We start from the raw sequence: 144,179 nt of genomic DNA, 5'->3' as shown, positions 1-144,179 counted from the left end.
CACTCGTCCAAGCTTGATGCTCGTTCGAGCATTAGGGTACTCGAGATGCTCGTTACTCGAGACGAACACCACGCGGTACTCGAGTCAATTGCATTTCCTTCCCCACATGTTTAGTGCCATTTTCTAGCCAATAGACATGTGGGGAAGGCATTACCACTTCCTGCTGTGACGTGCCAGCCCTATCCCACCCCACAGTAGTGAGTGGCTGGGCCGATCAGGTGACCGCCGAGTACTTAAAGTGGTCCCGCCCACGGCTCGCCTCAGACGCATCCTGGCAGAGGTTAGGGAAAGTGCTGCTGCTTATATAGGGAAAGTGTTAGAGTAGGATCCTGTCTTCAAGAACCCCAACGGTCCTTCTTAGGGCTACATCTAACCGTGTGCATTATAGTTGTGGCTTGCTGGGAGTAGTAGTGCATCAATTTTTGTATTACGCATCTAGGCCAGTTCCCAGCCTTTCAGTAATAGCATTCTCAGGCTGCATTGCCATCTCCTAGCCTACTGCAAGCGACTTCATTTATACCATTCTGTGTCTGCAGTGCATTAGACACAGAGTGTTGGGGCACAGCCACTTCTATAGGGAAAGATATACACTATACAGTCCTGATCCTCTGTGCAAGAAACCCAAAGCTCCTTCTAGGGCTACATCTGACCGTGTCCATTATAGTTGTGGCTTGCTGGGAGTAGTAGTGCATCAATTTTTGTATTACGCATCTAGGCCTGTTCCCAGCCTTTCAGTAATTGCATTCTCAGCCTGCAGTGCCATACAACCAGCTCTCACCGTGAAATTGCTCTCTAATATTTCCTAGCCTACTGCGAATGACTTCAGTTATTCCGTTCTGTATCTGCAGTGCATTAGACAGAGGTCTCACCGCTAAACAGCACTGTAATATTTCCTGGGCCACTGCAAAGTATTTCAGCTCTGCCGCTGTGCAGAGCATCTCACAGTACCCTTTCCTTGGTGGGGTTGAGATAGCCGCAGTTACCAGCACTATCCACTGGCTTTAGAGTCTTCTCCCACTCCATACAGCCTCTATTATCTACAAGTCTCTGTGAGCGGTAAATTACCCCTCGGTATCAGCCCAAGACAGCAGGTTAATTTTTTCAAGTCACAGCATAGAGCCTCCGCTATCTACAAGTCTCTATGTGCGGTGAATTAGCCACAGTTGTCAGTGCTGTACAGTGGGGTAATTTATTTGGGCCCTGCCCTATTCTTAATCAGCCATGATAAGGAGTAAGGGTAAGGGTCGAGGATGTGGACATGGACGCGGACGTCCAAGTGAGGGTGTGGGCACAGGCCGAGTTCCTGGTCCAGGTGAATCACAGCCAGCTGCTGCGGGATTAGGAGAGAGGCAAGTTTCTGGGCTCCCCAGCTTCATTTCACAATTTACGGGTTCACATGGTAGACCTTTATTACAAACAGAGCAGTGTGAGCAGGTCCTGTCGTGGATGGCAGAAAACGTGTCCAGCAATGTGTCGACCACCCAGTCTTCTACGCAGTCCACTACTCCCGGCATAGGGACTGCAACTCTGAATCCTCTGGCTGCTGCTCCTCCTTCCTCCTAGCCTCCTCACTCCATCAAAATGACATATTCTGATGAGCAGGCGGACTCCCAGGAACTGTTCTCGGGTCCCTGCCATGAGTGGGAAAAAATGGTTCCTCTCTCACCTGAGGAGTTTGTCGTGACCGATGCCCAACCTTTGGAAAGATCCCGGAGTCCGGGTGATGAGGCTGGGAGCTTCCAGCAACTGTCTCAAGAGCTTTTTGTGGATGAGGATGATGAGACACAGTTGTCTGTCAGTGAGGTAGTAGTAAGGGCAGTAAGTCCGAGGGAGGAGCGCACAGAGGATTCAGAGAAAGAGCAGCTGGACAATGAGGTGACTGACCCCACCTGGTTTGCTAAGCTTACTGAGGACAGGGCTTCAGAGGGGGAGGCAAGTGCAGCAGCAGGACAAGTTGGGGCAGTGGGGTGGCCAGGGGTAGCGGCAGGGCCAGAGTGAAGAATCCCCCAACTGTTTCACAAAGCACCCCCTCGGGGCAAGCCTCCGTGCAGAGGGCTAGGTGTTCAAAGGTGTGGATGTTTTTCAGTGAGAGCGCGGATGACCGATGAACAGTGGTGTGCAATCTGTGTCGCACCAAGATCAGCCGGGGAGGCACCACTACCAGCCTCCCCACCACCAGCATGCGCAGTCATATGATGGCCAAGCATCCCACAAGGTGGGAAGAAGGCCATTCACCACCTCCAGGTCTCACCACTGCCTCTTCTCCCACCCGCACGCACAAGCTTTAAACGTGCACATTGCCAAATTAATCAGCCTAGAGATGCTGCCGTACAGGCTTGTGGAAACGGAGGCTTTCAAAAACATGATGGTGGTGGTGGTCCCGCGCTACTCGGTCCCCAGTCGCCATTATTTTTCCCGGTGTGCCATCCCAGCTCTACACCAGCACGTCTCCCGCAACATAAATTGTGCCCTCACCAACGCGGTTACGGGGAAGGTCTACTTAACCACGGACACGTGGACAAGTACTGGCAGGCAGGGTAGCTATATCTCCCTGACGGCACATTGGGTGAACTTGGTGGAGGCTGGGACCGCTCACGTCCTACCCACACCCAGAAAAGTGGGTCCTACCTCGGTGCTGGTATCTGCAGCGTTTTATGCCACCTCCTCCAAGCCCTCCCCCTCCTCCTCCTCCACCACCTCTACCTCTCAATTAAGAAGTGTGAGCACGTCGCCAGCAGTCGCTAGCGCATGGCGCAGCCTCACAGCGGTGGACAAGCGTCAGCAAGCCGTGCTGAAACTAATCAGCTTAGGTGACAAGAGGCACTCGGCCCCCGAGCTGTTGCAGAGCTTGACAGAGCAGACCGACCTCTGGCTTTCGCCGCTGAGCCTCCAACCAGGCATGGTCGTGTGTGACAATGGCTGTTACCTGGTGGCGGCTCTGCAGCTCGGCAGCCACACACACGTGCCATGCCTGGCCCACGTCTTCAATCTAGTGGTTCAGCGGTTTCTGAAAAACTACCCCCACTTGTCTGACCTGCTCGGCAAGGTGTGTCGCGTTTCCGCACATTTCCGCAAGTCCACCACGAACACTGCCACCCTGAGGACCCTGCCACATCGGTTTTAGCTGCCAGAGCACCGACTGCCGTGCGACGTGCCCACACACTGGAATTCTATGCTGCACATGTTGGCCAGGCTGTACGAGCAGCACAGAGCAGTAGTGGAATACCAGCTGCAACATGGGCGGCGTAGTGGTAGTCAGCCTCCGCAATTCTTTACTGAGGAGTGGACATGGATGGCAGATATCTGCCAGGTCCTTGAAAACTTTGAGGAGTCTATGCAGATGGTGAGCGGCGATGCGGCAATCATTAGCATTATCATCCCACTGCTTTGCCTCCCGAGAAAGTCGCTGCAAAGCATAAAGGCCGACGCTTTGCGGTTGGAACAGGAGATGGGGGATGACAGTATGTCGCTTGATAGCCAGACAACCCTCATGTCTATATCTCAGCGCGTTTTGGGGGAGGAGGAGGAGGGGGAGGAGCAGGAGGAGGAGGGGGAAGGGACAGCTGGGCACACTGCAGAGGGTACCCATGCTGCTTGCCTCTCATCTGTTCAGCGTGTATGAGCTGTAGAGGAGGAGGAGGATCCTGAAAGTCATCTTCCTAGTGAGGACAGCGATGTGTTGTGTACTGGTACCGTGGCACACATGGCTGACTTTATGTTATGCTGCCTTTCCCGTGACCCTCGCGTTAGACGCATTCTAGGCAACATGGATTACACCCTTCTTGACCCACGGTATAAGGAGAATCTTTCCACTTCCATTCCCAAAGAGGAAAGGGGTACGATAGTGATGCAATACCACAGGGACCTGGTGGAAAAAGTGATGCTAAAGTTCCCATCTGAAGACGCAGTTCCAACGGCCAAGCAGCAGATCTAGCGCAGGCAGCGGAACACTCTCCAAGGCCTTTGCCAGCTTTATGGCTCCACAGCAAGACTGTGTCACCACTCTCCAGTCAAGGCTGAGTCGGAGGGAGCACTGTAAAAAGATGGTGAGGGAGTACGTAGCCGATCATACCACCGTCCTCTGTGATGCCTCTGCTATATACAACTACTGGGTGTCAAAGCTGGACACGTGGCATGAACTTGCGCTGTATGCCCTGGAGGTTCTGGCCTGGCCTGCCGCTAGCGTCTTGTCAGAGAGGGTGTTTAGTGCAGCTGGGGGAATCATCACAGATAAGCGTACCCACCTGTCAACTGACAGTGCCGACATGCTTACACTCATAAAGTTGAACAAAGGCTGGATTTCCACAGACTTCTCTTCTCCACCGGCGGAAAGCAGCGGAACCTAATGATTCTTTTTGCTGCAACAGGAGAAAAAAGCATTCTCTATCACCAGAAAAAAAGGGGGAATTAGCTTTGTCAATCACTCTCGGATATTATTACTCCTCCTACTCCTCCTCCTAAAACAGCATGTCATCACGCTGAACTGCCAATTTTTCTGCGGCCCAAAAGGCTCTGTTTATAATTGTTTTACAATTTTTCAAATTTTCAAAAGTATTGATACTTTAACAGAAACCAATTTTTTTCACAGGGCTGCCTCCAGGCTCTGTCACAAATTAAGCAACAGCGAGCTGTATCTTTAAAAAATGTTTATGGATTTCACCTGCCCTCGCGGTTAAGCAATTTTCAGGGGTGCACTTGTACTCTTGGTACACCAATTTTTCAGACCCTCGCCTATACTCATGGTACCTTTGCTACAGAAATGTTACTGGGGTGTGCCTATACTCTTGCTACAGAAATGTTACTGGGGTCTGCCTATACTTTTGCTACAGAAATGTTACTGGGGTCCACCTATACTTTTGGTACACCAATGTTTCAGGGATTCGCCTACACGCTTGCTACAGAAATGTTACAGGGGTCTGCCTATACTTCTGCTACAAGAATGTTACTGGGGTCCTCCTATACTTTTACTACAGAAATGTTACTGGGGTCTGCCTATACTTCTGCTACAGGAATGTTACAGGGGTCTGCCTATACTTCTGCTACAGGAATGTTACAGGGGTCTGCCTATATTTCTGCTACAGGAATATTATTAGTGGGGTCTACCTATACTTTTACTACAGAAATGTTATTGGGGTCCGTCTATACTTCTGCTACAGAAATGTTACAGGGGTCTGCCTATACTGTGGGTGCACAAAGACTTCCCATCGTGGTGCTTTACCTATCTGGCACAAATACACTGACTGACTAGGGCAGAAATGTGGGCTGAGGCTGAGGTCCTCGGCGGGATGAAACTCTGCCATGTTTTGGCACTCTGATTTCTTCCTGTGTAATACCATCTTTGTGCACTGACAGCATAGGCGAGCCCAAGAAAATCAAAGACTTCCCCTTGCGGTGTTGACCTATCTGACACCTACACAGAATAAATAGTGTGTGGACACATGGATTTCCCATTGCTATGTAACTCGCGGCACCTTGAGTCATGCAAGGTGGAGGCTGGGACCAAGCATGACCCAGGGCCCGCTCACATACTTCCCACACAGACTATTGCAGGTCCTACCTCGGTCATGGTTTCTTGGCCTTGTTATGCCACCTCCTCCTCCTGCTTGGGGTCAGGGGATCAGCACTGGGCAACATGTATTTTCTCTCGTGTTACCAAAGTTATCTGAGACAGTGGTTTGGGCCAAATAAAAGGAGTGTTACTGCATTAATGAGACGTTCACAGCTGCACTAGCATCCGAGTCCGCTTTATGCCCACGATTACTGAGGGTGTGAGCCTACGTGGAGGTCCTTGGCATGGTGAAACAGCCTTGCTTGGGTGCTCTGATTTCTTTATGTGTAATACTTTCCTTGGGCTCGTCTATGCTGTGAGTGCACAAAGACTTCCCATTGCGTTGTTTTACCTGTCTGGTACAAACACACTGACTGACTAGGGCAGAAATGTAGGCTGAGGCCGAGGCCCTTAGCAGGGTGAAACTCTGCCATGTTTGGGCACTCTGATTTTCTCATGTGTAATACTATGCTTGAGTTCCTTGGGCTCGCCTATGCTGTGAGTGCACAAAGACTTCCCATAGCGGTGTTTTACCTGTCTGACACAAATACACTGACTGACTAGGGCAGAAAAGTGGGCCGAAGCCCTTAGCAGGGTGAAACTCTGCCATGTTTGGGCACTCTGATTTCCTCATGTGTAATAGCATGCTTGAGTTCCTTGGGCTCGCCTATGCTGTGAGTGCACAAAGACTTCCCATTGCAGTGTTTTACCTGTCTGGCACAAATACACTGACTGACTAGGGTAGAAATGTGGGCCAAGGTCCTTGATGGGGTGAAACTCTGTCATGCTTGGGCGCTGTGATTTCTTTAGGCGTAATACCATCTTTAAGTTCCTTGGGCTCGCCTATGCTGTGGGTGCACAAAGACTTCCCATTGCGGTGTTTTACCTGTCTGGCACGAATGCACTGACTGACTAGGGTAGAAATGTGGGCCGAGATCCTTGGCGGGGTGAAACTCTGCCATAGGCGAGTCCAAGGAACTCAAAGACTTCCCATTGCGGTGTTGAGCTATCTGACACTTACACAGAATGAATTGTGTGGGGACACATGGATTTCCCATTGCTATGCAATTCGCGGCACCTTGGGTCACACAAGACAGAGGCTGGGACCGAGCCTGACCCTGGGCCCACTCATGTGCTTCCCACACAGAGTATTGCTGCATTGTGGAGATGTGTAGAGATGCTGGCACCTGAGTCCCCTTTATGCCCATGTTTGGAGCTCCTGACAATTTTGTGACGGAGATGGCACGGGATTGGAATGATGATCGTACGTCAATCTATCATCAACTCTCAACAGCATTTTGGGCTATCGCCCCCACTTTCAAACAGGGTCGCTGCCTGGCCCTGCCAACCCTCTGCAGTGTGTACTTCCGGTTCCTCTTCATCCAGTATGCACTTATAAATAGACATGAGGGTGGTGTGGCTATGAAGTGAGCGTGTGGCATGAGGCCAGCTGAACGCTGCGCAGGGAAAATTTTGTGTGCCCTGTGGACACAGGGTCATGCGGGGGGTTGGGCTGCAATGCCAGCATGTAACGCAGGAGAAGAGGCAGCGGTGTCACCCGCAGGCAGTGATTGTCCTTGGTTGCAGGTAGTGTGGTGCTTAGCTAAGATGTGCCAGCGTGTGTGCCTTGCTAATGAGGGTCTGTCCGAAGTAAAGTGTTAGGGGGGTCACGCCAGATTTTTGCCCCCATTTTGACTTAACCCTTTCCAATCCAATTTGTATCCTGGTTTTTCTAGGGGGCTTACTCTTTCTCTGCCGTTATATAACGGCGCTATATGCTGGCTAAAGCCAGTACTGCTTGAGGTGACACGTTGGATAGGCTCTGACAGCAGAGAGGCTGGCAATATACAGTAAGAGAACCCCGACGGATGTCTTCCAACATCAGAGCTGTACAGCCTTAAATCATAATATCTTCAGAGGTCAGACAGTGGATTGGAAAGGGTTAATAGTGGGACCTGGGAGCCTCAGATGCAGGCATGCATGCTTCCCTTCCCTATCCGTTTCTGTGGTGTTTCCATGACTTTCTGATGTTTTCTGGTGTTTGACAAGTCATCACCTATGCGGAGCATCGGTCCCATACAAAAATGCTCAAGTCGCCCATTGACTTCAATGGGGTTTGTTACTCGAAACGAGCTCTCGAGCATTACGAAAAGTTCATCTCCAGCAACGAGCACCCGAGCATTTTGGTGATCGCTCATCTCTAGTGTTAATGCTTGCTTGGCTTCTTCATGGCTAGCTCAGGGGTTGATGATAGTAACTAAGCACTGCTTGGGAGTCTGTGGTGGAGCAGTCTGTGGTTGAGAAGGCTGCTGCTGCTGTTAACACTTTCCAGCTCCAGGGCGTACATTTACGTCCTGTAGCGTCAGGGTATGTATGAAGAGAGATCGCAATGCAATCTCTTTTCATACGTCAGCTATTTATTACAGCTGACAGCTGCGGCGAATAGCTGTAATCAGCCACACGGCCGATCGCGCCTATTAACCCTTCAAATGCAACTGTCATTTAAAGGGATTGTCCCGCGCCGAAACGGGTTTTTTTTTTTTCAACAGCCCCCCCGTTCGGCGCGAGACAAACCCGATGCAGGGACCTAAAAAAAAATCCGCACAGCGCTTACCTGAATCCCCGTGCTCTGGTGACTTCTTACTTACCGGTTAAAGATGGCCGCCGGGATCTTCTCCCTCGGTGGACCGCAGGGCTTCTGTGCGGTCCATTGCCGATTCCAGCCTCCTGATTGGCTGGAATCGGCACGTGACAGGGCGAAGCTACAAGGAGCCGCTCTCCAGCACGAGCGGCCCCATTCAGAAAAGAAGAAGACCCGGACTGCGCAAGCGCGTCTAATCTGGCGATTAGACGCTGAAAATTAGACGGCTCCATGGAAACGAGGACGCTAGCAACGGAACAGGTAAGTGAAAAATTTCTTATAACTTCTGTATGGCTCATAATTAATGCACAATGTACATTACAAAGTGCATTAAGATGGCCATACAGAAGTGTATAGACCCACTTGCTTTCGCGGGACAACCCCTTTAAATTCCCCGAACGATGCTCAGGGGTCCCGATTCCCCCCCCCCCCCCCCCGCCCCCCGCGCGCAATAAGATTGCAGGGAGATGTGCGGTTGTCACGGCAGCCGGGGGCCTTCTGAAAGGCCCCAGGGCTGCCTTAGCAGACTGCCTATTAAGCCGTCCCCATGGGCTGCCTGTCAGATTGCAGTATGATGTAATGCTATGGCATTACAACATTCTGCAGGAGCGATCAAAGCATTGCTAGCTATGGTCCCCTATCGGGAGCTAAAAAAAAGAAAAAGTTAAATTAGGATAGAGCTTTACTAATTGTGAAAAAAAGTATTTAAAGTTTAAATCACCCCCCTTTTGCCATATCTATAATAAAAAAAAATCTAAATCATAAAACAAAAATGCATATTTAGTATTGCCATGTTCATAAGAGTCCAATTAATCAACGTAGTGCATTATTTACCCCGCAAGGTGAACAACATCCGAAATAAATAAAGAACACCAGAAATGCACTTTATTCAATCACCTTGTCTCCCAGAAAAAATACAATAAAAAGCGATAAAAAAGTCATAGGTATTCCGAAATGGTACCAACATAAACTACAGGACATCTCGCAAAAAATGAGCCCTGGCACAACAATTTCAATGGAAAAATAAAAAGTTATTGCACACAGAAGATGGTGGCATAAAATCATTGTAATAAATTAAATGTCTTTGAAAAAAATAAAAGTAGCACAGCAAAAAAAAACTATGCAAGTTTGGTCATTTTTTTGCAGTTTGTACGCCTTAGAAACAAGACGCGCTAAAAAATGACATTTTTTAAAATTTTACTCCACTTAGAGTTTTTAAAAGTTTTTTTTGTGCATTATATGGTACATTAAATAGCACCATTGAAAAATACAACTCATCTCACAAAAAACAAGCCCTCATACAGCCACGTCGATAGATAAATAAATTTTATCATTGTTACCTTCTAATCTAATAAAAAGAATGATAATAATGATGACTGTACGAAACAAAGATTTTTTAATAATTGTTAGGCAATAAAAATGTGGACCCACTTGACTAATCTTCCAGACCTGGCTTTTAGACCAGATCTGGTATGGCTGGCAGCTGACTCCTCAGATAGAGGGAAGCAAGGAAATCCCGGATGGGTAATTTGCTCTAAGGTAAGCTGGAAGAAAGGAAGGTCCCTGCCTACAAGCAGGGCGATCGTCCTGATAAGAACGTCCCCGCACTGGAACCTCGGTGCTTACTATCCCTGACAAGACACAGGGACAATGAACAGGACTGACTTACTAAGGAAAGGGGAGCGGTGCACAGGCTGGGCAGAAATGGACAGAGACATACAAAGGCAAAAGCATAAAACAATGGACATGCAAAATAAACAGATGCAGGAAAGGGTAGAGGATAAAACAGACAGGGGATCAGAAACAGGCGACCTAGAAATACAGAGCTTGAGAGACCTAACACATATCCAACACGCAACAATTCTAAAACAAAGAGGAAATGCCGCAACCCAGCTTAACTAGAGGAGTAATGGCTATTAACCCTACAGGTGAGCTGAGAGTTAGACACCTGGTTAACTCTCTCAGTGCTGGATTAAAACAGATTTATAGGATCCAAACACAGGGAGAGCAGAGGGATGCTTGCAGCTCCCTGGAACTGCAAGAAGGCAGGAGACATGAGTGGCAGACCTTACAATAATTGGTTACAGGCTTTCTATATGTTTGCCGCTGTATTTTCTGAATGATCCTCTACTTCTAAGCCAGATTTGTTTCAGCATATTGACAAAGTTTTAGAAGCTTACCGTAATTTTGATGGGATTACATGGTTTCCATATGATAAGATATTTTGTTAAACTGGTGATTTATTACAATATTAAATGGCGTGTTTATAGTTGAATTTCATGTTACCCGAGTGTAACCAGTCAATTGGTTTTAGGGCAAAGCCTTCAGGCCCCCTATATTTGGGATGTGAATAGGGGAGTGCTTTGCATTTAATAAGAAACAATTTAAGGCCGGGGTCACACGGGTCGTATTCTCGGCGGAAATCTTGAAAACCGTGATACTTCCTCCGGGAAAGCGCAGCTTGAAAACTCGCGGCACTAAGCCACGGGTTTTGGAGCGGCTTCGCCGCATGCTTTTCCGCTGCGGCCGGCTCTTCTATAGAGGAGAGCATGGCTGCAGCAAAAAAAAAAAAAAAGAATTGACAGGCTGCGTCCCGGGAATCTTTGCCGCAGCAACGAATTCACCACCCTCTGTGGATGAGATTTTTGACAAATCTTGTCCACATTGCTGGCTAATCCTGGGATAATCGGCTGCAGGCGGATTTGCCGCAACGAAATACTGCAGAGAAATTCCGTGGTAAATCCGCCCCATGTGACCCCAGGCTAAAGTATCGAATATGAATGTTCATATTGTGTTGGGTCTCATCCATCTATTCAATGTGCTTTCAGTCATCAGTACAAAATTCCTTGAATCCAGGAAATAGGGAATTTTTGAAGACACCAGTGATGCTATCAAGAGTGTTACTATAGTTAGAACTATACCCAGACCAAATGAAGGCCCAGCTCATTAACCCCTTAATGACGTAGCCCTTTTTTTACCATTTTCGTTTTTTCCTTTATTTATCCATCAACGTAGCTGTATGAGGGCTTGTTTTTTGCAAGATGAGTTGTGTTTTTCAATGGTACTATTTGATGTACTACAAAACGTACGTTATTTTAAGAACCTTAAAAAAATTCTAAGTGGAGTTAAATGAAAAAAATAAGTACTTCCAACATCTTTTGGTGCATCTCGTTTCTACGGCACACAAACTGCAACTGAAATTACATGCTAGCTTTATTCTGTGGGTCAGTACGATTACTACGATACCAAACACATATAATATATATTTTTGATGTATCACTTTTATTTTTTTTCAAAGACATTACATTTTTTTTAAATTATTTTCTGGCGCCATCTTCTGCGAACAATAACTTTTTAATTTTTCTATCGACATAGTTGTGCGAGGCTGAGTGGAACTGTTGCCTGCAGTTGTCGGCTGTAATAAACAGCTGGCGCCCACGATGTATGAAGGGAGGTCGCCCAGTCTAAGTGCATATAATCCCCTAAAGGGGGCAGACGTCACTTTAGGTGACGGTTTTGTGATTATCTGCTTGTGTTGGTCTAAAATAGATAGGATTAGTTGGGGTTCCTCAATAAAAATTAATAGCCTGAAAGGTTTTCTATTTTGCCCTGTTAGTCTTATATTTTCTCTTATTCCCTTAACCCCTTAATGCTATAGGATGTACAGTTGCATCCTGCTGATTTGGGGTTTGTATGGAGGGGAATCGGGGGGTCGATCCCGCTTCAATACAATGCGGTTGCTGGCTGTTTCTTGCAGCTCCGGAGCTGTTTACCCTTTAAATGCCACTGTCAATTATTTTAAATACCCTGACGGATGTTTGGGGGTCCCGCGAGGTGTCATGGCAGCCGGGGAGGAGGGGTTGATAGATTTCCTGTCAGATCAAGGTATACTGTAAAGCTATGGCATTACACCACACTGCTGGAGTGCTCAAAGTATCACAAGTCAAAAAAATGTAAAAATCAGTTTTAAAAAGTTTTATTAATTATTAAAAAAAATAAAAAGTAATAAAAGAAACCTTTTGCCATTTTTATAATAACAGAATCTAAATAATAACACAATAAAAAAATTATTTGGTATTGCTGCAGAATTGCACTTTTTTGGGTCACTGTGTCTCCAAAAAAAGATGCAATCAAAAAGTCGTACTGACTCCAAAATGGCACCAATAAACACTACAGGACGTGCCACAAAAAATTAGCCCTAACACAACTATGTCAACGGGGAAAAAAAGATATGGCTGTCAGAAGAAGACAGCAGAAAATAATTTTAAAGAATTAAATATCTTTGGAAAAAAATAAAAGTAGTACTGAAAAAGTAAATTTGGTATGGTAGTAATCGTACTGACCCATAGAATAAAGATATTGTATAAGTCTCCAGATAATTTATGTGTACTAGATTTTATACGGTCCCTTTACTTTGACATAGCTAGAGGTTCATGTCACATTCCAAAAATTTTTATTGCACACATTGTAACTATAAAAGCAGCCTGTGTAGCACAACAGATGTGATCGGACTATTTTGTGTTTCTGCAGTTATTACTTGTTGTACTTGCATCTTCATAGATAGACATTATATTAGAAAATAAAAACTAAACAGCGTGCAGAATATATTTTCTGGTAGACTCGTTCCTTTTACGAGTCCCAAGGAATGAGATCCTACCAGTGTTATTTACTAAACTGCACCAGCCTAAGGGCTTATTCAGATGACCGTATTCACGCCGGCCGATCTACGGCGTTCCACTCTGCAGGGGGAGGAGGCTGGAAAAGCCAGGAGCAGTGCACTGAGCTCCCACCCCCTCTCTGCCAACTCTCCACCCCCTCTCCGCCCCTCTGCACTATTTGCAATGAGGGGAGGCGGGGTGGGGGTGGAGCTAATTACCAGAACTTAGTCCCACCCCGTACCACCTCCTCTCATTGCAAATAGTGCCGAGAGGCGGAGAGGAGGCAGAGAGGGGGCGGGAGCTCAGAGCACTGCTCGTGGTTCTTCCAGCCTTCACCCCCCGGAAGAGAGAGACCCCGTATATCGGCCGGCGTGAATACCCAGCCGATATATGATTGTCTGAAGAAGCCCTAAGGGTGCTTTCACACGTTTTTATCCTTCCACCCAAAAAAAAATCACAAAACAATACTCACAACACTACAAAACAGGTCACCCTGGCTGTTGCGATGTTTGGAGTTTTTAATAAAAATGGAAATGACTTTCTTACTTCACTAGATATAAGATTAAAAAATGCATATTTTGCTGACCATGCATGTGTATGGGGGAAGGGGTCAGGAGAGAAAACAGACAGCTATGGGAGTAGCTTAACTGGATTTTTCAGGACTCATATGACCCCCCCCCCCTCCCCTATGCCCACGCTAGAAGCAGCTAAATTGTGCATGTAATTGTGCATGTGATAGGGCTTATTCCGATGTGCGTATGTCCGCTGGGTTTTCATGCCCGTCCAATATACGCTGTCTCTCTCTGCAGGGTGAGGAGGCGGGATGGGCCGGGAGCTAATGCACCGAGCTCCCGCCCCCTCTCTGCAGGGCAAAAGCCACACCCTGGAGGCTGACTCCACATGGGCGATTATGTTGCGGGAGTTAGCTCCGCCCCTCCCATTGCAAATAGTGCCGAGGGGCAAAGAGGGGTCGGGAGCTCAGTGCACTGCTCCCGGCTCTTCCAGCCTCCTCCCCCTGCCGAGAGGGATGCCATATATCGGCCGGTGTGAATACGGTTGTCTGAATACGCCCTTAGGCCAATTCCTTCCCTTCTACTTGTTGACCGTGCGGACTCTAGAAAAGTGTGAATACGCGGCCAATATACGGTTGTCTGAATAAGCCCTTAGGCCAATTCCTTCCCTTCTACTTGTTGACCGTGCGGCCGGGGTGCGTAACTCAAACACAGCAGCAGCAGGGGGAAGAGCCGGGGACCACACACTGACGGAGGTGACTGCTGGGGGAGCATAAATTAAGCACAGCAGCAGCTGGGAAGGGCCGGCCAAGCGACAGTAGCAGCGTGAAGCTAAGTAAACCACCTAGGTGCCTGGAACAGTTAAAGCTGCATCGCCTAATGAACTTCTGGGGCTGCCCGGGGAGCCTGTAAAACTGACAGAAGCAGCGGGGTGGAGAAGGAGCTGGGACGACAGCTTCATACTCACCTTCCAGGACCTGGAGGGGAGCTATGTCATCAGCCAATGAGGTACAGGGGGCATTACAGGGCTATCAGTGCTCCCTCCAGCACTACTTCCTGGTGGCATCAAGATACACCAGTACCCCCAAGTGTCTAATAGGAAGGTGGAGCCAGATACCTACTGCACGCTGATGAGGAGCAAAAACCCTGAAACAGCTATCTGTGTGTGGTATTTTGGCTCAGTTTACAATTCCCAGTCATTATTATAAAGCTTGTATAAAGAGTATGGCATGGACTTGCAGGAATGCTGCCTTCCAATAGGTGGCGCTGCAGAGGTATTGTTCCATCTTCCCTATTTATATTTTAAACCTAAAGCACTAAAAGGTGAAAGTTTTATAAGTTTGAGTTTGTATTACTCTAATATATTATTGTGAAAGAACTGTGCTGCAGCAGATTAAGGGTATGTCCAGATGGGGCAGAATTTTCTGCCAAGTGTCTGCGGCAGATCTGCAGGGCAAAAGCCACACCCTGGAGGCTGACTCCACATGGGCGATTACGTTCCGGGAGTTAGCTCCGCCCCTCCCATTGCAAATAGTGCCGAGGGGCGAAGAGGGGTCGGGAGCTCAGTGCACTGCTTCCGGCTCTTCCAGCCTCCTCCCCCTGCAGAGAGGGACGCCGTATATCGGCCGGCGTGAATACGGTTGTCTGAATAAGCCCTTAGGCCAATTCCTTCCCTTCTACTTGTTGACCGTGCGGACTCTAGAAAAGCAAGTCCTCTTCAGGTTCCTGCCTGGTAGCAAAAGGGATAGCAACAAACCTTATGCACCCACTTGCTCCAAGTGCTTTATAGCAGCCATGTTGCCTACCTCTGATATTATTCACCATTGCAGCAAAAGATTAATGGATTATGGCCACTGGGCGAATTCACTACAACAGCTATATTTACGGTTATTAAAAATCCCATTCAGTGGCCAATTCCTGAGCATACTGCAGGTTCTGTAACCACTAAATACTCTGATTTCTTTTATACCAATGGGCAAAACAGTTGTCTGTTTTTACATGAAGTTCTGTAATGTGGTTTAGGACAATTTTCTTACAACTGCTGAATTTACAAAGCTGCCGCCACGGTGAAGCCCATCTGCATACTGCGGTAACCACAGACAGCAGGATGTTTGACTATATCCTGAGAGTCTCAATAATACATATGCAGCCATGAAGAATTTATTTTCCCTTCAGTTTCCATAAATCTCTGTTAACAGAATATAAGAAGCCTGCCCTGAAACAGCCAATATCTGTTGATGAGTTTTACAGCAGGCACAGGGGAGTAGAAGTTTGTCTTAACTTCCTAAGTTCCTGTTCATTTGCACCTTTTCAGTTTTTTTCATTGTCGCATTCCTAGAGCCAGAATTTAAAGTTTGCGGGACAAGCTGTATTTAATACATCATTTGGGGTAAATATAATGTAAAACTATTAATTTTTTATCCTCTTAATGCCACATGACGTACGTTTACGGCATTGGTGCATGGTACTTAGCACGACAGAACCTAAACTTACGCCCTATGTTTAAAGTGTCGCTACGATGGCAATTGTGGTGACACTGTAGTGATGGCTGCTACCACAGTTAGCAGCCTATCACTACTTGCTACTGCCTAAGCGATCACTGTGATTGGTCAGTTATTGCTGACTGACCAATCATTGCACAGCAGCCCGCATCTGCGCTATTTAAAGGGTGAGCTCTCTCTACCGCAGTGTGATATCGGTGGTTGTCAAGAGAGATCTCAGAGAACACTGCGTGAAAAAAAAGGAAAATTACCGCAATTGTCGTTAGTGTAGTGTTGGTAGTATGATCAGTATGTTAGCGCAGTTAGTAAAGTGTGATCAGTGTTTAGCCGACAGTCGTCCCATGTAAATGGGGCATTAGTGTAGTGTAAGCTGTCAGTATATTAGTAAAGTGTGATTAGACAGCGTACGTAGTGTATTGTGAAGTCAGTATATTAGTATAGTTAGCAAACTGTGATCAGTGTGTCGGTGTAGTGTTAGTGTAGCCAGAGCATTCAGGGTAGTGTCGCTCATGCCATGGTCAAACAGTGTAGTGTCTCCACATCTGCCTCTGATTGGTCACAGCTAGAGATGAGCGAGCACCAAAATGCTCGGGTGCTTGTTACTCGAGACAAAATTTTCGCGATGCTCGAGGGTTCATTTCGAGTAAGGAACCCCATTGAAGTCAATGGGCGACCCGAGCATTTTTGTATATCGCCGATGCTCGCTAAGGTTTCCATTTGTGAAAATCTGGGCAATTCAAGAAAGTGATGGGAACGACACAGCAACGGATATGGCAGCCGAGGTGCTAGATGTTGGGCTGCATCTCAAGTTCCCAGGTCCCACTATTAAGCCACAATAGCGGCAAGAGTGCCCCCCCCCCCTCCCAACAATTTTTACTTCTGAAAAGCCCTCATTAGCAATGCATACCTTAGCTAAGCACCACACTACCTCCAACAAAGCACAATCACTGCCTGCATGAAACTCCGCTGCCACTTCTCCTGGGTTACATGCTGCCCAACCCCCCCCCCCCCCCGCACGACCCAGTGTCCACAGCACACACCAAAGTGTCCCTGCGCAGCCTTCAGCTGCCCTCATGCCACGCCACACTCATGTCTATTTATAGGTGTGTCTGCCATGAGGAGGAACCGCAGGCACACACTGCAGAGGGTTGGCACGGCTAGGCAGCGACCCTCTTTAAAAGGGGCAGGACGATAGCCCACAATGCTGTACAGAAGCAATGAGAAATATAATCCTGTGCCACCGCCATCAGGAGCTGCACACATGGGCATAGCAATAGGGAACCTATGTGCCACACACTATTCATTCTGTCAAGGTGTCTGCATGCCCCAGTCAGACCGCGGTTTTTTATAAATAGTCACAGGCAGGTACAACTCTGCAATGGGAATTCCGTGTGCACCCACAGCATGGGTGGCTCCCTGGAACGCAACGGCTGTACATAAATGTATCCCATTGCAGTGCCCTGGACAGCAGAGCTAACGTCAGATTAAATGCAGGTGGGCTTCGGCCCAAACTGCATGCCCCAGTCAGGCTCGAGTTTTTTATAAGTATACACAGGCACGTACATCTCCCTAATGGGAAGTCCATGTGGACCGACAGCATGGGTGGGTGCCAGGAAGCCACTGGCGGTACATAAATATATCCCATTGCATTGCCCAGCACAGCTGATGTAACGTCAGCTTTAATGCAGGTGGGCAAAAAATTAATTGGATTACACTGCAGGCGAGGGCCCCAAAAAATTGGTGTACCAACAGTACTAATATACCTCAGAAAAATTGCCCATGCCCAACCAAGAGGGCAGGTGAAACCCATTAATCGCTTTGGTTAATGTGGCTTAATTGGTAACTAGGCCTGGAGGCAGCCCAGTTAAAATAAAAATTGGTTCAGGTGCAAGTTTCAACGCTTTAATGAGCATTGAAATGTATAAAAATTGTTTACAAAAATTATATGACTGAGCCTTGTGGGCCTAAGAAAAATTGCCCGTTCGGCGTGATTATGTCAGGTTTCAGGAGGAGGAGCAGGAGGAGGAGGATGAATAGAATACACAGATTGATGAAGCAAAAAGGTCCCCGTTTTTGATGGTGATAGAGAACGATGCTTCCATCCGCGGGTGCAGCCTACGTATTGCTTAGGTATCGCTGCTGTCCGCTGGTGGAGAAGAGAAGTCTGGGGAAATCCAGGCTTTGTTCATCTTGATGAGTGTAAGCCTGTCGGCACTGTCGGTTGACTGGCGGGTACGCTTATCCGTGATGATTCCCCCAGCCGCACTAAACACCCTCTCTGACAAGACGCTAGCCGTAGAACAAGCAAGCACCTCCAGGGCATACAGCGCGAGTTCAGGCCACGTGTCCAGCTTCGACACCCAGTAGTTGTAGGGGGCAGAGGCGTCACCGAGGACGGTCGTGCGATCGGCTATGTACTCCCTCACCATCCTTTTACAGTGCTCCCGCCAACTCAGCCTTGACTGGGGAGCGGTGACACAGTCTTGCTGGGGAGCCATAAAGCTGGCAAAGGCCTTGGAGAATGTTCCCCTGCCTGCGCTGTACATGCTGCCTGATCTCTGCGCCTCCCCTGCTACCTGGCCCTCGGAACTGCACCTTCTGCCATTAGCGCTGTCGGATGGGAATGTCACCATCAGTTTGTCCGCCAGGGTCCTGTGGTATAGCATCACTCTCGAACCCCTTTCCTCTTCGGGTATGAGAGGGGAAAGGTTCTCCTCATACCGTGGGTCGAGCAGTGTGTACACCCAGTAATCCGTAGTGGCCAGAATGCGTGTGACGCGAGGGTCTCGAGAAAGGCATCCTAACATGAAGTCAGCCATGTGTGCCAGGGTACCTGTACGCAACACATGGCTGTCCTCACTAGGGAGATCACTTTCAGGATCCTCCTCCTCCTCCTCCTCAGGCCATACACGCTGAAAGGATGACAGGCAAGCAGCATGGGTACCCTCAGCAGTGGGCCAAGCTGTCTCTTCCCCCTCCTCCTCATGCTCCTCCCCCTCCTCCTCAATGCACTGAGATATAGACATGAGGGTGCTCTGACTATCCAGCGACATACTGTCTTCCCCCGCCTCCGTTTCCGAGTGCAAAGCGTCTGCCTTTATGCTTTGCAGGGAACTTCTCAAGAGGCATAGCAGAGGAATGGTGACGCTAATGATTGCAGCATCCCCGCTCACCATCTGGGTAGACTCCTCAAAGTTTCCAAGGACCTGGCAGATGGCTGCCAACCAGGCCCACTCTTCTGTAAAGAATTGAGGAGGCTGACTCCCACTACGCCACCCATGTTGGAGTTGGTATTCCACTATAGCTCTACGCTGCTCATAGAGTCTGGCCAACATGTGGAGCGTAGAGTTCCACCGTGTGGGCACGTCGCACAGCAGTCGGTGCACTGGCAGATTAAACCGATGCTGCAGGGTCCGCAGGGTGGCAGCGTCCGTCTTGGACTTGTGGAAATGTGCGCAGAGCCGGTGCACCTTTCCGAGCAGGTATGACAAGTGTGGGTAGCTTTTCAGAAAGCGCTGAACCACCAAATTAAAGACATGGGCCAGGCATGGCACGTGCGTGAGGCTGCCGAGCTGCAGAGCCGCCACCAGGTTACGGCCGTTGTCACACACGACGATGCCCGATTGGAGGCTCAGCGGCGAAATCCAGCGGTCGGTCTGCTCTGTCAGACCCTGCAGCAGTTCGTGGGCCGTGTGCCTCTTTTCTCCTAAGCTGAGTAGTTTCAGCACGGCCTGCTGACGCTTGCCCACCGCTGTGCTGCCACGACGCGCGACACCGACTGCTGGCGACGTGCTGCTGCTGACACATCTTGATTGCGAGACAGAGATTGCGTTGGAGGAGGAGGAGGAGGGTGGTTTAGTGGAGGAAGCATACACCGTCGCAGATACCAGCACCGAGCTGGGGCCCGCAATTTTGGGGGTGGGTAGGACGTGAGCGGTCCCAGGCTCTGACTCTGTCCCAGCCTCCACTAAATTCACCCAATGTGCCGTCAGGGAGATATAGTGGCCCTGCCCGCCTGTGCTTGTCCACGTGTCTGTTGTTTAGTGGATCTTGGCAGTAACCGCGTTGGTGAGGGCGCGTACAATGTTGCGGGAGACGTGGTCGTGCAGGGCTGGGACGGCACATCGGGAAAAGTAGTGGCGACTGGGAACCGAGTAGCGAAGGGCCGCCGCCATCATGCTTTTGAAAGCCTCCGTTTCCACAAGCCTATACGGCAGCATCTCCAGGCTGATCAATTTGGCTATGTGCACGTTTAACGTTTTAGCATGCGGGTGCGTGGCGGCGTACTTGCGCTCAAACAGTTGCGCTAGCGACGTCTGGACGCTGCGCTTAGAGACATTGCTGGATGGGGCCGAGGACAGCGGAGGTGAGGGTGTGGGTGCAGGCTGGTAGGCACTCGTGCCTGTGTCCTCAGAGGGGGGTTGGATCTCAGTGGCAGGTTGGGGCACAGGGGGAGAGGCAGTGGTGCAAACAGGGGGCGGTGAACGGCCTTCGTCCCACCTTGTGGGGTGCTTGGCCATCATATGCTTGCGCATGCTGGTGGTGGTAGCTCCCCAACTGATCTTGGCGCGACAAAGGTTGCACACCACTGTTCGTCGGTCGTCAGGCGTCTCTGTGAAAAACTGTGACACCTTAGAGCACCTTGGCCTCTGCAGGGTGGCATGGCGCGAGGGGGCGCTTTGGGAAACAGTTGGTGGATTATTCGGTCTGGCCCTGCCTCTACCCCTGGCCACCGCACTGGCTCGGCCTGTGCCCACACCCTGACTTGGGCCTCCGCGTCCTCGCCCGCGTCCTCTAGGCCTACCCCTCAGCATGCTGTATTACCAGTAGTGCAGAAACAGAATGCTGTAATTAAATGTGCCGCTTATTGGCCTGTGGTTGGAGGCTGACTTCGCTTACGGAACGCACAGCAAAGCCAGGAAAGAATTTTGCGCAAGCCTGCTGTAACACTTAGCTGGCTGCCTATGAATTAGGACAACTACCCCCAGCAGAGACCCAGTACACTGAGGACGGTCACAGCCAGCCCAAATAGATTTTTTTTCCCAAATGTTTTTGGAAAGGCCCACTGCCTATATACACTAAATATGTCTTCTGTCCCTGCCTCACCACTACTAGCCCTGCACTATGTAAAATTACTGCAGACTGTTTCACTGTGGACAGGAATACAGCGGTGATGTAACAGGCAACACAGAGCCAGGAAAAAATTTTGCGCAAGCCTGCTGTAACACTTAGCTGGCTGCGTATGAATTAGGACAACTACCCCCAGCAGAGACCCAGTACACTGAGGACGGTCACAGGCAGTCCAAATAGATTTTTTTCCCCAAATGTTTTTGGAAAGGCCCACTGCCTATATACAATAAATATGTCTTCTGTGCCTGCCTCACCACTAGTGGCCCTGGACAATGTAAAATTACTGCAGGACGCAATGCTCTGCACGGCCGATATACAAAAAAAAAAAAATGTGCAACACTGCAAAAAGCAGCCTCCACACTACTGCACACGGTTAGATGTGGCCCTAAGAAGGAACGTTGGGGTTCTTGAAGCCTAAAATAACTCCTAACACTCTCCCTATAGCAACTCCAGCAAGACAGCACTTTTCCTGAACTATGTCAGAATGCATCTGTGGCAAGCCGCGGGAGGGGCCGATTTATATACTCGGGTGACACCTGATCTCGCCAGCCACTCACTGCAGGGGGGTGGTATAGGGCTTGAACGTCGCAGGGGGGAAGTTGTAATGCCTTCCCTGTCTTTCTATTGGCCAGAAAAGCGCGCTAACGTCTCAGAGATGAAAGTGAAAGTAACTCGAACATCGCGTGGTACTCGTCTCGAGTAACGAGCATCTCGAACACGCTAATACTCGAACGAGTATCAAGCTCGGACGAGTACGTTCGCTCATCTCTAGTCACAGCACTCAGCAAATCAGAGGCAGCGCTTCAACCCCCGGCCACCAGAATACAGAAGAAGACTGACAGGGACGGAGAGAAGAGCCGGACAGCACTTCCAGGTTAGTTAATTTTTTTTCCCCCACAGCTAGGGATGATTTTCAGGGAAGAGCTTATATTTCAAGCCCCACTCAGACAGCTGCCTCATTCATTTTATCACCGCCTTAAAATTTCACCTACACGATTGCTCTTCGTTCGTGTTTATTTTCGGCCTTTGTTTTCTTTGTCCTCCTTTCAAGTTTATATTTTCGCAGGATTATATTTGCTCTCTTGTATACTTTAATATTATATCGCTACACTGCAAGTCCTGCTTTTTAAATTTTCCATCTGGTCTTGTTGATTTTATATATGTAACCTGAGATAAAACTGCTTGGAATTTCAATAAAATTAGAGTATTTAAGAAAGAAATGCCAAACTTGTATTTTTTTCCTTTTTACATATTAAGTAGGGAAAGGTGGAGCTTTTATTACTTAACTCTTTAAAAAAAAGAAAGAAAACATATTACTCTTGCAGTACTAGAGAATTTAATATTCACCACTTTTGATTATTTTCATATTACACTACAATCCCTTAAGTATTGCAGTGTATTATACAAGTGATGAAGCTCAGATAAGGACTGAACTTCATAGGCCACCATAGCTAGCATGCCCGGAGGCCATCTTCAAGCCACAGTAAACTATTGGGACACCTCAATCACATTGCAGGGGCCCGATGAGTGATAGAGTGAGGGGGCTCCCTCTGTCAGCCCTTTCCATGCCACATTCGCATTAACCACGCCATGTAAACAGTTAAAATTTGGACATCGGCTGTTGTGCTTCTCTCTGCTTCTATCATTAGACAGCCAGGCATCCGCTCCTCCTCGCATGGGAGATGGGTGCCTGGCTTCTCATGTACTGTCATAAAAGGGCATATGCAATAGAATAATGCCTCCTAACGACCACCGTAAAAGGCATATGGGTGGTCTTTAAAGGGATTCTGACATCAGGTTCATGTTGCTTGAACCATAGGTAGAATGAATGGGGGGACAGCTCTATACAGACCCACCCCTGCATTGCCCAGCTTACATTATGCAAAGTGACAGCCCTCTGCCTATACAACAGCAGGAATACAGCTGTCACTCTTCATACTGAGGCAGGCAGAGGCTGGTGCAGCCCACCTCTGGGACTCATGGGTTAGCTTCAAAGTCTGTGCATTCTAAATATATATAATAATGCTCTGGAGTTTCTGAAGGTCAACTAATGTCACAGCTACAATTTAAAGTTTAATACATTTTATTTAAATTCTGCTGCTGGAGCCAAGTGGGTAGAAGAATTCTCTCTAAATATCCCATAGAGGCTGCTGCTCTATGGATGGCATGAAGCATACTTAAAGCACTAGGTTTATATTTCATCCATCTAGCAACCTGTACATTCCATATTTCGCACACATACAGCACAACCTTTACAGTTTGCCACCTCTTCTCTCTTGATAAATGGCTTTCTTTGTGCTGTTAAATACAATGGAGCAGTATGAGTTTTCTGACAGTTTGAGAGCAAATTAAAATCTGTTCCATTAAAGGAGGGTAGGAAGCCTACTGAGAAATTACTACCTGAGCGATGTGTACATTACCCTCCTAACAAAATGCAGTTTACTGAGCCAACACTAATGCTTTCTCAGCAAGGGAAAATAATTGTAGACTAATTCTTCTTGAAGAACTTTGCTGGCTCATTTGTATTAGTTTATGTACTTCCATAAAACACAAGAGTCATAAATAAAAAGCTAAATCCCAGATATTCTCCACCTTCCCCGATATAACATATATTAATTACTGCACTGCACAGTTATCAAGTGGGTGACACTAATGAGAGGTCACCTATTGCAGGTCTACACTTACCACTACTGGATGTTGTAGTGTGTAATTGGGGAGAGGGGTAGGGGATACATTTTGCATCATTGCATGCAGGGGGGTTAATGTGCATCACTAATAGAGTGCCTACAAGGACCCCTGTCACACCCCTAGCTCCTGATAGGCGTACAGGAGTAAGGTCCCAGCAGTACAGTGTCTGGGCATTTTTGGCAGCCCAGGAGTGTTACGGTCAAGAGATTATTGTCCAAACAGGACAATAATCTCTTACCCTAACCCTCCAGGGCAGGTAAAAATCTCCACACACTATGCACCAATATGTGCCAGCCCTTCCCCTTCCATATGCCCTCCTCAAGTTGCGCGCTCCGGACAGAAGCCACATGCACACCCTGGAGCTGCAGCAGCGGCGAAGGGCCGGAATGCAGTCTGCTGCTGCCGCTGGCTCTTGGGACAAAAGAGAGCAGCAGGGAAGCACCGGGAAACACAGTAGCCGAGGTTGCATGTGGGTCCACCCAGGGAGGCTGGAACAGTCACAGCAGCAGGGAAAGCGCCGGGAAACATACTGCCGGAGGTCACATCTGGGGCCGGCCGGGGTGCGTAACTCGAACACAGCAGCAGCGGGGAAGAGCCGGGGACCACACACTGACGGAGGTGACTGCTGGGGGAGAATAAATTAAAGGGGTTGTCCCGTGGCAGCAAGTGGGGGTATACACTTCTGTATGGCCATATTAATGCACTTTGTAATGTACATTGTGCATTAATTATGAGCCATACAGAAGTTATCAAAAGTTTTATACTTACCTGCTCCGTTGCTAGCGTCCTCGTTCCCATGGTGCCGACTAATTTTCGGCCTCCGATGGCCAAATTAGCCGCGCTTGCGCAGTCCGGGTCTTCTGCTGTCTTCAATGGGGCCGCTCGTGCAGAATGCCGGCTCCGTGTAGCTCCGCCCCGTCACGTGCCGATTCCAGCCAATCAGGAGGCTGGAATCGGCAATGGACCGCACAGAAGAGCTGCGGTCCACGGAGAGAGCAGACCCCGGCGGCCATCTTCAGCAAGTGAGTATGAAGACGCCGGACCGCCGGGATTCAGGTAAGCGCTGTGCGGTTTGTTTTTTTAACCCCTGCATCGGGGTTGTCTCGCGCCGAACGGGGGGGGGGGGTTAAAAAAAAAAAAAACCCGTTTCGGCGCGGGACAACCCCTTTAAGCACAGCAGCAGCTGGGAAGGGCCGGCTAAGTGACAGCAGCAGCGTGAAGTTAAGTAAACCACCTGGGTGCCTGGGACAGTTAAAGCTGCATCGCCTAATGAACTTCTGGGGCCACTCAGGGAGCCTGCACAACTGACAAAAGCAGCAGGGAGGAGAAGGAGCTGGGACGGCAGTTTCATACTCACCTTCCAGGACCTGGGGGGGGAGCTATATCATCAGCCAATGAGGTACAGGGGGTGTCACCGGGCTGTCAGTGTGCTCTCTCCAGCACTACTTCCTGGTGGCATCAAGATACACTAGTACCCCCAAAGTATCTAATAAGAAGGTGGAGCCAGATACCTACTGCACGCTGATGGGGAGCAAAAACCCTGAAACAGCTGTCTGTATGTGGTATTTTGGCTCGGTTTACAATTCCCAGTCATTATTATAAAGCTTGTATAAAGAGTCTGACATGGACTTGCAGGAATGCTGCCTTCCAATAGGTGGCGCTGCAGAGGTATTGTTCCATCTTTCCTATTTATATTTTAAAGCTAAAGTACTAAAAGGTGAAATGCAATGTTTACAGTTTTATAAGTTTCAGTTCGTATTACTCTAAAATATTATTGTGAAAGAACTGTGTTGCAGCAGATTAACGGTATGTCCAGAAGTATCTGCAGCAGACCTGCAGGGGAAAATCCACACCCTTGAGGCTGACTCCACATGGGCGATTGCGATTTTGCCATAAGCAAATCGCATCTTTATTCACTGTTATTTGTGAGCGTCAGGGATGCTATTTTGGGGGAATAATGTCGCATCACATCGCTGTCCCCGCGATAAAATCACGTGATATTTTTTTTTCATCGCAAAGTCCAATGGGACTTTGTATTGTTAAAATCGCAACGTGCGTTTATAGCGTTGTGATGCGATAAAAAGAAGCCTCCATAGGAATACATGGGATATATAATAATAATTTTAAAAAATTTTAAAAATTGCACAGCACAGAAAGATAGAGCATGCTGCGATTTTTTTTTTTATCCTCTCAACATCGCATCAGTGAAAACATCACAGATGGGAATGAAACCATTGGTATCATATTCTGCTTTTTTTACGGACTATAGCAGCAGGTGAAAAATCACACGATTTTCTCGGCCATGTGGAGTCAGCCTCAGGCTTCTTTCACATGAGCGCGTATCGGGTGGTCATTTCACAGCCGGCCGATATGCTCTGTGATCTGATGCATTGGATTCCAATGCATCAGATCACATGGGCGTATTTGTGAGACGTAAAAACGCCCGGCCGGCCAATATAGCGCCGGACATTTTTACGTCGAGCCCAAAACATAGTTCTGGAACTTTGTTTGGGCCAGGAATACGTCGGGCCGCTGCATGGGCTCCTATGGGAGCCCATGGCAGCGGCCGTAGGTGGGAGGGAGTTTAGCAGCATGGGTGCTAAACTACCTACCTCTGTTCTCCTCCCCGCTCAGTCTCTGCAATGGGAGGGGGCGGAGCTAAGTGCCAATCTACCCTGCCTCCTCCTATTGATGGCTATGGACAAGGTGTGGGATGTGGGCAGAGCTAAGCACCCACCTTGTCCCGCCCCTTGTTCCTAGCCATCAATTGGATGAGGCGGGACTGACCGGGTTTTAGATATGCCACTGTCCCACCCCCTCCCATTGCACAGACCAAGCGGGGAGGAAGCTAGGTAAGCCTGCGACGGGGAGGGAGGGGAAATGGGTAATGGCCTGGTGAGGTCGGCCATATGAACGGGCGTAGAAACGTTTGATTTGTGCACCCATTCACCAGTTTTTTCTCCCCCAATGTAGCGTATATCACGGCCGGCCAATATGCGCTCATGTGAAAGAAGCCTTAGTGTGGAATTTGGTGCGGCATTCACTCCCTCATTTGAAAAGGTGAAATCTGCACTGAAAAATCTTGTGCTATAATTGACATGCAGTGCTGTGGCTTTTCCGTGCAGACGGAAATCTGCAGCATTGACAGTACAAGCAAAATCTGCATGGATAGTCCGCCCGCGTGCACATACCCCAAGGGCAACTCCATTCTTAATATAGGACTTTTTTGGAGACCCACCTTTTTATAAATTAGGTCCTCAAAACGTCCAATTTCCAATTGTGGGGCAAAGTACTGTATTCTATTTATTTCCACCCTTTAGAGGGGGATAGGTTTAATCTCTCTTATATGGGGGAATCCTTTTACATTCGCAATTATTTTACATGCTAATCGTCTTTTGTGATTTATTTTATAGCCTGCCCCTGTGGTCTCCTCTATGCGGGAGAGAGAAATGGCCCTCAAGAAGAGAGAACTAGAATGGATTCACAAATTGGACACATTGGCCCCCTTGGGCCTTAATATTGATTATAATACCGCTCCCTATTTGTAGGACCATTATATGACCCCATATTTGTAGGTGCTCAACTAGTTGTCAGCATACTGTTTGATTTTAGATGATATATGACATTATGGATGTTATATTGATAGTTTTTAATTTTTAATTTTTTACTTCTGCTGCTGGTTGGCACGTGAGGACAGCAAAGGTCGATACACAGGACTCTGTGATGGATGCTGTGCCTTGTGGAGGAATTCATGATTTGGGATTGAGATGCATGTGATAGATTTACCATATGGATCCATATATTTGGTTAATAAAGGCATTTGAAATTAGTCATGGGTTCCTTTGTGATGCATTATGACATTATTTTTATTCATGAAAATATGCCCCAGTAGACTGTGATGAGTGGATGTCGTTCTCCTTTTATAAAGATAAGCATGATAAGATCTCACTCTATGGGATGGTAAAAACATGTACATAGACTAGGCGGACGTATTGGGAGTACCATTTGAATCTGATGGTTTCCAGGGGTACAGTGTTGTTGATTTGGGACAGACGTAACTCTGGAGTAGTGAAGAGATATCACTGTATGTATTAGGTAAACCCAATGAAAGGGATGTATGGGAATCATATCTGTTGGAGTGACGTAATAGGAGGTTGGTGGTAACGTATGAAGTATAGAGTGATGACATCCATGAGCTATCTTTGACAGGTTCAGGCATGCGTTGGGGAGCTGAGAAACAGGAGAGACGAGGTCTCGGGGGACGTGAGTAATCCCACGCATCTGCTGTAAAAACATAGTCATATACAAGCAGAACCTTGCATATGAGAGCTGGAGATTCTCACGCATGCGCAGAGGAGAAGTATGGACGCCGGTATTGCAGAACCCCGGTGGAGCCATAGAGAATCAAACAGCTGTTGCGCACGTGCGACCCTATAGCGAGGAAGAGTGAGGTATGATACACATGTGGAGTAGATATTTAATTAGTGGTGTAATGGTGATTGGATAATGCATATAAACAATAGCAGTACGTGTTAAACTGGGTTGACAAAATACCCATGTGACGGGTTGAAACAGCCGTCGCTGTCATGACCAAGGATGAAAACTAAACAGAGGTGATGGGAGCAGAATTGTGACCCGGAATCATTTCACACCTCCGATGCTGCTGTTTGTGTACACAAGTTTACCTTTCATATGAGCTAAAAGAGACTTTCCATTTTTGAATTATATTTTGGTAGTTGAACGTACTAGGTGTATAGCAGGAATAAAAAAAAAAAATAAAATGTTTGTCCAAAATTTACTATTTGGATCAGATCTAGTTTTTTTCCTGAGCCTCAATGCTGGATACCTCTGTTTTTCTTCCTCTTCAGACTAGTATTTCGGACGGCTTAGAGTTTTTAAATAGTTAATAAAAGTTATATATTAAAGCTTAACACCGTACACTTTTCTGTGAACCCCAGTAGTTACGGTGTCTGTAATTGGCATTTTCTGGTAACAGAACCCTGCAACAGATATTCAAGTCTTCTGCAGCATCCCCACAGCGAAAAATAAGTAAGAACCGGTGTAAATCTATGACAACTCATTGATTAGAAAAATTAATTTCCTACTGAGATATTTTAAAGAGTTTTCCGAAGACGACATCCACTTAAAAAAAAATTTTTCTTACATTTTTAGTATCAAACAGAACACTTTCAGGCATCTACGGCATCATTTAAACTGCTTTTCATACATTTCTGTCTCCATCAAGGTCTCTCTCGCTCCTTATTTGATTATCCAGATTTACATGTACACAATGTTGCAAGAAAAAGTAGACATTTAAAATTCCCTTAATTTCTGTACCAGTTTCTAATAGAATGTGGTCTGATTGTTGACTAAATCACTTATAGACAAAAACTGTTGCACTATTCATATCATAGGCCTCGTTCAGACAAACTTTTTTTCTGCGCACAAATAGCCACGCAAGACGCTCGCATGTAGAAAAATCATGTGAAGGAAGCTAAAAGCGCGATCTACAGTCGCACATCATTTGCTCGTTCACACAATTAGTGGTGCGTGTTATCCAGCTCCTATAGGAGTTATTGGAGACTCCTGCGCATCACGCACCAAAAATAGGTCAGGTCCTATCTTTTCACACAGCATGCACCTTAGATGCAAGGATTTTAGCCATGCATGTCCTATATTTTGCAGGTGAGAGTATTTTGCGCATCAAAAAAAAATAGTTCATGAGAACGCTGCAATAGGAAACCATTGGTTTTAATAGACGTGATCTTTTTGCACTGCTATTTATGCGTAAAAAAAACGCTCACCTGAATGAAGCCTTAATGAGTAACTATTCACAATGCGGATAAAAAAAAAAACAAGTAAATCTCAGTTTATGACTACAGTGATCCTTCGCTATATCGCGGTTCAATGATTGCGGCTACAGTGCATTGCGGATTTTAGATAGACCATATACAATTCTGATTTTGCAGAGTTTTTAGCTATATCGCGGGATTTTGCAGTAGATACAGCAAATACAGCACACCACTAGCGCTTGCCAATGAGAGATTGTACACGGCACACTATTGGTGGATGGACTGTGTTCTGTATTCTGGGCGCTGATTGGCTCACTGATCGTAGCATCGGTCTATTTGTTCACTTTTGCGATTTTTTTGGCAGTTCACCCGACAGATTCATTAGTGTAAATAGAACGCCACTACTTCGCTGATTTTCACATATCACGGGGGTCTCTGAAAATGTAACCCCCACGCTAGATGAGGGATCACTGTACTCCAAGAGCTAATTGGCAGAAGGTTTTCAAAAGGAGCTGAGATTGAAAGTGCAGGCTTCACGAGTGCTTTTCCCATTAAAAATAAAGGGCACACAAAGCCTGGTTACTGACAAATCTGTGCTTCTCAAAAAACAATGTCAATGTGAAAGATGTGTTGATGTAAACAACTTTAGGACGAGTTAGAGGGATGCATGAAGAAAGAAAAGCATACCTAAAGACTTGTGTATATTAATCCAAGGTTTGACATGTTAACACCTTAAGGACACTACAGCAAAAGTCACATAACTTTGATCTATTGGTCAGCACGATTACTACGATTTATAATTTTTTTTTTTAAAGATATTTTTTTTCTTCAATTATTTTCTGTCGCCTTCTGCCAGCCATAACTTTTTTTCCATTGACATAGTTGCAAGAGGTTTCATTTTGTGCGGGATGTCCTATAGTTTCCGTTGATACCATTTTGGAATACATACGACTTTTTGATTGCTTTTTCAAATTACATTTTTTCTTGCAGAAGGGGGTGACCAAAATGCGCAATTCTGGATTTTTGTTTTTCCTGACAACGTTCACCGTGTGGGGTAAATAATGTGTTAGTTTGATAGATCGGACTTTTACGGACACACCAATAACAAAATATGTATTGATTTATTTGAATATATAAAAAGACGAAAGCCCTCACTGACTGACTCACTCACTGACTCACTCACCAATAATTCTCCAACTTCCCAATGTCGTAGAAACATGAAATTTGGCACTAGCATTGATTATGTCATAAATAGGAAAAGTAAAGGGGTCCCAACTCGATTATTCAATTCTAGCGCAAAAGAATTAGTGTCCAAATTTTACGGACGTAATCTAATTCTCTCACTTCCCGATGTCATAGAAACTTGAAATTTGGCACGAGCAATGATTATGTCATAAATAAGAAAATTTATTGGGTCCCAACTCGATTATTCAATTCTACGTGCAAAAGAATTAGCGTCCAAATTTTACATACAGAATCTAATTCTCTCACTTCCTGATGTCATTTTATATAAAGGAAATGTCGCATGGTTACCTCCACATGGTGTTTCCTGGGTAACGCAAAGAAACATGCAAAATGGTGAACATATTTTTTTCCTTGGTATCTCTAAAGTAACCACGACTTCATAAGATTTTCCATGTGAACACCAGATAAACACCAGTATCAAATTAACTCGGGCGAGGCCGGATATATCAGCTAGTTTTATTATAAATAGGGCAAAAGGGTTTTTCCTAAAAACTATTACTTTTCTTTTTTTTAATAATTAGTAAAACAAACACATTTTTTTTTTTTTTTTAGTCCCCAGAGGGAACAATAACTTTTTCTGCTTTTTTTTTTTTTTTTAAATCGCTCCTGCAGTATAATGTAATGCTATAGCATTACATCATACCACGATCTGACAGGCATTTTATCAAACCATGCCACAGCTTGATAGGCAATTTGCAATGACAGCCCTGGGGCTTTTTCAGAATGGTTTGCTCTCGGTCATTCCTTGGTCTGCTTCATCTTTATCTGTAGGCTTTGTATATACATTGGGCGGTGTATGTTTGGCCTGGCATCCTTGCATATATCTATATGCACTACGTACCTGTTCAAAACTCCTCCATGCAGCATTTAAGCCTTCTGCCTTTATTGGGAGGGGAATAACCAGCCTTCCTGCCTTTGTTCTTTTACTATATTTGGTAAATTTTGCCATACTGTTCTGCGAGTTAACAGGTTTCTCCGCTTTCCTGTGATTTTTTTTTTTTAAATACTAGTGTAGGGACCCACAAGAGGACAACCCTTGATGAGGGCTTGTAAGCTTCCGTATTGTGGCCATAATACTCACAAATTGATAAATATCGATACATATATTTGCAGTTTGGCTTTACAGGCTGGAGGACCCTGGGGTGTAAATAGCAGCCATTAAGTACTGAACGGACGCTATTCTATGTAAAAGGAGAGGGGCAGGGGAGCGAGAAGAGAAAAATCTCCTCCAGCCTCCCCACTGTAACCCAGTAATACTAGCTCCCATGCTGAGACGAGTGTCGGGCATAGTTTGTCTGACATTCGTCTCGTCTAAAAGGGCCTTAAAGTTTGTATGAGGTGCCACTTTTATTAATTTGCCTTACACCCTCTGTATCATGTTATCTATGTACATTTTCTGTGCTGGGCAGCTGCTCCTGATATTTGGGGATGTGTGTGAGTGGCGTTTAGATCAGTGGTTTGCACCTTTGCAACGCTCCTCCATATTTGTGCTTTGGATGATTGCATGTTTGTTTTTATCAATATGTTTTGCAACATGCGATCTGACCTTTTGTACAGGGGTAGCCAAGGGTGTCAGTGCAAAAGGTCAGACCGCATGTACTTCTGGCTTAATAGGCAATTTGCAGTGATAGTCCTGTGGCCTTCAGAAGGCCCCACCGGTTACCATAACAACCTGTGATCTTGTCACAGGGGGCAGTGTGAGATCCCTAAACATCGGTCGGGGCATTTAAATGCCGCTGTCAGAATTGATATAGGCATTTAAATGCTTAACAGCTCCGATGAGCGTCACAGCTTATCAGAGCTATTGCGGGCAGGTGTTGGCTGTAAGAAACAGCCGGCACCCACGTTGTATGGAGCGGGGTTGACCTGCGATCATCCTCCATACACGCCCCGAAACTGCTGGATATAACTGTACACCCTGCAATGTTAAAGGAGTTAAACAAATGGTGAAAATTCAGGACTGTCGCTACTCTACCTAGGAGTGGGCATCTTGTTAAGATCACTCCAAGAGCACAACAGGCAATCCTGAAAGATGAGCAAGAACTCAATGGTAGCAGCAAAAGACCTACTGAAGACTCTACAAAACTGCACAAACATCTCTTTATCTAGCCACTAAGAGGAAAAAAAAAAAAAGCAAAAAAACCACAGAACAAAAATGCGATTTATGGAAGGATACCATAAAGAAGGCAAACACACAAACATACATTGCAGCCCAACTACGTTGACATGTCATGTCAAAAGTATTGATCAGTGGGGGTCTGGGCTGCTGACACCCCTGCTGAATGCTAGAACAAGGGGGCTGCAGCATTCACCAACTCAAGTGTCTTCATGCTTTTTTTTGTCTCCTTCCGGAAGCTGAAGACGGCCAGATGGAACGTTCTCAATAGATCTCTATGCAGGATGTCTTCAGCTGCCGAAAAAGGCTGAACAGTAAAGACAGCTGAGGGGACACAACGTTTGAGAAAGCACTGCAGCCTCCTCATTCTAGTAATCAGCAGAGGTCTCAGCAGATGGACCTCCACTGATCAATACCTTTGACATGTCTCTGACTTAGAAGAAGTGGAAAGCAGCACAACCTTTTAGTGAATGAAGGTGGATAAACTCTTGGTGCACGTTCCTTCCGGCCTTCGTCTGTGATGCAGGGGTGTGTGGTGTCGTTTCTGGCGCATGCCAAGTGTTGTTTTGGGTAACAGTGTGGTTCCTGGCAGGTCGCTGGTTGGAGGCTGCAGGAATAGGGGCGTGGTTTGCCATGATGGACGCCATACCCATTGCAATATGCCGTGGAGACATGTGTAAGCCCTTTCTCTAACTTGTAAGTCATAATTGTGTATTTACTGCAGATGCTAACTTTTAAGCCTGGACCAATCATATGTTGTATGTTTGTGGGTGTGTACAATGCTGTAATTATGGGTGTTTTTAGTTGTCTATTTAATAGGGGCTTATTGCCCTAGTACTGCATGCTTGATAAAGACCTAGTATGTGAGGTCGAAACGTCGCAGTCTTTTTATGCTTATATACTGGGGAATAAAAGAAGATTTTTTTCAAGTAAAGTTATCCAGTGTGCTGGTCCTCCTTTTGAAATTTTTATGTCTCTGACTTGTCAAAAGTTAGTTGCAAGTGCAGTTCCTCTTTAAGCCCAACCGAATCATCCACAATGCTTTTGCTGAAATGTTCTACTGATATATGGTAGCATTTTTTGCAGAAAGTTCTACTTTTCTATGTTAGGAGATAAGAAACTGATTCCAACTGAAGCAAATATATTCTAAGGCCACTCTCACACATGCACAGTGTTTACTGCATTTTCAGCTGTGTTGACATGCAATTGACTGCATTTTCAGCAGTTATAAATGCAGCCAAGCAAGCAGATAATGCCAGACCTGAAAAAACGCAGTAACCACATCCTACCGCGTTTTCAGCAGCGCTGAAACCGCATCCCATTCATTTCTATGGACAAAGCATTGTTTTAAAATGCACGAAAATAGAACAAACAGCGCTTGACAAACAGTCTTAAAAACGCAGCATTTTAGCGCATACCTGAGAAGCGCGATTGAAATCAATGGCAGCGTTTGACAGTGTTAAGCGCTGGAAAAAAAACACATGTGCGAGAGTGGCCTAAGGTGTATCGAAGCATTTTACAGGAGAACATAAGAGCAGTCCATCAGCACAAGTTGAAGACACGTTGAGTGATGCAACAAGACAATGACCCAAAGCACACAAGTAAAGCAACTAAAGAAGATTTGGGCGAGTGTCCTGACTTTCGGCAAGATTTGAGGAGAGCCATGCATGCAAAGAAATATTGACCAACACATTTGCAGAAGGGAGTGGTCCAAAATTTTTCTCTCAAGGTTTTTAAAATCTTCTTTACAGCTACAAGAAACATTTGGGGGGAGACAGTTGCTACTTATAGGGGCATCTACAAGATTATTAAAGTCAAGGGTTCACTTTTCCCTCCTGCACTGTGGAGGTTTACTCAATGAAAGACATGAACAATTTGGTATTAGTTTAGTTCCATCATGTTTGCTGGCAATTGTGGCCTTATTATCACTACAGAAGTCGAAGTCAAATTCAAAAGGATACACAAGTTTTTTTTGTAAATGTAAACACCAAGTCCAAGGCTACAGGTGAATCACGATCCCCATTATGTGTGTTAGCTATTGGTTATCTACTTAGTGCTTATTTTACGCAGAGATGGACAAAGCAGAAAAATAAACAATCCGAAATAGATTTCCATTTTTAATTTGCATGAAAAAAAATGCATATCAATTATACATCTTGAGTCTGATAGCAGCACAGAGATACAATGACATATGTTTTGTATGGATGGTGACTTATGATACACACATATCCTACACGATCAAGGCGAACAGGAAGTTTTAGCTGGATGAATGCATTACATCATATTTAAAAGGAGAACCAAGACCAGTGAGATGAAAAGAGATTTATTCTATGAAGGAGAAAATAAATCACATGTATATGGCAAAAAAAAAAAACATTCAAGAGATAACGAAAGGCCTAAAGATTAGTGCAAATAACGCATGTGGTAATGCTTCTTACACCTCCCCCCCCCCCACCGGCTATGCATAAAACCAAATAAGCCCCCAAGCCCACCCAACTGATACCTTCTTGTCATCTTCATTAAACAGAATCTACTAACCTATTGTGACTGCTCCTTTATTTTACATATACCTGGAAATCTTCTATTTGTTATGCACAATTGAATGCAACGATAGCTGACCATTAAGAGGAGAGAAGACAAAAAAGGAGGGCATTTATAATGAGAGGTACGCCAAAATTGTAGTGGGAAAAGTGACACATTTTGATGCACGTTAGTTTTGTGCAAAACTTTGCAACTTTTATTTTTATGCCTCGACTGGCAAATTTTCAATTGGGCAGGATTTAGCCGTAGGGGGAATGGCCTCCCAAAGCCCAACACATTTACTATAACTTAGGCCTTTAACCCGAGTCGGTGCACAGGATGACCAGTGATGAATTTAGTTTATGAAGGTGTCCACTTCTTAATAGATTGGGTATATTTAACTCTGCAGCTTATATCAATACTGGTATAAAACTGGGCTTGAATGTAGGTGGTATAAAGTATGCTATAGTAGTACGGAAGGAATTGGAAACCATATCCACAGAAATAGTGTACTTTGAAGATTAAAGCATCGCTATCAAAACATGGTAATTTGTTCAAAAGCAGAGACTTTACTATTTTAAACTCATTATTTCTCAAAGAGGACCTTTTCCAGTGTTCCATTGCTTAAAAAAAAAAAAAAAAAGAAGAAAGGAGTAGCCTTTTATAGAAACCGTACAACCTGCTGCAAACACTTTGCTTATATATCAGCAATGTTTGCCCCATAGAAGGAAAATATAAATCATGAGCTACAAGGACTCTATAAGAAGCCACCGAGGCCACGTGCCAGAGATCCCAGTAGTAGAGCACAAGTGGCATAGTATCAACAGAAGTACAAGATTTCATTTTAAGGAGACTGTACCTAGAAAAGTTATCATTTACAGACATTAAAACATTCTTTGGATTGACATTTTGGAAATTAACGTATATAATCTTCTCCTACAGGCTTCTTATACAGAGATGAAAACTATCAGAAGGACAGCAGTGCCTTTACATTTCATCTATTTTTCGTGGACTTATGTAAAAGGTTTCCAGTAAAGTGTCACTGTGTACAAATATACCATCAAATGTAGCAAATATACTATCAAATGTAGTGTACTTGCCATCAACGTAAAGTGTCCAGAAGAACGACTTCACTGCAAAGTCAACCTGTCTAGAGTGGCTTATACACCTCTGATGTTCGTTTTTGCACCATATTTATTTAGTTGATCACTAGCCACAAATTAATGTCTGATATAACACAATGGAAGCCCAATGCAATTAATTTATTACCAAAACATAAAATCTAAATTTCTCCACGTAGACAAATTAAATAGACAATGCAAACATAAAATGGTCATTAAGGCTCATGTTCTCCCTTGAAACTAAAAATGATCAAAAGCAGCATATGAAATAGTAATTTACTGTTTCAAAATTTGCGAAGTCCTGCACAATCAGGATTAAAAAGTTCATATTGTTCTTGACAGATCCAATCTATGCTGGATATGTAAAAACAGGACAGCACACAGACTACACCTCAAGTCTTAATGTAAGCACGTGAAAATCTCAGAAAAACTTGTCATCAATCCTAAAGTGAGGCCTGGTTACATCGTCGGGGTTAATGAAAACAGAGATGGATTTTCCTGGGTTCTCAGTCACTAGTTGTTGTAATTTTTTGGCTAAGCGGTCATCAGGTTGGTTATTGTCTCCGCCATCGGACTGTGGCGACGGTATGCTGGTGGTGCTCCCCCTCCTTTGGATATCCATAGTAAGCCTGTTTGCTGCCTTGACATGTTCTATGGCTGTTCGAAGATGTTCTGCTGGATCAGACCTCACAGACGAGAGCTTCCTGGCATGTAACATAACAGTCTCCTCTGAAAGGTGCTCTAGCATATTGCACTGAGGAATGAAGTAGTTGGGGCACATTTTGTTGACTAAGCAATGCTGCAGATCATCAATGAGTCCCAGAAGAAAAAGGGCAGCGTAGTCGTCTTGAGCCAAGTAATTAGCGGGAAGTCTATCACAAGCCCATAGCATCATACTACGGAGATGGTATGGACTGATAGCTTTTGGTCTTGATAAAAGCTTTATGATTATGGCTTTACAAGCTTGATAGGCTTGCATTAAGCTACTGGAAATGCATTTTTTCAGCTGTACCTCACTTCTGGCAAATGATAACCTCCATTCATTATCTTTTTTACCCTTATAGGAGCAAGCTGGCACTAAATAAAAGCCGCTAATTACTTCTTCTTCTGTGATCTTGCCATCCCAAAAATGGTTTTCCATTAGCCAACTTTGAGCTACAGCTGGCCAACCTTTGAACGACACCACAGGGACAATATCGTACATCATGCGACTGCTACCGACACCTAAAATGATTGTGATGATCGTACCATTCTTTTCTACCTTCTCTACCTTGGGCATCCCTCTCTGAGGTTTCTTCTGGATCTCAGACAACACAATGCTGATTGATTCATGGAACCAGTCTGCAACTTTTGTAGGGGAGAAAAAATAGTTAGTAGCCCCATTGATATGGTCAACAATTGTACAACAATCTTTCCATTTGGTGATGGTCCCTTCATCAAACAATCGAAGGCTAAGCCATGAATGACAAAGGGCAGAATGACGCATATCCAGTGTGACTGGTTGGTTTCTATCATGAAGTTTTAAAGCTGGCACCAGAAGAGTAAAATCCATGTCATAGTCTGTTCCACGGGCATAAACATTTAACTCATCAAGATCCAGGTCAACGACTCCTTCTCGAACACCGCCAGAAAGAAGCAAATACTCATTGGCTACAGGCAACTTCTGGTCTAGTTTCTGAACCATACCTGAGAAGAAAAGACAAAACAAACAAAAAGGTTAGCATACAAAATGCTAAAAAGTACTGATATTCCAAAAACAGAAAAGTGACAAACACAACTGTATTTATAGTGGTACCATTTCAAATCTACCATATAAGGTCTTGAAAAACTTTAAAAAAAAAAAAAACTTAAAAAGGTGCATTTATACAGAACAAGTAATGCTCCAAAATTCACTCAAACGAAAGGGAATGAGAATTGTTCAGTTTAAATGCGAGCCGATGACTGAAAGACGAACGAGAATCGCGCGCTTCTCATGCAATTTTCAGTTTCAGCCGGCATAAAAATTGACAGCTCGTTGTGTTTAAACACTGATCCTTCAACGTTTCACATAGCAACGCAAAACACTGAACGAGAAGTGAAGAATTCCCAACGATGATTTGCCTGTGTAAACAGGCTGTATGTGTGCAAATGAGAATTGAGAGACTCTCGTTTGGCGCAAAAAGGCCATTAAATGGGTGAACAAAAAAAAAAAAAAAAAAAAAACTTTTTTTTTTTACATTGTACACTGATTGAAATGACAGTGGAACTCGGGTGAGCACCTTGAACACTTCAGTCCTTACTAGGCACAGTCCTGTCAATGTCTAGTGGTTCTGTCAGGTAAAGCAGCTCAATCCCATTCACTTGAATAGAATTAAGCAGCTCTCAGGCCATGTGACTGATGAATGTGACATCACGTGCCTGAGCAGAGACCGCAGAGCTTGGGTAAGCCTCTTCATTTAGCTCAGGGGTGTCAAACTCATTTTCACGGAGGGCCACATCAGCCTGATTGTTATCTTCGAAGGGCCGACTATTTGTAAGGATGCCTGTCCACGGGAGATTGTGCATTGCGTTACCCGCGGCGATAAGCCGGCCGCAGGTAACGCAGTGAATGCTTTTCATAGCGTTGCAGTGTCCACGAGCAGACAATCATAATGATTCTTCGCTCATATAGGCTCACCGCAGAACACTGACAGCTCAGGGACCTCCACAGCGGCCTCAGCAGTTACAGTGACCCCCACAGAGGCATCAGGAATAATAGTGACCCGCACAGCAGCCCCAGTAGTAATGCTATTACTAATGGGGCCGGTATAGGGGACACTATTATTAATAGTATCCCCTATATCAGTAGTAATAGAGCCCCTGAAATCCATATACTTACCCCCTCCTTCTCCTTGTGAAAGTGCCACTGCTCCACTGCTCGCTGTTACTGGCGCTGATTGCAGGTGCACACTGACGTCAGTGTGCACTTCCGGACCCCTTCTCTCTTCTGCTCTTGCGGAACTAGGGTAGGGGGGAGCAGGATCGCGGGTGCCCACTGATGTCACAGTGTGCACCTGGGACCTGCGCTGCTGAGTAAATACCGGCAGGGGAGCCCCAGCCCCCCAGCTGTTATTCACTGCTGTGGTGAGCGGCCACTGGCACGTGATGCCGGCCATGCCCGCGGGCCACGTTGAACAATGTGGCGGGCCGGATTCGGCTGCGGGCCTTGTGTTTGACACCTGTGATTTAGCTGACTGGAAGGGAACCTGAGTGGTGGACCATCATGATCAACTACCGATGGTTAGGTCATCAACAGTTTAGTCCAGGTAAACCCCATTACATATATATGCAAAAATAGGTCTTAAAGCTTTTATAAACATATTTGAATGTGCGATAATTTGATCCCTTTTACTATATACGGCATTGCAGTATACAGTACTTTTCCACTTTTTGCCTATTAATAAAATCTGAACAAACCAAGCAACAGACCAAATAACCTCTTACTTCATACAATAAATTACAATTAAAATAATACTATAAGGCTTCAGCAAAGGGACAGCTCCAGTAAACAAGGTTTCAGCTGACACAGCAAGCACAGTGTTAACATTTGATCCGAACGCACGTTGATAATGACACCAATAATGAAGCTTAGTTCAAAATGTAAATTTTAGGAACACTCATGGGACTTTTGGTATGTCTAATTAGCTAAACGAAGCACGCCAGGTAGCACAGCTGATGTAAACTTTTGAAGCAGCTGTACGCAGAAGCAGCCTCATCAGATCAATACCGCTTCCATCTTCCATGTTCTCGAGCTTTTAAATGTCACTTAAGAAAACGTTCAACTTGGAAGATGAACAAAAAAATATGCAAAGTGCATCAAGAATAACTGAAGCTAATGGGCATACTTCCTTAAAATTTGTTTAGTGCTTTACCTCTCAAATTGTATCTGAACCCTACCCCATAAAGCAAGCATGACTCTTTTCAGTTAGCTGTATGTACGTCCACTTTGTCAGAGATGAATGGGTGAGCGCATGAACACATCATGCATGTACCAACTTCATGGGGGACATACGGGTTGGCACCCCATTCTAGTGCTATCAAATAGCACCCCAGGCTCCCCATTCCTTCACGAATGAGCCCTATAATGTAGTTTATGGGGCTCAAACATGACAACAGGTTTCCTTTAACGAAAAAGCTGCATGTCCTATGTGCAGATTTTAATGTGCAATGTCAAAGGCAAATCCACATGTAAGATATTCAAATTTTGCAGCAACGTTGTCCATGGCCAATTTTCCATCATGTGTCAAAGCACTTGACCAGTTCAAACCCCGTGTCCCTAAACACTCCAAATATACTGCCATACCTGGAGGCAGGCTGATAGTCCAATACTCCACTCCTTACTATGAAAAAAAATGGAAGACTCTGCTGAGACTTTCCAATACTGTACAGTATGCAATATTAGGTAACTCAGCAAATATAAGAAGATTTGAAATGTGGAACGAAAGCAGAATTCTGTGTTCCGACCAAACAAATCAAATGTGACTGATGACAGGCTCATGTGCACCCCTGTATCAATAGCACTATAGGTCAAGTCAGCATCAATTGAACTTATCTGGAGGCCCTGATGTTTCATTACTTATCCAAGTGGATTCAGTCACTCTAATTATCAAGGTTGTACGATTTCCCATTTCAAAATTACTAAACTAACCTCAACTATATTGAAATGTCATCATGATTTCTATGCATTTCCAGATAAGTCCTGTCTACTGGATATACCATAACCTTCACAAACCTGCAGCTGTGTGATCACAAACATGTTAACACCTAGCGGTACAAAATCCCATTCATGCTCTGTAAACCAAAGAGATGAATTGCTTTCTAAGATTCCTAATACTGCTGGCAGTTCCTTTTTTTCTCCACTAGATGGAGCCTTCCATCCCTCCATAAGTACATGCTGTACGTTGGGTCTTATAACCCCCCCAGGCGGATGTACTGAAAACCTTCTTAATTGTTAAACTGATTAAGATATTCTTTGTCGACAGGCCTATTACAAGATCAATTAAGATCAGTTGTCTCCGTAAATCTTGTATCGAGCATTGTTCTGGGTTTAATAGGAAAGTCTGCTGAACATTAAAATAATGTGGTATTAAAATGTAAAAGCTTTACATAATCCATAGAGCTTATAGGAAAAAGTAGCATGACTATTCACTTGTATAATGAATTTTGTGCATCTGTAAGCTCCGAATTCCAAATGAAGGAATTTACATGCTAGTGGGCTCAGAGATCACGGTACAATCCACACGCCTGGAGTCTTTAAGACGACGTGAGCGGCTCTACATGGCGTCAAAGACAGTCTGAATGGTACAATATGAAAGTTAGTTAAAATGGCAAAAGTCACATCCTGTCTGAGCCGACAGCCGAGCTGAATAGGACGGTTCCTATCCCATTCCCAATGTGTGCCGCCTCTATATATATCTCTCCGCAGCCGGTAAGTGCAATGCTGACAGCTACAATTATTCCACGGGAGCGTCTACAGAACTGTGAACACTCACAATACACTGCAGGCAGAACGTGGCTTCAGGGCCTGTAAGGGAACATTGGATATATTTCCTAACCACAATTAGGGTATGTTATTTTAGGAAATAAGTGCTTTGGCCAATGGGTCTTGTATCGTCACGGTTTTGGTGCGGTCCTTTTTGCAGGACTGTAAATTTCACTGCATCATGTGGGGATATTCTGCTCGTGTCAAAGAGTGGAGGCTTGCTTCTGGAAGAACATACTGTGCAGGGAAAGAAAAATGGCTGTTTAGCCACAGACTTTGGGTAGGTTTCATACAGGGTGCTCCGTAGTGATAACTGACAAAGTGATAGAAATCAAGTGACTGGGCTGCAATTATTAGGTATATCAAAATAGTAAAATAAAAAAAAAAATGTATATAATATTTATATTATTCCAAACCTGCAAATGACACTTTTTCCCATTACAATGTCATCTAACATTGTGTTACAAGTCCAGGGTATGGCCGTATTAACACTGAGATAATTGGGCATGTGCAGACTTCTATAGGATCATGCTGCTCCTCCACATAACTCAAAAGTTCATATGGGGGCACAAAACTTTGTTTAGATTCCATCCAAAAGAAGAATTGTGGCTTGTTTGATTGATACCGTATCATCAAGTCATTCCCCATAGAGCATTATGGGGTGGCACAAGGAGTGTCTACAGTCCTGTGTGTATATAGCCTGACATTGTCATGTCTTCTAGTTGTAAATGATAAAATAAGCACAAAAGTATTATAGCTGTGAGAATAAATGTGGAGATCTGTACATGTCATTACAACAAGCAGCAAGAGCAGGTTTCTCCTTACTGCCCTGTACCCCAAGGGCGTAGGTGGAAAGTGGGAATAAAGTCTTTCAATATGGCACAAATTGTACTAACTTTATCAATAGTTTATGAAGTTATGGAAAGTTGAATACGGCCTCGTGTGTTATGTGATAGTTTTGTGCAGGGCAGAACATACAGCATATAATCTTCATATACATCTCATAATCAACACACAACATGACAGTCTGGTAACACTGTCTCAGCTGGTCCTGTTAAAAGGACACTTAGTCATTTCTAGAACTTCAGGACAGGAACAATTACTGCTTGTGAAGTACATTTATGATGTCTGTGTTAAGCGACAATGTAACCACTAGGAGGCGCATGCGCTCTAATAAAACTGAATGAGACAAACAACCAAGTCACTGCAAAAATGTCTTAATCCATTTCCACGGATCTAGAGCAGACTTGCAAACTTCGCTGCATGTAGGAGTCAAAATTAAAATGAGCATACCTCTTGGGAACGCAGATACATTTTTAGCAGCTTACTATATAGAATAGATTTAGCTTTACTTACAGTTTACAAATTAAAACACATTTTGCAGATTTTATCTTTTATATGTACATCTGCCCCGGAAATGCTAAAGGACAGGTCATCAGTAGCAAAAGGTATAGGCGTGTGATAAAGCACGTTCTATATGGAGCATTCCACGAGATCAGCTGTAAGGGGCGACATTCTAGATTACGTACTTTACAGAATGAGCACTACATACAGATGGAAATTTTAGGCTAGCTTATAAAAGGCATTGCACTCAACAGCCCCGTATTGTTTCTAAAACAAAACGATCCCCCATTTAAAAGGGATATTCCGGGCTTGTAACCTATACTTAGAATAGGTCATTAAAAGTTGATGGGCAGGGGTCCACAGCTCCGGTCCCTGACGATCAGCAGATCCTGTGGCCGCTGCAGCCTAGCCAGACTCGGTGGTCGGAGCAGGAAGAGTAATAGAAGGCACTGTTCCTGTTGAATTCAATGACAACACTTCCGGCTCCGAAAACCGAATGCGTTGTCCGGACCTTGCTGCGCTGACAGCAACCAATCTGATTGTCAGCAGGGACCTGAGCTGTGGACCCTTAGTGATCAACTTCTGATGACCTATTCTGAGTATAGGTCATCAATAGTAAATGCCTGGAATATCTCCAAGCCACAGATATGAAACCAAAGATGAGGCACATCTAAGGAGCAACAGTTTCATAAATGCTTCCTCATCCAGTATATAAGTGGCAATCCCGCAGCTTCCCCATTATGCCTGCCTGTTCCGCAACCTACATAGGAGGAATACACTTTGCCATCAACAGCAATATATTACTTGCCGACAGATCTGAGAGCAATGGAGAGAGTACCACCGCTACACCCCGGCTATAAAGAAAGGGTCATTCTGGAGAAGCGGACAAGAACATTTTGCTTCACTGACATAGCAAAGGTATTGAATGGTCATCGTAAAATACAAGCCCGGATACATACTCATCACCCCTTTCCTCTATATCGATACAAGGACACAAATCTCCTACCACAATCTCTATCTGCAACAATGTTGCCTTTCCAACATAGAAATGGTTAACCTGCTGATTTCCCAGTAGAGGGCAGCATTCATCTCATATTTGTACATTCATAAAATGCAAGTCATCTTATCGGAGATTTCACTAGATTTAAATTTTAATACTAAAAAGTTGGAATACAGAAAAGCTTTTACTGTACAATGAATTCTGATTTAAATATTGCATGATTTTGTCCGCATGGAGAAAAACTAATCTTGTCCTGGAACATGACGCTCTGACCCATTTTATCACAGTGGAAAAAACTATTTAATAGCGGGAACCATTCAAAGCTATATAAATCCAATAAGGCTGGGTTCCCATTTATCTGGACACAAGTGATGAGATTTTGGTGCAGTTTACGCACTTGTCCACAGCTGGACAGATAACCGCTGCATGTAATGTTTTTCTTTCCAGCACACACAGGCATTCAGAATTAAAACGGTTAAGTCAGATGCCATGAATGAATAACCCAGTCTAACCGTAATCAAAGTTTGATCTCTAAATAACTTTTAAAGGTCAAATCCATTAAAACCAAATTTAGGCCTCCTTCCCATGAACGGATTTACGCCGCGTAATTCGCGGCGAAAATCCGCTGCGTTGCCTGCAGCTATTAGGTTCTATTGAACCTAATAGCTCAGGGCACACGGTGCGGAATTCCACTGTGGAATTCCGCACAGTGAAATCTCCCGTCCTCACCCGCGGCATGCTCTATTTGCGCGGGTGTACACGCTGACGGCTTCCATTGCAGTCAATGGAAGCCGTCCGTTCACGCTATGTCCCGCTGTAACACAGCGGAAGATAGCGTGAAAACGCTTCGCCGCCTACCGCCGCCGCGTCATGTGACACGGCCGGCCGCGTCATGTGACACGGCCGGCCGCGTCATGTGACACGGTGGGCGTGTCACATGACGCGGCGGCGGTGGGCGGGGAAGCGTCTTCACAATATCTTCCGCTGGTAAGTATGGGGCCTCTGGGGGGCGCTGTGACGGGCTTCGCCGCGGAATATTCCACGGCGGAGCCCGTCACGCTCGTGTGAAGCCGGCCTAAAGCACCTCAAACACAAGAGAAACACAAAAAGATAGCACTGAGTGAGGGCACAGGCCCTACAAGTAATTACTACACAAGTCTATTTTGCCGAGTTGCGTAGCACATATATATTCTGCAGCACCGTATAGACACTCATCACTTACATTAGTCCCTGTCCCCATATTTGCCTATTTGTATGGGTTTCCTCCTAAATTCCAAAAACATACCAACAGGGACAACATACAAACTCCATACAGATGTTGCACTTGGTTGATATAAACTCAGGCCCCCAGTGCTGTGAGGCAACAATGCTAACCACTGAGCCACCGTGCCAGAAATCTGTTATCTTGTCTTCTGTGAAGTTAGGTACTGAAAGGCAATTTCAAGTCACAAAACCATAGGAGAATTTGGGAATATAAAATTTATGACAGCTTTTGACACTTTCAATAAGGGGCTAAATTATTCACGAGAATTTATGCCTGACTGGGAAGTATGAGACATCTATAGCACAGATAACACTGCTAGCCTGGTGAACTTCGCCCCAACACTAATTCAGGGACCATAAAACCTCCACTCCCTTATCAGTGACTTTTTAAAGATATTTGTATTTCTGTTGCAGTATTCTTTTAAGTGCAAATTATTCACATCCATGTCTGTGCCTTGTCATAAGTATGTGTGTATAAATATTCATGCCTCTTCGGATCCATTCCATTCCATTTAAGCCTGAAGAACCCTGCGTTGGTTCGGAAGCTGGCGTTAACATCATGTATTTTTGTTTAAAATGCCATTAAAAAGGTATCATCTCTACAAGATTACTTGGTTTCTCTTACTGAGAACAATCATATTGTGAGTCTTTTTCAGCTGCACAAATTCTAATAAAAAAGGTGAATGAATTGTGTCATCTTCCTAAATAATGGAACAATATGACGTCAACAGATACAATCCATCAGTGCTCGCAGCAGAAGTGGTTGGGGGGGCATTAGACTACCACTTACATCAATAGGCTTACAAGCTTTAGGCACCTCGGAGATACTTAATACATGATTCTATACCAAGAAGGCGGCAGATCGACAACAGTGAAGGAAGATTCATTAGAGAAGGGGCTACGAGGGTCCAATCAGTCACGTCGGTGGTCATGGTTTGCCCTGGAAGCACAATGGGCAAGAAATCCACCAGCATACCATACTGACATAGTCAACTGCATATCACCAAATGTATATTTGCCAGTGTCATTTTATAATGTAACAGCATTATGGGCCCATGAAGAAACCATGTGCAACACCCCACAAGTTTTATAGTACAATACAGTGGTCCCTCGACATACTAGATTCCATACAATGTAGAGCAACAACATGTTAAACTTATTCGTCCAAGGCTTCGTCTGGGTTGGGCACTGCAGACTGCAAAGTGAAAAGAGAGTCTATACACAAGAAGCAAATCCGCCAATACCAGGGAATGCGTATAGCCGGGCCCACAGCACAGGCTATAGAGTTTCCTGGAAGAGTTAATCTTTTCCATGTAGTGCTAATTCATGCTGTGCTCCCTAAAGCTCTGCGAGATAAAGCAGCGCTGTTCATTACTGAAACACAGCGCACATTTTGATATCGGAAATGTTTGGTAGTTACAGAATATTGAAAAACTGTCTTCTCCCAGTTTTAATTAGTTTTAAAAATAAAATCCTCCTCTGGAGCTGAAATACACAGACGCTGGATATTACACCAATATAACACGACAAGATGAAAGGACCTTCTAGTTAACTGCATCTAGTACTATCCAGCAGGTTTAAAGGCTGGTTTACACGGGCCGATGATCGCTCAAACAGTCTGAGTGACAGCTTTGAGCGATCATTTTGCATAAACTATTAAGTAGCTACTCGGCTACTTAAGAGCAATTAAGGCCTAATGCACACGGCCGTGACGGGCTCCGCAAACGGAATACTGCAGCGGAGTCAGTCATGGCGCGCCCCCAAAGACCCCATACTTGCCTCTGGATGCACTGCATAAAGTCCCGCATGACACGCCAGCGCGCATGTGCAGTAAAGCAGCGCCATATGACGCGGCCATCAGTGGTCATATTCACACTATACTTCCGCTGTGCTACAGTGGAAGTAAAGTGTGACGGGAGGCTTCCATTGACTACAATGGAAGTTGTCCACGCATATTCCCACGGCAAATAAGACATGCCGCGGGTAATTTTACACTGCCAAATTCTGCGGTGGCATTCCGGTGTGTACATTGAGCTTTTACGTTCAATAGAACCCAATAGCTGCAGTGAAACGCGGCGAAAATCCGGCCGTGGGCATTAGCCCGTGTGCAAATGAAGCCTTAGCTGAAAGCAGTTAATAGCCTGAGGGCTCTTATCTGCATTCAGCTCCTTTGTTCTCCAGCGGGAAACAATGCTATCAGCACTCCCCGTGGAGAACTTCTCATAAGGCTGAACGTCGATTTTTAGGTTGAACTGAATTTAACGATCAGCTAGCAGTGCACGAAAAGTGCACAATGGGCCCACATTTAGACGCACCGATTATTGCTGAAACGATCGCCGATTGGCAATTTTTTAGCAATCATTGTCTGGTGTAAATGGGCCTTTAGTCAGTCAGTTATGTCAGTAGTGTGAAAGGCAAAAGGGACATACAGTACATGTAACCCCCCTTTAAGTGAAAATAGGATTATAAACATTTTTTCAGAAACTGGGCCCATTTAAAAAACAAAGAATAAAAACCCCAATCACTCCCCCTCTCCTCGGACTACTGAAGCAGAGCCGAGCAGCTGATAGTGCCCTGGCTCCTGGGTAGAGGACCAGGCCAAATCATGTGACCACTGCGACCAGTCAAAGACTGCAGTGTCACCGTTGGCGCTCCTGACGCAAGTGCTCATATTCTGGAAGGTATAATAGAGCTATAATATGTGACATCCCCAACGCCTCTGCTCTACTCAAATCTATATAGTGGATGTATAAAGAATAAATCTGTTCACGATGGTCATTCCAAAACTACTTCGGCCCATGACGTCCATAGCGGATGTTAACGGAATGGCAACAGGAGTTTGAACCTTCCTGCCAATATACAGTCAATTTAGTTGCCATGTGACAGATAACAGTAGTCTGCTATCACTAGTCTGACAAAATTTGCACCTATTCAGTAGGTTTCTAACTCCCCTCAGATTAGGATAGGCACCCCACTCATTCGGAGATCAGCACATTAACACACTGAGCAGCCTTGACTTTTGGAAATGCATGTGCAATGACAAGATTACTAATAATGGCCCATTTATTCAACATACTGAATGGTGGAAAGGGATTTAAACCAAGATACATCTTTTACCATGCAGTAGAAGTCATTCACTCAGTGGTAGAACTAGATTACCTGGACACATAGCTGTAGTGTGGCACACAGTCATGTCTCAAATAGGATTTTAACCCTTTCCAATCCACTGTCTGACGTCTAAAGACATTCTGATTGAAGGCTATACAGCTCCGATGTTGGAAGATGTCCGGCAGGGTATTATTACTGTAGATTACTGGCCGCTCTGTTGTGGGGGGGCCTCTCCAGCATGTCACATACCACAGTACTGGCTCTAGCCAGCAGATGGCGCCATTGTATAATGGCAGAAAGGGTAGGTCCCCTAGGAAACCCTGGATCCAAAAGTGGATTTGAAAGGGTTAAAATCTGTTTGGCCTTGCAAGTTGCTATCTATGCGTTTCACCTGGGCAATGTTGTGTGAAGGCACTCCTTGCTTTGTACTGTAAATTCTGGAAGCGCCCCGTGTAGACTAGATTTAAAAAAAGAAAAAAAAACAAACAACAATCGAGTTTGCAAGGAAAAGTTCCTTGAAAATCCACAGTGCATTTGAAACAAGTTGACAGTTCTAAATCCACAGCATGCAGCTTATACTGTGGATTTTGGGCAATGGATTTCAACCTTTGAAAGGCAAATCGTTGAACAGTGCAGCAAAATCCCCACCATTTAGGGGGCAGATTTGGCCTGTGAATTTGCTGATGATTTTCCACTGTTGAATTTGCTGCAGCAATAGGAGTGAATTTGCAGAGGATGTCTTTGTATCCATTGCAGTCAGAACAGAATGGTCAGTGTCAGCATTAGTCTTTAAGGGGCATCAATTTGGTTTGCAAGTTACTATGCCAGCAAGGAGTTTGTCCCGATGTACCTGCTGATCCCCACTGCTGACGCTCTCAGGGAGTAATGGCATAAAGCAGAAACAAGGGCACACAGCATACTGCTATAGTGAAGATTACAACAACTAAGAGGACCACAATGCCTTGCTGTAACACATGCGTTAATGGGTTGCTCAAGTCGTTGTGCCACTAAAATATTTTGCTGACAATTCTCTTTAGCTGCACTAATTTGTCTGCGGGAAGTTTCTTAAGTGCTTTATAGTGAGCACTATACTGAAACAGCAGCTTGCAGTGCATAGCTCCAGAATCTAATATAGGGTCCCCCATCCAACACAAACTACTGAACAGAGACTCTTCTGGCTAACTACTTTCCATCTCCCTGGATACAGTAGTTAGAGGTACAGATTCTAGCAAGAGGGATATGAATTCTCAACGCAAACAGCTTGTCGAGCAGAGTCAGCAATTCTGTCCTCGGCTGTAGAAGATTATTCCTACGTCCAGCTTTCAGACTCAAGAACAACATTATAGAACTAGAAATTGGTGGAACATTTTAGGCAATATTTTTCAGCCCTCTAGAGACATTTACACAAACCATGTAGCAATGGATATAGTTCCTCATTCCAATATATTGGGGTGATGACTGTAGCGAGGAGTTCATCTACTAAATAACTTTACTGTGATATATTACAAGTAGCAATAGTTTTCTGCCATCTAGAAGTAAAATTTGTGTTCTGTTGAAGGTCAACCAAAAGTCACCATTTTTTGCATGGGTGTACTATAGTGCATTCCACAAAAGAGCTCTTACAGGCCACTGTCATCCCATGTAAAGTCAGGACACAACAGGGCAAGTGAGTGACAACTGCTCACTTGTTGGAGTCGCTTGGTTATTAAATCATGAAAAAGCCAAAGCTACTAGGTTTGCCACCCAGCTGGTAAGCCACCAGCCCAGACGATAATTAACTTCCAAAGGATAGTGCTAGTATTTTTTACAGACCATATTAATGTCTGTTAGAAAATAAAAAATAGATTAAGTTGCTCTGTGACTTGCTGCCCGGCAAGAGGTTTACTCACTGAAGCAGGTCCAGTTGCTGCATTCCTGCATGCAGAGACCCAATCATCAGCACTGTGTAGTATGCGTACAGGAATACAGGCAGATGGCGGTAGCAGAAGCAGGGTCTCTGCGTACAGTAGCCACCACAGCTGGACCTACTTCAGCGAGTGAACTACTTGCTGCCATGATTGTTGCTCAGGAATAAGGGCAGCAAACTATTATCATTGGGGCTACATTACTACAGTGGTAGTATCGCTATGTGGGCCACTGGGAGGGGTGGTGTGCCATTACTGGGAATTATGGCTATTATACTTCTGTGTGAAAGCATAGGAGCTATAAATTGTTGGGACAGTTTTTAGGCCCTTCGGCATCTGACAGTTGGCCTGAGTAAAGTCACCCTAAGGCTGGGTCCACACAAGGCGGATTTCCAGCTGAATATCAGCAGAAAGCCTGCCTCCAAACCAGCCCTTATTGAGAGGGGGTGAATTCCACAGCAGCAATAAAATGGACAGGCCGTGGATTTGAATTCTGTGCCGCATGTCAGTTTCGGCATGGGTTTTGTGCGGCTTATTTCAAAATATCGTCCACTTTGCCGCTGCTGTAAATGCCGCATAATTTCCATGTGGAAGGTCCGCCACCTTAAATAGATTACCCATGTTTGAGAAATTAAATAACTATGCTGCATTTACCTCCTGAAACCAACAAAACACTTGTTTCACATAAATTTAGATATGCCATCCAAAACCCACGTCACGCGTGTTGTCCTGACTGCAGCTGAATTCAAGGATTTTCCCACCTCAATCCGAACAATAATGGAATAAAAAAAACCCTATCTGAATACAATAAGATAAATGAAATGGAAAGCTCTTGGCTTTGCTTAGCCACCAGGAAAATATCACATCTGCCTCCCATGTGCATGTGGGATCAAATCAAACTACAGTTCCCAATAAAAGCTCATTTCTACTTTCATCTCTTCTGGCTTACTGAATGCTGAACGTCGTCACATGGTAGTAGCTGGAACCAGACGCTGCTGTCTCCAGATTACCCAAGTGTGTGTAATGCCGCTGGAAGATATTTCACACTGCTCTTCCAGATGCTCCCTTTGCCTCAGCTCTCATTTCCTCTGCCACTGCTATCACAACACGTCCTTAGGAAACAAAGGCAGAATTACTTCTACTCCATTCAAAACCATAAGAACTTGTGCTGAAGGCTGAGCGAGCGATATAAAGCCTGGTGGCTTCTTGTCATTCTGTGTCAGTGATTACCGCACAATGGGAGATTGTTTTTTGTAATCGTCTGACCAAAGAAAATTAGGATATTACAAATGGAAAATCCAACTAGCATATCAACGGGAGGGTCCTCTACAATAGTTACCAAGTAGTCTAAGGGCTCCTGTCCACGGGCGTAGAGATATCCCGTGGCAGGTCTCAGCCGCTGCCGGGGAGCAGGGGAGAGCTGATAGGCTCACTGCAGAGAATGGCAGCAATTCGCAGCATGATTTAAATCACACTGCTAAACTCCCTCCCACCTCCAGCCGCTGTCATTGACTCCCATAGGAGTCTATGGCAGCAGCCATTATCCAGCCAGGAAGATAGTTCCAGGACTATCCTTCCTGCCCGGCGTAAAAGTGCCCGGCTGGGCGCTTTTACGCTGCGGGAATACGCGGATTTTTCAAAATGAAGGCTGCATCAAAATCCACATCAATATCCAGTCCTTCCATGCGGGATTTTGATATGGATATGCATCAAATTCTGCAGCGGATTTTCTGCTGCAAAGTCCACTACATGTGAACATACCTTTACACAAATCCTCTAATCCATGCAATTGCCTGTCCCATACCTAGATGTGAAGGTGCAGCCCAGCCAATATCTGCAAATGCTAGCAGAGGTAGTAACCGCTTCTGTAATAGCGCCCCTAGCAGGAAGGAGCAGCTGTGTTCACAAGACCCTTTGCAGCTCCAGGTAGGAACTTGTTTAATACCTTTTTATCTAGAGAACCTAGAGATTGTTTGGGGGCAAGGGTTCCCAGATTTTCCCTGGAAGGATTTAACCTGGGTTTACCTTTTCATTGCAAGGTTAGGCTTTATTCATATAGCTGTAACATTGCTACATGAATGAAGCCTAACATTGCGATGGATTACACTACTAGCATTATAATTGTGCAGGGTCTAAATGACTGTGCTTCATACTTTACAACCTTTTATAAACCCTGCACTGCACTTTACAGCAATCCCTGGATGGTGGATACGATATTGCATGGAAGAATAATGAAAGTTTTTCTAATGTACTATAGATTCATTGGCGAGTATGCCATAATTAGCCCACCATGAAATAAGTGAGATATTGAATAAGCATACTTGCATCGAAACACAGGCTGCTCAGATGTGACCTTCTCACGGCTTATTTGCCATTTGTTTGGTTGAACAAAAGGTGGATTACAGAAAACATATAGCATAAATGTTTCAAAGCCCGGAGTGTCCTTCCTTGTAATGAGGAGACAGTTGTGCCATCGTCTACAATATAGCGCTGGGATAAGCCTTGGGAGCTTAAGGCAGCATCTGAATTATTGGTCACTAAATAATTCTGCATAAAATAATAGCTAGAAGCCATTGACATGTCCGACTTCATCCACCATGGGATTCCCTCTGTAGCAGTACACACTCCTCTACACACTTTTCTTCTCACAAAGTTCTAATTTGACAGTAAATTAACCCTTTCCAACCCAATTTCCCTGCCAACCGCACACTTCCTAGCTAAAAATTATTTTGGCTGGGAAACCCTGTTGTGGATTCCTTGGAATCAGTCAACAAAAACACATAAAAATGACCCGTCATGAGCGAGCATACTCGGTAAGGCGATATACCTGAGAGAGAATCGCCTTTTCGAGTATCTGCTGGCTCTTCCCTAATAATTCTCTCTCTCCCTCCCGATCCCCCCCCACCCCACCCCCGAATCTACAGGGACGAGCCAGCAGGTACTCGAAAAAGCCGATGCTCTCTCGGGTATATCGCCTTACCGAGTATGCTCGCTCATCTCTAGTCATGATGATATTAGCAATAAGTATTTCACATGTGGAAGACCATTTTTAATAATCCTGTAATTATAAGTATATTGATATTACATACATTTATATAATAAGACTTCATTTCTAATGATAGATATCAGAGAAATTCTTCAGCATGTCTTATTACACTAGGCAGGACAGTGCTGTCCTGCCTAGAGTAATATAGATATGCACTACAGCCTCCAACATCGGCTCTGCGCTGTCCTGCATAGTGTAACATAGATATGCACAACTGCCTCTGACACTGCTCTGTCCTGCATAGTGTTAGCTCTGATGTCCGGTTAGGTCAAACACGTTCTATGTAGAGAAACCTGAATGCAGGACTAGGTCAGACACTGGCTTGGAGAGGGCTTAATTATTGAATAAGCATGATCAAATATTGGTAAGTGCATAGAATTCGATCTTCATGTCCGATTTTCTCTCTTCTCATGAGAATGGCGGCATCACTAAGGACCACATCAACACTGCAATTTTACAGGCAATGCAGAAAATTTAGGTTAGACTTTTTCAGGGGCTAAATCCATTAAAGGGGTTAAATCCATTAAAGGGGTTGGCTATTCCATTGTCACAAACGGTCTTGAAAGTTCGAGGGTGCACTACATGCAATGCTAATTACTGAGTCGCGCCACAGCAGCAGCTGCTTTTTATCATTACAGAAGCCGCAGCAGCGCCCGGTTGGTTGCATTGCATGCAGTGCACCCTCAAACTTTCAAGACCTTTAGTGACAATGGAATGGCCAACCCCTTTATGGATTCATCCCCTGAAAAATCATGACTTAAATTTCCGCTGAAGATTACTGTTCAGCCTCCCACGATGTAGAGACAATGTGAACGATAGCTGCTCCGTGTAAATTACAGGAGGAAGACATCCATTGTATTTTATTTTATAATGAAGCTTAGGACCCAGAACCTCGTCTATTCTTTGTGTCTGAATAGGACCATTTCATCAGAAAATTCCAGTATAATTACACAGTGTCCTGCATCAAAGCAGCGATACTGAGGTGACTGATAGAGTGTAGCATGGGTCAATAAAAGTAATTAGCACCATGTCAGACAGAGACGCACATGACAGAACATTTCACAGCCGCAAGGTAAGCAACGCCTGCCAGCAAAAGTAGAAGTGATAACGCAGCCTTTTTTTAGATTTTCAGTAATGAGCCAAAACATACATACATGTTATCTCTGGTGCGAGGGATTATATGGCCTCAACAAAACTTCCAGAAATTAGTATCTAGGAAGACTGATTTCTGGACATTAACATGTAATTCTGCCATTGTTAGCAATAGGGCAGTAAAATATAAGTACATACTTTACCACCAACCTACAAGGGCCTTGTTCTCTCTGATGCTGCACCCATATAAGGAATGCTTGCATGCACAAAGATAAAAATTAACCCCTTAGTGACCAAGCCTATTTGCACCTTGATGGCCAAAACAAATTTTGGAAATCTGACATGTGTCACTTTAACATAGAATAACTCCGTAAAGGTTTTCCTTATCAAAGCGATTCAGACATTGTTTTTGCCATATATTGTACTTCATTTAGGTGGTGAAAATAGACCGATAGAATTTGTGTCTATTCATTAAAAGTGCCAATTTGAAAATTTTTTTTAAAAAGTAGTTTGTTTTTTTTTACATTTTCAACTGCAATATCTGAAACATACTAGAAGTCACAGTGGCGTATAAGTTCTTTGAATTTATTATTGAACCTTCACAGAAAAGAACTTCACTAATAGTTAAAATGTAACCTTTATTTATATAAATTTAAACGAGCCGTGTACGTACACACATGAAAAGATTTCTCTTAAAATTTCTTGTCCTTAATTTACGATATATCTGGAAAAAAACAGTGTTGGTTATTTCTCTTTATTTAAAGCCCAACCACTGTATTCTTTCATCCAACTCGCACACGGCATCATTGATTAGAAAATTGACCCTTTCTTATGTGCTGATGATGATGATGATATAGAGTATGTTTGGACAAGTAATAGTGGTTGAAAGTCGTTATTTGGCACAACCCAAAACTACTTTATTTCAATACCCACATAACAGGTGTGTTGTGTATATATATATATATATATATATATATATATATATATATATATATATATATATATATATATATTATAGACATACACACTCTCATATATGCTGGTGATGTATCTCTGTCGATTTCTTTTTATATATCACAAACATAAAACGGAGTGGTTTTCATTCAATAGTGGCAGAAATGGAGCTTTAGATTATTTTATTCCATCTTTTTTCCATCTTATAGTAGGGACAACAAGAGTAGGTGATAAAGTTAGTATGAATTGTCTTGTACTGTTGATGACAGACTATGCTACATTCAAAACCCCTGTTCGATGGAATATGACTCATTAGGTTTGGAGTCTGTTTTTAGGTCTGGACACCAAGACTAGCGGTCACATTTGATTAGTTTGCACTGATATAGGCAGACTTTAGAATACTCCCAACCCTTTCTTTTAAATAAAGTGAAGATCACTGCCTTAGAAGTCCGTTTTTATAGCCAGGACATCAAGGTGAGCGATCAAATTTCAGTATGTCTGTACTGATGGAGACAGACCTTAATAAGTCTAGCAGCTTGTATGAACAGGCATGAAGATCATGCAGGCTGAGTACTATCAGTCAGTAGCCCACATTTACGGGGCATACAAAGTTATCTGAATGATCAAATTTCAGTTTGTCTGTACTGATAAAGACAGACAGTATATGGCAGCTTGTTTCGATAGGCATGTGAGCTATCTAATTTGAAGCGCATGCCGATCCTACAAGCAGAACGCTAAACTCTCTGTTGATAGCCCACATTTACGGGGCATACAGAGTCAGTACTCTAGCCTAAGGTTAAAGGTAAGGGTAAGGGTAGCAGCCAGCCTGGCCGCGATGTTACAGCTCTGTCTCTGTCATTGCGGCCAGGTCGGCTGCAGCGTTAACATCGCGGCCAGGCTGGCTGTTACCCTTACCTTTAACCTTAGGCTAGAGTACTGACTCTGTTGATAGCCCACATTTACGGGGGCATACAGAGAGTTTAGCATTCTGCTTGTAGGATCGACATGTGCTTTAAATTAGATAGCTCACATGCCTATCGAAACAAGCTGCCATATACTGTCTGTCTTTATCAGTACAGACAAACTGAAATTTGATCATTCAGATAACTTTGTATGCCCCGTAAATGTGGGCTACTGACTGATAGTACTCAGCCTGCATGATCTTCATGCCTGTTCATACAAGCTGCTAGACTTATTAATTAAGGTCTGTCTCCATCAGTACAGACATACTGAAATTTGATCGCTCACCTTGATGTCCTGGCTATAAAAACGGACTTCTAAGGCCGCCTGCACAGGGGCGGAAATCCCGCCGCTGAAAGTTTGCATAGGAGTGCATTACAATACGCACTCCTATGCAGACTGCCGCGGTTTGGCCACGCGAAATCTCGCGCGGCAAACAAACCGCGACATGTCCTATTTTTGTGCGGGGCACGCACTCACCCGGCCGCCGGCTCCGGTCTGCGCATGTGCCGGCTGCGCCGCAGCCGGCACACGAAAGAGCTGCGGCCGCCAGGCGCGGGAGAGTACGCGCTCGTCCCTGCAGGCTCTCGGGTCGGGTCCCGCGGCGAGAAATCTCGCTGTCGGATCCGACCAGCCCGTGTGCAGGCGGTCTAAGGCAGTGATCTTCACTTTATTTAAAAGAAAGGGTTGGGAGTATTCTAAAGTCTGCCTATGGGTGCCTGCACACGAACGGAATTTCCAGCGCGTTATTTTAGGCACATTATCTGCCCCAGACCGCAGCCAATATACTCCTATGAGGATCCGCAGTTGTCCCCAGACGGACGGATTTGTATCGCGTTTTTTCACGCGCTTGAAAAAATCTGCGACCTGTTCTAATTTGGGTCGGATTCTGCGCGTGAAGCCTCCAATACAAGTGAATGGGTGCGTTTTTTCACGCAGTACATCCGCAGTGCAGCTGCGGATGGAGTCACTGGTTGCTATGACTACAGGAAGTAGGCATGGTAGGAGGCGTCCCAACACACAGCACAGAGCTTCACAGGCAAATTTGTAGAGGGAGATAGGTAGTATTTCTTGCCAATGCAGGATGTAAGAATGCAAAATCTGTAGTAATGAATTCCTCTTGTGAATTTTTTTGCAGTGACTGAAATAAAGTCACGCTGGAGAAGCGCCTGAAAAAAGTTACATGGATCAACCATGCCCACAAAGACATCAATAATTTAAAGGTGCTCGCACAAGCAAGAGGGACAAAACGGAGTCTGGGTGTTGGTTTTTAAGCTGTTTTCCAAGGAATGGGCAGTTCTCTAGGGTTTGGGTTTACAATAAGGGGTGTCTGCTGGTTTTTCTGCGCGTTTTTTCCGCAACACATCCGCGTATATCCGCGCGTGATTTTTCACGCATCCGCACCTATCCGCAAGCACATTTAGGTACCATACGCGCGTGAAAATCCGCTAGCGGAATCCGGAACGCTCGTGTGCAGGCGGCCTATATCAGTGCAAACTAATCAAATGTGACCGCTAGTCTTGGTGTCCAGACCTAAAAACGGACTCCAAACCTAATGAGTCATATTCCATCGAACAGGGGTTTTGAATGTAGCATAGTCTGTCATCAACAGTACAAGACAATTCATACTAACTTTATCACCTACTCTTGTTGTCCCTACTATAAGATGGAAAAAAGATGGAATAAAATAATCTAAAGCTCCATTTCTGCCACTATTGAATGAAAACGACTCTGTTTTATGTTTGTGATATATAAAAAGAAATCGACAGAGATACATCACCAGCATATATGAGAGTGTGTATGTCATTATATATATATATATATATATATATATATATATATATATATACACACACATATATACATATACACAACACACCTGTTATGTGGGTATTGAAATAAAGTGGTTTTGGGTTGTGCCAAATAACGACTTTCAACCACTTACTTGTCCAAACATATTCTAGATCATCATCAGCACATAAGAAAGGGTCAATTTTCTAATCAATGATACCGTGTGCGAGTTGGGTGAAAATACAGTGGTTGGGCTTTAAATAAAGAGAAATAACCAACACTGTTTTTCCAGATATATCGTAAATTAAGGACAAGAAGTTTTAAGAGAAATCTTTTCATGTGTGTACGTACACGGCTCGTTTAAATTTATATAAATAAAGGTTACATTTTAACTATTAGTGAAGTTCTTTTCTGTGAAGGTTCAATATCTGAAACATATGCCAACCTACTGTACAAGTTTTCGAGGAGGTATATATTTAGGTCTGTTTACTTTATTCTGGACGCACATTTGAAAAGGAGAATTTTTTTTAAAATCATTTAGGAGACGTACAAATTTACCATTAACATTTTGAGGAACACTTTGTTTTTCTACAACAAGCCAAGATTGCAAAGGCTCATATCTGTCAGAATGATGGATACCCCCACAAATGACACCATTTTAAAAACTACTCCCCTTAATGTATTCACTTCGAGTTAGGCACGCCCTCTTATGTGTGGCACGTTACTAAGGGGGATCGCAGAGAGTTGGTGTCCAACATGGTGGCCATTTTGAAAGCCACCATCTTGGAGTCAATTTGATATTTTTTTAATGGGAAGGGGTGCGTATGACATGTATCGGATAGAGAAATTGTCGGAGAATCCAAATCACTGCTCAAATGTCATGTATCTTTATTCCTGCCAAAGTTAAACCGTTTTTCCGTTACAAGGAACACAACAATGATCCACTACAGGTTGTGCTCTCAGTTTTGAATAGTTAAGGCTATCCTCTTCTCCCATTAACCCCGACATCACCCCACATGCATACATATACACACACAGTTCTCAAGATTGGTAGGTGTCTCACTGACCAGCAAGTTATTCCCCTACCCTTTGAATAGGGGATACCTACTAATTGTGGTAAACCCCTTTAAAGATTATATTCCGGAATTGAACTCCGAGCATTTCATTCTAGTATTTTATTCATAAGGTTTCAATACAGATTACAGTCCAATGGGGCTAATAATCCAGGAAGCCAATTAACCTGTCAGTATGACTTTAGATTGTGGAAGAAAACCACTGCAAGCATGAGAACATACAAATGCTTTTATTACAAGCAGAAGTACTTTTGGGTCTGTAGTGTCACTTTAGTGGAGCACATAAGGTATAAAAAGTTACGTTACAAGTCAGTGTAAAACCCCCTATAAAAGGAAAAGGACGAAGTAACAAGCTAGGGCATCTAAAAAAAATTGCTTGGTTCTAATGAAAAATTGCTTTCTTTGGGGTATATTTTCCTTAGACAAATGAAATACTGTAAATCTAAAATAAAACAGACTTCAGTCCTTGGCACACTCCTACATACATATATTAGTATATGCACTATAAACAAGGGGTCAATTAATGCCGAGAACTCTGCAATAATAAAGAATACTTTAATTAACAATGCACCTTGGTCCAAGAGTCACTGGAGCATACAAGGCTTCATTGACAGCCAAGAACATTATTTTGCTCTCTAAATTAATTGTGCGGCTGTGTGAAATCCCCACTTGTATAAAGCAGGAAGAAAGAAAATGTTTCTGTCAAGAAGACGTGAAGCAGCAGAGTTTTGTTTACTTAATTCTCTTCCTCCGACAGACATTCGGCTACATAAATCATAAATCTAAATTTAGAGGACACAGAAAAAAAGAAAAAGTTTTCTATTAAAACCCGATTCTGCTGCTTGTCTGAATGGAATAAGAGTCTAAAAGCAGTAATCAGTCTGGTACATGTCTACAGGCTGGTGGATGGCCTTACAAATAACTGCTGTTGTGTAGACCCGGCTTTGAAGTATGTTGGTACAGACGAAATCTTCTACTATGAAGGAAGAGGGCAGTGCCTGGAGACTTGGAGGCGAGACAATATATTACACTGGAAGCTGCTAGTGCGAAGAACAAGTAGACGTGAGAAGTAATCATTTTCAGCTTCTTAATTTGGAAGCTTGCGGGTAATATAATGTATCCCCGTTTCATATTGTATCGCAGCACGAGAAGACATTGTCTCGCTTCCAATACATTACAGAGAGCTACTGAAATCACTGGTTATATATATATCGATTAGTAGAGATCTCTCTCCAAGTCCATGAAAAGGAGATTATTTGCAAGAAATGGTAACTCTAATAGTCAGATATCATATCCTCCTGAACAATCTGGAACAATTTAGTTTTTCATTGGTAAATGGCACTGTCAAACTGTGGCGGGGTTTCCATAGTACTGTTCTGCTCAAGAAACGTGAATCCCTTGGCCGAAGAGCGAATGGACCCCACTGACTATAATGGGGTCATTTCGGTTTCAGCTCCGCTACCTGTGGTACCTGTGCATGCAGTGCTGTTTCTTCTGGCCTTAGCATTGTATAGCGTAGGCACTACAGAACGTCTCTGAGCCTTAATACTTATCTCCAAGTCTTCTATGGCCTCTACTGCATATCCAAAGGATATAAGCATTTGGAGATGCAGAAGAGTTTTTCTTATGATTTCCTGAAAATTAGACCAAAAACAAATTGTAGCATGTGCCATCACATACTGCATTACAAGGGTAGGTTCCCTTAAAAGCATAGGGAACAATATCGCCATAGAAGGGTATATTCACATGGTGGATTTCTGGGTATTATTGTACCTTGACGCCACTGGAAGCTAGGGGTTTGACAGGAGGAACGCCCCCCTCTCACCCCTAGTTCCGAATAGGGTAAAAGGCAAGAAGGTCCTAGCAGCCCACTGTGGATCAATTTCTCTTGGCTGACTGTTAGTTGTCTTCTTTACCATACATTACTACTTGTAAATGCTGCCATGTTACCGCTGTAACATGGCAGCATTAACATCTAATAATGTAAGGCAAAGAAGAAGACTGTCAGCCTAAGCCAGCAGGGCCTGCAGAAAGGGATCCACACACTGCAGCGTCTCACCTCGGTCCCGGACGGCGGCCTCCACCCCCACTGATAGCTGCCCATTAAATGACATTCGGTCGGGCAAACACTGTAATTTCGCCTCCCTGCTGCCCAGGTGGCGCACCGCTTGTGCACTGAGGGGGGTTCCACCTTCTGGGGCGCCGCCGGGTAAGCCACTTAAAGCTGTGGCTGCACCACCCGCGGCCGCTGTATGGCTTTTCTGGCAATCTTTAGTGCCCTTCCAGGACCTGGTGCCCAAGAAGCTGTGTAGCCAATCAGGTACAGGGTTGTCACCCCGTCAATCTAGACTCCACCAGCAATTCCTGGTGGCGTTAAGATACAATAATAATGGGAGAAAGCTGTCACTTTACAGAATGCCAGCAGGAATTGGTTGGCACAGCCCCCCTCTTTGCAATTTGACTTGGAATGGAGCTCCAAGCCAAAGCGTGTTCTGACATGCTGTTGCCTTTAAGGATAATCTACATGGGGTCAATGAGAATACCTGTCCCAGGCTCAATCTGCGTGTGGTTAGCGCAGCATGAACCTTGTAACAGGTCCTCTTTAAACCCTGAAATATTCTAGTTTTCACCGTAACCATTAGAATAAACTGACAGTACTTGTCTGTCTTTTTAGCTTTGCTGTGTAGACTGGAACATGATGAGCAGTGTAATCTCATGATCAAAGATGTAATGACAACTTTAATCAGCCTTATTTTTGGCTGCAGCAGTACAATAGCATCACTATGCACACAGATGAAGATCACTCCCTTGTCTGCAGGGGACATCTCTGTACTCAGACTGTCCTTTCCTGGACTTTATTATTCAGTTGACATTTTGCTGTCCACAAATTCGCATTCACTGCTGCTCACAAAAGCATATACACCTGCTGCTCTATCCAAACAGACAATGCACAAAGCAAACCTGTCTCCAATATAACACCACAACGGCTTTTTTTCTTTAAATAAAAAGCTTAATTTTTTTTTTTAGGATAACAAGCACATCGACTAATGAAGATAAATAGATGCAGTTCCTGAAATCTTAAGATACATAATTTAAAGTGGCATGTGGTCTGATATTCAGTTCCCTTTTTATATGTACATAGCAGAAAACAATTCTCGCTTCCTGCTGGGATGTTGGTATCTTGGATTTTGGCATGATGTGAACAGCGTAGCTAGACATCCATGTCTTATAGCGCTAACTACTGAAACTCATTATAGGCTTTGTTGTCCACCAGAGATATTACCCAAGCAATCATAAGCTGAGATCTTCAATAAACAGTTATGATAATTTGTCTCTTGTGTACATTCAGAAGTTGATACTTCTTTAGGTGGATTTATTGCATGCGACGTTCCAGATCTTTGACCTCCAACCATATAGCTATTTGATTCCAAAGTCCATATGAGAGCGGTTTAACCCTAATGACTATAGGATAGTCTGGTAACATTTTACTAAAAGGGCTCTTATTCATTATTGTAGGTCATAGGCGTCTTGGATATTGCTGTAGAGAATGATAAAGGTCTATACGGACAGATTGTTATGGATTTAGACATAGGACTATAAATTCGCCCCTTTTATTTCTGATACTTTATACCAGAATCTGACAGACATTTTAAAGTCGTTAACTTAATTTCCACAAAGATTAGCAACTTTTCTTCCTTCTGTGGCAGCCCTGCCACGTTTTTGAAAAGTGGGCAGGACATTTTGGGAGAGGGTGTGATCGCCCCAGACCAACAGTTTATGTATAATTTACACCAGCAGCTGGCATAAATTTTATACCAGAAGTATAGGCCATGTTGGACTGTGGTGGTGGAGGGTGGGGTTAAAGATGGCTGCCGTCCGGACCAGGGTTTGTTTGTATACAGCCATCCATATATTTTAGATAGTTGTCAGTTCTTTTTACACTTTGAACCACAATAGCAAATCTGCCTCATTTTCCATGAATGTCCCATTACTCTTATTCGTATGTACAAACTGTGGCAGAAAAGTCTTGTGCGCTTTCAATCACATTTCAGAGTGTTGCATGTCTTTTTTGCAGTGTCTTACAAAGGGCAAGGCTTCATGGAAATTGGGCATGACCGAAATGTGAACTGTGTATCAAAGTTTTGGCACAAATATAAGGTGGTGTAAAGTTTAAATAGGTCACATCTTTAGATACCTTTTGTTTATCATCCAGCTGTGAGCCCGGCCGTGACCTTGCGTGGTGCAGAGTAATGTACTATGTATGACCGCGTGCTCATACAGGCGGTCATGCACAGTACATGTTTTGTTTATATTTCCTGTGCCATTGCTTAGCGATGACGCTGGTATATTCGTGACCGTAGAGAACAATGGGCTCTGTTGCGTATATACGCTGCAAAACAGAACATGCTGCGTTCTATTTTCCGCAAGCGGGTTACACAATTCTAACCTGCCAATGAGGAATTGCGTGATGCCATGATCAGCATATTGCTGTGCATCATACGATCAAGGTACAATAATACCCTTTCTCCCTATGCCTGGCATGACCTACCTCTGACTTAGAGCTCCATTCCAAGTCAAACTTCAAAATGCGTTTGTTATGAAACCCTGCATCATTTCACACCACATGCATGAGGGCAATGGGCATACCTGGCCTGGGTTCATGCCGTCTCTGGATAGGGCAGCATGAATCTGGGGACAGGTTCCCTTTAAATAAAAGACAATACTTCGGAACTTTGTTGAAGGAAATGTATTACAATGCTGCATGTAAAGAACATAAAACTAGATGTTCTCCTTACTAGTTCTCCACACAGAAAAGGTTACTTATCCTGCTCTTCAATGAAGAGTAAAAACAATTCTTTCATTTATCAAACCATTAAAGTATATTCCAAAACAGATGGTCCAGAATCATCACGGCGGTCTATTTTTTGGACCATCTGTTTTAGAGTATACTTTTAATGGTTTGATAAATGAAAGAATCGTTTTAACTTTTTTTTAAAAAAAAAAAGCTGGATAATTAACCATTTTTGTGTGGAATACTTACCTAGTAAGCATTCCATAATATGCTACAGCTAGAGTTATCCGGCCAAGAAAGCCAGTGAGCACTATTCTACACAGTTCTCTACCTGTCCTGCCAATCTTTAAAAGATATTTTGCTTATTGTGCTCAGACTATTAGTCACATACAATTAGTAAAACTGATCATGGAGGGGTTTTTGTTTTTTTCCCTGAAGCGCATTTTGCCAGAGCTCATATATGACATTTTCGTTAACTTGTCACCAATAATGGCAATCATGGTGATAAACGTGTATGGAGATGTTAAGTCACTGTATATGCCAACAATCTACTGGAGCAGAGGCGAACCTTGAAGCTCCTGGGCCCCAATGCAAAACCTGTAACGGGGCCCCCAACTATAACGCTTTATTCATAGTACTGGGTTCCCTATATGGAGAAGAGGGGCCCAGGGCCCCCTAAGGTTCCTGGGCCCGGGTGCAACCGCATCCCCTGCATCCTCTATAGTTACGCCCCTGTACTGGAGGAAGTGTGAGAAAGAGTTTGCAACTTTTTAAAGGGCCATATTTCATAAAGTTCTCTAAACTCTGGTCAAGCATCACCCAAATTTTAACTCCATTTTAAAGAACAGATGTACATGATGCAAAGGTCTCTATTTACTGGTGCAAATGATTAAGTGTCCCACAGCAGATTAGAAATATATTTTTGGAATAAGAAAAAGGCACAAATACAACTTCAAATTATTGAAGTTTCCAGCTATTTCTGAGCCTCAAACTACATGATCTGATGGGCAGTAAGCAAACAATACGAAACAGAGAAGAGTTTTTTTTTAATAAACTGAACTGTCAAAACATCCAACAAAATTGCCAAATCCACCACTGAAAAAGTACTTTGGTTTCTGAAGTCACACCAGTATTATTTACAAGGTGGATGTGAGTGCCAGCAGCACCTTGCTTCCTTTCTAGGACTGGAACCAAAACCTGCAGTGTCCAGGCACCAACAAGGACTTTTTGCAAGGTGAAGATCATTCTTCCTAACCCCCCCCCCCCCCCGCCCCCCCCCAGCATTTTTGGCAACATTCATCATACAGACATTGAATAGGTATTTTCACAGTCATAAAAACAGTCTCACAGGTAACCCCACTGAAAACACATTTTATGGATGTCATTTCATATGCGTATTCACTTACTGGCTCTATAAAAATCAAGGAAACCTACAAACTGTATGCTGAATTCTTGCAATACTTTCCATAAACTATGTGCTGTGCCACAGGGAAAACAAAGTCTAAAAATATGCATTTTCCTTAAAACTGCTGACCGCTGCGCTCTTCCTGAAAGATTAATATCCGGCACTATTGCTTCCATTCTCATGGCTCACACAACTGGTGCTAACTATTTGACTGTACCTTAAAACGCAGATAAGTGGTTTTCCTCTGCATTAATCCTACCATAGAAATCTCACCCCAAGTTCCTAGAATAATCTGCATCAGGGAGAAAAAGAAGATCAGAAATATTTATTGTAAATATGAAACATGAACAAAAGGAAACTAAAACATATTGCTCACAGGAAAGAGATATTCGGATGTGAACCGCCGCGGGAACAGGGGCTGGGGGATGACTGTATAGAAGGGGCATGTGCACAAACTAGAAATCATTTAGGTGGAAGCCACTAAGCCCCCCTGCACACTGGTGTATTTGGGTCCATGTTAATTCACAGACAGCACACGGATGCAATATAGCCTATGGGGCTATGCACGCTAGGTGCATATGCGTCTGATGAGATTTGCACCCAAGCCTCCCAGGCACAACTTTTATACATGGCAAGTAGCATTACTACCGCATTCTCCCCCCCCCCCCCCCCCAAAAAAAAAAAAAAAGCCCTAGTTACACCCCCCAAAAAAAAAAAGATGCAATACTGGTCTCAGACGCTGTGGCAGGCTACAGTCCTCAGCGATGACAGGATTCTCTTCTGGTGACGGGGCTTTGAATACCCCACCTCTGGTAAGAGAGCGCTGCGATTGCATCAAGTGCCAGCCAATCAAAGCCGCTGCTCGATCACTCACAGCAATTCTCTGAATGACATCACTGAACGGCTGTGATTGGTTCATCGAGCGACGGCTCTGACTGGCTGGTGATCGATCCAATCACAGTGCTTACCGGAGGCAGGGTATTCAAAGCCCTATTACCAGGAGAAGAGAATCTTGTCAGAGCTGAGGACTGCAGCAGCACGGTGACCAGGGCGAGGGACACAGACGCCGGCGACTGGGTAAGTATAAGAACCACCTGAAAATAAGACACTGTGCCTCTTTTGAGGCAAAAATTAATATAAGACAGTGTCTTATTTGGGGGGAAACATTAGTATGAGGCAACTCAAAGAAATAAATCAAATCAATCTGTAGGATATTATATTAGACCTAGTCATGATGTAAATATAACAAGGTCTAAACAATGCAGCAATTACATACTACTTGACCTGAGATAGTCCTGTTGTCAGCAAATATTGCTAAAAAGTACTTTAACATACTTGCTTTAAAACAGTAGGTTATTTTCTGATGACACCTTGCCTTTAAGTTTTATTCACAGATACTCATTAGCCATACTGGGTGTCATTTGACTGTCTTCTTGGAAACTGATAAGCTGTCATCCTGTTGGCACACATAATAAGTTCTACCACTTTGTATTGTAATTCAACAGTGACAAGTACGGCTCAAACTACAGGTTAATATTTGGCAAATTTAAGTTTTGGATTACTATTTTTACATTATTTTGTATAATGTAGCATAAAATTACTTTGCAGTGCTATACATCTCTATGGGGCACGTCTTAATTCTGTACATCAAGTAAAGGACCTTTTACACTGTCCGGAATATTCTGCAACAGCGTTACAGAATTCAGGGATGGTATATTCTGCGTCACAATTTGCACTGCTAACTGCAAATTTTGATGCGGAATCGCCAGCAGGATTCTGCAGATTTAGGTGCTGAACTGGAGAGCATATTTCACAACACTATTGCGGAATATTCAGTCAATGGAAGCCGTCCGTCACGCTATCTTCTGCTGTAGCACAGCGGTAGATAGCGTGAAAATGCTTCCCCGCCCACCGATGCCCACATCACATGACACGTCATGCGCTGTACTGCACATGGACTCTGCTACGGAATTCAGCTTGTGGAGGCAGTCACGGCCGTGGGCACTAGGCCTTATTCTACATATGGGAGTGAGATTCCTGATGCGTTTGAGAGGGCGCAGTCAGTCCACAAAACCTCACACCTTACCAGGAGAACATGCAATTACATAGAACAGATATAGGGGGAAAAAAGTGGTTGTAGGCACAATCCCTTTTCTTAAGGGGGCCCAAGATGTTTCTAAGCTTGGACACCTCTGTTATTAAAAATAAATTCAGCATAAAATAGACACGTTTTCGGGTCCGTTGAGGCCACAGGGGCAACTTGAAGCTTCTGGGCCCCAATGCAAAATCTGTATCAGGGCCCCCAACTATAATGCTTTATTCATACTACTAAGCTTACTATATGAAGAAGATGGGCCTTATGGGCCCAAAAGGCTCAGATGCCACCGCATCCCCTATAGTTACGCCCCCAGTATTTTAGAAGGGGACACACAGCCAGCACTGGTGTATTCTTTTTATAGTTCAGTATGATGGTTCTTCTAAAATACTGGAAGAGCTATATTGACAATGGCACACAGCATGAGTAGCGAGCCGGTATCTCTACATTGTACAGCGATCGACATTCATCAATACGATGAATGCCCCGCTAAAGAACGTGAAATGGGGTGAAAATAAGGTCACGTTCTATAGTCCATTAATGAAGTGCACTTTTGTGCAACACTAAAACCCTACCCAATTTTCCTTATGCGTTTGAAAAACAAAAGCTGCAGGGGACATCATAAATAACGTTCAACCCGAATGCATTTAATCCCATTGAACTTGTAAGCAAGCCTCCTATATACATCTTCCCATTGCTAGCTTTTTAAGTGCCTGCCAATGACTGGCGCTGCTAGCACAAGATTACACTACTTTCCGAGAGAGCGTACCGCACCATATAAACTCACACAATGCCCCCCTTCAAAGATCAGATTTATCTCCTTTGATGTGCCTGTTTTGCAGCCCATGACAATGAACAAATGAATACCCTCTAGCTCTCAAAGTGGGATTTGTTATCACGAGAGTCGCCCAGATATCAGAAGCTTACATTATTCAAGCACAAAGCCTTCAGACATCTTGATCCCTTTTTGTAACACGATTATGTGTGTGGGCACTGGAGCATAAGCTCATCTATTTTTATAATTTTTCTTGTCTTCCTACCAACCTTCAACACCTTGTGGAGAATATTGGTGGAGAATGCGGGTAATTTACATATTTAAACAACAGCCACAAACTATTCAAGTGCTTCATGCAACATTATCCAATTAACTTTCCTAGCACTAGAATACTAAAGGCAGCCGAAGGGGAAGTCACTGGTGAATTTACTTTGCCACTATCAAAATATAATTAATAGTAATGCTCCAATTTTCCAGGTCTATATTGTACCTAGAGCATTCTTGCTTCTAATCCTAACACAAAAGACAATAATTACTGGAAAGAAGGAGGGGTGAATTAAGGACAATTCAGTCTCCAAAGCAAGCATGATAGTTTAACTAGTTCTCCACATCCTGGAATGTCAACAGCTGTCTTATTTCACTTGTAAATCCCCAATAGCAGTACAATGACTAGCAATGTGTACCTATTCTTTTTTTAAGTGCCCTTATTGAATACAGAACTATTGTTCAGTTTCACTCCTATCCAGATTTCGAACACAAACTATCCCCCTCCCCAAGTCCAGGCAGGCACACAACACTAAAAATGTGTGGAATTCCCTGGGCAGCAGCACTTCTTATGCTTGCAGATTGCTATGGAAACACACACATCTGACATCATGAGACTACGGACAAGGATACAGCAGGCAGTTCTGTCAATGATCAATGCAATCAGCCAGAGTACATATAACAGATTGCAAAGCAAATTAGATTTATGCAAGGTCCCTTAGGGCGCTTTCACACATACAGAAGATTCTGCTGCATGGATTTTGAAATAGATTTGCAACCAAATGTAGCCAACTGCAAATCCACAATTATAACATGCAGATTCTGGTGCGGATCTTTCCACACGGTAGAATATTCTGGTGCATTTGAAAACTCCCTTATACAGCCACGCAGAGAGCTCGTTAATTATTCCTACTACTACATTTTAGGATCAATCATTATTAAAGACAAATTAATGGTATTGTCTTTTTTCAGGATAGGAAAAAAACAAACAAACATTGAACTAACATGTAACCTGTTCTAATTAATGTTCATTTTCAATACATATCAGCACTAATTTCTAGTAGGCAAGAGATGAAATCCATAAAATGTGAAGGTACGGAAGTAATGCAGGACAACTCAAGAAAATCATGCTTAAAAGTTACATTAAAAATTTTTTTTTAAAAGAGAAGTCTCGTTCACATCATTGTTGAAGGCTCTATTTAGAACTTCCACAGCTGAATTCCATTTAAAAACAGGGTGAAATAGCACAACATGCTGAACTCTTTAGTCCTCTAGAAAGCCAGAAGTCTTGTAGGAAACTGAATGGACCCCATTATCGGCAATAGAGTCTGCTTGGTTCCATCATAAGGAGGATCTGGTCAGCCAAGAGGTACAGTTTTCCTGCTCTCCCAACAGAGCAGGAAACTGAACCCTCAAGACCCAAGATATATACTGTTCTTGTAGATGTTCTGAACTATACAAGTTGTTTGCGCACTGTTAACGGGACTGTCACACCATAGGAAGGTAGAAAACCGGTAGTAGGCACATTTGCTATACCCATATTAGACGTCCTATAAGTGTAACAAATCATTTGACTCAATTTGTTTGATCTTCTAGTCTTTGGACTAGACCCCAGTTGACCTTCACTATGTGGTTAGCCTCTGTTCACAAGTGTGTTATGTCAGAAAAAACTATAACGGTGGCATTTTGGATCAGCCACGAGTGACTAAGTGCCCAACATTAGGTATAAGGAAAAAAAAATATATATAAAAGTTTGGTATGGTGTTAGCCAGTACAGCAAAATGTGATTGTTCTCCGTGAGAGAAACCAAGTAATCTTGTAGATATACCACCTTTTAATGGTTAACTGAAATACACAATGTTATAACGAGCTTCCGAACCAACGCAGGGTTCTTCAGGCTTAAATGAAAAGGATCCGAAGAGGCTTGCATATTTATACACACATTTGTCATAAGTATGTGTGTATAAATATGTTTGCCTCTTCGGATCCATTTCAGTTTAGCCTGAAGAACCACCCTGCGTCGGTTCAGAAGCTCGCTATAACATCATGCATTTAGTTAGCCATTGAAAGGTATATCTACAAGATTACGTGGCTTCTCTTGCTGCCAAGAATCACATAAGTGCCCAACAGAACACATTGACTTCTAATAGATTTTCTTATACATAAATCAGATTGCCTTGAAAACCCCAACAAAATTGTGATAAATGGTTTCAGCCAAGTGTCCATTATTGGGTCAAACTCATGTAATTGTATTTTGCTGCAATTTACCAAGAATAAAATTCTGGTTACATTTGTATTGATTTATACAAGGTTGTACAATCAGCCCCAAGAACTGCTAAATACATATCAAAATACACTAAATTAAAAAAATTAAAAAAAAACACTTGTAAAAACCATAAGTTGCCATTACATTTTTTTTTTCAATACCTGGAACAAAATGTAACTTGTTTAATATACTATAATTACTGGTTTATTCACACATTTCTTTTAACTTAACAAAGACTACTTGGCAACGGCACTGATACACACATTATATCGGAATAGATCTGTCAGCTCCTAAGAGTTCCATAAATTAAACTTATGGTCACATAGCAGCTGACACGCTGAGACTGGGGGTGTGAGTGTTACACTTGCCCTCCTCAGCGGTACCCTGCTGCGTACGATCACAGCCGCCCAGATTTAAGAGTTAGAAATTGCAGGGGGGTTAACAATACTTTGTGGGCTCATATTTAGTCTAGAAATCTAGAATATGAATAGTGGAGTGATACAAGGACTTCTTCACTCTATTATTCCGCTTCTTAGGCCTCCTGTACACTGGCGAGAGGGATATCGGGCTGTGATTCACGGCCCGATATCGCTGTTGCAATCCTTCTGAAGAGCCCTAGATGCAAGGTGTTTCAGCCTCGCATCACAGCAGGGCTGAAGGAATCTCCTGCCGTGGCTGTCACAGCAGCAGAGGATCGCAAACATCTTCCACTGCTTTAAATGGGGCTGGCGCTGCTGCCACCGACTCTATTGGAAACGATGGGCGAGATTGCAAAAAGAATAGACATGCTGCAATTTTGTTTGCATCGCAAGCGTTAAAAAACGTCGGACATGTGAAGCGAGCCATTGGCTTCGTAATTTTGCGATTTCTCGCAGCGCTGGGAAATCATGCGATTTCATCGCCATCCTTAATTGGATGAGAATTTAATCATGGCAGACCAAGCTATTTCACTATACAAATAAGTATAATTTATAACATATATACATTCTACATATCACGTCACAATTAGATTAGATTGTCGGTAAAATTATTGGCAAACATGAGGGAGAGGTCACATAGCTGGTACACCAGGCTCTGGGACAGCCCAGAATTATTAGTGCCTTAAGTTGCACTTTAACTAAACTATTATTGTTCACAAAATCGTTCAAATGAGCTAAACTGAAAAATAACCGCTCAGTTTAACCCTTTCCATTCCACTGTCTGACATCTGAAGACATTATGATTTAAAGGGGTTGTCCCGCGAAAGCAAGTGGGGTTATACACTTCTGTATGGCCATATTAATGCACTTTGTAATATACATCGTGCATTAATTATGAGCCATACAGAAGTTATTCACTTACCTGCTCCGTTGCTAGCGTCCTCATCTCCATGGTGCCGTCTAATTTCAGCGTCTAATCGCCCGATTAGACGCGCTTGTGCAGTCCGGTCTTCTCCCTTCTGAATGGGGCTTTGAAAAAAAAAAACGTTTCGGTGCGGGACAACCCCTTTAAGGCTGTACAGCTCAGATGTTGGAAGACGTCAGTTGGGGTTCTCTTACTGTATATTGCCAGCCTCTCTGCTGTTGGAGCCTATCCAATGTGTCACCTCATGCAGTACTGGCTTTAGCCAGCATATAGCGCCGTTGTATAATGGCAGGAAAAAAAAAAAAAAAAAAGAGTAAGCCCCCTAGGAAAACCAGAATTAAAATTGGATTGGAAAGGGTTAAACGCCACCAATGTGAAGTTTTTATTTTCTGATTGTAGAATTGTTTTATTCTGTTGTCTGTACATGACTGAGGGTGGCTAGCTACATTTAAAAGCATTTAGAAGAAATGTATTACCGCAGCTTCATCGGTCATTCACACAACAAACAGGAGAGGACCCACTGACTTGCATGGGAGACTGCTCTATACATTTTCTGTGAGCAAAGGCATTTTGCAGGAAGGGGTATATGTTGGCTCCTGTGTTATCTACATATAGGAGTTAGCTTTGAAATAAAAAAATAAAAAATTAAAACTGCTTATGCGAGTTAACCCATTGAACTCAATGGTTTTTTTCACGTGCGAGTTCCATCCATATTGCAATAGAATGCAACTCATACATCGGGGGGGGTTTACAAAAAAAATAAATAAGTGTGTGAACACACCCTAAAAAAAACCAAAAAAAAAAAACCCGCACATGCAAAATCTAATTCTTTAGCTATACTGGGAATAGTTCATGTGGAAACAGTACCTGGCAGTACATCTTGTGAAATAAATCTTATTTCTATAGTGCCAACTTATTCTGCATGCTTTCAGGTAATTTATCAGCCTCCACCAAGCTGGATACTCCTTTTAGCGACCTTGGAAAAACGTAAGGCTGAGTCAACCTTGAGCCAGCTACCTGAACCATACACGGGGACTGAACTTGCAACCCTCAGGTCGTGAGCGAGAGCTTTGGACTGCACTGGGATGCTGGTGAAGAGTGGTGGCAATATAGGAATACACTCATGCAAAAATGCTGTAATCATCTAAATAAACGTTCACTACATTTGCTAAATTAAGGCCTCTTCCCACAGACATCCCAAGCATTCAATCCATTGTACTTTCTCCAATATTGTGTAACAACTATACACAACAAAATTCTACCCGTCACAAAATCTTGATGGGGTTTATTTAACAGTATTTTTCCATTTTCTGATATGATGTTCATGTCTTATATCTCACCAGCATGTGTGTCTCACCAATAATGCAGACCCTGGGGGTTATAAAGTCATTTATTCTATACCTTTATTATGCCGTACAGAATGAAAAATGAGAGCCCAGTGGGGAAGAATAGCCCAGTACATTTTGCAAAAGGTTAACAGTTCTCCCCCTACATAATTCTTTTCTGCAATAAATGGTTGGGACTAGGTTATTAGTTTAAGTAGCAATGCCATTATAACAAAGTCTCCATAAGAAAATATTTGCTCCCGCATAGCAGGCATGACCTCTGTCAGTTAAAGCAAAGACCTACTTAAATCCATCAATGCTAACCTGAGGTCAGTGCATCTCTCTAAGTGATTTGTGTGTTAATATTTCAAGCATCAGGCAGGGAGAATGAATTATTATATAAGCCAACATGACACAAGATGCAACACTAGATCAATGTAGCTTTTGTCTGATGGAATGACATTAGAGCTTTTATTAGGAGAGATGCACGGATTCCATTATAGCAAGTATATCTGTATTCTTAACACACTTCATACACTCAATAGCCTCACACAATTAAGGTTACTTAATCATGAAAGCACCATATCACCACTACCATTCAGCAAGCAATGACCCTATAAAATGACTCAAGTGACTTAAAACTTAGACATGCAGTAGATATTAAAAAGTTTACACACCCCTATTCATTTTTTTACTATTGTTAGGTAGTTCTGTTCAAGAACAGCCCATTTCTTCCTATGGCCCACTGCACACGGGCGGAAATTCTGCGGTGGGATTTCCCGCAGACTTTCCGCCCGTGGAATCTGGCATAGGATAGCGTTAGAAAACGCAATCCTAGGCAGACGGCCGGGGTTTGTGCGCATGAAATCACGTGCAGATAACAAATCACGGCATGCTCTCTGTGTGGAGCTCGCAGAGCCCCGCACAGAAATGTCACTCCCCAGCCGCCGGCTCCGCTCTGCGCATGCGCCGGCTGGCCTGCAGTCGGCACATCAAAGAGCCGAAGCCACGCTGGTTCCTGCAGGGGCTCGGGTTGGGTGCAAAAAGAAAAAAAAGAATCTCTTGCGTCTGGCAACCTGCAAGAGTTTCTTGGCCATGTGAGTGTAGCCCAAGTATTGGAACAACATGCAATTTCACTGATGTGAAAATTACATGTACAGCGATAAGTTTCTCACAAAGTGCATCACAGATGTTAGGAGTGCAATATCTCGCTCGCCCGTGTAAATAGACATACAGTACATACGGTATATGCTTATGGACTCAAAAAAAACAAAAAAACAAACACTAAAAGTAGCTTTAAGAAAACAAATAAATCAAGATGTCACAATAAATTACCAGCTCTAAGTAAAAGTAGTAAGCCTAACATTTAGCATGTAGGCACATGTGCTATGGAGAATATAAGAGATTTTAATCACACACTACAATAAAAAGGAAGATGGCCATAAAAAAAAAAAAAAAGTTACACGTATCTTCCCAAAACAGACAAGCAATTTAAATTTTGCTGATAATACAACAATCAAACCACCTCAGAAAAAGACAACAAACATCAACACAACCTTTTTTTATCCACAAATCCAAAAATCAAACAGACAGAATTTAGATTTTAACATGTGGTCACGTCATTATATGTAATAAAACGTTAAAAAAAGAAAAAAAAATACTAGTGGTAAGCAGCAGCTCACATTGTTTCAGAAGGTGAAAAAACAAATTTTATTGCCATACTGTAATCTGAAATTCTCACACCATTAGGCCACACAATAGACATTGTATGAAATATGGGATTTGGCATTTTTTTTGTAGCCAAAGTAAAAAAGCACATAAAAATGTAAGTATATATAAAAGGTCTGCCATAGGGCTGTATATGTGGTGTCAACCAAAGGCAACATTTCATAGCAAAGATCTAGCAGTGTATTCTGTGAATGGGTTGTCTGCAGGATGGGTCATGGGAAAGTATTAAGATGACCTGTGCTACACTTGTTATCCAGGGGTTAATACAGTTTAGTCCAAAGCTAATAAAACAGCGTGTCCCTGATACTGGGGGCTGGAGCGTTTCTTAGAAACCATTTTTAGTCATTGCATCCGTATTCCTTATTCTTATCAGTATAGTTAATGTATGCACACCTCACATTATGTATTCATTCTTCAGGGCAAAACTTCCGTAATCATTTGCTACGTTTCTAATGCAATAAGCTGTAGTTTAAGCCTCTCTCACACTAGCGCTTTTTACCGCCATGGTAATTGCGGTTTAACAGTTCCATTGAAATCAATGGGGCCTCGCAGACATGCGTTTGATCACAGTGCTGGACAGCGCTGTCTGCTCCACCATTGACCATTTAGCGCAGCTCATTACCCATCCCAATGATGGGGTGCACTAAAACATGTTGTCGGCCACAGGAAGCTGCATCCGAAAACTAAAGTAAAATTTCGTCAAAGCGATGAGACTGGACGATTCCAATTTTTTTTGTTTTACTTTTTGCAATGAACACTCCCATGAATGAGCTTCTTCCTTTAGATGATCTTTGGAACACTTAATTGCTCCATGTTGTGTTCTTCTCCAATGCACCATGCAGACCATTGGGAATACCTAGTTGATGAGGCTTCGATACGGTTGAGTATCACCTAAATTAAGAGAGTACTCCAACAGTCATAAATGCTAGATCAGCAGGGCTCTGCGGCTTGGGCCCCCTAGTGACCAGCTGCTTGCCAGGGCAATTGGTGTTTGTGCACTGAGCAGATTTCTACAGGATGCAGATAGCTTTTTCCACTGCAGTGGGCAAAGTTTGGTATTTCAGGCAAAGTTTCCATTCAAAGTTCAAAGGAACCTTGCCTGTAATACCAAATCTGGCCATGGTTGTGTGAACGGAGCAGTTTTGTTTCTTGCAGAAATCAGCTCACTAGCCTGGTAAACAGCTGACCCATACCAAACTACTATTGATAGCTTGTCCTAAGTATAGGCCATCAATAGTTTACAATGCCTTCAATATCTTTTTATGAAAGACCAATATATAGATTTTAAATCTACTCATCTAAAAATGTATCAAATATGACACCCATACTGTCGTCCTAACACAACACATTTTATACAGAGGCACACAGAGGACAAAAAGGTGTCACACAGTATTGCATCTATTAATACTCAATGCTTCTCTATGAGAATCCGGTGTCTCATAGAAGCACTGTGTAGTGGCACACCGAGTTCCTATGATCTAGAATACGAACTTTGTAGCCACGCCATACAAATGCCATATTCATGAGGTCCTACAAGTAGGAGATTCAGGCAATAGAGGAAAGTAGAAGGCGTTTACAAATTCTGTATTCTGTGAACAGGGCTGCTGCAATGCCCAGACCACACTGTGACAACACTACAGGAAAAATGCACTTCTAGTGTAAACTCAATGAAGAGAATATAAATTAACCCGCTGCTCTGCTGTATTACCTGATGCGGCCAATTATACAAGAAATAGATGGGAACAGATTATGTAATTTTCTGACACAGTGCTTCAAAAAACTGCTGGATGTTGGTGAGGCATGGATGAGGTGCAGTTTTTACAGAAGTGGTCATATGCTATACGGGCCTTTCTAGTAGAGCCTTGCTCTAATATATTAGCAGAAGTTACCATTGTTATAACTATAACTGCACTACAATGAGAACCGTCTGTGTTCCTTCATGCACCCAGCTACAGTGTCATATGAAACGCTCCACTTATATTTGGCTGATGTCACCCATTTAAAGTTATTTCAAGTTCAGACTAAGAAAAAAAAAAGAAAAAAAGAGACAGAAGTTATTTTTATTACACTGTCTCCGACAAAAGACAAATCGTATTATTGGCTACATTATACACTGCGAAAATTAATTAACGAGTGTCAACGCTATACTTAGCATCTTACTTGTATCATTTACACGGGTGGAAATTGAAAAAGTGTTACACCCAGACAGAGTTACGGAAAATTCATCAAGCTTGGATCAAAATAACTCCATATGAAGGCACCGATTAAAAATGTGATGAAGTAGGTGTATTAGTATGCAAATTATGGGTTCGTCTGTTATGCAAAATGCTACACTGCTGAACTTTAAATATGTTGTAAAGTGCGTTATGTAAAAGGTCTTTCGTGTCCACAGATTGTCAGTCACCAGGATGCCAAATCATAGAGTTTAAAATCTGTACACCCGAATGCTGGACTTAGAGATGGGTCAGATAATTGGTATGCTCAAAATGGGAGCATCGTATTGTGAAATCCAAGGACTGACCGTAGTGGAAGGTCAGCACAGAGTGGTATAGGTCCATGCAGAAGGACAACACCATGTGAAAACCGTCAAATTGTGGCAATGGCCCACCAATAATTGTCAATTGATTGCGTGAAGTTGGGTTGCACTCGTTAACCGAATTTCACTGCCAGCAACGACTAACCTGGTGTACTGCTAGAAGCAACTGGACACAGGAATGGAGAACAGTTTAGTGAGGAGTTCCAATTCTATCTGGGGCAAAGAGATAATAGTCAACATATCAGTTGGTGTTTTGGAGAAAGGACCCACTCGGCTGTGATTGCAGAGCGCCACACAGGTTCAACCCCTGCAGTCATGGTTTGTGGGGCAATCAGTTATGACAGCAGGACAGTTAGTGATCATTGAAGGTATAGTGACTGCTTGCCAGTATGTAGACAGAATGGTTCACAGTGTTATCATACCCTTCATGAGCACCATCCAAAATGGTATCCTCCAACAAGATAATGTCCTTACACATACTGCAGCCATCACAAGACATGCTTTGCAAGACCATGAAGACCATCGATACTGCAGCCATCACAAGACACGCCTTGCAAGGTTTCAAGACCATCGATTGGCCTGTGTGATTGCTCAATAGAGCAAGTCTTAGATGCCATAGGTAGACGTATTCTGTCATGCAGGCATGAAGAGACATACCTCAGCAAGATATCTTAACACTTTTTGATTCAATGCCTATGAGCCCCAATGTCCACAAGCATATCGGATTCCGTATGCGGGAGCCCGCAGTGGAATCTGACCCTGCCCGCAGCCGAGAAAACGGCTTACCTGTCTGGGTCTTTTACTTTGTTCACTGTGGATGTGTACAGAAGTGTGGGCTTGCGCGCTGCCGCACATGTGCAGTGGAGTTTTCTTTTCTCTTAAAGTCCTGTTCCATTTTGAAAACTGAAAGGAACAGCAACCAGCTGTGCACCAACATGGAACATTTTCCCTTGCAAAACGTAGGCAGAGAAATGCTGACTGCGGACGGCACCTGGACTCATATCGATTAAACTCCCAAGCACAGGAGCCCGGCGCAATCAGCATAGCGCTGCCTAAATTTTGCAGGTGAAAAAAAACCCCAAAAAACGTTCCGTGTTGATCAAAAGGATTCCACGCAAGCGATCCATTAAACTCAAGAGTGGTGGATATGGTCAGGTACCTTCAGTACAGGCTTCAGATCCATTTAACTTCACTGAAGAGCAATCGAACATGAAGACAATAAAGATGTAGCAGCAGGACGCACACACATTCTTGTAACAATTTCCCTCTTAGCATGGTCTACCATGTAATTAATTAGGTCTGACCGCAGCACACAAGATGCTTTTTGCTGACGATACATGCAGATTCTCTGAAGGTCAGCATGTTCTTGAGTAAACGTGCAGGTGGAACCTGTCAAACATTTTCAGAATGGCTTCATGTAACTACTCGACCTCTTTACCAAGCCATCAGCATATTTCAAGGGCAGAGACGATGCCGCCTGGATTTATAATTTGCAATCAATTCTAGACATTTGTGAAGCACCAAGTGAAAGTTTAGAGAATACGAAAGTGTAAGTATATTTGGAAAAATAAATTATAGCTCAGCTAAAAAGGTTAATCTGCCCTCCAGAGTACTGTGGCATGAACAGATCTTTTAGCCGAAGGCGAATTCCTTGCATACCACAGTTCACGAAGCGCTGTGTAGCAGAAGTTCACAATTTAGCTGACCAGATTATAAGTCCCTGTAAAACATTAATAGGATTGTTAAGCGGGATCAGAATCATTTGTTCATTTTAATAGAAAAAGGTCTAAATAATAAATAGGGGAAATAAACAAAGCACCTTTTGTTCTCATGTCTCACGTTTCTCAGCGTTAAAACCTAAAAGAAACACTTCAGTTGCTCATAGCAACCAATTGCAGACATGAAAGCCTCTCCATGACTGGCTGCCATGGGCAACAAAGACAATTTTTCTATGTGACAGTTTTCATCAATCTCTTTCAATTGATTTTTTTTGTGTGTTTGCATCAAACACCCCAACTGCTGTTTAACGATACGTAATTATACTGAAAACCAGGAATCTTTTCTGTAAATATGACTTTGCAATTCCCTCTGTCACTATAATTGGTGTATTTAGCTTTTAAAGTGTAATTACCACTTTGGAAAAATCTCCAACATGGCAGAAGTTTTGATTGGCGAGGGTCGGGGTGCTGCAAGCCTCATGTATTGCTAAAGCAAAAAGAGTCAGAAGCGCTCATTCGAGTACCACTTCTGCTGGCTATTGTAATACAAAAATCATAAAGAGCGTTCTAGCCGATCTTCAGCTAGCGGGCATAAAACCGAACTCAGATGAGCGCTTCTGAGGCTTTGTTTGAGCTACGGGTGATGCTATCAGAACTCCGACTCTCACCTATCAAAACTTTTGGCAATGTAGTAACAAGACGCCAAGTTCTTTGTTAAGGTTAAGATCTACATCTAGGATTTCAAGGAGGGGCAGTTAAAAGGGCCATTTTATTATGGGCTATACATTAGCAATCACGTCCGTTCACACGATGATTTGCTGTAGATTTTGTTTCAGATCTGCAGCAGATTTCACCCCTTCAATTTTAATTCCATTGCAAAGGGTGAAATCTGCTGTAGATCTGCACCAAAAGCCACAGCAAGTCAGCGACATGTGAACACACCACAGCCCAAGTTTGGCCAGGCTCACATGGATTCCATCAGGGGTCACACACAGTACACTTTCTTTTAAAATATTTCCTACACTGTTGCTTAGCGATGACGCGGATATGTAATTGCTTATGGGCTGCATGTATTTCCACGACCATAGCGAATAATGGGCTCTATGTCGCAGATATTCGCAGTAAGAAAAAACAAAAAAACGAACAGGCAGATTACGCAATTCCAACACGCCAATGTGAGCGGAACTGCATAATTCAATGCATTTGATTGATCCGCACATTACCGCGGATCAAATGCTTGCAGAACCCGCAATTCAAATCCAGTTGTAAGAGACCGGTCTTGGGTTTACTTGCTGTGGTTTTCTTGTCAAAATTTCTGTGACTGTCCCGCTCATATGACTAGGGGTCTACAGGAATGCACAGGCTTGTTCTTAAAACGCCACTCTAAAGGCCCATTTACACACAAAGATGATCGCTGAAAAGATGGCTTTTGAGCGATCATTTTGCATAAACTACTAATTGGTACTAATGTCTATTAGTAGCTTATTAATGTGTGTGAGCCGCCTGGAGCTGTATTCAGTGAACAGTGGGTGGTCTGTTCTCTAAATACATTCCCTTTGTTCTGCAGCTGCGACAATCTAATCAGCTCTCCCCAGGCAGAAGACAGCGTCCAGTCCTTCTCATCAGCTGTTCTGCCGAACGATGGATTTCATGCCGAACTGAAAATCATAGTTCGGTGGTAAAGTGAAAAATGGGCACATTTATACACAACGATTATCGCTTAAAAGATGGCTTTTGAGTGATAATCAGTGTGTAAAAAGGCCTTAAAGAATAGAACTGACTTTCAGTGGCAGCATATACCCTTACAAGTCAGTTTTGTACGGTCTCTCCAAATGTCTTAGATTGAATGCACAAATTCTTCAGCCAGATTCTGGACTCACAGCCTGTCCCATCAGACTAGAAGCATTGGTTTCTAGGGGAGCAATGGACAAGTAGTGTACTAAGTCAACAAGCATGATGTAAAGCCAAATATATAATTACATTACTTATACCATTAGCCATCATAAGGCAATGCACACATTCGATTTCCAACTCCTTCCATCCTAGATGAAGGAAAAATACATAACATTGTAGGAAACGCTCAAAGAAAAATAATGCTATTCCCAAAGCAATAGCAATTTGCTGTCAGTTTTATACACTTAAGAAAATGTAATCCTCCTCACTGTAATACTCTGCTTAATCTTCTCTAAGCCATTATTCTATGCAGAATATCTCGCAGCGTTAGCTGGACCTGACCCATTTTCTTTGGTCAGCACACCTTCCTTCCCGAGTAGAAAAGCAATCCTATAATGCAGCAGGAGCTTTGCTAAACAAAAGTCGGATATCTACAAATAAATTGGATTTCTACTTGGCGGCAGTCACAACTGTGTGTATGGAATGCAAGCTTAAAGGCTGGACGCAATATAACACAATTTGCGCTCTTTGAAAACGTCAGCTAGTATTAGATCACCATTACACGATGTAGCAGCGCTCCCCTCGCCCTCCTTGGGTCCTCTATCAGCTAGAAGATTAGCGGATGACAAGTACAGATAGCCCAGTCAACATTAATGCTTCATTTACAGGGGACGACTGTCTGCTAAATGACTGCATGAGCGCCGACGTCACCGCTAAGTTGCGGAGCGTTTAGATAGAATGTAAAGCGGGGAGCGTTTACACGTAGCAAGAAGTCACAGATGATTTTTACTCTGGCTGAAAATGAGCGATAATTAAAAAAGAAAGGGGAATAGTAAACAAGGTTTTGCATTTAAATGTAACGATTATTGCACATTTCCATTCGTTTGAATGAATTTTGCGCAATAATCATCCTGTGTAAGTGGCCCTTTATGAACACTGGATTCGACAGCAAACAAACGTAAAATCGGAGACCGTTCCTTGCCATTTAATCATTTTAAAAAGGGGTTGTCTTATCACAGCTGCGGCATATGGAGGTCTCGGTCCACCATCTAAAATCGGCACAGCGGAGAGTTGGGTGTCATGGTCACCATAAATTACTACATTTTCCCAGCGGCAGCTCTATCACCACTCCTGGCCTAACGAGCCAACCACTTTCATTATGAAAGCATAGAATTATAAGATGCTTTAAAGGGGTTGTCTCGTGAAATCAAGTGGGGTTCAGCACTTCTGTATGGCCATATTAATGCACTTTGTAATATACATCGTGCATTAATTATGAGCCATACAGAAGTTATTCACTTACCTGCTCCGTTGCTGGTATCCCTGTCGCCATGGATCCGTCTAAATTCGCTGTCTTCTGGCGTTTTTAGACGCGCTTGCGCAGTCCGGTATTCTCCCTTCTGAATGGGGCCGCTCGTGCCGGAGAGCTGCTCCTCGTAGCTCCGCCCCGTGTGCCGATTCCAGCCAATCAGGAGGCTGGAATCGGCAATGGACCGCACAGAGCCCACGGTGCACTATGGGAGAAGACCCGCGGTGCATCGTGGGTGAAGATCCCGGCGGCCATCTTGGTAAAGGAAGAAAGAAGTCGCCGCAGCGAGGGGATTCGGGTAAGTAATAAACTTTTTTTTTAACCCATCCCTTGGGTTTGTCTCGCGCCGAACGGGGGGCCTATTGAATAAAAAAAAACAACCCGTTTCGGCGTGAGACAACCCCTTTAAGAAAACAGTACAAGCAATGTGGATAAGATTACAAGAAACCTCATACACGCTGCCAAAAACTACAGTGTAAATTGACTTATAGTTCAGATTTTAACTCCTTCCCGCCCCAGGGCGTATATTTACACCCTTGCTGAGAAGGGATCCCTGCAAGACACTTATGTCTTATGGATACCACAGGCTCAGAAGCAGAGGCAGCATGATCCACAGCGGGAGGCGGTAGCGATTGACAGCTGGGCCTCCCTCTGCAACAGCGGGGATGGGAAAAAACACTGATCCCCGCTGTTAAACCCCTGCATGCAGTAAGCAATACGAAGTGAATACAACACATTGATTTTAATGGGTTCCTTCACATAAATGTATTTTTGCAGCACATTTCAGTCACGCAAATAAACTGCAGCATACTCCATTTTTCGGCACATTTGCGCACTAGACGTCCACATAGAAGTCAGTGGGTATGCGCAAATGCGTGTGCAATATGCTAGGTGATGCGTGAAACTGCATAATTGTGCAGGAAAAACACATTTTGAAGTCAGACTAATTATGGTTGGGCGCATCATTGCATATTTGTGTGTGTGCAAAAAGTACAGTAAGATACGCCGATGTGCACACAAAAAAAAAAAAAAAAAAAAAAGCAACCTTCATTCCACAAAAAAATACTGCTCTCATGCACGAGCAAATACACATGCACTCATGTGGATCCATCCTGATTTGCGGAAGATCCGTTAATCAAGCTTCCTATAGGAATACGTGGGCATCCGCAAGTGAAATAAAGCATGCGGATTTGATTTGCGGACCCTTTGGTCCAGAAACAAAATAATAAAATTGCAGAATGCTCCAGTTCGCTGCAGATCCCGCATTGACTGCTTTCATTGAAGTCAATGGAAGCCGTCAGACCTGCGGCCCATCCGCAACCGAATTGCGGACTGGCCGCAGATTCTGCGGGAAAGCAGTTTTTAAAAAGGAAATTCCACTGCGCAACTGCACACATCCACAGCGAAGAAAAGAGAAGACGCGGACAAGTAGGAGGCCTGCAGGGTGCTCTGCCACGGGCAGGGTCAGATTCCACTGCGAGCTCCCGTATGCAGAATCCGATCCACCTGTGGACATGAGGCCTAAGGGTTTCAATTCACAGCGCGGCAATTTATGCTGCAGATTTCACCTCTTTAAAATTAGGATACAAAATCTTAAATTTGCAACAATGTGGATTATAACATCAAGCCGCACCATTAAAAAAAAAAAAAAGATCTACGACGACAAGTATATCCATGAGATGATTGGTGACCATAACATATTAATACCTTGAGCACCATTGACAAAGAGTTAACGGCTTCTGATTGAGCTGAAACCAAAGCTCCAGGACCGCTAATCTCTAATATGGGCACATCTAGGCCCTGCAAAGAATCTGCTATCTGCAGTTTTGCAGCAGTACCACATCAACCTTGCACCTGTCTAGGAGCGGCTTTTAATACTCCTGACAGCAAACATCGGGTCAATCTAAAAGCAGAATGTGCGTAGCATGGTGAATTGGCCGTTGGCCATGGCATAATTGAACCTTTGACAGTATTTCAGTTAGCTTTATGGCTCACGGAAATGGCTTTCTATTTAGTGTCAAGTAATGGAATACACACCATTCTGGACGGCCAGGAAAGCCTTTCCAAGGAAGGGTTTGGGAAAGGCTTTCCTGATCTCCCAGCATGGGGTTTAATCCCATCCTTGGCACAAAATATATAGCTAATTGCCGGAGCTATTATGGACTAATGAAAGACTGGCTGGGAACCACGGCTAAAGAACTGATAGATACTACAGAACTAATAGCATACATTACAGGCAAAAGAAAAAGCTGGGAGATTACTATATTTGAAAGGCCTTCGGACTCCTAAAGCTATAGGTTTTATTTAATGCTAGGCAGCAACCTAGGTTGGGCTCTTAACTAGCGATACAAAAAGTTAGCGACTAGATTCAATCTTCGTAGTTCTGTGAGGACCAGAAAGAACAGCCATCTGATGGTAAAAGTTTACGACGGACCACTAGAGGTTCCACACAAAGGGATGGGAAAAAAAACAAAACACACAATGAAGGACAAAACTATGGACCACATTAGGCCTCATTCACACGGGCGTATTTGCGCTCTGTATTACATGTGTATTTTTAAAATTAATACGGATAGAGGTAAACCTCATTGATTTGTATTGGGGTATTCAGATTCGCGGTTTTTTATGAGCGAGGAAAAAAAACAAAAAAAACAAACAAAAAAACCCACACAGCATCCCCTTTTTAGGTCTGTATTACATTCAAGTCAATGTGATCATTGCGTATTTACACATCAGCACCTGTCTCGCACGACCAGATTTGAATTGCAGATTCTGTAAGCATATGATCAGCGGATCAAATGCATTAATTTAGCAGTTCTAAATCACATTTTCGTGTCAGAATGGCGTAATTCGCAAGCGGAAAATAGAATGCAGCATGTTCCATTTTACCGCGGATAACCGTAACAGAGGCCATTCTTCTCTATGGTTGCGGTCACTAAGTGATGGTGCGGAAAATGTAAACAAGTTATACTGCGCATGACCGCCTGTGTGAGTACATGGTCTTGTGCAGTACAGTTTTGCTGTGGTACACAGGGTCATGGGCTGGGATCACAGATGGAATCTGCTGCGGGCCTCCTGCAGTGGATTCTGTGTACGGCTGTGTGAGCCCGGCCTAAGGCCACCCTCACATTTTTACCGCAATTTCAAGCTGTGTTTTTGCACACATAGTACATGGAGTTTGCCAGTAACTTTAACGCATTCCATTATAGTGATGAGTGATTAGGCACGTTAAACATGAAAAATAGAACAGCGCTTGATAGTTGCGGTGTTAGAAAAGCCGTGTTCGAGCCAATATCTACTAGGCCCCACTAAAATCCATGGTGGTGTTGTACTGTGATTAGCACAGCGCTCGGACGCAACAGTAAAAAGCGGTGTGAGTGGCCTAAGGCAGGAAAAATCTATGGCAAAGTTTTTGCACAGTTTGGGGGCATTAAAGCCTCATGCCCACAGCCGGGTCGGATTCAGACTGCGAAATCAGACCCAGTGCCGGCCAGTGACCCTATACTCACCTGTCCGGTTCCGCAGCAAGTGTCTCAGCAGATGCGCAGTGCAGGGCGCAACGCTGCCATTGCGCTGGCGATGACACAAATTCTAAACTGACATTTTAGAATCGCCGTGGATCAGACGGCTTCCATTGACTGCAATGGAAGCAGTCCGTGCGATTTTCCATACAAAATACATCATGCTGCAATTCTTCCCCCTGAGCGGAAAAATCGCAGTTGATTTTCGCTTGTGGGCAGGGTAGAATCTTTTAAATGGCATGTCTATGGACAGACATTGCTGTGGAATTTGCAGCGATAATCTGTCCGTGAGCATTCGGCCTTAATGACTTGGAGCATATACTGCATAATGATAAACATAGGGCTGTGTGTATATAAGTGGTTTCTGGGTTTTGCTTACACCCAAATATAGTTGACAAGTAAGATCAATTGCAACCCTGAGTTCTACAAACAGGCATTAACCCCCCCCCCTCCCCCCCCCCCCCCCCCGGGACTTCATATCTGTGCACTCATTCACAAGCGCTCTAGACCATCTTCCCCAACACTCCCAGATGAATGAAGCGGTTGTGGAGCCACACAGTATTAAATCTTGTCTGCTGCTATTTAAGGCTGTCTGCGCTCTAAGATTATACCTCTAAGATGTGTCATAGTTACATAATAGCAATGTTGATTCATTTTGAAGCAAAAAAAAACAAAAAAAAACACTCATAGCTGGACGTTTCTTAGAAATTTCTCAGCAGGGAAACTCAAAATGATCTAAGACCTCGTTCACATACATGGGCGTACTTGCAGACCATATTATAAATGTATGAGGGCTTGTTTTTTGCAGGACAAGTCGTATTTTTTAATGGAACCATTTAATGTTCCATATATTGTACTGAAGAAAAAAGAAAGAAGGTTCCTTAAACATTGGACGCGGAGCTGAACTATCATCGTTCAGTGTAAATAGCAGGCTGTTCAGTACTGAAAGTCCGCTATGTTAAAGTGAATGGAGAGGGGCGGGGGTGCGCAAGGCTAGAGATCTCCTGCAGCCTTCCCCACCCCTCTGCTTGCTGCTCTGGGAGCAAGGCAGCGATACAGGCTCCTGTGCAACAGCACGGGAGAGAGTGTATGCGGGGACGGGTGCTGGGCATAGTTTGCCCAACATTCGTTCCGTCTAAATGGGCCTTTAGTCTCTGATCTGCCCAACTACCCACAATGCAATGAACAGGCCTCACTCTCTCTTACCACTCTGAGTCTAGTTTACAGAACTTCTCCAGCGTTATTCCTAGCAGACTATGGATGATTTTACACGGACCAAGAATTGACATATTATAACAAGCATCACAGGACAAAAATATTTTGATGGGTGCTAGCTTACTGCCGCACATGGCAGAGGAATTCTCGTATAGGGATAAATGACTACATTAAAAGGGATTGTCCATTCCAACTACTGATTGCCTATCCACAGAATAGGTCCTAAATAGATTGGCAGAAGTCCACTGCCAGTGATTAGCCGTGTGCTGGGCTGTTATGCTCGTGTATTGAGCAGTTTCTGCAAGAATCAGTCAGCTCTGTTCTTACTGTACTAGCCAGATTTGGAAATTACAGGCAAAGTTCCCATTCATTTCAGTGCCTGACCACTGCTGTCTGCCTAAATCAGCTCATAGCAGCACAACAAGGCGGACAGCTGATCATCAGGGGTCACAGGCAGCAAACTCCCGTTAGTCTACTATGGATGAGTTTAGCAGCCATGGTTTAACATGCACCTATATGTGCCGACCTAATTTTCTCTTATTCTGTACGTCAAGTTTGGTGGTGGAGTTGTGGCTACCTCCACCCAGTCGTGCACGCCCACCCATTTACCCTCTGTCTCTACTAGTGGACCATGTAAATGGTATCCTACTTTCCTTCGTTTGATTTGTGAGCTCAGGCCCAAGAGAGATACATTCTTAAAAAAAAGTAGGCACCCATCTTTCCCAGGTCAAGATTAAACCACCTGGTATTAGTGTTAAGACCCATCTGAAAGCTTTGTCACCTGGATGTTGGTAGATGGGCCAATATGATTTAAGCAAATTATTTCCCAAGAACCTTGCATTATTTAATGTGATTAGAGTATTATATGTATGTATATTTATGCTAAATGTATTAGGAGTTCTGTTGCCACTTTTTGGTTTCCGCTTCTAAACTGCAGATAGTTGATCAGTAGTTTACAACTGGGCAACCCCCTTAACAATTGTTCGTCCCCATACAACCATCACTGGTGGGCTGCACATCCTACCATTTATACAGAGACATGCAGCTGAGCAGCAAATACTTCTATGCTTGCCCAACCAACACGATCAGCCCATGAACGACCGTTTGTTCATTCGTCGGCTTGTGGACCTTTACTGTACCTCGTAGAGCATTTATATGACTCTAAATACAGTACAACCGGACAATGGTCTGGGCCTACTCGCAACTCCGGCCTGTTTTCCTCAAATCCTTTTTCACTCAGTTTAAGAAGAGATATTGTTCATGTTTTATGTTAAAACTAACTAAAAATTTGTAATTATTTTTTTTTTTTTTAAATGTCATCTATAACATAACATTTGTTAATAAATGTGAAAAATGGGGAGTAAATTGGAGCAAGGGTTGGTTGCATAGAAGTGACTGGACTCAAAGGCTCGCAGAGGAGGCAAAAATGATGGGAATCAGTATTCAGGCATCCAATTGGTTATGGGAGGTCATATGATGTAATGTGGCCTGGAAATAAGGGAGGAGTCTGTTTTGTAGTGACGAAGTTTGGGAGAAGAAAGAGGAGCTGCGAATCCTTGCTGGTTATTCAAAAAATTGGTACGTGTGCACTATAGAAAAATTGTCAGGTCCCTGTTTATTACAGGCCCAGACTTTCTCTGAAAGTGTCTGGGAAACCGTAGAAGGCCTCTGAATTCTAGAGAAGCTACGCCTCCTGTCCAAAAACATTACACCTGCTTTGATTGGCCAGCGCTGTCCACATGAGCAACACTGGCCAGTCAGATCAGGATGTAGAGTCTTAGACTATTATTGCATACTAATACACAATGCTCAGGTAGTTAGAGAAGTGGTGCAGTCATTTTTGTTTGTCCAGACCAGTAGGGTCGTGTTAAAGTAAAACTGTCCTGTTATTGCAAGCAACTGGTGTCTCCTGTGAGCCAAGGACGGCAATTATGGCTTGTTGGCCCTGTGACTATTCTTCAGTTAACTAGGGGCCATTAGTTTAGGGAGGGAGCTTATCCAAGAATCTGAGCCCCTACTGGGAGCTTGAACATCCCCCGGCGCCTTCCAGTAGCCCCCATTATACAGGCATGCATGTAGTCAGCATGCAGCGGCACACCGATGACAATGGAAGAACGCTGAAGAGGGCAAGTATAGTACTTACATGCCTGGATTGATCTGCTACGAGTTATACATTTAGTTTACAGAGCTCATGGGAGCCAATAGATTCCTTTTAATTAGTAAGAACAATATGGGCAATACATTTTCTCTACCACCCTTGGTCGGTGCAGAACAAGTGCTTCTCCCCTCCTAATCGCGTGATAAACCCTTTCATTGTGACTACCCAAATGTCATTAATAGGCACAAGTAATAGACCCCAGCAGACACCCAGTCCACTGTCAGTTTCAGACCGAGTTATCCATTGATGACCCCCAGTATTTGGGCATGCGGAGGAATAAAAACAACAGAACTATAGGCTCAGGGCTGAATATATACTCGGGTCTGTCACTAGACATCAAGAGAGACATGATAATAACAAGCCTTAGTTTCCATAGACGACACAAATTCATTCATTTTGTGGCCTGAACAAATATTCACTCTATCAAATTGCAAGGAACTAATGATATGGCAGAAGCATGACAAGACTAATGCATTCATAAGGCCTGAATTACGGCCAGAATGTATCCAAGTGAACAGATAGGCTATATTATCATGAACATTAGCCGAAATCCCATAATGGATGCCTGTTCTGGGAGCATCTGACAGGTCATAATAAACTATTCCTCTCCATACTACATTAAGACAACTAGAGAAAAGCTGAGCTATTGTAGCAAAGGTCTAAGGAACAAAGTCTACTTCATTACACACTGTAACGTCTGGAGAAGAACAAGGGCAGCAAAATAGACGGCAGAGATTAAAACTGAACGGAGGCAACAGCAGCCAAAATGTGAACAAATCCCAGTATGTTTAAAGATTCGTCACTCGTAACCAACTTTAGAAATCGCTTTTTATTTATGTTTTTGAAAGTTCTTACATTTCACTTAAAAGCGCTGAAGTCTAAAGTTCAGTGACAGAAAAATAGTTGCCTTATTGCAACACTGCAGCAGTCATGATTATAGTCATTTTCTGTGCGATACCCCCTTCGGCTCTAAATGATACTTTTCTTGTCTGCATCTGTCAATCAAATGGCATCACTTCTGCTCTCAGTGACCCAAGTCTGGTCGCCTTGTCCTAATGTACCATAATAGGGGTCTGGGATGGAGCAGACAAGGAGGTTCCACTTATTAAACAGCCAAGGACAATGCAACAAGACAGTGAAATATAATGCTAAGGGATTGTGCACATGGCCACACTAGAACTAAAGGGGCTTTTACATGCAAGGATTAGAGTTCCAAAAAAAATAAAAATAAATAAATAAAGATAATTGTTCAAACGAATGAAAGTGAACACTAATCGTTCATTCTGAACGCAGGCCAATCACCAAACGAAAATTGTTTGGCGTTCATTTATTGCAGGCCTAAAAATCATTGGCTCGTTCACATCATTTGGTTTAAACGGCACTCGTTCAATCGCTCTCATTCACTGAGGCACCTTCACAGGAGCATATGCGCAAAACATTCACCGTAGCGTATTTTTGCCGTGAACAAGGTTAGATTAGATACACCCATCGGCGCTTAGTACTATATATATTGCGCACGCAGAGCCAGTTTATCCACGACACCTTTTTAATCCATGGAAAGAGTATTAGCCTACTTAGGTCTAGATGGATTCTTTTCCATGCAGTTTTGTGAAATTACCTTAAATATTTGTGCGCCTCCCGTAGACTCCTATGAGGCATTTGGTATGCAAATGCGCCAAATTAAAAAAAATATGTATATGAATGAATGAATAAGGCCCCCTGTAGACGAGTGTTGCGGATCTCCGCCACGGGAGCTGCTGCCACAGATGAATTCTCCGCTGAAATTCGGGGCAATTCCCAGCATGCTGCGAATTGCCAGCCGCGAGTGGAGAATCGCAATGATTCTCCGCTCGTGGACACGGGCACGCGCTCCAGGGAACTAACCCATTGAAGTCAATAGGTTCTATTTTGTGTTTCACGCCCAAATGCGGGCTGCCCTTATACAGCAAATGTGAAAGGCTGAAGAATTTCTCGTTTGAACAAGCCAGCGATGTATCAAGGAATGTACAAGCGAACGAGCTTGCAGTGACGTCACTCACTCGTTCAATCGGCTCTTCTAAAAAGGACCCCCAACATAAAACAGACAGCTTGGAGATTGTACAGACGGCACCCCTACAAGTCTGGCAACTGTATCAAGATGGCAATGCTTCTATGAGTGTATTGCCACAACCTATGATTGCCACGTTGCCCATATAGCATTCTACTTTGCAATGCCAGTCCTAGTTTAAAATATACCATTTCAGAGAATAAACATTTTTTTGTCAACCAGTTTTGCTCAACAATGAGAGAGAAGAAAAAAAAAAAAATGAAGCTATAAGCAATTTTAAAAGAAGCTTGCATAAAACATGTTGCTATACAACTGTGCTAAGTATTCCGAACAATTCATTACCCAACTGTAAAGTCCCAGGTACTAAGCTGCTTACTAAGCACGCACATAGAAGCCTAGAAAGAAAGCTATTTTATCATGTAGGGTTGATAGGCTAGCACCGATGACAAAAATTGTAAGAAAACCACTTATTCTTCACAGTTGAAAATCAATGAAGTTTTACATGATGTTTGGGCAATGTGCACGCATCTACTACTGTACACTGATCAGCCAGAACATTAAAATCTACATTTCTCTCTTCCACCACCAAGACAGCCGAGCCTCCGAGGCTCATAGACTCCACGAGACCTCTGAAGGGGTCCCGTGATTTGTGGCACCAAATGCTACCTGCAGATCCTTAAGGCTCTAAGTTAAAAGTCGGAGCCTCTATGATCACATTTGGGTTTCTAGCACATCCCATAGTTCCTCAATTGGATTGAGCTTTGGGGAACTTGGAGAAGCAGGTCAAGATCTTGAACTTTTTATGATATTCCTTAAAATTTAATTTTTGCATCGTCTGGGATTATCCTGCTGGAAGAGGCCACAGTCATTGGGGAATGCTGTTGCCTTGAAGGGGTGAACTTGGCCTAAAAGAATGTTTAGGTAAATGGTATGTGTCAAAGTAACAACCACATAAGGCCGTCTGCACACGACAGGATTTGCAATGCAGAATCCAGAGCAGACGTCTGCCTCCAGGTTCCGCAGCAAACACCTTCCATAGCACGGTATGGGAAAAAAACAAAAACAAAAAAAAACAAAACGCTTTTTCCTGCACACAAGCAGAAATCTATTGCGGTTTTCCGCTTGCAGAGGGGATTGGGGGAAAATCGCAGCATGCTCTATTTTTGAGCAGATTCTGCATGGACTACTTCCATTGAAGCCAATGGAAGGTGTCCGACCCGCAGCCCTTCTGCAATTGACATTGCATCCTTGTGCAGGCAACCCCCATGCAATGCAGATGCACCCAGCTGTCCATGAGAATGTGATTCATCAGACTAGACCACCTTCTTCCATGGCTTCATAGGCCATTTGTGATGCTCATATGTCCATTGTAAACGGTTTTGGAAGTGGAAAAATGTAAGCATGGGCATCTTGATCAGTTTGCAGCAACCTGCAATGGGGACATTCACAAATGCTTTTACGCCGGTTTCTGGTGTAAAAAAAAGTTGCTAAATTATTGTGCCAATGGGGATTTGCGCAAAGACTTGAGATTTTTTGCACCACCCTCACCATTTTTGTATTAAAAAAATAAATAAATAAATTATATATAGAGATTGCTTGTACGGAGAAGTGGCCACCGTGGACTAACACTCATGTATAATTTACAATAGAAACTGGCATACATTATACCACAGACGTATTCCAGACGAGATGTGCCCAATACATAGAGAGGCATGCTTACCTTCTGTGCTGAGGGAAATCCTATGAAGATCAGTATAAAATGCCATTCTTAATAAATTCCCCCCTGCGTATTCTGACACCCATCACAGCCAGCATACATATATTTGTGCTCTAGTATTTCTTTCGTGGGATCATACCAGATGGACTAGCCCTTCAATCTCCACACACGCATCAATGAGCCTTGGATGCTCATAACCCCAGTTCACCGACTATCCTTCCTTGGACTACTTTAGGTAGGTACCAACCACCGCATACTGGGAACACCCCCCAGGACTTGTTTTGGGGACGCTCCGACCAAGTCATCCAGATATCACATTAGCCTTTGTCAAAGTTGCTCAGATCCTTATGGTCTTTTTACCGAGGTCAATTACACTGAGCAGCAAATTTTTAACAAATTTTTATAAACAAAAGTAATTGATGTTTCTGTAAAATTGCAACCTGCTGATTACATTAGTAAAAAAACTGAATAGCAGCACGTCTCATTTTCAAGTTATTTAACCCCTTAGTGACCAAGCTTTTTTTCCCCTCCCGTTTTAAAAAATAAATAAATAGTACCTCCCTTATTTATGAATCAACGTCGCTGTATGAAGGCTTGTTTTTTTGCGGGATGAGTTGCATTTTTCAATTGTACTATTTAACCCTTTCCAATCCAATTTGTATCCTGGTTTTCCTAGGGGGCTTAATCTTTTTCTGCCAGTATACAACGGCGCTATATGCTGGCTAAAGCCAGTACTGCATGAGGTGACACATTGGATAGGCTCCGACAGCAGAGAGGCTGGCAATATACAGTAAGAGAATCCCGACGGATGTCTTCCAACACCGGAGCTGTACAGTCTAAAAACATGTCTTAAGACATCAGAGGATTGGAAAGGGTTAACGTACCATATAATATACTGAAAAAGTTCTAAGTGGAATGAAGGGGAAAAAAATAAAAATTCGCCATCTTTCATTGAGTCTTGTTTCTACGGCCCACAAACTGCAACAAAGATGACATAATAACTTTATTCTAAGGGTCAGTACGATTACTATGAGACCAAACTTTTTTTTGCTGTACTAATTTTTCTTCAAAGACACTTAATTTTTTTATTATTATTATTTTCTGCCGCCATCTTCTGCGAGCAATAACTAATTTTCCATCCACATAGTTGTGCAAGGGCTCATTTCTTGTGGGACGTCCTGTAGTTTGCGTTAGTACCATTTTGGAATACATGCGACTGTTTGATCGTTTTATTGCTTTTTTTCTTGAAGACAGTGACCAAAAAAATAAAAAGCGCCTTTCTGGCATTCTTAATTTTTTTTTTTGGACGATGTCTACTGTGCGGGGTAAATAATGCGTTACTTTGAAAGATCGGACTTTTACGGACACAGCAATACCAAACATGTACTTTTGTTTTATGATTTTGATTCTTTTATTTAGTCTAACCAATGACCTGTGGATGATCCGCAGTGTTGAAACATACCCTATATGTTACATAAACCAACCCTTATAGTGTTCAGTCAGCACGTGGTGTGTAACAGTGATTGTGAAATAGTTATGCAATCGCTTTTGTTCTTTTTATGAAGCAAGGTTAATGGCGAACCTACTGAATTAATAGTATAGGCAGATTTTTAAAGATTACAATACAACGGCAATTGGATTACATCATTTTCCATAATTGGAAAACCTTACGTGGCAGAAAAAAAACAAACATTTGATTTCAGCGCAATAAAGTTACTATAAGCCGCCTATTTGCTTATCTGTTACAAAAATTGTGTTGCAGTGTTATCGTTCAGATTAATTTGCTCTCGCAGGAATTTGAACGATAATCGTCTCGTTTAAATGGGTGCAGAGACTGAATGAGAATTGTTGACTTTTGAACTAGTCTTCTTCCTGTGAATGGAAGTCGGAGGAGGTGGGGGAACGATGCTCCGTGGCTCGCCCTGCTTCCATTCTGGCAGCGCTGAGTGATGCCAGTGATACTCGCTCCTATGTAACAGTACAGGAGCGAGCATCACTGGGATGAGTGTCGGCCATTGTTTGCCCAACAGCTCGTCACTTGTGGAAGGACTATTACGCTTGCTCGTTTTTCTCCCTTCCAACTTCAATAAGTGATTTTTTGGTTACAGTCTTTACAGGTACCACTAGAAAGACAATGTTATTCGCCTCACCATTCAGTGGGTTTAATGTTACGGCTGATCATTGGCATGTTCACTATGGTGACTTTTCTTTCATCACATTATTAGAACATACATAGAAATCATCTAGGCCATGTGTACAGGAGGTTCACTGATCCAAATGACAAAATCCAGAGCCAAGAGTGGTGCAGCTGGCATGATCTGATGCCAGGCGGATGTCCTCGTCTGTCACAAGACAGTCAGTGATGCTGCATACTAACTGGGCTATTAGATATAGACATACAGACCCAATTCCACCAGCCTGTACCTGCATATATTTTTGCCATTTTTGGAACACCAACATAGTGTACAGCAGCCAACTTTCACATGAATCCAATTGAAATACTACAGGGAATAGTCGGAAGAAGCTCACATGACCAGAATGTTGCTCTTGCCAGAAACTGAACAAGTGGATCATGTGCTGCAAGGCGGTAGAGAGAAAGAAAAAAAAAAAAAAAAGTCATTCCTAACAGTGTCGAAAATTAAACTGCTTGAGCACAAACTTTAGTAAGGGGGATTTAGGATATGTTACCCGAAAACAGACTAGCACCATGACAAACAGCTGATCAGGTGACAAGTTACAGAACTATGAAAGTAGTACAAGGAATGTGAGGGAGAAATCTACATGGGAAACTAAAGGCACATTTAGACAACGATTATAGCTCAAAGGCCGTCTTTTGAGGGATAACCGGTGTGTAAATGTGCCCTTTCTGCCATAGGATGGATTTCAGTTTGGCATGAAATCCATCATTCAGCAGAACAGCTAATGGACCACACGCTGTGTTCTGCCCGGGGAGAGCTGATAACAGCTGATTACATTGTCTCAGCTGTCAGCCCTGTCAGCAGAAAAAAAGGCAATGTATTCAGCAAACAGCGGGTGGTCTGTTTCCTGAATATAGCTCCTTGCAGCTCACACGCTACTAATTGGTACTAATAGGCATTAGTACCAAGTAGTAGCTTTATGCAAAAAGCTATCTTTTGAGCGATCCTCTTGTGTCTAAATGCAAAGTATTAAAGTCCCAACTGAGAACACCTTCATGATAAAAATGGACAGACCACATTTTCAATAAAGCAAAACACAAAACATACTTTAGAAAACTCAAACTGTTTCCAAAGATAGTAGAGCATTCTCAGAACAAATTAAGACCCAACATTCAACTTATTTAATTCTAGAGGTGTCTGGGTAGTGGCATATGCATTACAGAATGCACTACATAAGTAATGCAGTGTACTACCTTAAGGCCCTTTTAGACAATGATTTTTCTTTAAAAAAGCAACGCAAAAAAGTATTGTTTTTCTCTTTAAAAATGTGTTTTTATTACTCCAAAAGCATTTTCAAAAAACAAAAAAAATGCCTATATATATATATATATATATATATATATATATATATATATATATATATATATATAGCTAAGTTAATGGGTTATCGCTCTTGCAACAAGACTGGGGGGGGGGGGGGCGGCACAAAATAGGCCAGTCAGCGTGCCATATAATGAGATGTCAATTTTTTGCTTATTTCTTCATTTAGATGGAGGGTCCTCTAAAAGACAAGATCCTAAGACCGCCTTCACATGCGTAGTATATGTGGGGGAATTTCCACTAGCAGGATCACTGAGGAAATTCCCCAGCAATTACAAGCCGTGTGGAGGGGAATTAAAAATCCCCCCTATTATGACACGGATATTTTCTACGATGAATCCACAACATATTTGTAAAAAGCTGTAGATTCTGATCCCCCAGCATGTCCATGTATGCTTCAGAATAGGGATGCGGAAATCAACCGTTGACAAAAAGGCTGAATTCCGCAGCTCTTCCGCACATGAAAATGCAGCTAAATCCACCACTTCCCGCTATGGATAGGGTCAGACGTCCTGTCCGTAACCAGGAGCCGGAAGTGGAATAGAAGCGCTGCGCTCCCACTTATTTTAACAGGAGTGAAGCCGATGCTTCCACTTCCTCCCATGTTTGTTGATGGCAACATACTTCCCTAGACCAGAGCAGAGGACCCTCGGCCAACCCCTGATGACCTATCCAGGGGACAAGTCATCAGTTGGGGGGAAAAAAAACTGCCTAATAAGAGTTGCATATCATTTGACCACAAACTCTATAAAACACAAATCTAATAGCAACAAATATTAGATTATTTGCTACAGTAAACTCCGCTTTAGAAAACTCATCAATGCGTAAAGCCTTGGAGTCATAGTAAGGACCGCCTGTGCTGTCTAGCAACGTACTGGGTGATGGGTTTATTTTAATAAAGAATGAAAAGTACAGAGGAGGCTCATGTATCATGAGGATAATACGAGTGTTTCATAGCCATGGATACTGCCCCCAGCTGACTACAAATGACAGCAGAGCCTAATACAGTCATACATCTTTCACACGGCACGATTGGAGATTTCATTCAATTCAGCCTGAAAAAACACAGAAATTGCATTGGAAAATAGGACAGTGACACAAATGAAAATAATATTCATGATGATCATAAATGGCCCATTAAGCCAAAACAGCTTTGTACTGTTCTGATGAATATGCGATTTATGCTAATTCACAGCACTACGTTTTGTCCTGAAATTTAAAGAGACCATCTCATGGTACTGCATACAATAAAACAATGTTCTCTTTCAGATGCCAGACTCTACAAGCCATGAGCACAGCGTTAAGGAGGAACATGTAACTCATGAGCACATGCAGTCTTATTATACATCAGTCTCAGATTACTTCTGCTACTTCAGCAACAGGGTTTTTTGATACCTGGAAACACACCGGTGACAAAAAACCCACTCCTTACACTAAAAGAGGACTTCTCCGAAGGACCAACACCCTGGAGATGTACAAGGTAATACATTTTCCACTGTGAAAATAATTAATAAAATGTATTAATTTACTGAAAGTTGGTGTAGTGACGGCTGCAGACGGCCGAGTCGGATTGCGCATGCGGGAGCCAAAAGCGGAATCTGACCCTGTGCCCAGCCGGCATCTGCGCATATCTGTGATTTTCTTTTTTCCTGTACTGTGGAAGGTCAGTGGTTCGGATGGCTTCCATTGTAATGGAAGCCATCCGTGCGGAATCCGCACAGAAAGAGCATGCTGCGATTTTTTCCTTCGCGAGCAGAAAGAGAAGCAGGCAAAAAAAAGAAGATTGCAATTGATTTCTGCCCATGTAGAGGTAAAGGTGTTTTTTCATAGCATGCTATGGGCGATGATTGCTGCAGAATCCGGGGGCGGACGACCGCGCCGGATTCCGCAATGCAAATCTGCCCACGTGTAGCTGGCCTAAACGTATTTCTAGCTTTTTCTTTGCTGCATATAACGTGGGAATACATGAACCATTATAAACTAGGTCAGATTCACATTTGCGTCGGAACCTTCGGTCGGAGGTTCCATCACAGATGCGGATTAAAATACCTGACGAAAAGGGCTCCCCCTTGCAGCGTTTTCTTCTTTCGTCCAAAAGCCAGGCATCTGGGCGGAAAGCAGACAGGACCCCATTATCATCAACTGGGGTACGTACGGCGCTGTTCAGTTCTGTCCTTGAGACTTAGCCATTCGGATTCGGGGATTCCCCTTTCCTGCTGCCCCGAACTAAGCAGGAAAGCAAAATCCCCAACGCAGGTGTGAAACCACCCTTACTACCTTACTCAAATAAGCAAGTTTTATATCCGAGTCATGCGCCATTTGAGAATCAAGCATCTCACAAATACACATTCTTTAGGGAGCTCCCTGTACCCTTTACTTGGCCTCAGACTTCAGGCACACAATCATAAGAGAATCAGTACAATACAGCAATATGTATAGCTGCACAAAGTGTATCTATATTTCTTGCCACATGTTTGCGTATGGTTCTCCCTGCAGATACTGAGCGACATTCATATATAGATACTTTTCAGAGTATTTTCCGCTTCCTTGCCAGCAGTTTAGTAAAGATCGCCTTCATGAAATAAGCCTCAGGCATCAGGATACCATTATGGCCCCATACAGTGTATAAAACAGTGTGCATGAGGCCTAAAGCCAAAGTAAAGATAAACTTGTCAAAGAAAGTTTTAAGATCAGAGACAATCAGAATGACATGTTTTATAAACAGCTTGGACAACATTCTGCCTGTTTATCAAAGACCTCCACACTAAATTTCTCTTCATTCAAAAAGACTTCCTTACACATCTCAGCTCCGCCGCAGGAAACCTTCCACCACATTCTCCATCCTTGTATTCCCCCTCCCCCATTTACTAAATGGAGCAACAGGAATTGACCAGCGACAAGAATGAAAAACCGTATTCACTACTCCGGCTGATAGGAATGGGTTACTTGGACTCTGCTACTGCAGTCGGAGCGCCTACACCTATGAATTATCCATGAGGGCATGGATTGCTGAACAGTTGTGGCATACAGTATGGTAACAAAGCATTCATATTAGAGACTAGACGCCACCAACTCTTTAGGGTAAGTTCACATGATTTTACAGTAGATTTGATGGAGAAATCTTGTCTATATGACACGGATTTCACTATTTGATGCGGATGTCATGGCAAATCCACACGAGAATTTGATTTGTACACTGAAAAAAGACCAAGTCCGCAGCTACGGAAGTGCATAGCCATGGCGGATATCAACGTCTCAGTCGGGGTTCCTGCTTCTGTTTTTTTTTTTCCGTCTTCTAGGTGGAATCCACGTAGAAAAATCTGAAGCAGATTCTGCCGTGGGAACATACGTTATACCTGGTGAGCCACATTCAGCTTAGAGCCAGGGTGCATTTACATGCGCAAGTTCGATATCGGTCTAGAGGAACTCAGACGAATATCTTCCTTGCAAGCATGCAAGCTTGCCTGCAAGTACAATGCATTTTGCGGGAAAAACATATCACGGTGCATATGATTTTTATGCACACGAAAACTTTTTTTTTTTTAAGTCAGACTTGCATGGAAAAAAAAAAAAACTATATGCAAATATAATGCAATTTTTTTATTTTATTTTTTGGCTCACACATTTTTCTGCGTCATCGCAAGCAATTTTTATTTGCTGCAAGAGACAGATTAAGTAAACAGACTCACTGTACATAATTTCCATGTGAGTTGTGTGTCTCGCAACCAAAAATGTATCCGTGTAAATGCACCTTCATGGTCAGAAGACGCACTGAAGCAGAAAAATAAACTGGTCATGGAAAAAAATAATACAAAAAGCAAGAAGTTTTAATTTGCAGACTGACACTTCAGTTTAAATCACCGTTATTTCACCACCAAACCGCCACCGATCCGAGTATAGGAAATGTCAGCAATACTGTTCGAGTGAACGTCACATAGTAAGTACTCACGGCTACTATGGCGCGCAGGGGGTCACGTTACACTATTTTGCCCTCTGCCAGGAGAAGACAAGCCGGCACCAGAGGAAGAGGAGGGCACAGGGAAGAAGAGGGGTACAGACTGACGAGGTATAGTGGTAAACAGGGGCCCAGGAGAAGGAGGGACAGAGAGGACATAGGAGGATGGGGGGACAGGAGAGGTACTGGCAGCCAATTGGGAGCTAGGGGCATGACGGGGGCATTCCTCCATCGAAGGGCTGTCAAACCCCTAGCTTCTGGTGGTGACAAGGTACAACAGTACCCATATGTGGCTGCAGAAGGTCCTGAACATATTGCTGAGCTGTCATTTTCCCCTCATACCACTACTAGGATGACTGACTTTCGTATGCAATGGCCCCCCAGACCATCACAGCATCCGTGGGGAAGGTGTGACGCTCCACAGCAAAGACAGGATTGAGGCGTTAGCCCCGAGGTCTCCAGATATGAACACAGCTGTCATCAGTGCCCAAACTAAACCTGGATTCATCGCTGAAAACACCACCTCCTAACAGTCTGATCACAGCAGCCCAGGTGGCGGGCAGTTCGCCGATATAACCAGCTTCTCACATTCCAACAATGCACCCCCTCTCAAATTGTATTAATTGGGTGAAATCTATTTGATTGTGTCGTAGAGGCATCTAGTGGTTAACAAGATTTACACATATGGACAAAGAGGTCACTACACACAAGTAGCCTCTGAGAGCCTTTTTTACAGGCCAAGTAGAACCACATTTAGGGCTACAGGTGGCAAGACTGTTCATCCAGTCACACCACAAAGCTAATTGTTCGCATATCAGCCTCGTGGGGCGCAGAGTGTTAGGGCAGCAGAAATGCAGTCATAAGCTCTCGCTCACGACCTAAAGTTAAATTCTCGCGTGCTTCAGGTAGCCAGCTCAAGGTTGACTCAGACAACCATCCTTCCGAGGTCAGTAAAAGCATGACTGGGGAAGGCAACGACACACCACCCTGCCAAAAAAACACCACAATGTGACGTCACCCTAGGAGTCACCAATGGGGTGACTCGGTGCTTGCACCAGAGGACTTTACCTGAGATGTAACTGCATGCCAAGCCATGCGATCTACATGGTTTGTTACTGTAAACCATGCATTTATAATATACTTTTCCTAAATCAGATTTCTTTTGTAGAAGTCCTGATTCAGTTCCAGCAAGTCAAGCATCAAACTATATGAAATTATTTCATTGACTTTCCCACCCAAAGAGAATATAGGCTCACAATATTTATGAATGTTCAATGAGATATCTATGTTCATAAAATATAAGGCAGCTTGCTATAAAAAATAAGACCATTACTGCACACTTTTAGATGGAATCTAAAAAAATAAAAATAAAAAAAAAATTTAAAAAAAAAGTTATAAAATCTAGCAAATAAGTCATTTTTCCTGACATGCCTGTTTGTTACTACAATCTTCATGAAAAAAAAAGAAACTGAAGCAACTATTCTTGGAGCACCTTTACATGGAGCAGCTACGGTTCAGAAGGAGTCATTGAAGCGTATGAACAGCAGTCAGTCACTCATTTGCTTTTTACGGAGAGCGATGATTATTATTCATTAGTTGTTTGTTGAAATATTGCTCATAGAAGGGATCTCCATGCAAATTTATTTGCAAGTCATTCAATTACAAATGATTAATGACTTTATACCAAATGACTTTGGATCAACCAGCAACATTTTTTGAAAAGCTGAAACGAAATGACTTGCAACTTATTGCTCGTCACTCCATTGGTGGCCATGTTTATACTTTCAAGCAATTAATTGGCCAATAGTCATCCTGTATAAAAGTTCCTTTAAAACTTTGAGTTGTCCAATTCCTCCCTTGTTGCTCCTGTAAGTGTATGACTGAGTGACAAGAGTTGTCAACTGACACCCTCAGTGTTGAGTGGGCAAGGGCAGAATGTGGGGGGGGATCAGAGTTCAGGGGAAAAAAATATAATATATTATTCCAAAATACATATATCTTTTAGTGTAACAATAGTGTACACTATTGTTGATCTCTATTGACCAGATAATTTCAAGGAAAGATTCAGTTCCGTTTCCTCTCCCCCAGATAGAAGGTTCTCTTTCCAGTCCTGTGATATCAGACAATTCAGATTCCCACGGAAGGGCAAGTGCAGGCGTTGATTACTTGCAACAGAACAGAAGGTTAAGAGATCTTGCAAATCACATCCACACAAACCCTGCCACATCCTATGAGAAAGATGATCGACACTTCTAATTGTGTTGACAGTCAATTACAGAGGCGGGATACCCATAGATTTAGCCTGGATGACCCATTTTCTAAAAAAAAAATACATTTTAAACAGGCAGTGGAAATACAAACTGTTAAAACCTGCACACTACGAAATATTGTATTTACACAAAAGCATAGAAAACAAGTCTGAATACATTTGGTAACCAGATGGAAACTACAATGGAGATCTTTACTGCTGTCTACTGAAACCCAAAAGAATGCAAAAAAACCCCTCTGATTCCTAAAAGAACTGTTCTTCAATCTGGGTCAAAGCCCAAAAGTTATCATGAAGTGGCAAAAGTTGTGTACAGATGGAGCTTAAGATAGAGCAGTTATGTTTTTTATCCGTTTTCCTTAGGACAGTACATAAACTATCCATCCAAGCATTACTGACAAGTCACAACTGGCCATGAAGACACTAGGTGCCGCCTTGCCCTGTAGCTGCACTGTATTTTCCAACCGATGTATGCACATGCCAGGAAATATGGCACATGCTTCAAAAGAAGCAGTCGTGCCCTGGAGCGGTAGAAAATCTTACCCAGCGAGTTATCATTGTGCAAACATATAGTCAGATGACAATTACAGCTATACCGGATACATCTCAGAAGATTTACTCAGTTTTATTGTTAAAGGGGGTTTCCAGGCATTTACTATTAATGCCCTATCCTGAGGATAGATCATCAATAGCTGATCGGCAGGAGTCCGTCGGTCAGGATGCTCACCGATTAGTTAAAGGAGATGTCCCGCGCCGAAACGGTTTTTTTTTTTTTTAACCCCCCCCCCCGTTCGGCGCGAGACAACCCCGATGCAGGGGTTAAAAAAACCACCCGCACAGCGCTTACCTGAATCCCGGCGGTCCGGTGACTTCAATACTTACCGCTGAAGATGGCCGCCGGGATCTTCTACCTTCGTGGACCGCAGCTCTTCTGTGCGGTCCACTGCCGATTCCAGCCTCCTGATTGGCTGGAATCGGCACGTGACGGGGCGGAGCTACACGGAGCCCCTCTCTGGCACGAGCGGCTCCATAGAAGAAAGCTGAAGACCCGGACTGCGCAAGCGCGGCTAATTTGGCCATCGGAGGCCAAAAATTAGTCGGCTCCATGGAGACGAGGACGCCAGCAACGGAGCAGGTAAGTATAAAACTTTTTATAACTTCTGTATGGCTCATAATTAATGCACAATGTATATTACAAAGTGCATTAATATGGCCATACAGAAGTGTATAGACCCACTTGCTGCCTCGGGACATCTCCTTTAATCTCCCCTGGCCTGCTATCAGAGTGGCAAAGCCAAATGTTTAAATTGGAACTGTAATAAAAAGGATTCACTTCTATGGAAGTCAATTGGATGCTTTCAACTACACATTCAGTTTTTTATTATAGTCAAAGACAGAAGTGTAATAGAAAGCACTGCTCCCATTGATTTCATTGGGAGCATGGCCTTTCTATTACACTTCAGGATCCCCATCGATCAGCTGATCCTCAGGCCCGCTGTCAGTGCAGTAGAGCCAGACATCTGCATTGGTGGTCAGAGCTAGAAGTGTAATAGAAAGGCTTTGCTCATGTCAAAATCAATAAGAAAGAAGTCTATTACACTTCTGGGTCTGACCACTACTGTGGACATCTGGCTCTGCCACATTGACAGCAAGCCAGATGATCAGCTGATTGGTGGGAATTCCATAGGGTGGACCCTAGACATTCAACTATTGATGACCTATCCTGAGCATCAATCAATAGTAAATGCCTGGAATACCCTTTTCAAGGGGTTTTCAACTGATGACCCAGCTCAGGATAGGTCATCATTAGTTAATGGACGGCGGTCCGACGCTCAGGACCCACATCCATCAACTGATTGGCTGTCCCACTGTCCAGTGCAGCGCGCCAGATGTCGTTATCTGCAGTCACCACAGGAAGTGGGGGCATCAGCTTAACTCCCACTGAAATCAATGGGAGCGCCTTGCTGCTATTCCACTTCACGCTTCTCCCCTGGTCAGTATGTCACATCCAGCCCTGATGAAGCAGGAAGGGGAGTAGCAGCATGTCGCTCCCATTGATTTCAATGGAAGTGAAATTGGCACTCCAACTACCTCTTCTGACCGCTGATGACTGGCCTGCTGTACTTGACAGTTGGTCTGACGATCAGCTGATGGACTGGGGTCTTGAGCGGCAGACCCCCAACCATCAACTAATAATGGCCTATGCAGGGGCTAGGTCATCAGTTGAAAAGAGTGTAGATTTAGTATGGATTTTGTTGCAGATTTCATCCCAACAGTGTGAATTCAATTGATTGGCAGCAGATTTCACCCTATCAGCCACTATATTCACAGCATATATACAAAATGTATACCAAAAAGGAGTAGTTTCTGCCCTTGTATAAACACAACTGCTTCCAGAAAGACTGTAAACATATGAGCAGCCAGACAATCAATCAGCCTGAACACACATGATCTATAGACAAACACACAGGGATGAATCAATAGCACCAATCGTGTGAACTACAAAGTTACCATAAAACTTTGCAAATGGCAATGTTTCACAATGACTCGGAATATCACAAAAAAAAAAAAAAAAAGATAGCCGTACAAGAAAGTAGTATTGGAAAGAATATACATAAGCGGATAATGACTAAATATCACTAAGCTGCTCTATCACAAAGCCTGAGAGCTAATGGTTAATCTCCAGATATGAGCTCATTCTAGAAGTACACCACACCTTTCCTGCAGGTAGGATCATGCTGAGCAAGGTGTGCAGATCCTTCAGTGGAGCCAGACCACCATGTCTTACAGGGGTAAGGATGCAGCTTGGGGGGTTGAAGTTCGGGGTTTAATATAAATACTGGCCATTTCTTACCACTCTATGGATACATTTATTCTATAGTCCTAATAGTGAGCCAAAGATTATATTATATATGATATAATATGAGAGCATCTAAGTGCTGCATATAATAGGATCCATTAAGGACCATTATCACTGAGATGCAAAGCATATATATAGCGCTATAAATCACATATAGCATAGTAAGCTGTGATTGCTGTCACTGCTCTGTACATACATGTGTACATGTATGAGCTGGTGCAGAGCAGCCCCCCCACCTGTCAGCTCCTACCCCCCCGGCAGCGCATGTATGTGCCCCCCAGGATGCCAGCCGTACATGCAGCGGTCCATGTGTGCAGCTCACCGAGCATGGAGAAGATGAAGTCCTTGGCCGTGTGGATCTCCAGGGCTCGCTGGTCGTCGTACTCCCGCTGGTCGTGCTTGCTGAATTCCTGGATGAGTTTATTCAGTTCTTCCACCCGGGCTCCAGACCTGAAATCCAGCTCCGGGGCCGCCGGCTTGCTGCCTCCCCCCACAGTGCCGGGCTTGGCGGGGATGGGAGCCGCCATCTTCACTTGTGCAGGCAGCAGGACAAGACGAGAGCGGCGCTGCCTCCTTCCTTCCCCTCCCGGGGGCGGTGGGTGATGGCTGCCGGGAGTGTGGACGGAGGTGAGTGCGCGGTGCTCTCCCCTCGCACACCGGAGACAATGTGACGCGGCGGCTGTGAGCTCATGCAACAAGCGGCTGACCCCTCCTCTGCAGCTGCCACCCTGCCTGCACAGCGCCGGGCACTGGCATAGTACTCACGGCTCCTGGCGGAGTCACGGCTGGCGGGGGTGGCACGCCCATACACCCTGCTGGGGGAGGAGCCAACCGGCACTGTACTGGAGAATGTCCCGGCTGCTTCCCTTCTGCTGGGAAGAGCCACCATGGAGCTGACAAGCCTGCAGACTGCATGGTGGAGGAGCGGCCAGTGCAGGTGAGCCGGAGCTCCAGCGTGCTGGGGGTTTAGGGTGCCCTACTAGAGACAATACTGGGGGGCTCAGAGTGCCCTACTAGAGACAATACTGGGGGTTCAGGGTGCACAGAAATGCAATGTTCTGCATGAAGTGGTGGCTGTGGTTGCACAGGGATGCGATGCTCTGCATGGTCTGGGTGAACTAGGATGCTACAGTGGACCAGGGGGGTTCTAGGATGCAATGTTCTGCTGAATCAAGGACTCTGGGTGCCCTGCAATGGCAGGGGGCTGTGGGTGCACTAGGATGCAATGTTTTGCATGGTCTGGGGCTGGGGATGCAATGCTTTGTGTGTCCTGGGTGCAATGCTATGCAATGCTCTTTGTGGACTGTAGGTTCTGGGATGCAATGCTCTGCGTAGCCTGAAGACTCTCGATGTAATGCTTTGTGTGGGTCTGGGGACTATAGATGCAATGCGCTGTGTGGCTTGGGGACTTTGGGTGCATTGAGATGCAGTGCTCTGTGTGCATTGGGGTGCAATGCTATGCACAGCCTGAGATTGTGGATACACTAAAATGCAATGCTCTGCATGGACTGGGGCCTGTAGGTGCTCTGGGATGCAATACTCTGCGTGGGCTTGGGGCTGTAGGTGCTCTGGTATGCAATACTCTGCGTGGGCTTGGGGCCGTAGGTGCTCTGGTATGCAATACTCTGCGTGGGCTTGGGGCCGTAGGTGCTCTGGGATGCAATACTCTGCGTGGGCTTGGGGCCGTAGGTGCTCTGGCATGCAATACTCTGTGTGGGCTTGGGGCCGTAGGTGCTCTGGCATGCAATACTCTGTGTGGGCTTGGGCCTCTGGGTGTATCTGCATGGACCGGTAGCTGTAGGTGTTCTGGGATGCAATGCTCTGCTTGGAATGAGGGTTCTGGGATGCAATGCTCTGCTTGGAATGAGGGTTCTGGGATGCAATGCTCTGCTTGGAATGAGGGCTCTGGGATGCAATGCTCTGCTTGGAATGAGGGCTCTGGGATGCAATGCTCTGCTTGCACTGGAATACACAGAGTGAAATGTGCAGCAAAACCCACATGTAAATATGTGGATTTTACAGCAAAATCTACAGGGGATTTTTTTCCTGTATTTGTGAGATTTGCGCCCCTCTGCCAGTGTGCCTACTGTATATGGGAGAATACCAGTACAATGCTGTGCTTGTGCATGCCAGCATTCCCCGTGGTTCCCACCCAGGAGGTAAAATTAGCAATTAAATTTTAAAAAAAATCCACTTAGCGACGGAGATCTACGTAATTTGCCATTCTTACCTTATTTTCTTCAACTTTCTATCTAATCGCTTCCTTCAGAATAAACCGTTTAAACATCTTTTCACTGGGGGGGTTCTTGGCCTGAACAGATAGAGAAACCATACCCTAAATAACAGATAAATTGTATATCACAGACGATGGATACAGATATGGCGCACATTTACCGAGTACTCACAGACGATGGATCAGAGACGCAGCGCAAAGCCTTAAAAAGTAACTGCACTTTTTAAAAACTTTTTGACATGTCAAAGCGACACGTGAAAAGTTTTGATTAGTGGGGTCCGGGTGCTGAGCACTCCGGCCATGTTCATTGCTTTCCAGCTCCTCTCAGCAACTGAAGACGGACGCACTCTATAGTTACCAATGGATCCATCCGCGGGCAGCAATAATGACAGCCGAAGGGGCATCTCATTCTAGTGAGCGCTGCCCCTTCATTTCAGGGATCAGCGTTGAATCTGAACACCCGGACCCCCACTAATAAAACTTTTGACATGTCACTCATATGCTAAAACATTTAGGCCCCCCGTCCACGGACGTGATTTCGCTGGTGGCTCCCATGGTGGAGGTCCGCAGCAGGATACCGCAACGCCCGTGGACAGGGGGCCTTAGTGCAGTTATTGTGAATTATTCCAAATTCTTCATTTACATTTCTTTACCAAGAACTATATGGCCGCTCTCACACATGCGTTACCAAAACGCCGCATTCGAGACGAGACCGCGTTGTTTTACCGCGATTCCCATGGCATTTTCTAACGTGTTTGACAGTGTTTCTTAACGCACCCCATCATTGTAATGGGCGATGAGATGCGTTAAAAAGCACTAAAACACACGAAAATGAAGCAGACAGCACTGAAAATCACAGCATTAGAAATGCTGCGTTCATGCGCTAGTCTGCGAAACCCCATTGAAATCCATGGAGGCATTGTACTGCTAAGCACGGTAAAAAGCGGGCTGTGTGGGAGCGGCCTAAGATGTGTCTTCTAAGCTATTTACTTTTCGTAAGTTCAGATTTTTTTTAACCCCTTAATGCCGCATATGTTTTTGACATTAAGGATCAACCAATTTTTTGTGTATATCTTCATTATTGCATTCCCAGTGCCATAACAGTTTTTTATTCTGTGAATGGGTTTGTTTTTGCAAGACAAGTTGTAAACAGTGGCGCTGTTTTGAAATTGATATAATTTGTTCACACACGTATATAAATAATATATATATATATTATTTTTTGGGGGGAGGGGGGGGTCTTTGTTTATTGTTAACTAAGCGGTAAAGACACCAACTTGAATTCGATGGGAGCTGTGCCCACAGTACCACACCGGGCTGCTTTCCAGCAAGCTCTAAGTAGATACAGATACCCTGTTTCCCTGAAAATAAGACATACCCTGAAAATAAGACATAGCATGATTTTCCAGAATTTTTGAGGATGCTTGAAATATAAGCCCTACTCCAAAATTAATCCCTGCTAACAGTTAATTAAAAAAGTCAATTTAAATAGTGTCAAGGCAGCTATACATGTAAAAAAGACCTTTTTGAACAAAAATTAATATAAGACACTGTCTTATTTTCGGGGAAACACGGGTAGGTTTAGGTTATTGGAAGAGGATTTATTCTGTGGAGCCGTATGGGTGAAGCTTTACTGGAGTTTATAATTTTTCTCTATGAATTATTCTAACAATTCGTTATTTCTCTACAGGTTGGAGCAGCACAGGGTCCATGGACCGGAAAATTACAGAAAACTTAGTAGTAAAGTGCCTTCTTTCTTAAAGGACAAGCCACATGAATTTGTACCCCGTCTCAGATGAGTGGAAAGAGCTCCAACTTTTCCTTGTCTCAGCGCTCCACAAAATGTGTCGACTGTCAGCACTTGATTTACCCCTGTAAACCGAGGAGCAGACGGCTTTACAATGTGATATTGAAGGGTCTCTGAAATAGTAGTAAAAGGTAGGGAGTCGTAGACTGGAACCACTCCTCTAGAGGCTTAAGGCTAGGGTCACACGGGGCGGATTTTCGTCAGAAATCTCGCGGTTTGGCCGCAGCAAAAACCGCGAGATTTCCGCCGGGAGAACCGCCGCGGTTTAAGCCGCGGTGGGTTTGAAGCGGAGAGCACGGCCGCAGCGTGCATAGAGGAGAGCACGGCCGCAGCGAAGAATGGACATGCTGCTTCCTTTGAAACGCAGCCGCGGTTTCAACCGGATTTACCGCAGCGGATTAGCCATCCCGTGTGGACGAGATTTCTGAGAAATCTCATCCACATGGCTGGCTAATCCCGGGATTAGCGGCCGCGGGCGGTTTTGCCGCGGGCGGATCTGCTGCGGCAAAACCGCGGCAAATCCGCCCTGTGTGACCCTAGCCTTAGGGTATTTTCCCACAGGTTGGAAATGCTACTGCATTAACTGCAGAAAATCTGTAGTATTTACGGTACATGCATTGGGGATGGGATTACAGAAATGCCAACCACACAGCGCTAACAAAATATACAGTGTAAATTGTGCTTTGCTGCAAACTTTAAAATTAATGTCAATTAATTCTGTGTATTTTGAGTGTAAATTCCACCTCTCCAAATGAGGGAGAAAAATTCATTCCAAAATCCACAATTATTATTATTTTGTTGGGGGTTTTTTTGCAAAAAGTAAAAGCAGAGCGGAGTTCAGGGAACTGTCCTGTAATCGGTTTCACAATCACAATCCTTTATAATTACACCATAGAAGGCGGAGCTTAGGGATGTGTCCTGTAATATGTTGTATAGTCACAGTCATTAAACAGGAATTACACTATCTGGTTATATTTTATTTGAAAATTGTAATTAAAATAAACTTACTTTTCAATATGTGACAGTTTTTTGTAAATCAGATGATACGCAACAAGACTTGCTATGTAGCCTTGATGGGCAGTTACTAAAAATTAACAAGCTACGCGTCACTTATTGCCTCTGCAATTTTTGTAACATAATCTGCCCCTCTGTAGATGGCTGGTGGTACCACATCACGTCTTTACGCTGGCACTATGGTGCTTCACGTTCTCTGCTTGCTGTAGTCCTCAGCAGCTCCCGCACATGGTGATCTGGCACTTCTCTACCACGGCAGTGTACGTCTAGGAGCCATAAGTAGTTCTTAATCACGGCTGTGACAGCTGTATAGCATACTGTTGGAAAACTGTCTACTCTATGTTCTATAGTGATCATTTATGGGAGCCTTCGGTAACAGCTGCTGATGACTTCTGTATGTACTGTGCTGCAGGGGCTGAGAAGAAAAATGTACCATTCATAAAGAGGAGCAGAGGGAGAGGATAACTTGGAAGAGAAGGTGGAGAAATGACAGATAAGGCGACGAATGGTATGAATAATGGGTAGGGATGATACCTAGGGGATTCCTTGGAGGAAGAAGTGGGGAGATGTGATCATGGAAGGGAATGAAAATTTGAGCAGGAAGAAACGCTGATAATGTTGGGGCAGAGGGTAAGATGATGCCACAAGACGAATAGTTAATTCCTGAAGAAGGCACTAAGGAGATGACCCTGTAGATGGAAAGGGAGGCTTTTCTGAAGAGGGGTCCGAAGCTCTTGGCCTTTGTGGTCCTCTGAAAGGCCAAGGCATCATGCTGTGAATGCAAGAACAGAATGTCACAGAGAAACATTGGGAGCATATATGTATTTGTGAATACATTGTGGGTATATACTGGCAATATGTCAGCAGCGTTTCTCATGCTACAACCACATTAAGCTATTAAACCTTCATGATGTACATCATATTGCATGGGGGCATGGGGTGAGTATGATGCATCACAAGTAGTACGTACTGGCCAGAACTAGCGGCTATTTAAATTCTGAGATGTCACCGTCAATGCTGACAATGGCAACAAAGCCATTAGACAAAGAGGACCCTGTGTTAACCCATTTGCTCCCCACATAATTAACTGACTGGGTGAGATAGCAGCCTGGGGCCTTGTGAAGGTTGCAGGGCTGCCATGTATTTATGCCTATTAAGCCCTACCTTTGGCAGGGTTTAATAGACTATCATTCTAAAGTACCATATACTGCAGTACAGAAATGATGCACTGTATTGTATAAGTGATCTTATAAGGGTTTCCACATCACACCTTTACATAGCCAAGATGGGAAACTACTGCTATGATTACCGACTGCCCAGCCAGAGCCTATGGAAAGAGCCTAGCGCTGTTCCCATAGCACTCATTGAAGTTTCTAAAGCTTCCATAGTTACGGAAACGTGCTATGCTGTTTCCATAGCTCTTATTCGCTGTGAAAGCTATGGAAACGGCGCTAGACAGAATAGAGTGGACATATAATTTTTGCCAAACTTGTGAATACTGTAAAAACAAAACCGACAAAACAATGTCAAAACGATTTTTATTTCCATTTCACCCCACTTAAAAGTTGTATTGTACATTATGCCATGAAAAAATACAACTCAATTCATACAAAACGAGCTCTCGTACATCTATCTTGAGGGAGAAATGAAGAAGTTATGACTCTTGAACTGATTTAAAAATCCCCCTCCCCCTTAAAAAACAGTACCAATGAGGGTGTCCCACCAAGAATATTCTCTAGTTAAGTGTAGCCCATAATTATATACATTTTTATTATTTACAATTAATAAATGTTTCTATCAGATATTTCAGGACTATTGTTAGAATAGTGCTGCCTGCTGTCTCTATTGTGTCCACTTCAGTAATTGTTCCAAGGTGGTCACACTTAAGGTGCATCCACACTTACGATCGCAATATCGCTACTTTTTTTTAACGCGAATGTCAAAAGGACTTGCGATTTTTATGCGATGCATTTTTAACATTGGAAAGTCCTATTGGCATTTGCGTAAAAAAAAAGGCGCAGCGATATTGCGATCACAAGTGTGTAGACCCCCTTATTCAGTCTTGCTTCTCTGCAGTAACATTGCCTTATCACTTGCTTAGCAACATCTTCAGAAGCAGCCGCTCACCACACCAGGGATCCCTCCACATACCCTTTGGAGCAGAGAGAGAAGCAAGACTGAGCATGTGTGACCACCCTGGGACAATTACTGAGGTGGACATAGAATGCTGCTACCTGCTGATTCTATTCTAACAGTCCTGGAATATCTGGAACTAGAAACTTTTTTTTCATAAGTGTAAATACAAAAAATGTTTATAATTATGGACTGGATTTACATTGTTTACAGTTAATGTTTTAATGGAATACCCCCTATAAGTAGTGTATTCGTGCAACATTATTAAAGACCTTTCACACGGACATATATTCTACAGGATGCAGGAGAATTTACCCTTTCGGAAAGCCACAATTTTGATGCTAAATTGCCAACTGAATTAAGCCATTTTCAGTTCTGCATCAGAATATACATGTTAGCGACCCTGATTTTGGTGCAGACATTTGTGCAATTCTATCCCATGTGAAAGGTCCCTTTAAGGGTTTATTCACGTGGGTGTATTTTTCATCAGTATTTTGTGAGTCAAAACCAGGAGTAGAAAGTACAGAGAGAAAGTATAATGGAAAAATTTGCATTTCTTCCATATTTTGGGCCCACTCCTGGTTTTGACTCACAAAATACGTATGAAAAATAGGCCCTAAAGGACATGCAGTATAGCTGGAACCCCACAATCATAAAGTCATGGAGTGAGGGAAAAACAGGGACCTCCTCTGCTACTTGTGAAAGTCCCTGTGGTGGGACTCCATTTTCAAGGAGACGAGTAGGGTGTTCAGTGTGCAGTCTGTGTACTGGATGTCCGACAGTACATGGAAGGAAAGAGCTAGATGTGTCTCTAGTGACAAATGACCTAGAGGGTTATAATTACTCCAGCAAATAATGATGTATAGTGGATGAAAAAAGGTTGAACTTGTAGGACCTGCGTTTCTTTCAACCCATGTAACTATGTCATAAATGTGCAACGAAACGTATTGTTGCAGAATTTCTTTTGGATTACCTGCAAGTTTCAAACCCATTGACTTTGTCTTATTTTTGGAATCTGGATCTGTGCTAGATCCATGAGCACGCTGTTATGGATGTACCTGGTCCTCTCTACTTAGTAGTCCCATTAAGAGTGACATATTAACAGAGGTCCAGTACAGCTTACAGATGTAGCAAAGTGTAACTTGAGTGTGATGACTTATTGTACCCCATTAAAAAGCTGTTATCAAAACAAAAGCCATTGAAAAGCAAATTAAAGGGTAAACAAATTGTTGTACACTGGCATCAAAATATTGTGTAATGATGCCATTACAGAAATGGTTACTACTTGTCCCTCACCTGCCTTTTATACTAATATATGGAAGTATATGTCTGGCAATAATGCAATAATTGCCTATTAGAAGCTTTGCACCATTATAGACGTTGGCGTATAGTGAGAGTAAGGTACCTTTTGTATGTATTAAACAGAACCTAGTTAGATTCCAGTTGGGGGTCACACTTTTCACAGCAGTTGCTCCATACAAAGGATATAGGGACAGATGTTTCTTTAACGCTCCACAGGGATAGTGAACACGTCCTAATTTTGGTTTACCAGAGTGGATGCCCAATACCCTCCGTGTCTTATCACTAGTCAAGCAGTAGACTCTTCCTTTTTTGTACCTGCTACATATGACCTTACAGTGGATGGACATTATCAGGTTAGTTATCATTGATTTGTCTTTGTCATACATGTTCTTACCATTTACACAGGATAATTATTATTACAAGTCTTTGCTACTTTCCTCATTTCTCCAGTGTGCATAAACCCCATGTATGGAGCTTAATCTTTCTTGTTGTCATACTAAAATTACTGTCTGCCTGTCTATCATAGATTTGCCTATGTGGCGGAATGCCATTTTGTTGAAGCATCAATATGAGCCCTTTTTCCTGAAGCATATAAATGGGAAATAATGAAGGTCTTCTGTGACAAATCACATCACAATCACTGAAAGCATCATGACAGTGTGACACTGACTATCATAAGTCAGACATGTAGATGTGTACTTCTTTAATTTGACTCTAAATCCAACATATCCCAAGCTGTATGTCTGGAGATGTTAAACATGAGAAAAGTGTTCATGTCTGACCATTGCAACGAGAGATGATTTCACTATTGGTTCCTATGTTTAAAAAAAAGGAAAATAATATATTTAACATATACTTTTTTACTGGATGACTGCGATGGATGTCTTTGATGAGTGCCATCCGTTCTCTGTAAGCTCCTTTCACGGATGATCAGTTGGCCGGATTGCCTTATTGATATCCCAAATATATGGCCAGCTTTACAGTATTTAGAGCAGTTACCTGAATATTAATCACTATATTGTCCACCATGTCTACAATAATTGCAGCAGTGTCAACTGTTCTGTCCTCAGTATTAACGGAAGCAGCCAGAAGATTTTACCCCTTTATATATTCATATATGTGTGTATTTATGTGCAGATCTATAAGCTTTTGTAACACAATGGCCTGAGATGCAGCGCCTCGGCACTGTGTGGTAGTATGCTGCTAAATAATGCAGTCACCAAGTGATGGTCAGATACCTGTCTTGCATATTGATTTAACTTCAGTGACTCCTTAACTGACATCTTCTCTGATTGCAATCCTATGCTTTCCAATTTCTGCTTTATCTGGGCTCAGACTGCCATGATGGCCTCTTTTAACCTTGACTTGTCTTTGCACACAAACTCCCTATCTTGCTATCCCCAATACCTCTTCGTGTCCACTACACATTAATAGTGCTTCCCTTTGTCCCACATAGTGCTAGTGTTCCTTTTTGTGCCCTACAAACCGCACAGTAATAATTCCCTCATTATGATGACCACAAAACTATAATTCCCCTCTGTGTCCCCTACATTAATAGTATCATTCTATGTGCAGTAAAAGTGCCCCAATTATGTCTCCGCAAAGCATTATTTGAATTATTTTTATTCCCTAAACAGTAAAAATCCCCTTTTTATGTCCCCATAGTAATAATACCTAATTGTGGGGACACAAAGTAATAGTGCCCCCTCTATTCCCAGAAATAATTCCCCCTTGGTGATTTTGACAAAGAACTATTTGCCCTCATTTGTTTCCCAATGCAGTAATAATAACCGCTTTTTGCTCTTCATAGTAATCAGCACATATAATTATGTGCACAGGAAAAGCAATAATCCTTTGTGTTCCCCCACAAAGTGCCCCTCCCAAAGTAATAATAAAACTTTTGTGCCTTACATGAATAGTGCCGCCAACCTAACAATTTTCACTGCATGCCTCTCCCTTGTGGCTAGTGTACAATACTATTAGTGCCAACCTTTGTGCCTACAAAACAATAAAACATAATACCTGAGTGGAGCTGCTCAGTTGCTGTGCAGTGCGCTGGTTCAGACTGCACAATGGTGTTGCTGCATTGCGTACAATGGCCTGTATGTGACACTACTAGAGAATGGTGATCCCTGGGGCCAACAACTGATCCACCATAGTTTTTAACTACAGGTTGTTCCACTCACTGGAAGCCCGGAAAAAAATGGCTATAACTCAGAGTAAATAACATTTGAATAAAACTTAGTCAAAACATAGCTTACTCACTGAGAATCAGAAACCCTTCATAACATGTTCTTTGAGCACTTCGTAAATACGTCAAAACTGATAGATCAGTGGGGGTCCAACTGCTGGGACCCCCACTGATCCCAAGAATGGGGGACTTATATCCCCCTTATTTATCAAGATAGGGTTGACTCTCCCTATTGCTGTAACATTGTAGTGAATGGACTACTGGCCACGCATGCACGACTGCAGCTCCATTCATATCGGTAGGGCTGACAGAACTAGTTGAGCACTTTGTACTCGGCTATCTATATCAGCCCCACTGAAATTAATGGAGCTGCGGCTGCACATGCGTGGCAAGTGGTCCATTCGCTATGATAATACAGCGATAGGGAAAGCGAGCCTATATTGAGAAATTGGGGGTTAGGACACAATTTCCTCATGCTTGGGATTAGACGGACCCTCACCGATCAGTTTACACACATCCAGCAGGTGGGTGAAAAGTTGAAAAGGCTTTTACTCTCTGGAACCCCCCTTTAACCCAACTGCCGCTGTACATATGCCATCCAGCAGTCACCGACAAGGGAGACGACAGAGCTCGTCTGGGTGGCTAGCCTGGCTGTCGCTCAGCACACCATGCCAAGCCAACAGCCACATTTTGCTTAAGTTCTATAGTCAGTAGGAGCCTCTGCTGCCTCCTGAATGGGGAAGTTTACTGAAATAAGCCATGAATTATCCAGGAAAAGAAAAGAAACCTTACGCAAGAAATTGCTACAGTAACGCCGGGCATGCTTGCTAGAATATTCAGCCATATGGAGTGTTGAATTTAGGCATGCTTGACCACAAATCAGGGCTTCTCCTCCTTTGCCAGTGGTAACAAAGGGCATCCTCCAATCCTCAGTATACACAGCTGTGCCAGATCCTTCTTTCTAAGTGATCCCAGCAGGTCTTAGGCCTCTCTACATGGGATGACTGTGGGACATTTCACAAAGAAGGCGATCCTAGACCGTGTCAGACCAAAAGTATCACTAGAAAGCAAAATCGTCAAGCAACAGCTTTAATACTTTGGTCATGTCATATGAGCTAATTCTCATGAAACATTAATGATCAGCACAGTCAGTGGGTCCAGAAGAAGAGGACACCAAAGAACATGCTGGCTAGATACAATCAAGGTTGACGCGAATATGACTGTGGAAAATCTGAGGGAAGCGGCCAAAGACTGGGAAGCATGGAGAATGCTGATCCACATAGTGACCAAAAGTCGTCAACGACTGAACGGATAAATCATCATCATTCTAAAGTATGCAGGATTCCTCCTTCCCTTTATACAGTTATCTGTTATGTGCTCCTGCACTGAGCTCCATGTGAGCACCCCATCCCCAGCTGCTGCATGAAAGCTCCTGCCACCACCAGCTGCTGTGCTTTCTCCCCAGCTGACACCAGCAGTCAGACTGTCTCTGCTAGTGTCCTGGTCCACCCGTAGACAGTTTTCACCTGTCAGATCCTTCATTTCTGATGTAGTTGAGTGGCACCATACACGTCTGGCAAATATCATCAATATTTAAAAAGTATTCAGCTGAGCCGAAAGGGCATGTTACATCGGCAAGACAATTGTTTATAGCCCTATCACAGAAAACAAACAAGTCTATGTTGCTCTTCAGATTCTTATCTAATCACTTTATGGGAGGCAAATGTTCATTCTGAGCCCACTTGTGATAGTCATATTTTTCTTTTGTCCGAAAGATTTGTTTCTGTTTGATTTCTGTAAGCAGAAGTTAGTAGTCGGCACAGATTTTCCTCCAAGCTCCAACACTGACTCAATAAAACAGTAACTCATTTGTTACTTAATGTCAAAGAAATAAGAGTGCCATCATGTGGTGGCACTCTGGAAAGACTACTACAGAGCCGCTGCTGCTGCAGCCCCGCTCTGCCCTGCCGCAGGCGTTATACTGTGTGATATCTATGATAATGAATTAGAAAATAGAATCTACCACTAGTAACATTATTTTTTTTTATTCTTTTAATTTGTATTCAAGCATCATACAGGAAAACCAAAAACATTTACATTTTTTTTATATTCTATTAAAAAATGGACAAAGCAAGAATGACATGGCAACCGCAACATTTTGGTAAAAGCAATGATGACGTTCTGGAATGGATAATGGCACTAAGCAGGTAGTGAGTCCTAGGATAAAGTAGAATATATAATAGTAACGCTGAGGATAGGAAGAAATGGAGGTAAGGCAGGGGAATGATTTATTAACAGACTGTCCGGTTTGCATAATAATTACTCCCAGAGAATTGTGTCCAGACAGTTGTTTTATGCCTGAGGTGGTTTGCAACTCGGAGAGTTGTCTGGCACAAGAAACAACATTGTTTCCATGGGAAACTGTAGGATCAGTTCTGTCATCAGTTGCCAAACAGCATTTTTGTACGAAACTGGAGGGAATCATTATGGGAGCACTGGACATAAAGGAAAGGGGTCTAATAGATGTCTTGGAAACTGCTTTAATTTAATTTTTAAATTAAATTATTTAAAGTATTTTCAGCAGCGCTCAGAAATATGCTGTGTATACAGCTCTCCTGCTGCACTGAATAAGGAACATTGAGCGCTATTTGAAAGCGGATGTGATGCATTGTGAGGTACTGCAAACTGTGGGTCTGCACCACCTTAGTTATAATCAGGGACCTCCATGCCAAACTGTATATAGTGTGTGTTCAGCATATGTACACTCATTGTCAAAAAAAAATCAAGCACCTAGGAGTTGCCACAATCAAATGAAACTTTCTCTGTGTGATTGTAACGTTGATATAAGTAAATGGTTACAATATCAGAGAAAAAGGAGAATTTTTGGGGAAAACTAAACACTTGAAGGGAGGCTCTAGTACCCTGTTGTACCGCCTCTAGCTTGGATACAAGATGTGATACCGGCGGTATGAAGGCTCTAGTAGCCTGTTGTCCCACCTCTAGCTTGGATGCAAGATGTGATATGGGGGGCATGGAGGCTCTAGTAGCCTGTTGTACCGCCTCTAGCTTGGATGCAAGATGCGATATGGGGGGCATGGAGGCATACAAATTTCGTATAGTATCCTGCAGTATGTCGGTTCACATTTGCTGTAACCCAGCCTCTAGATCAGTGTTCCCCAACTCCAGTCCTCAGGGACTCTCAACAGGTCATGTTTTCAGGATTTCCTCAGTATTGTACAGGTTGTGTAATTATTGACGGTGGCTCAGACATTGCTGCAGGTGTTCTTACTATAGGATAACCTGAAAATATGACCTGTTGGGGTCCGTGAGGACTGGAGTTGAGAAGCACTGCTCTGATCATGAAAACTTGTAGGCTGTTGAAGTTGGCATCCCAGATGGTCCCATACATTTTCTATTGGCAAGAAACCTGGCGACCGGGCAGGCCACAGAAGTGTGACAATGCTGTGGAGGCATTCCTATGACACCATTCCTGTGTGCGGATGTGCATTATTGTGCTGCAAAATGCCTCTTGGAAGCCGCCATGAGAGGAACACATGTGGCTGCAGAATGTCCTGAACATATCGCTGAGCTGTCATTGTCCCTTGTACCACTACTAGGGGTGACCGACTGTCATATGCGATGGCCCCCTAGACCATCACACCAGTACTGGGAGCAGTGTGATGCTTCTCAGCAAAGGCAGGATTGAGGCACTCACCCTTAGGTCTCCAGGCACAAACACGTCCATCGTCAGTGCCCAAACTAAACCTGGATTTATAAAACACAACCATCAACCAAAAAATCCTGCGCTTCTGGAATATGTGTGAATGATACCAAAGACCAAATCGGGAAAGAAGTAAAGGAACGGCACTTACTCTGAAGGAGGGGGGTGTGAATGACAGAACCCCTCTCCTAGAAGTGTCGACTCCAAGAGACAGAATGGTGATCCAGTTCAAGTCACTCATAATTGGCTCATAAAGATCCTTTATTATGTGGTAGCAAGCGGCAACGCGTTTCACTGCTCTCAGGCACCTTTCCCAAGCCGATATATACAGACAATACAAGAAACATACATTTATATAGTTTAAAAAACTTACAAATCATTTTTCCCTGGTCGGCGTACTCCAGCGCCTGTGTAAGGGGGTGGGACTAAGGGAGCAGCCAGTCACACCGTCATTATGGCAATCATGTGACTGACCATGTAGTAGGACTTGCGTCTACTGCTGGTGGAACGCACTTAGCATTCCACTGTCGGAGGATGGAACACAAATTGCATTCCAAGGTGCAAAACTACAGGTAGGCAGGAGGGACAAAAAGCACTGTGATATAAAATAGATAATTTCATAATTCAAAACATGATAATATGATTGCGTAACCCAGTTTCACACCATAGAAGTCCAGTTTCATTGTTCATGACACCATTGCAAACGGAGGTGACAGTGGGTTGGTGTCAAAGGCAGTACACGTAATGGGTGCCGTGAGACCAAATGTTCTTCAGCCAAGAACCTGAAAATGATCCTGACAGACATCTGAAAGGAAAGTTTCAACCTATCTCTGGATGGTGGACAGCGAAACAGTTGGAGCTGCTTGTGCCTGTTGAACAATCTGACGATCCCATGTACTGGTGGTCTGTCGTGGTTGGCCACCTTGTGTACATGCCCTTATGCATCCACTGGTCCCAATACCTCCTAAGAATCTGGTCAGAACGGTCCAAGTGGCGGGCAGTTTCTCAATACATCCGTCCAGCTTCTTGCATTCCAATAATGTGCCCTCTTTCACACTCCGTTAACTGGGTGAAATTACTTTGATTGCATCGTAGAGGCGTCTAGCGGACAACAAGCTCTACAGAAGTGGAAAAAGAGGTCACTACACACAAGGAACCTCTGAGAGTATTTTTATAGGTCAAGGGTGGAACCACTTTTAGGGCCTCAGGTGGCAAGACCCTTCATCTAATCACACTACAACACTAATCATCTGCATATTTGCCTAAGATGCAACTGCATGCTGAGTTTTGCAGCAAAATGACATCTCCTTCTAGGTGCTTGATTTTTTTTATGTTATATATATATTAGGCAGAATGGTGTACTGTCAATAGAGGCAGACCATGCAACTACTATAGTCCTGCCCGATTTGCAGAACCCTTATCCCCCTAAACCATTGGCCTACAGTAAAAAATGTGATTACATACTCACTCTGATGCTGATGTTGGCCGGAGCACTCAGTGCCCCATCCAACTACTCCCTTTCCTGCTATCAGTGCAGGAGACTGGGGGAGGAGTTGGATGGTGCACTGAGTGCTGCAGCCAGCGTCCGTGTGACACTGAGTATGTAATTAGATTTCACAGTTGGCTGTGGTTTCGGGGGATAATCGTACAGCAGGTGGCGGTGGGCTCAGGTAGACTATTAACGAGTGAGAGCCAAAGGATGCAGGGAGAGGGGCATTTTAAGTTTTGCTAGGTGGCCCTATGAGGTCTGTGCATGCCTCTGGTCAGATGTGTATCTTAATGGAGGTTTAATAAAGTGTGTATTTTAAATACTTCTGAACAGAGCTATAAGCCAAAAATAATACTAAGATAACTTTGGTTCCTACATCTAAAATAATTACCTATTCCTCCCCAGACAGTCTTCTTACCGCATCTTCTTCTCACTGATCTTCTCTGCAAGCTGTCCGTATCCTCTTCTTCCTGTTAGATAGTGTCCATTCGCTACAGTTCACTGCCAGGCAGGGGATGCTAAATCCTCGGCAGCTTGCTTTAGCTTGCAGGCTATTGCCGCCACTGCGTATGCGCGGTGCCTCGCCACAAGTGTTCATATACTATATGAACACTAGCAGCAAGACACCACGCATGTGCAGTCCCAGCAATGGCCCATGCTAAAGCAGACTGCCGATGATTCGGCATTCCCTGCTAGGCAGTGAACACTATGTCACTAGAGACGTAACATTCACTGCCCTGCAGGAAGTGAACCGTAGCGAATGGATGCTACATAACAGGAAGAAGAGAATCTGGCCAGGTGCCCCGGGGACTAGAGGAACCAGGAGAATAGGAATGGGTACAGGTCTGGGGAGGAATAGAAAATTTTAAAAAATATAAAAATTTTTTTCTAATGACAGAACCCTTTTATAGCCCAAGATAAATTTGGAATGAGAGTGCAAACAGCGTTGACGTAGTGGTTAGAGATGAGCGAGCATACTCGCTAAGGACAATTGCTCGATCGAGCATTGTCCTTAGCGAGTATCTCCCCGCTCGGCAGAGAAGGTTCGGCTGCCGGCGCGGGTGACAGGTGAGTTGCAGCCATGAGCAGGGGGAAGCGGGGGGAGAGAGGGAGAGAGAGATCTCCCCTCCCTTCCTCCCCGCTCTCCCCCGCCGCCGGCAGCTGAATCTTTGCTCCCGAGCGGGCAGGTACTCGCTAACGGCAACGCTTGTTCGAGCAATTGCCCTTAGCGAGTATGCTCGCTCATCTTTAGTAGTGATCATACATTGTTCGCCTGGCATACACTAAACAATAATTGGTAGTTTTGATAACTACAGCTCTAGTCAACTTCAGCAAAATGTACCAATCACACATTTATACCAAAGGATTTAGCGTTAGATGAATGATGATTTTAAGGCCCCCATGAAAGATCCGATCAGCGATACCATTTATCATTGATTGCTCGTTCACAGCGCACATTTACACCTAACAGTTATTTTGCAAATCGCTCGATTTAACGATTATTCGGACAATATTTGCTACGTGGACAAGGGCCTTTAAAATGGCTTTATTTTTCTTTTCCCTGGGTCTTTGGAAATGTGCTTTACCAATGGAAATGCTCTTTTTCTCCTTCTCTTCTACATTGTAAAATCTATCAGACAGAATCATTCTTCTATTTATTTCATTGTTAGTAAATGGCTTAGTCAATATTTGTTTTACATGGTTCATCATTTGGAGTATTTACTGCTTCTATTGATTCTAGCATTGCTGAATATGTTGGCACTTTATAAATAATTATAGTGAAGTATATCTAGGTCTGCTATTCATGTCTGCACCTGGTTACATATAGCTGGGTTTACTTTGCTCTCATCTTTCCACACTTACAAATAGTACCTTGCAATACTCAGGTTTCAGCTCATTCCCCGCGTACTACAATTATCAAAGGGAAATATCAAATGTTGTTATACTTAGTCGTAGCAGTATCAGTCCTTGGGTTTCACATGAGTGTATGTGCAATTGCGCACTCCTTACCGTATCGTTTTTGCGCTATGAACTAGGCTTTTTTGCATGTGTGTCGCAGTATCTTACTGTACTTTTTTTTGCCTGCAGGGCACTTTCTTTTGTGCATGGGGCAAAAAGCACACCAATTGAAATGGCTAATTCGTCTAACTAGATTAACCCAGTGTTTGCTATGTGAACATAAAATGTTTGGAAAAAGTTTGTAAATGTTTTAAGAACCAACAAGTTGATGATTCGGCCTGAACTGTTCGCCGTCCATGGCTTGGCCTTCCACCTTTTGGGGACATGGCAACAGTCAAACTGGTAAGCACTTGATATGAACATCGCTCAGTAACGCTTGACTCTTCCTAGCGGTGCTGTTGGCTGAACCACAACTGCGCCTCCAGACTTAAAATAGGACCTTTGACCTAGCCTGACAGGTCACTCAATGTATCAAACTCAAATGTTATGATTTTCCGTCAGTGACGAGGATGTCACAAATCTAACGACACCAAAACCATTCATTAAAAGGTCGGGCAAAGGGGTTAAAGTGGGGTGCAAAAAAAGGCCTGTAGGCTTTTCTATATCAGATTAGTTTTTTTTCCAGCAGAATTGTGCAGTATTTAACACATGTCCTCATGTATGGTGCGTGCGTTTGCGCACCTCCATTGACTGCTATGGGGACCTTTGGTACGCAAATAAGCAGAAAGATAGAACATGTTCGATCTTTTTTTTTTGCGTGACCGAAATGTGCACACCAAAATACAGAGCTGCGAACTAACCCATTGACATCAATGGGTTCTTTTCTCTGTGTATTGCATGCTCATGTTTTTTGTGCGCAAATACTTAAGTAAATACGTCCGTGTAAAGCCGTCCTTAGTCTTGGAGGGTTACGATTCTGCATTGCAGAACAGCAGCACTGTGTCTGAGGCACAACTACATGACGTATGCACTACACAATGATATAATCATCCTATACCTAGCTATGTCATACAGATGAGCACTTCATTAATATACCATATATAGAATCCTCAGTATACTGTGTAATAGTATAAGGAATGTATAGTTTTCAGTTAAGTAATGTGCCTAGCAAATACGTGGGGTCTTGACACAGGGGGAAGTCACAAAAATGATAGATGGGCAGTGACACTGAGCAAAGGACCCTGATCTAAGCCTCTGATTCTACTTTTGCTAAAGTTTGCTAGTAAAACAAAGGAAAACTCCACTTTTGAAGTTTCACAGATAAGATCGTAATTTGCAAATACTTTCCTTTACTTATCTGGTACTGATTTTGAGCTATATGTCATTTACGTCAACCTTCAGTAGCTGGAAAATAATATTGCCAATATCTTTTGCTGTAATGACATTTACTGCTAACTCCAGAAATCAAAGTGGTGACAACACATAAGTTTATTGGATAAGCAGAAATGAAAGCTTAAGACTTTTTACTATTCAGTGATGCATCATTCCACGTACCAGCAGGTGTATGTACCCTGCATTGGGTGAGCCCCTCCTATCCGGGGAAAAGAAAACAAAGGCCCCTCTGTGGATGGAGCTGCAATGCAAAATCTCCTAACAGAGTGTTTATTGTTTCGCTCGCAGCTTGCGATTGTAGATACTAAGCTACTTGTTCCACTGTTCACATGACTGACATGAACATATTAGATCACATGAAAGCAAGATTAATTATTATATTTCAATGCTCACATGGTGTTAATAAATACGGGCTAAATTTACATTGAAATAAACAGTTTATTAAACCAAACTGCCAATCACTAACCGGATTATAACTTTTAAGTGCAGAATAGACCATAAAAGCAAAGCTATTGGGTTTCATTAGGTTTTTTTAGATGTTATCTTGCCTACTTCCTCATCACTATGACCGAACTGTCCTGAGCTATCTGTACATACTGTATATCCATACTACTAAGTTGGCTGAGCTAAGTTAGTTTTTTGACGTAGCACATCGTCATGTAGCCTTGCATTTTTCCATAGTAAGACTTTGTGGTCTTTCATAATGATGTACGATGCGACACCCAGGGCACGTAGGAAATTAATATTGCCGGCTTGCTGCGTGCCGCCAATCGACATGCAGTATCTTGGCAGGTATGTGTGCATAATACGTGCCAACATAGAACGTGCTGCAATTTTTCTTGCCTGCATATTTTGCCCAATTATGTGAGCAGCAACATGGCAGCTAATGGGATATTGGTACAGCGTATTATGTGCACAAAACCCATGCGCGTAGTACGCTGCGACCACACGCCCAAGTGAGTCCAGCCTTAATTGATCTATTTATACGGTAAAGTAAAGCAGTAAATCATATCAACTCATTAGTGCTTTTATTAGTCAGACATTTTCTAGGTTTATCACAGCTCATTGTCAGTTATTTGCTATGAGTTATTGTACATTTGTACTATTGCACAACTATATGTACATGTCATGCAAAGACTTTAAGATACTAGGATGAATAAAGGCACAACACTCAGATCAGCGTACAAATACAGATAGTCCCCTACTTGCGAACATTCGACTTACGAATTTCGCAAGATATGAACCATCTGTCCTGCACAGTATGATGTAATGCTATGGCATTACATCATACTGTGCAGGGACCGGGCAGGCTTCTATCAAGCCTGATAGAAGCCTGTCCGGTCAGATCGCGGGACACTGTGCGGTTGCTAGGCAACCGGGGGCCTTATGAAAGGCCCTAGGGCTGTCTATGCAGAGTGCCTGTCAAGCCGTGCCGTGCGCTTGATGGGCACTCTGCATAGGCAGCCCTGGGGCCTTTCAGGAGGTCCCCGGCTGCCTAGCAACCACACAGCGTCCCGCGATCTCATCGTGCGACGCTATACGGGCTCCCTGAACGTCGGGTGAAGGCTGTTTCTTACAGCGGGCACCCGGCAGCAGCAGTTCCGATGAGCCGCGCCTCTAGTCAGAACTGTTAACACTTTAAATACCGCTGTCAGAGCAGTATTTAAAGTGTTAACAGTTCTGACAAGTGGCGCGGCTCGTCGGAACTGCTGCCGCCGGGTGCCCGCTGTAAGAACAGCCGGCACCTGACGTTGTATGGAGCAGGATCCACCCGCGATCCCGCTCCATACAAGCATTTGTTCCGACTTGCGAACAAATGGACTTGCGAACAGGTTCCTGGAACCGAACCTGTTCGCAAGTAGGGGACTAACTGTAGTATGCAATTATCACATGCGGATACAATATATCCAGGGCATTCAAGCAGTCGTTACTTCCACAGTTGTGTTAATACAGTCTGAACATTATATTTGGCGTTTTCTGGCCAGGACCTTTCTCAGTGAGTAAGGCAATTTGAGTGCAATCAGGGAGAAATGATGCCCATAATTGCATAACTAATGACTACTTGAATGTCCTGGATATAGCTATATGTGCTAATGGCAAGCTGATCTGAGTGCTATAGATTTCTTCACCATTGTTATACTGCACTATTTCAATGCTTCTACGAGCATTAGTACCTTGTTAGATAATGGTGTGTGGAGCCATGTGTGAAGGAACTGTGGGTTGTTAAGTACAAACCGAGGTAGTCTGTATAATAAACCCAGGGTCAGAACCAGGGAAAGCAATGACAGTGACACTAGAAAGCTAGAACTACGAGTCAGTGCTGGGAAAGTAAGTTGTTGGTGTTAGGGCCCATTTACACGGAAAGGTGATTGCTCAAAAATCGCTCAAATGGCAGTTTGTGTGACAGTTTTGAGCGATCACCTTTGAGTAAGCTCCTAAGTAGCTAATTAGCTACTTGAAAATTTATTAGCATGTAAATGAAGGTGGTCGCTGTATACAGAAGACAGTAGGAGTGCTGTCATCTGCATGCTGCTGTTTTGTTCTCGGAGCCACTGCTTAGAGCTCTGAGCGGGATACCAGCTGAAAAAATAGTATCAGCAGTATCCCGCTGAGAACTCAGCACGCGGCATTGTTAAGGGTCATCGCTGACTTTTAACTTGCTAAAAGTTAGCGATGAGCGAATAGTGCATAAAAAGTGCACGATGGACACATGTTTATACACAACAATTAGCACTCAAAATATGGCTTTTGAGCGAATTTAGAGCGATAATCGTTGTGTCTAAATGGGCCTTCATCATACTGTTCTTGTTGTAAAGGCGAGCTCCCTCCATGTTTTTTTGGTTGTGCATAGCTTCTTTTAGTTGTGTGATATCCATGCCAGTATCAGATTTGACAGTATCAGCCATCGTGTCTTTTGGCGGCTTAGTCTTCTTTTGCCACTGATCTGTCCAAGCATTATAGATTTTTCTAGCGACTCTGTTCGCATTACATGGCCAAAATACATGAGCCTGAGGTCATCTTCCCCCCAGTGATATATTCTGTCTTATACGATTCAGGACTTCTCTGTTTGTTACTCTCGCCGTCCAGGGTTTACGCAGCAGCTTTCACCAGCACCACAGCTCAAACGCATCAATTCTCCTTATATCAGCTTTTTACACAGTCCAGCTTTCACATCCATACATGGCAATGGGGAAAAATAGTGGTTTGCACTATCCTGCATTTAGCTGCTATGCCGATATCCCTACTATTTCTAGATTTTATCCATATTTAGCATCGCGCTTCGCTCCAATGTTTTATATCTGGCAAAGATTCTCCAGACTGGCACATTTTTAAGCCAAGTCTCACACGCATTCTATGGCCTCACTTGATTTGAGTTTGGCCTTTTTTTGCAGTTGTCATAATTTTAGTCTTCTTTAAATTCAGGTAGAGGCCCATTTCTATACTTTCCGTTTTACTCTTCCATATCAGTTGCTTGTGTCATTTGTATAACGAAAGAACAATAATCAGGGAGGGCGCCTGGCATAAAGATAATAAAAATATGGACAGGGAGTAGTGATTAAACTCATCTGGTGCAAGGCGTGCTTCCTAAGTCGCACGCCTGCACCCCAGTATCCTGGTCCGCTTGTAAAGGTTTCTTTTCCTAGGGATTTCTTTTTTTAGGAGTATTCCCAAAATCCAACGAATTGGAGAGCAAGCTGCAGAGGGTGACCCGATACCCCTTTGGGGACGAGTAAAAAAACAATCCAAATCAAAGAAAAAATTCCTATGCTGCGCTACAACAGGAAACCCCTTGAATCAGCTTCCACAAAAAAGGTTATGTTCCAAATAGTATATATTTATTGGTTAAAAACCAACTTCATAAAACAGACTTAATTCTGATCCAACTAGCCACAATAAAATCAACAAACAAAATGCAACGCATTTCGGCAGTAAAAGGACCGCCTTTCTCAAGCATCTTGCTGTAGTCGATGAAGTACATGTAGATATTCTTTTGGTATTCTTAAGCTTTCATGGTCTTCGATGCTGCGTCCTTGCTGGAATCCCGCTTGCGCATCAGGGAGTGCTGCTTCAACTACTGATATCAGCCTTTCCTGTATAATTTTGAGAAGGATCTTGCTTGCATGCGGAATGAGGGCTATTGTTCGGTGGTTGGAGCAATTATGGCAGTCACCTTTCTTTGGTAGAGGGATGAAGACACATCTTTTCCAGTCATTTGGCCATTGTGTGGATGCCCATACTGCCTGGTACAGCGCTGTGATGGTTTTCACTAGTACTGGCAGCAATAGCTCTGCTGGTATGTTATCTATGCTTTATTTTTGGCTCGTTCACAGCCAAATTACAGCCAGTGCTCAATGAATGGCTATGATTGGTTCATTGAGCACTGGCTGTAATTAGCTAAGCGTCAGCCAATCCCAGCCTGCGCTTCTAGGAGGCAGGGATTGAAAAATCCCCAGTCAGAACAGATGAAGGAGAATAGTGCTGAGGGCCAAGAGGGAGCTGCAGCAGCGTCGGACAGCGCTTCTAAGGTGATGTATACAGTTTTTTTTTCCTGCAGCGTTTAGATTAGGGCTTTGACAGTAGGATTTCCTATTGTCAAAGTTGCATCGCACAGCATGAAAATCGCGTTTTTGTGCGATGCTATGCAACAGAGAGGAAGGCTCCATAGGGAAACATGGGCCACAAAACCTCTCGAGTTGCGTGCATATCACCGGATCCGCAAGGTTTTTGTGTCGGATTGTCGCATGCTACCAAACATCGCATGTGTGAATTAACCCATAGAAAAGCATGGGCTTCACATACATGCGATTTGTAGCACTGTAGCAGCGCAGCAAAATCACGCAACTTTGTCGCCCGTGTGAAGGAGGCCTAAAACAACGCACATACACAATGAAATTCACAGCACGTTTTTATACGCAAACATAGAGAACAATAGGGTTCTATCACATGTAATCTATATATATAAAATTGAATGTATGTCTGTCTGTCTGTCTGTTTGTCCTTTATGCGCTACTACACCATTCATCCGATCGCCATGAAACTTTGGGAAGTTGTTGAGTACACTCCTGGGAAGATTATAGGCATAGTACAACTATCCTATGATAAATGGCGCGCGTGCGAGCGTCGTCGACAGTTACGCCCCCCACGTAGATCGTTCGATTTCCATCATTGCCACTAATTCTCTCACTTCCCGATATTGTAGAAACATGAAATTTGGCACGAGCATTGATTATGTCATAAATAGGAACAGCTAATGGGTCCCAACTCGATTATTCAATTCTAAGTGCCAAAGAATTAGCGTCCAAATTTTATGTACAGAATCCAATTCTCTCACTTCCCGATGTCATAGAAACTTGAAATTTGGCACGAGCATTGATTATGTCATAAATAGGAAAAGTTAATAGGTCCCAACTTGATTATTCATTTCTAAGCGCCAAAGAATTAGCATCCAAATTTTACGTACGGAATGTAATTTTCTCCCTTTCCGGTGTCATAGAAACTTGAAATTTGGTACGAGCATTGATTATGTCAAAAATAGAAAAAGTTAATGGGTCCCAACTCGATTATTCAATTCTAAGTGCCAAAGAATTAGCGTCCAAATTTTACGTACGGAATCTAATTTTCTCACCTCCCGATGTCATTGAAACTTGAAATTTGGCACGAGCATTGATTATGTCATAAATAGGAAAAGTTAATAGGTCCCAACTCGATTATTCAATTCTAAGCGCCAAAGAATTAGCGTCCAAATTTTACGTACGGAATCTAATTTTCTCGCTTCCCAATGTCATAGAACTTGAAATTTGGCACGAGCATTGATTATGTCATAAATAGGAAAAGTTAATAGGTCCCAACTCGATTATTCAATTCTAAGCGCAAAATAATTAGCGTCCAAATTTTACGTACGGAATCTAATTCTCTCACTTCCTGATGTCATCTATATATATAAAAAGGAATGTATGTCTGTCTGTCTGTCCTTTTTGCGCTACTACACCATTCATCTAATCGCCATGAAACTTTGGGAAGTTGTTGAGTACACTCCTGGGAAGATTACTGGCATAGTACACCTATCCTGCGAGTATCGTCGACAGTTATGCCCCCCAGACAAAGATCGTTTGATTTCCATCTCAAGCACAAAAGCAAAAGGCATTACGAACAACGGGATGCGTGTTCAACTACAAAATGATGCATCCGCTGAACGTTTCGCAAGACAATTGCTGGATATTGAGAATGCTGAGGTAAAATGAAAGCTGTGCTGTGATTGGTTGCAATTTCTTATACTGCTGAGGTAAAATGAAAGCTGTGCTCTGATTGGTTGCTATTTCTTATACTGCTGAGGTAACATGAAAGCTGCTGTGCTGTGATTGGTTGTTATATATTATACCGCTGAGGTAACTTGAAAGCTGCTATCTAGATATATAAAAACAAATGTATGTATGTACAGTATGTCTGTCTTCGCAGCAACGAGCGACGGGTACGCTAGTATGCAATAAAATATGCTGCATTCTTTTTTACGTGTGTATTATACGCAATAAAATAAGGGTTTGGTACGGTGTTAGCCAGTAGAGAAAATGTGATTGTTCTCAGGAAGAGAAACCAAGTAATCTTGTAGATATGATACTTTTTAATGGCTAACAAAAATACATGATGTTAGTGCGAGCTTTCAGACCTCTCAGGATCCTTCCTCAGGCTTAAGAAAGGATCCTGAGAGGTCCAAAAGCTCGCTATTACATCATGTATTTTTGTTGGCCTTTAAAAGGTATATCTACAAGATTACTTGGTTTCTCTTACTGAGAACAATCACATTATACGCAATGAATTTATGCAAGTTTGAATGGATCAATTAAAATCAATATACTTTTATTGACTCTATTCACTGCATACATTGCGTGCGTAATATGCAATTTAATTACGCTCGTGTGAGCCTGGCCTGAGGGCAAAAACACATGGCCGTATGCGCGACTACTTTCGCTGCTATGAAGCGTAGTTGCACATGGAAGTTTTCTTTTTCTTTTCCGACTTTTCAAACTCCAGCGATCGATGAACCAATCACAGCCAGAGCTTTCTGGAGGTGGGGATTTTGAACCTTTAATCCAGGAAGCACTGACAGAAGACTTCAAGCAAGTGTTGGGCATCTGCAAGGAGATTTTTTTTTAATGCAGCTAGGGTTTTTGTTACGGCTTTAACAGTAGGACTTCCTTACATGATAATCGTGTTTTCATGTGATGCAACAGAAAGAAAAGCTCCACAGGGAAACATGGGCTACAAAACAGCGCAAATCGCGCCACTATTTACCAACCCGCAATTTTTTTTTCTCACAATGTAGCGGACTTTAAAACAATGCTAGTGTGAAGGAACCCATTGGAAAGCATGGGTTTCACATACATGCGATTTGTAGCACTGTTGCATCGCGATTTTATCACCCGAATGAAACCAACCTAAAGGCTTCTGCAGACAGGTGATTTTGTGTGCATTTTTGCACTCCATTCTTGCTAGTGTGAAAATATATACCAGACATGCTCTATTGTTGTTCACATATACGCACCTAAGGCACCATGGGAGTCTGCATGAAATTGCGCCAAAAGTCTGCGGTAAGGAACAGTGCAATGTAAGTGAATGGGCTTAACAAACTTTGTTCACTCATGGTGGAAAAAATGTGCACGGGATACGTGTCAGGGGTTAAACACATGGGCGTGTTTTTGTCTCGTTTTGCGGGTTTTCACTATCAGAATTCTCCCATTTTAATACTACACACAAGAAAAATTCAGTCCTGCTCTATCTCTCGCACATCAAAAAACTAAAGACAGAGCAGGACCTATCTTCCCGCTTTATTTTTTCCAACTCGCGTGCAATAGAGCGGAATTTGAATACTCAAAAATGTGATTTTCGCGTAATTTTTGCCTGCTGCAATAGTCAGTAAAAAAGCAGAATATGAAACCAATGATTTCATTCCCATCCGCAATGTTTTCACTGATGCAATGTTGAGAGGATAAAAAATTATGCAATTTTATCGCGGGGCAGCAATGCGATGACACTCACAAAACGCAGTAAATAAAGATGCGATTTTACCACAATTTTCTCGCAGCAAAATCACAATCGATTGTGTGGAATTAGCCTAAGGGCTCCTTCACATTGGCGAGAAAATCTAGCGATTTTCTTGCATTGCGAGAGTGCGTGAGAACGCATGATTATGAAACCAATGAATTTCAATGGTTTCATTCTCATTTGCGATGTTTTCACTCCTGTGATGCTGCGAGAAAAAAAAATCGCAGCATGTCCTATCTTTCCACGATTTCGCCTATAGTTTTCACACCGGCCCCATTGAAAACAATGGGGGAAGATCACGATCCCTTGCCGCAGCTGGAGATTCCTTAATCCAGGGGTTTCACCTTATTTTCAATGGGGCCTGATATTGCTCGGCAGTGTGATTGAATGAAGCAAACATGTTGCCAGCGTCCTGACTAATCATTTGGAAAGGTGTTTACTGGCTTTACATATCCAGTATTATCCCCGCATCGCACACAGTGTATTTACGTAACAGACAGCAAATTAATTTGGCGATTTATTAAGCTTAATGTGCAAGAATTACAGCACAAATTAGCCCAAAAAATTAGAGTACCTGGAGCGCACCAAGTTTATTATGTGTACAAGGCCTCATGTCCATGGGCATAATTGAATTGCGGACGATCCGCAGTTCAAGCCACCCCTAGGGAATCGTTGGACATCCGCATTAAATTAAATAGCTGCGGTTGTGATTTTTTGCGATTTGCATATTGAACGCACGGAGGGAAAAACGCAGCATGCTACATTTTATCACGCACCACACGCTAATTTGGCTCCATTCATCTCTATGGGAGCTTAGGATTTGCAGTGCATCTGCAAGTACATTTAAATGCATTTGCGGATCCTCTGTGGATTTGAAGGTTAGAAGCGATTAGGGAGGTGGAGCTTCAACAGAGATGAATGGAGCCAGATCTGCGGTAAAATGGAGCATGCTGCGATTTATTATCTGCGCATGGCATCCGCAAATCATTTAAAATCATATCCGCATGACTTAAATGAAGTGTGAATGCCCCATGCTTCTCTATGGGCGGCTACAACTGCGGATCTCCTGCGCTTAACGCCTGCGCGGATTCAATAAATAAAATCCACCCACTCTTTTGTGCACAAGATATGAGAATCTGAATTTAACTCTAGTTTCATGCATTGCGAGACGCACAAGATTTGCGTGAATGTGAACTCCACTCTTTTGAATGAAGTCATACACATTTTCTCTCCCCTCACAGCGATGCTGCAAGTAAAATAAAAAAAAGTCACTGCATATCCTATTTTTTTCACTTCACGAAACTCATTGCCTGTTGTTTTCAATGGGACAATCAAACACATTGCATGTCTTACGATTTGCACACACGTGTGATTTATCCTATTGAAATCAATGGAAAAAAAACTTGCCAATCCTCCAACATGGGAAACAAGCTCTGGAGGATCAGAATTGCAGAGAAGTGGTGTGAAGCGTTTTTGCATGAAAATAGCTCGCATCCGCAGGTGAAGCGTAAATTGACAAGCACGATTGTAAGAGTTGTGCTGGCTGGGATCTGTTGTAGAACATAGGTTTCTAGCAGCACAGCCCCACAGGTGTGGAATGATTGAGCTGGCTGGGTGTGGTGTCTGTTTGCAAATAAATATCCACCCTCCATAAGAGGAAGCTGGTATCCCTTCACTCTGGGGTCTGTTAGCCCTGCTTGCCTGTATTTGTGTTAGATGTTTGAACTGTGGCTTGTCCAGTGTTTGTGTAGGTGGCCAGATATTAGGTGTGGATAGCCCTGTTCTGTGTATAAGGTGTGAACAGCGTCATGTTTTGTATGTCTGTGCTGGTGGCTAGACATAAGGAGTGAACTGTCCTGTTCTATGTGGTTGTTCTGTTTTGCATGTTAGCCCTAGTGTTTTGATGTGTGATTTGTGTCCTGTGTACTAGTCTGTCTGGTTCCATGTAATAACCCTTCAGAGATAGTCAGGACTAAGGCTCTAGCACGGGGCCACCTTTATCGAGGTGATTGCCTTGCTTATTAGTTAGGGTCCTGCTATTCTCCTGGAAGCTTGGGGTCAGTTGTTCTGCTAGTGTAAGGACCACGAGACACGAGGACCTTTGATCGCTGTGTCAGGGTAATAAAATTCTAAGTACAGCACCAATCGGGCCCACCCCACTTGCCCCGTTGCCGGCGGTAAGAAGAGACACCACACAGGGAGGTCTGGTATAATTCCTCACACGGGGCATGGCTGCGCTTTGCCGACGTGCTTTATTACAGATTACATGAGATCTTATACCCTTTGTCCCATCACCAACAAGGGGTGATGGGCTTATAACCATATATGGGCAGTCCGGATTTCCGGCCTGAGACACTGTAAACAGCCGTTATCTTGCTACGGCGCCTCTGGCTTATGTACAGAAAATCACGTATTCATTTAACTCCAGTACAAAGAATCACCCACTCAATTCTAAGAAAACGGCCAAGCATGCATTCTCCATATATGGGAAGTCCGGATTTCTGGCCTAAGACAGTGAAAATTATGTACATAGTGGAACATCTTGATATCTTGTTCCAGCGCTTCTGGGAAAACGGCCAAGTACATGCGGCCTTCATGTCTGGTTCGGTATCATCTCTGAATTTGTAGAACATCTCTTGCAAAGCCTTCGAATATCTGATGTAAGGCGACATATAAGTTTTTTCTCATTTGGAATTGAATAAAACTTGCATATAGGTATAAAAGTATAAAGAACATATGGCAATATATATATATACCCTCACAGCTGGGCTTGCGGCTTAAGTGACTTGGCCAATTCACAAACTAATCTCTCGTATTTATTACTGCAATGCCATCTGTTATGTGTACTGGTATGCAAGGTGAGTGTTGGTTTCCAGTTGGCAGTCCTTATCCTTGGCCACGTTCATGTGGGTCCAGTGCTCACTCGCCCTTACGAATGTAACATAATGCCCCTCAGTTTCAAAAGAGGAGCATTATGTTATGTTGGTAACATGTCTATGTTGAGGACGGTCTGGTATGGCTGTTAGTCTCACAACTATTGTATTTGTTTCTGGTGGTGCTCAGAATGTGTTGTCTTTGCATGTGGTTATTGGAGCGAGTTCCCCCATATTCCCTGAATATGGTTTGGACACCTGCTGTTCCTCCCCTGTTGGCGTTCTGGGGTAGTGCATCCAGTAGTGTGTGGTACGGTGACCGCACAGGTACATTCACTCGCAGGTTTCTCCTTATCCCTGGGCAGGTACGTCCTCCAAACATTGCATGTTCTTGTGCATGGTACAGGCTGGTGATGTTAGCCACGGTGTTCCTTGTATGCCAGATGGGTGATGCCTGATATTCCTTTCCCTTGTACGGTGGGTGTGGTGGCTCTACACAGCTTGTAGTTGTATTGGTAGCATACATGACTTCTGAGTGGTGTTCATATATTATGTTGGTATGTGGTGTTATGCATAATGTCATTGTTTATGTCTGTCCGTGAGTCCAGGTTCCCGTATACAGTTCTCTGCCCCTTTGGTGTTCCAACAAGCTCGTTCTATGGGAACGTAATACCGGAGCCGCGTCCATGCTGCGGCAAATGGATGTAATATAATGATCAGCCTACTACTGTTTTGCACCAGACCGCTGTGAAATGTACCTGTGTGTATTCCCTTTCCCTAGCTTGCATCTGCATCAGGCCCATATGAATAAGTTCTGTGCACGTTATGTCAGTAGGGAGGGTTTCCATTTTTTCCCTCTGGACTAGTGCACTTTTTCTTGCAGGCTACTGTGACTGAGGCCAGTTGTGTAAGGAGCAGTGGTCCTGTTTTAGGTGCACTATTTAATACTCTCTCCCATTTTGCCATCTTTGCCTTGGTGTCAGGACCTTTATAAATAAATCATGTACATGTGTGCGGTTTGGAGGAGTTGCATACATTTTTTTTATGCCTTAAGGGTCCAGAGGCCCCTTTTTCTAAGGAGAAATACTATAAGGTTTGTGCTGTACCACATAGGTTTCTAGCAGCACAGCCCCACAGGTGTTGAATGATGAATTAGCTGGCTGGGTGTGGTGTTCTCCTGCTAGCCAATCACCACCAGTCTAGTTGCAGTTAATTATCCTCCCTCTGCAAGAGGAAGCTGGCTTCCCTTCACTCTAGGGTTTGTTTGTTTTGTATGCCTGTACATGTGTTATGTGTTTGAACAGTGGCTGGTCCAGTGTTTGTGCAGGTGGCTAGATGTTAGATGTGGATAGCCTTGTTCTGTCTATATGGTGTGAACAGTGTCATGTTCTGTATGTCTGTGCTGGTGGCTAGACATGAGGAGTGAATTGTCCTGTTCTATGTGGTTGTTCTGTCTTGCATATTAGCCCTAGTGTGTTGGTGTGTGATTTGTGTCCAGTGTGACAGTTTGTAATAACCCTTTAGGGATAATCAGGACTGAGGTTCCAGCGCGGGGTCACCTTTATCGAGGCGATCATCTTGCTTATTAGGTAGGGTCTTGCCATTCTCCCTGCAGCTTGGGGCAGTTGTCTTGCTAGTGTAGGGACTGTGAGACATGAGGACCCTTGATAGCTGGGCTTGCGGCTTAAGTGAATTGGCCAATTCACGAACTAATCCCTTGTATTTATTACAGCAATTCTATCTGTTATGTGTGCTGGTATGCAAGGTGAGTGTTGGTTTCCTGTTGGAAGTCCTTATCCTTGGTCACGTTCGTGTGGGTCCGGTGCTCACTTGCCCTCATGAACGTTACTACAATATTGGGCAATATCACTTTCCAAAGCTTGCAGCTTCGCTCACTAATGCTATTTTCACCCCTGAATTGGAGCTGCCATTACAGATTCCCTCATATTCTACAGAAAAGTGAATGCTGCATTCTTATTAGTCTAGAGTAGTGTAGGATGCAGTAATGTAGGAAGGGGAGGGATGGCAGGTGCAGGCCGCCCCAGGTGGTATCACTGAGGGGGTGGCAAAAAAAATTCTGCACCAGGTACCATCTGCCTACACTTTATATAACAAAAAACTAGAAGTGAACAAATTCAGTGGAGTCTTAACCCCTTAGTTACCAAGCCTGTTTGCATCTTAATGACCAGGCCAAGTTTTGGAAATCTGACGTGTCACTTTAACATGGAATAACACCGTAAAGGTTTTGCATATCCAAGTGATTCTGACATTGTTTTTTCGCCACATATTTTACTTCATTTAGGCAGTAAAAATAGACCGATATAATTTTGTATATATTTATTAAAAGAACCAAAATTGGGAAAATTTTGAAAAAAAATCATAATTTTTTTCACATTTCCAACTGCAATATCTCAAATATGTGCAAACATAATATAGCAATTTTTGATAAGATATATATTTCCATCTGTTTACTTACAAAAAACTTTTATTTTTTTTAGCCATTTAGGGGACTTAAAAATTTAACATTGATTATGAACATTTTGAGGAACACTTTGTTTTCCTACACTAAGCCAAGATTGCAGGCTCAGAATTGTAGGTGTCAGAATGATAGACACCCCTACAAATGACCCCATTTTAAAAACCACACCCCTTAATGTATTCACTGAGGGGTGTCAGGAGTATTTTGACCCCACAGTTTTTTTTCAGGAATTAATGCAATTTAGAGAAGAAAAATAACCTTTCATATTTTTGCAAATATGTAAGTTTAAAGACAGGAATCTTTTCTATAGTGCACATGAAAATGAGGATCTGCACCCAAAATGGATACCCCCGTTTGTCCTGTGTTCAGAAACATACACATTATGGCCCTAATCTTATGTCCATATATTCAATAGGGCCGAAACTGAAAGGAGCAGCCGGTTGATTTCAGATGGGGCATTTTGCTTGAATGCGTTTTAGGCCCCATTGCCCACTTGTAGAGCTATTGAACGGCCAAAATGACAGAGGACCCCCACAAATTACCTCATTTTGGAAACTAGACACCTTAACGAATTCATCTAGGGGTGTACTGCATATTTTGACCTCACAGTTTTTGAATGAATTTAAGCAAAGCAGTAGTTAAAAATTACGATTTTAGCAATTATGTCATTTTAAAAACAGGATTTTTTTGTACAGCACACATAAGAATGAAGACTTTCACCCCAAAATAGATACCCCCGTTTGTCCTATGTTCAGGAAGATACCCATTGTGACCCTAATATTATGTCCGTATGCACAACGGGGCCCAAACTGAAAGGAGCAGCTGGTGGTTTTCAGAACAGACATTTTGCTTGAAGGCGTTTTAGCCCTCATTGCCCACTTGTAGAGCCCTTGAGTGGCCAAAATGATGGCAATCCCCCACAAATGACCCCATTTTAAAAAAACTAGACTCCTTAACGCATTCATCTAGGGGTGTACTGCGTATTTTGACACCACCGTTTTTGAATGAATTGAAGCAATGCAGAAGGAAGAAATTAAGATCCGGCCGCAAAGGAAGGAAGATCTGCATCGTCCGGAGCAGGTGAGTTTATTCTGATTTTTAGGCCTGATGTCCGCGGGGCAGGAGGGACCCGCTATGGATTCTACATGAAGAATCCGCAGCGGGCCTGATTTTCCCTGTGGACATGAGGCCTTACACCTCAAAATGGATACCCCTGTTTGTCCTGTGTTCAGAAACATAACGGCGATCATGTGGCCCCCCATGAAATCTCCAGGCTCTCGGCTATATTTAGTAGCCAGGTGCGGGAAGATTTTAAACTAGCCCAGCAATCTGCTGCTTTTGCGCATACGTCCGCTATTTTGGCAACGAACACGTGCGCAGAAGCCGGGGCAAGGTCCACAGATAAATTCAAGGGCTTTAGGTACCTAATTTCATCTCCCCTCATGGATATGATCCATGAGGGGAGATGAAACAAACTTTTTTCTTTTTTTTTTACACTTTTTTCAACATTTTTTTTAACTTTCACATGATCACTGTTATCCCTGGGATGGCAACGATCATGTGACTTGGAACCACATACAGCGGCTCCCGGTAACAGCTCCCTGCTCTCGGCTACTCATACTAGCTGGGAGTAGGGAGTTTTTAAATTTCCCAGGCCTCCCGGTTCTCTGCGCATGCGCGCGACATAATGCTGTCTGGTGCATATGAGCAGATGCCGGCATCAGGTCCTGTAGGGACACGGCGGAGGACGGGGTAGAGTATCCTCAGCTCCCCTTGCGGATCCGATCCATAAGGGGAGCTGAAACTTTAACTTTTATCTATTTTACATTGACTTTAATATTATCGAGTGACTGGGGGTGGGGTCCCGCTGCCCGGAATGACAGCTCCAGGATGTCGGCTACCTCCGGTAACCGACAACATGGACCTGTCATGTCCAGAGCCTGCAGGGCTTTAATCCCCAGAGGATGCATGTTTCTATGTCCTCTGGGTATAAAGCCCAGCAGGCCAGGACGTAAAAAGGCAATCGGCTGGTCACTAAGGGGTTAATAGGTAGCAAGAAGGAAAAGAAAGATAGTCTGATAAAACCATAGCTACCATACATGGACTTGAGGACTACTAGGATTATGTGCAGATAGCTTGCTAACATGTTATCTGAGATGGAAAAGTTAAATATACATACTGATGCACTGTGTACTGGCCTTAAGTGAATATGTAAATTTACCTCGCTGAGTGTTACTTTGTGGACTTTGGTGCTTTCTTTTATTTCACTATTGCAATAGATAAACTGATAAGAACAATATCGTTGTTATCTGGTTTTTACAGCTTACATGGGCTTGGTAGCATCATGCAAATTCAAGAATTATGTCCTCTTATTTGCATATACATGCCGAACACTTAGAACTGATGATGTCGAGTTATTATTGCCGGAAAGTTGAACATAAAAAAACAGAGCTAGGAAAGTGGTGGCAACATTCTGGAGTCCTTCCTTGAAGGTATGGTTTTGTACTTCTATCAACATTAGTATAGCTAGGGGACACATCTTACAGGGGCCCATAACAAAACTTTGGGTCATTATCACAGTGTCTTCAGATAAGATTGAGTCTTCTTTATTAACATATTCTTGTAGTTGGTTAAATAGTCTTTGAAGAACTCTCTTTCAACCAACAGGTTTCTCTTCTGAGTGTAATAAAGTTGCCAGCTTCTACACAAGATTTCTCCTGTAATTCTTTATTTCAAATATTCATCATCAGACACATGTTAAAAGACGCATGCCTTCACTAACACGTTGCTAACATGTTCCTGCAGTCTCAGCTGCCTTTTTCAAAGCTTTTCTCTCCTGAGCCCCAATACATGTGCTTGCTCGAGTTGCCCGAGCGTCCATGAGCTGCGAATGGAAAGGATCAAAAAAAGCTCACATAAATTCTCCCAAGAATAAACGGATCCTTAAAGGGGTTGTCCCGCGCCGAAACGGGTTTTTTTTTTTTTTCAACCCCCCCCCCCGTTCGGCGCGAGACAACCCCGATGCAGGGAAGTAAAGAAAGTTTACCGGAGCGCTTACCTTAATCCCCGCGCTCCGGTGACTTCAATACTTACCGCTGAAGATGGCCGCCGGGATCCTCTGTCTTCGTGGACCGCAGCTCTTCTGTGCGGTCCACTGCCGATTCCAGCCTCCTGATTGGCTGGAATCGGCACGTGACGGGGCGGAGCTACACGGAGCCGCTCTCTGGCACGAGCGGCTCCATAGAAGACTGCTGAAGACCCGGACTGCGCAAGCGCGGCTAATTTGGCCATCGGAGGCCAAAAATTAGTCGGCACCATGGAGACGAGGACGCTAGCAACGGAGCAGGTAAGTAAAAAACTTTTTATAACTTCTGTATGGCTCATAATTAATGCACAATGTACATTACAAAGTGCATTATTATGGCCATACAGAAGTGTATAGACCCACTTGCTGCCTCGGGACAACCCCTTTAAATTCCCTGATATCTGCAGCCCTTCGGGGAGAGCCAGGAGATCATCACACACATGAGATGATTGTCTGGACTTGCTGAAAGTGGTTGATTTGGTTAATATACAGCACATGTAATATGCATGGCCATCTATTAGTCTGAGTAGGCGCAAACTACATCCTACAGTTTCATGTTATTCCTACCCACAATGGCTGCTGAACCACACATGTATGAGAAGCATGATGGAGTTATAGTAATTCTGTACAGCTTATTCTGTCATTGTCACTTACTATAAGGCCTCTCTCACACAGACATTTTTTACGCTTTCAGCACTGCGGTAATATAATGCTCCCATTGTTTTCTATAGGACTGCTCAGAGAGCCGCTCGATCGCAGCGGTTTCCAGCACCACAATTTTCGAGTTTTGAGTGTTTAGCTCTTCTCATCAATGAAAAACCAAGGTAAAATGCAGCAAAGCGCTGTGATTTAAATCACAGTGCTGTGCAGTGTTTATGTGTGTGGGAGACCTTATAAAGTTCACTAAGGAGAGACGTTTGCAAATAAAGCAGACTATATCAATGGGTATTCACTGAGAAACTGTGTATCTGAAATATCCTATAGAATACCCTCTAAGAAAACATACCTGGGACATTAAGGGCTGTTTGCACCAACCATGATGTTGATCTAGATTTGGTTAAACTGAGAAGGGCGCGCGGCCTGGGAAATTAAAAATCTCTCTGGCTCCTGGCTCCCATGTGTAGCAGAAAGAAGTCACGGGGAGCCGCTGTATGCAGTTCCCGGTCACATGATCGCTGCTATCCAATAGCTGACAGCGATTGTGTAAAGTAAAAAAAAGAAAAAATAGTTTACGTTTCATCTTCCCTCACGGATCATATGCGTGAGGGGTATTAACTGTATGGATCCTTTGAAAAATTAACCTTTATTGATAACTTAAACTAATACGCCTATATATAAGACACAAGACATCTATACAACAACAAATAGATCAGAGGTCGAAAAGACCGCATAGATAGTAGAATACTAGTCAGCCGCTAATGACATAGTCGGCCGCATAAAAATTTCCATCTATAAATGGAAACTTTTAGAAAAAGGTACACTTCCGTAGATGAAGGACCTATGGTAATAGTGTTGGTCCTCCTGTCCAATTTTGGAGAGTGGTTAGAACATCTCTCACTTATGATTGTGAGCAAAAAAATGATAGCTAATTTAGTTCTGGTTCTATCATTTATGATTATGGGCAGAAAAAATAATAACTGATTTGGTTCTGGTTCGACGCATTTCAGTGATATAAGTGACTCATCAGGAACCCTAAATCATTAAGGAAGGATTGAAGTTCAAATAACAATTTGGATATCAATAAAGATGACTATAACCGTCTTAAAGTAACTAGAGCCGATAAGAAAATGCTAATGAGGAGAATCTCATCGTGATTACAAATCTCGCGTTGGATAAAGATATCTCCTAAAAAGCCGTGCTAATCAGTTGGATTTAGTCGATAGTCAGACCGTCCAATATAACGATTAGTGTACTAAAAAGCGCTTAGATCGTTATAGGACGAAAATCCAACCAATTCCATGCAGAGGCTAATATGAAACCTTGAGGGCTAATGGAGCAATGTTGTATTAACCTCTAAAGTTCCTATCAAGACTGAGTTAATACTCAATGATCAGTGGACAAACGCTATATTAGCCTCATAAGTTCCTAACTAAACTGAGCCAATACTCAACAAACATAGGACCTAGTCTAGGTAAAGATAATAAGAGTATTAATTACAAGATGTACCCTAGCTAGTCCTAGAACTAAGAAGGAACTACGGATGTGGCAGCATCTCCAGCCCAGAAGGTAGACAGGAGAGCAATGAAGTAAGTCACCTCTGGTGACTCTTTAATGAGGCAGTAAGAGGTACACCCCTAAAGGGTGTTG

The 144,179-nt window shown here is 43.5% G+C and overlaps 1 protein-coding gene and 1 long non-coding RNA gene across 2 annotated transcripts; one reads left to right on the top strand and one right to left on the bottom strand.

Moving 5' to 3' along the window:
* Positions 1 to 34,935: 34,935 nt before the first annotated feature.
* MB21D2 (Mab-21 domain containing 2) lies at positions 34,936 to 106,883 on the bottom strand. The gene is made up of 2 exons (XM_066602009.1): positions 106,537 to 106,883; positions 34,936 to 38,158 (listed from the first exon to the last, which is right to left on the bottom strand). Exons 1-2 carry the CDS (start codon positions 106,739 to 106,741, stop codon positions 36,894 to 36,896), a joined length of 1,470 nt encoding a protein of 489 aa, XP_066458106.1. The 5' UTR covers positions 106,742 to 106,883; the 3' UTR covers positions 34,936 to 36,893.
* Positions 106,884 to 106,979: 96 nt separating this feature from the next.
* LOC136627069 (uncharacterized) lies at positions 106,980 to 111,219 on the top strand. The gene is made up of 3 exons (XR_010792746.1): positions 106,980 to 107,151; positions 108,579 to 108,657; positions 110,138 to 111,219. It is a non-coding gene; the product is annotated as an uncharacterized lncRNA (long non-coding RNA).
* Positions 111,220 to 144,179: the final 32,960 nt, after the last annotated feature.

The sequence above is a fragment of the Eleutherodactylus coqui genome, chromosome 1, assembly GCF_035609145.1.
Source record: "Eleutherodactylus coqui strain aEleCoq1 chromosome 1, aEleCoq1.hap1, whole genome shotgun sequence".
NCBI lineage: Eukaryota > Metazoa > Chordata > Amphibia > Anura > Eleutherodactylidae > Eleutherodactylus > Eleutherodactylus coqui.
The sequence above is the reverse complement of the archived record's forward strand: the minus strand, read 5'-3'. Positions and strand labels throughout refer to the sequence as shown.

What these genes read in the sequence shown, in the direction of transcription:
- MB21D2 (XM_066602009.1), bottom strand. Translation starts at nt 106,741, where the DNA reads ATGGCGGCTCCCATCCCCGCCAAGCCCGGCACTGTGGGGGGAGGCAGC. An exon ending in CTTCATCTTCTCCATGCTCG is followed by an intron (nt 38,159 to 106,536) that starts GTGAGCTGCACA and finishes TTTTCTTCTCAG; the next exon opens with GTATGGTTCAGAAACTAGAC.